Raw genomic sequence first — 129,925 nt, 5'->3', positions numbered from 1 at the left:
GTTTACAATCACTAGTCTCTGCCGGTAATGCTGAATTGGGTGCTTGTTTATTCAGTGCCATTTTACATGTGGAAAAAAAAGGGCAGTCCTGTTGTGCAAGTGTCTCGGACCTGTGAAAGGTGACACTGTGGATGCTGCATTAAGAGGATGAGCTTTTAATAATTCTGTCACAGGGCCGGAAAATATCAGACCTGGATCACTTTACAGCCCCGCTGAAGAGAACATCTAGCCTTTTCTCCATTGAGAGGCAGGCTTCATTAAAACTCTGTCCCCTGCTGACTTTATCTCTGCGCATCAGATCACTCTCCTCCACTCCTTTTCTTTCTTTCTTTCTTTTTTTTTTTGGGCTCCAGCATGATCTCAGTCAGCTTTTTGACATCACAGACACACCTAGAGGTGTTGCTGTCCATCAGCGATGCACTGGTGTCAAGCAACTAGGTCAGCTGCAAACAAAGCAACCATCACTTATTGGTACCATATCATTTATAAAACATCCTTATTCTGTTTTTGAATTAACTGCAATACACGGGTTTCCCTTTAAAATACATGTCCAGTTTAATATTTGAGTTCCTTTCAGTAACATTAATGGCTGCAGCTTTCTGCTAATGTAGGTAAAGCAGCAACACATACCTCTTTACTGAGAGCAATCTTGGCCTTCGGTGGAAACCTGTTGCAAGGGATGTGAAAGGGAACAGACAAAATGACAGCACTGAGGAGAGTTACCGTGGCATGTATAGGATTGCATTGCCCTGAAACTCAAGCCTGTGTGGTAACAGGGTCAGCCACTTAAGATGGCAAGATAACCATGATGATGGACAGTTTAATTTTTTATATAATATCATCAACGGGTCATACTTCTCAGAGGGAGAGAGGGGAGCGAGAGGAGAGACAGAGTTTGCGCTCTTATGTGTCAAACAGTCTATAAAATGGAAAATAAATATACTCTCGGAACGATGTATTTTCTTTTTCTAGTTGAATTTAATGTCAGTCGCTAGGTAACTAACGATCTCTCCAGCACGCCGGGTATAAATGCCCGATGTAGTAACACACTGTAAAATGTTAATTATAGGCATTAACAACAGATAACATGTGTAAATGCCGTGCACACGTGTGCTTTGTATGTTAACAAAACCTCCCATACTTCATCAAACATTTCATGATGCTCAATTATAGGTCTGTATATTTCTTTCTGGATTAGAGGACCTCTTCAAACAATGGTAAAAGCAGGAGGAAGACAGCTGTATAATGTCTAGCTGAATTTTCTTTATAGCCGACTACCGAACCACCGTAAACGCACACATGCTAAAACCCTTCTCTGTTTTCCATCAAGCTGCTGTGTAGTGGTTATGTTAAATGTAGGTGGTAAGCTCATATATCTAATTATACAATAGCCAAACATTTTTTGTTAATGAAATGGAAGGAGTGTAATTGAAAACTTCAGCATAATTATTGCTTGGCAAGTTGCTGGCTTCGGAAAATTGCACGTGTAGGAAGAGGTCTCAGCAGGGGTACTTATGAATCAAGCCATTTCAAAAATCCTTACAGAGGGCCACGTGCACACTCGCATGCACACGGCCTCACACTTTATTATCATTATTATAACTGTAAAAATTGCAGCCAAAAACAGCAACGTTACTTACAGAGTATAAGAAAGAAAGACACTATACAAACAGTCATGCTTTCTGTTCTTTATAATATGTTAGCTGCACCTTACTTACTTAAAAAGACAAAACGAATTCTCACAATTATATTTAAATGGTCCTTAAAACTGTAACTATTGCGGGTTAAAGAGTGTAAGGATGTGAGTAGCTCAGGACATCACCTCATAGGTCCAGAGGAGCCAAGACATATATAGCCAGGTCTGGATGGTTTGGCAGTCGTGCTAACAATGTTTGTCACAACTGCCCTCTTTCCAGCTCAACCTCAAATGAGAGAAGTCAGAGAAATATGGGATTACCATGAGTTATTTATGATGCTGAAACCCAAGAGCCCTCTTTATGAAATCATCTCCGTTGATTGGGCTGCTCTGTCGGAGGGCAGCATCTGATATGATTTCAAATGGTTTAACATCAAAGTGGCTTGTGTAAAGTATGAGTAGTTTTGCACACGTTCAATCAAAATACAGATCTTTATCGGCATCACGCTGATTGACACGAGCGGACTGTTGTGAAACAGATACCGCGGCTGTCATAGTCATTATGGATTTTTCTGTCTAAAGATACAGCTAGTGGGGAAAAAAGCATGCGGCCTCCAAACTAAAACACTTGTCAGCCAGCCAACATGCACTGGACTCAGAAACCTAACTCAAACTTTTGTGAAGTCGTATCCTAGATCAAGGTCTAACTGGTGCAGTTTAATTTCAAGAAGGTATTTTAAATTTACATGTTATAGTAAAGTTAAAATTTGACATAAAAATATATATATATATGTGTGTGTGTGTGTTAGAACTAACAGGCTATAGATGAGGAGAGTGGAAGTCTGTCCTTAAGTTGTGCCTACTCAATGAAGGGGATAGAAAACCAAGAAGAGAAACACACAATGATACAATCAATGGCAGTCCATAGTTAATGAACTTTGTGACCTTTAGGAAAATGTACACTGCTCAACCAGATTCTGAGTATTTAATAATTCAGTTAGAGAGTAAGAGAGCCAAATAGAGGAGCATCTCTCACCCCATATAGTCAAGAATATCACTTTGTCCTGAGACAAAGCTTGACGTTTTATTGCTCTGACCAAGAGAACAAAAAAAAAAAAATCATTATGGAGACATTTGTGGTGGTTTTAATAAAAAGGCAGAATGAATGGACTAATGGGATAATCTATGCTAAAAAATAAACCCCCAAATGAGAGTCTATGACATTTGAAGCCATTAGTGTGGAGATTGTGGTCAGTGGCATGAATTTACATGTATGGGCATTAAAGAAAGTATGCGCTAGAAGTGGAGAGTGAGGAGGAGGAGATACAAGAGTAGCTTGATCTGCCATTGAGATCTTCTGAATGGGAGATCATAGGTGCATTATTGATGAGTCTCAGTTTGAGTTTCAGCTCCAGAGGAAATGATAAGATGTAATGCAATGGTCTACTGTGATCATGGACGGCATTGTCCTGCAGACTCCATTGCAGGCTGCTAAGTTTCCAACCTGCTGCCACAGCATATCTCGTTTTACTCAACACAGCCTAGCTTTATTTATATAGCTTTTATCATGCACATGTGCTGCCCAAAGTGCTCCACGGAAAAAAAAAATAGACATTCATGCATATAATTTTGCAAAACATACCTCTTTTAAATTACTTATAAAGTACTTGCTTAGGCCACTATATCTTTTACTACCTGGGTCTTGGCTGTGTGGATCTTTCACAAAAAGAGAAGAGTTATCTCTTCACTTAATTTGAGATACAGTAAACTAAAAGGGAACTTAAAGGATTAAAATTGCTATTTAGTCTACTAATCCTCTTCTCCAGGAGTTAAAAGTTTCTAAATAACTCTGGTCAATAGTTTACATTCAACACATAGGCTAACATTTCAGAATTAAATTGTCAGAACTACATGTGTTTTGGGGGCAATGAACTCATGTTAATTTGACATCAAATTTTCATTTAGTTTTAGTCACAGTCTTTTGACTAAAAAGTCATTTAGTTATCATTTAGGCATCTAAATTCTTTTATTTTAAGTTGACTAACTATCAAAAGGTTATACTAGACTAAATCTATAAGTTGACTAAAATATAAAGTGTATAAGTTTGATGTGATTTTATTGATGAGAGTTGCTCCACATGGTTTACAAAGAGTCTTATTTTCATTGACATCAAATGTGAAATGTGTCCATATGTCTGCTCCACTCTTCCTCCCAAGCGTTGACATTTTGTTGTGTTTTCATGAGTAACACGGAGCTAGTTGTACCGTTTCCTGGTGCAGATCAAAAGTGTGTGTCTAATGTTACAGCACAAGGAGATTACTTCTAATTGGATAATCTATTGGAAAATTGATGCTAAAGTACATTTCATTAACGTTTCATCATAGTTTTTGTCCTTGGGTGTTAGTTTTTATTTAGTTATTGTCAGAAAAAAATGTTGTTGACAAAAACTATGATAAAAAATTATTGGTCAACAAATTTAACACTGCATTGAACACCATCTGTAAACATGACCACAGTAACACATAAGTACTTATTTAAAATAATCTTTGATGCAAGCAAAAAGCTATGAAAATATTATAGCCTGAACCTGATTTATTGAAAATATGAAGGGCATCTATGTAACACAGATTTTTTTTAATGATAACACATATTTAGCACTGTCACCTCACACCAAGTATGTCCTGAGTTCGTATCCACTGGCCACCTGGGGTCTTTCTGTATGGTGTTTGCAAGTTTTTCCATGCATGCATGGAAAAACATGCAACCTATGCATGCATGGGCTTTCACCAGGTGTTTCGGCTTCCTCCCACAATTCAAAGACAGGTATGCTGGCCACTTGCAGATTGCTACAGTTTGCATAGTAAACATTGACTTGTCTGCAAACACCCACCAACTACTCTGGTTTTTCACTTACAAGTTTTGCATCTTCCATTAAAGAGTACAACCTGCTAGCAACCAAAATAATCTCACCAATTTTACCGAGCCACTGTCAGCAATCTCCTGGAATACTACCAATAATAATACCAGCCAGCTGGCTGCCGCATACATTTTTTCCTTCAACACCTGTGGCTGTGTGACTGAGAACTAAAATAGTGTGAACGTGAGGGTGAATAGTTATGTTTCTATGCTTTAGCCCTTTGATAGACCTACAACCTGTGAGAGCTGAGACTGTGTTCAACCTCCCGTTGACCTTGAATTGGATAAGTGTGAGAAAATAGCTGGATGGATTGTTATAAAATAGAAAAGGAACTATGTTTTTGAGCAGAGCTTTGGTTTTTCTTATACTTCTTAGTGCACCATCGATTTCTTTTGCAACTGTCCTTACAATAACGCTAGATTACATTTTTTTAAAATTCCACTACAACTTACATCACTGTTATGGTTTCATAAGGTTGGTAGTTCTTCAAATTTAAAAGCATTCTGGATGCTAAAGTGGTACTAATTTGGTCAAGTGACTAACTAACTATGGACTATAAATGCAATGGAAATTTAAAACAAGGGGAAGAAATCTGACCCCTCAGCTAACTTGATTATTATTGCAGTGCTTACAGTGTTTTTTGTGCCTGCACATATAATCAATACCACTAGGCAATTTTAAGCGTGATCAGTTTGGATGGATTATTGCTTGGCAGGAAGGCTTTAACATTGATCCTCTCATCATGTCAATCACCAACAGAGACAACTCTGAAATCTTCAAGTTCCATACATCAGCAAGAACTGTTCACGATCAGGATACATCAAAAACACTCTGAGTCATGACGGTTTTAAAGGATCTGCTGAGGCCGGGATTTTTATTACCCATATTGTAAGGTATTTTAGGGACTTGTGCAGTTTCAATGCTCTGCATCAATTTGTTTTCTGTATAGATCCGCTATCACTGTTTTAGGAGACAATTTCCAGCAACAGTGTGAAAAGACAGACTATGCAGCAATGTACTACCCAGAGAAAATACAGTTAAATTGTAAATGGTCGAGTAACCTGTAAAGAGAATGTTCTGTAATTCTGTGAAGTCAGAATGTGTTTATTGTATCCTTAAAGGGTTAGCAGTGTCATGAGCTGTTAAACTAACATGCATGTCCCCCTTTTGGTAGTGAGAGTAATTACACAAAGGATGTTGACTGGTACTTAGTATAGCCTTGCAATGAAAACAAGTGCTATCATTTCAGTTGTGTAATTCAGATTTATTTATTTTTATCTCTATTCTCAATATAGGACTTTTTGTGTCCCAGAAACTTTATTTTGGCTACATTGTTGTTGTTGTTGCTTCCTTAGTCTGAGCTGATGTAGCTTTCGGTTGCTCTCTTTAGCTCTAGCCAACCAATTGAGCCTGGTTGACCTAGAACACATCACTACAGGTGGGCCAGCCTGGAAATGTTGGAACAGACATCAGATTTATAACAGAGATTTACCCAGCGCTGATAGTTGTAAGGGCTAGAATGTAATTGTTGTTTGATTTCAGTTGGAATCAAACAAGTGCCCTCTCTGCTATATTTGTCCAACTGCTGGAGCTAGTTCCTTCATTCATTCCTGCTGCTACGGGGGCTGAAATCCCATCTAATGAACAGGAGATAGCAGAGACTGGCTCAAATCAGTGTTGGGAAACTGGGACTGGCTGGTGAAACACAGAGTGAGTTGTAATATCCTAATTTTCTCCCAGCTGGAGCAGGCTTGAAGCATGTAACTGATAGTGTCCGCATGCATATTTTACACTACAGCTCAGGTGTAGTGTTTCAGCACTTGCAAAGAACTGAACAGATTTGATAAAAATAGACTACAAGACCCATAAGAAAATAAACATATATGGACCAAGCTTGCTACTGTTTTTGCTTCATCATTTAAGGAAACAGTATGATTGCATTACACTGTACTTGCCAGTTATTCTTTCAATGGATCATACTTTTACCATTCATAACCCTAATGCTACATGTCCTGCAGGTATCACAGGTCGCCCTATAAAAGCCCTTATTTCCACAAATTTACTTTTTCTTACTGTCTGTTTGATTCCCTTTTACATCTTTAGTGGGTTTTTTGCAGGTAAAACGCTGAAACACTCAGTACTACACTTTTGCAAGTGGGATTGTCAGCTGTGTATATACTGCATAACAGGCAATAAACATAAGATGTCAACTCTATATACACACTACATCAAAATCTTACCCAACATTTTCTGTCTTAAAAAGCAATAATTCATATGTCAAACATTACATCAGAGTTTGTGTATTCCTCATTTGGCTTCACAAAAGAATGAGAGATTAGGTCAGAGGAGTGGATCACGATGCACATACTAACAACACTACTGTGGCGGGGTGTGGCTTGTGGCTCAGCTGCAGGGGAGGTGAGAAGCAGTGGGTTCAGGGTGTGGTGTCAGGGGAGGCTGACCCACTCAGCTGTTCTCCATCACCTGGTCATGCCTTCCCTGTTTCAGTAGGATGCCGGGACCTGACGGGAGAGCGGTGTTCTGTAAGGGGACAAGGCAACTGGAAAGCTGCACAAGAAAAGAAAATATTGTAAATGAAAGCATCCACATGCCTACAGCGCTGTGGGTCTTGGGTCCTTCATACCACAACTACAATTACTGGCAACTCTATAGGCCCCATACACCAATAACACAGTTAAACCAGCCGATTAAAGCCGAAATAAGTCAATATTTATCATTGCATAACTCAATTGCAAAACTCCATTTTCTCATAATGGCCTCTGATAATGAGGAAGCTCTTCTTTGTCATGTGACTGAAATGGAGCCGAATCATTGGATTGTTACAGTAAGTCATGACAGTTTATTGGCATGGAATTCCATAATGGCACAAATCAATAGGAACCCTGGAGGCTTTCCCCTCAGCCGGATTTGACACATTTGAATAAGTGCCGCTGAGGGGGAGCAGGCTTGTATTGAGAGGATTCAATCGCTCAGCAAACAGTGTCATGTTAACCAGAGTGATCTTCATCTTTCAAGGAATAATCCCCAGATGAGGCAAACTGTGGCAGCAGGTACAAAAACAAAAACCTTACAGAAACCATCAAAACTTTCCTGCTGGAGGACAAAGCTGGTCATCAAAAGCCATGAAAATCGTTTGAACAAATAATGCTTATGCGTTCTGAGAATAAAAGATACAATCAGGCCCGTGCCCTTCTCACCCCTCCTCCTCCTTTGAGATCTCTGTGTTGGGAATAATATAAGGCTTGAGGGAGCGGGTTGTGAGATAAAAGGCCACATCACAATGATGATCTCTATCGATCGGCAACCTTGGGCACACAGAGGAGGTCCGGCATTTGTCACGTCGAAGCTGAACCCAATAGCTGATCCACACCGCACTCTGATGAATTGGCCCTGTTCACCAAGTTTGTTTAATTGATGACGTGTTCACTTTCAGGTGCACCACCACTATGTTCCACGCACTCATTGATTTTCCAAAAAACACCCCCACCATTCCTCGTACTTCTTTTCCTTGTTTTCTGTGGGCACCTTACTGCACACTATAATCGCACCTTGGCTAGCCCTCAGTAGCATTACAAGGGGGATATCCTTTAGCCTGCATTTCACCGCTCACGTAGTTTTTAAGAAATGGATATGTAAAAGTGAAGGCGAGTTTGCCCACTCTGGAGCCGTTTTGCAAAATTACACCCACACAAAGATCCACAAAACCGTTTTTTCTTTTTTTTTTTCTTTTTTTTTTTTGTTTACACACTTGACCGTGAATGTCGAACCTATTAGTGCAATAATTCCCATTAAAAGTCCTTTTTTTAAGCTGAAATTAATCGTGATGTTTCTCACTTTTCTGAAACTCTCTGTTGCACTCTGTGGTAGGTGGTGCTAAATGGAGGGTATAATAACTACTGACTACAGTCAGTAGAGTGCATTAAAAATAATTCTGATGTTAATTTAGGACTACAAGCATCTATGTTGGTGAAATAGCCAATCCTTCATTGCAGCAAACTGTTAATGTTACAAATGCCCACCAGGCTAAAGTGCACCATGCTTCATCAGCTCTTAACAATCCATACAGGAAAGAATTTGAGGTAACCACACAGTCCTATTCCAGGGGATCTGGGCTGCGTAACTTTGTCATCTTGAGAGCCTGCATGAAAACTAACACTTGCTGGAGCAGCCAAGCAACCAGTCAAGCGCTAGGTAGGCAGCTTTTGGCCATCACAGGGAAATTCCAGCCTAATGGGGGTTTCTGAGTTTCCAGTGTGTCCCTCTGCCATCCACAGAAAACACTGATTACCTGAGGTGTGCTATCACACACACACACACACACACACACACACACACACACACACACACACACACACACACACACACACAGGCACACACAAAAACACACACAGCTTTCACACTCTCTTAACTTTGGAGTTTTTACTTCAGGTGGATGCACATGCTTTAGACGAGCAAAAACAGGGGGAGAAGTGTGGGCGTGAATTTGACACTGAAATGAGCACAAAGCTAAATTTGTGGCATCATTATAGGACTTGGAATTTAAGCAAATATAAAGGATAGGAGATGAAGCGCCTCAGCAGGCCACCGACCGATTCTCGAGCTGAGATATGGAAGTTTAAAAAAAAAACCACAAAAGACACAGCATCAACACAGGCAGAGAAATTGTGCAAAAAGGCACACTTTTGGATTTAAAGCACCTATCTCAGATCCCAGAGCCTTGAGAATGGGATTGGATTACTGTCGGCTAGATTTACTCCTGTGGCTCTTCGCCACTACATCATCGTAGGGCCCCCTGCCTCTGGATCAATGGGGATATTTACTGCGCCTGTTTCAGGGAGACTTTCACAGTAGGCAGGGCATTAAACAAACAGCCGACAGCCCCGTCCCAATGATGGCCTGTCTGTTCACACTGTGCCATGCCCAAATGTCACACATTTTCACTTCAAACAGGTAGCACACAAACATGAGTCAAGTGTAGATGAAACAAAAGGGGGCAGGCAATTTGCTCTGTGTGCTGAACAAAGAGGGGAAAGAGCCACATTTCACAAAAAGAAAACAAACTAAAGAAACAGAAAGGCAAGTCATGTTTACTTAGATAATTAGCCTTGTAACCCGCTCTAAAATTATACTTGTTAAAAATCTCTTAAATGGACACACCTCAAATAATGCCTTGTCTGCATTCCCCTGGTTTCTCATAAATGTTCTCTTTTTAACAGTAAAATAAAATTGCACTTCACATGTTGAGCATTCCATTGTATTGTATTGCTTAATGGAAAAAAAGGACAGAACTGCAACAAAATATCTAATTCTCAAGGGGGTGGGAAAGCAACCCTACAGTGTGGTAATTTATAACCTCATATAACCCTCTAACTGCCCTCCTTTACAGCGCATCACTGTGAGCAGCAGCAGCCTGTTGAGCTATACACTTGAGAAGAAGAATCCCCGTTCAGGGCCTGAAACAAGCGTCTTTACATGCATCTATTCTGGTTCTTCGCAAAACGCGAGCGCATGATTGCAGGCACGAGCGGAATGTCATTCGTTTTCCTTCAAATATGGGCAAAATGAGCGCGTTTACAGAGGGAAACAGTCAGTATGAAATTTCTTCATTATTCCACAATTCCACTGACTAAGCCTGTGCGATCAGCTGACAGTGAAATGTCAAACAATGGGCTCGCAAACGGCAGCACGCATTACCGAAACGGAGAGAGAGAGCCCCCGAGGGCGGCCTCGGCTCACGTCCGTCAACGTGAAAAGTAATATGCGTGTAAAAGTCAAGGAGGAAAAACTAACAGAAAAATAAACACTTATGGCTCAGCGGTGAAAGCTCACCAGATGAGTTGTCACTTAGCTGCATTGGATAACGTGTTGGCTCCCTTACTGATTTTGCTAAAGAACCAAAATAATACATTTCTCCGCATATCTATTATTAAATATTAACTGTTTTGAGTTTCCAGGCATAATAATTATATCTATGAGATCTATGGTTGTCGCTTAAATGTATTTGCTGCTCATTTGGTAGAAACTTTTCATGTAGCCTTTTAGTCTAAATGAATGTGTCCACACAGCAAATTGTAAAGTTACATCTTTAGATTTGCTGATTTTGAGTGACTTCATTTGTTTTTTGTTTTGTTTTTCTCCCTTAGAGAATGATTTATTGTCCAGCTCTCCAAACCGATATGAGAGTGCCTTTAAAGCTATGGTTATCTTACTTTATATAGGGAGGAATTCAAGATCAAGGTTATAGTCACATCTGCCAGCCAAGTTGCCACAGATAAGCATTAAGAAAAAAGTCTTTTGTTCCAAGTGATTAAAGTTAGCCTTAACTTTCATCTTGCACCTGATGCGGCTTAATGTTGTTCACAGCAGGAATATTTTCTTTTCTCCCCCATCGCTAAGAATATTTGATGTAATTCAGTCTTGTCTTTTTTATGTTGGAGAAAGTGAGAACATAGGTTTTTATGTGGGAGTGTGAAGCTGTGTGAAGCGTGTGTGTGTGTGTTCGCACACATGTGGACCATGTGTCAAATGTCCTGCAGCAAGGAGGCTGCCATCGTTTTACGGCTCTCACACAAACACACACGCACGCACACACACACATAATAAGTTCGCTGATTCCCTCTCAGACGCAGCACTGTCTCCTGGCAGACTGCAGCAGGAAGAGAAGAGGCTTTTAGGTATAAAGTGAACATTGTTTTACACATTAACACGTGATTCTTTCATTTATATTACACAACAGTTATGGTTTGTTTATTTCTATTATGTTATGGTTCATCATGGGTTTTGCATGTGCTTAGCTAAAGTCTTGACCCGTAGTCACAAGTTATTTGTAGTGTTCTGATATAACAATTCAAACTGAGATGATCTAAAATATACAAATACAAGGACATTTGCTTAACTGTGTGTGCGTGCGTGTGTGTGCGCGTGTGTGTGTGTGCATGTGTGTGTGTGTTTACATTCAAATGACAAAGGAAAACAAGGATTGCAGCTTTAAGAACCTTCTCTTTGCATTACAGACAACTATGCACATGAGATCATTTTAAAATTGTGTGTATTATTACAAATTGCTGCATCTTTTTTCCTTATTGTATTTATAAATAATTATAAATGTGCCTTTTTCTGCACGTGCAGAATAGTGGATCTCCATCAGCCACATGCATGTGTTTAAACTGGACAGAAGAGCACGCACATGCACACACATAAGTAAAATAAGTAAAAATATGCAGACAATTCAGTAATATTTTTTCTTGTAAATTGAAAAGCTTATTGCTAAGTAAAAACATAAACAAAATATTAATGAATGAATTTTTTTCTTGAAGAGCCTCTTTGAAGAAAATGCTTCCCAGACCATTATAAAGCATCTGGAAATGATTCCTTGGTTTTTTTTCCACCCATTTTTTTATGACCCAAAAGAGGAAACATTTCTTTGCTGAAAATCATTTTGGGCTCATCCAAAAAGCACCAGTTAGTTTTGGCAGATAAGATAATAAGTCATTTCTTACTAATATACCTGCTATATGTGTGGTGGAATTTCAAAAGCAAAGTTGTTGTTTTTGCAGATGTTTAAATAGGAATGGATTGAAAAGCTGTTTTCAAATTTTCCACACTCACGTGGTGGCTCACACTGCAAGACCAAATTTCAATGGTAATAATTAGGATGACTAAAAAAAAAAAAACAAAGAGAAGGAGAAAAAGTATTACAGATAAGGAGACCACTGCAACACACACACCTGTTTTCTTTTTATTTTATTTAAGAAGGTTGATTGAGTGATGAGTTTGTACTCTGACGAGTAGCACAGATGCAATAACAGAGAACTGACTCTGCCAATTGTAGGAGTGGTATGCTGAAAACAATGAAAACAGCACGTGATAGATAGCTCAGTCAAAAGGTTAACGGTAACTCACAGACAAAACGTCTTGTTTTTAAAAAGTGCATTCACAAACATGACAAATACTCTCAACTCATGATGTCTATTTTTTTAAGTGATACAAAATATGCATACCTGTTTTAGATTTGTCTGTATTTCTATACATAGATATTTATTCAAAAGGATCACTTTTTTTTTCTTTTTTACAAAGGTTAAAAGCAGGGTTGTGGTCATAGCAGCTTCGGATATCTCTAGCTTCTTCACTGTGTAATGAGATAATCATAGTCTCAACCGATATCCAAATAAAACCTACTGTTTTTCTCTGTTGTTCAACTCAAATGACATATTGTCTTCATTGAAAGAGATTTTCATGAGTGAAGCCTGCAGTTTAGAAAAAAAGATCAATAAAATGCTTGGGCCATTAAATATATTTTTGTATACCCGCTTTTTTTTGTCAATATCATAAATACTAAAGACACACGACAATAATATAAGACAATGCTGGGAGACTAAATGTAAAGATTAAAATAGTTCAAACATTATTTTTTTCAAGTTTTCTAGATCATGAAAAAAAAAATCAGGCGAACACAGAACGATATACTTCAGTCTTTTCTTCAGTCTATCCATGGCCCTTTATTTTTAAAATAGCAACCATAAACGAGGTTGGCAGACAACGTTCAGACTGACTTTGAGCTAAAACTCTGTCCTTTTTGTGTTTTAGTCCTGTCCAGATAAGATGCTTGCCAATCATAACTGAGGCAGGATCCTGGTTTTCAAAGGAATTCATAAAAGCAGTCAAACGTACTGATAAAAACCAATAAGTACCATGCAAATCTTGCAAGACGACATATTCTCAAACAAGAGACAAAGTATTCTTCGTATAGGCGAAATATCAAGTGAGCAGGGAATGGGTGAAAGGCAAAAACCTCTAATCAATACTAAATACTATTTTTCCAAAAACAAACAAAAAATATTTAATCTGTACATAATATAGTACGCATGAGTTCAGACTGGATCAGCAGTTTCTTTCCTCATAAACAGCCTTGTAGTCTTTGCCTACCTGGAATTATACAGAAAAGTCTCTTTAATTGATCCCAATTTCTTTGTTCTCCTCCATAAATCTGGAGAAGGGACGGTTAGCTGTGACCTCCAGACCAGTCTTTTCCATACCCGTCATGGGAGGGCTGCTGCCTGTGTGAACACGGTCCATCCCTCCAGGCATTGCTCCCAATGAAGTGATTCCTGCGCCACCAAGGCTGACGGGCAGCTGGGGGATGCCTCCATTCTGGATCACAGAGATTTCATTGTTCTTCATGGCCAGGCCATTGGTGATGGCGGCTGCGTACTGGTTCCAAAAGCCTGGGTCAACGTTCATGGCCCGAGCCGCAAGATCTTTCTGAAACATCTCGCTGAACTTCATGGCGTCGCCACCCAGCAGGGCCATGGGATTCTCCACAGACAGTCGTCGACCCCTTCGGGCCGGGGCATTGTTCCACATGTGCGTTCCCATGTGAACCTAAAATTATCGACAAAACGACAAACAAATGAAAAAAATAATGACTCTGTAATTGTAAATGGAAAATACTTGAAATAGAAATTGTGTGGGATGTACAGGAAAGGAAAACTAAATGTAAAAACATATAAGGCCACATTTTTGGAAGGCTCTCTTTTTTGTGCTTCTTTTTTCTTTTTTTAAATTGATACATAATTTTAAGCAAATAAAATGTATTAATGTAGTACTTTTCAAGAGCAAAAAGCTGTTTGTTTGCGAAATCTGTAAATATTACAAAGCTTTGAAGATAGAAGCTACTTTAAATTTTTTAATTTCATGTGATGTTAAAATCAGAAATCTTTATGGTATAAATCTGAAGTTGTCACTTTGTGGAGCAAATATTCAGAAGTGACAATATGAGTGGTTTGAGGGCTACTTGCACTTCAAATGCCGTGCGTCTCTGACAGCAGAATGAACCTATGTAAAACTCAACTGATGCAATGTACTTTAAGCTGGGTCATACCTTGAGATTGCCCTTTGTGGTGAAAGCCCTTCCACAAATAGAGCAGGCGAAAGGTTTCTCCCCAGTGTGTGTACGCTCATGGATTTGCAGAGCACTGGCTGAGGAAAAATTCTTCCCACACGACTGGCAGTTGTGCTGCTTAGGAGTGCGTCGTGGAGGCGGGGGAGCCAACATGGGGTTGATACTAGGGCTCATGGTGGTTGGGGGCGCTGCAGCTGGAACCTGAATGCCCACGGGCAGGTGAGGGTTGTCGCTCAGAGACATTGACTTCCCATGGCCGTTCATTTCCATTTTAATCATGTTTGATGCGGTGCTGGCCAAGTTGGGAGTGCTCAGCCCTGAACAAACAAAAGTAAAAAAAACAGAACAATTTGATTAATATTCTATTAGTAAAACACCAAAAGCCTTTGAACAGTCAGAATTTGACTTGAAAATCTACAAATCTTGTAGTTATTTGATCAAAGTCCCTATTATTCATAAAGAAAACTTTTTCTATTTGTTCATTCTCTTACTATCAACAATTTTTCATCTTTAAATTATTATGATATTGAGATGTAGTTATTAATTCATTATTATGAACTCCCAAATGTGCCCAGATAATGAATTCACTTTAGATTTGTGTTTTTGCACATACACACCTCGATCTCTGTTTAGAAACAGCACGTTGAAGTGGCTCTCCTCTTTGATAAAGTGCCTGCCTGGCTGAGTGGCAGTCAGGTCAAGGGCCCCAGTGCCTTCAGTTGCAGGAAGCGGAGATGGCGTCTCGGATTTTTCCGACTTTACTGTTGCCAGGCCAGCTGTATTGTTGTCTTGGACCTCCTCTGCTGTCATGGCACTGCTGATGTTATTATTGTTGAGTGCAGCAGGGGACTTGGATCGCTGGCTCTCAGAATGACTGTGGGCTGGGGACAAATGCTGGATAGAGCCAGAGGACTCAGACAAAGCGGGGCTCCCCAAGCTTTGACACTCAGCATCCCCAACTGCAGACAGAGAATCAGTGGTAAAGCAGTCAGTCTCCCCTCCAAAGCTACTGCCATTCTGCGAAGGCTTCAGACCAAATGTACGAGTCATGTTGACGGTCGAGTCAATCATCTTCATCTGGTTCTCCATTGCAGCAATGCTGGAGATTACAGAAGTTGGTGGAGAGCTTCCAGGTGAAAAAGGTTTGGATGAGTCCATATCTCCCTCTTTTAAATCAGCTTCATCATCTATGGCCTGCTCCATTTCATCCAGAAGGTCATCATCATAATTGCTCATGGCATCTAAGCTCTTCTCATCAAAGCAGGGGTCAGTATCCATTTCTTGCAGGCTTTCGGGGATGGGCGTGTTGGGAATTTGCCCACCCATGTGCATACGGATGTGCTGCTGCAGTACAACTGCATTGGTGAATTTCTTTTGACATATAGGACAAGAGTGCTGAACCCGAAGTGGAGGTTTGGACCTGTGGACACCAAAGTGTGTTTTCAGATTTCCCTTGGTTGTAAATGCCCGCCCACATATCTTACATTTAAAAGGCCTTTCACCAGTGTGGATGCGATAGTGCATCTTCAGAGCACTCTGGCAACTCAGAACACGGTGACAGATGACACACTGGTTGGGGTCAGTCATCTTCTTGTCAATATTCTCAACAAGCTGCTGCAACTTGGATGTCTCTGATGTTTGCATAGAGTCTAAGAGGCCTCCAAAGGGAAACTTGGCCTTAAAATGGTCTGAGAGCATGGGAAGGACAGGATGGGAGACAGAATTAGAGGCCGAGTTGGGGCTACTGATGGGTCCAGAGACCTGTCCACTGCTGGACGATGATGTGGAGGTGACAGTAGTGGAAAGAAGCACTTGAGTTATGGTCGTTGTGCTAGTCGTGTTCTCTCCCGGTCTAGTAGAGCAGCTTGCGGGCAAAAGAATGCCTTCGGGTTTCAGTAAAGGAGGTGCCTCACACCCTAGGCTTGGTTTTGGGGATGGTGAAGTAGTGGTCATGCATGAGTCAGTGATGATATTTGGGGACAAAGATGCACAGTCACTTGAGGGTGGGGATGGCCTCTGAGGAGACCTGTTGAGCGGAGTGAGGCTTGGAGACTCACCAAATCCTCCCATCATACTCGGTAATGTTGGAGGCAGCTGGAGTCCGACAGAGGTGGGAACTGTGGGAAGAACTGGCTTACTGTCTAGCCATGTGGTAACAGGTTTTTCTGGGGGCAATGACATGCCATATGGGATGCCTGAGCTTGTGGGAACATTGTCCAGGTACTCTGGCACAGGGTAGGGGTTCATCTGTATATGTGGGTATTTCTCTTTGTGCCTCTGGAAGTGGACTTTCAGATTCCCCTTGGTGGAGAAGCGGTTGCCACATATGTTGCATTTGTAGGGCCTTTCTCCAGTGTGGGAACGCAGGTGGATCTGTAGGGCACTGTCACTGCCAAACACCTTGGCACAGAACCGACACTTATGCTTGAAGAAGGGGTCCTCAGAGCTGGGCTTAGTGTCAAATACAGACACGTTTGGGGGCTTCCCCTTGCGGTGCTTCATTAGAGCAGAGAGAGGATCGAGTGCATTGGCTGTGGCTGCTATACTGGCCAGTGGATTAGGGAAGATAACACTGCTCGAAGAGCTGTGAGGTATCAGCGGTAGACTGGAAGCAGAGTTCAGGAGGGTGCTGTGAGTGAGGGAAGGAGGGGTGCTAGAGTTCCTGGAAAGAGTTGAGCTGCTGCTAATGCCACTACCTCCTGTTACACTACTACTAGTGCTAATGCTGTTGTTTGTGACAGAGGATGAGCAGGGGGGAAGTAGAGATGACAATCCAGTACCACTTGGTGGAGGAAAAGCTGAGTTAGTTGAGGATGTGATCGGAGCTGAAGAGTTAGATTGCTGACTGCTGCTTTGTGGTGTTTGAGAGAGAGGCCCTTCTATTGCTGAGGTCAGAGGTGAAGGTCCTTGACCATTGAGAGTGGCCGGCAGTCTAACAGGCAGCTGATGGACTGGGGGAGTGATAAAATTATGTAGCTGAAGCTGACTTGCAACAGGAGGGACACAGGAGGAGACGGGCCCCTGGCTTCCAGTAGCGTTGCTGTGATGGTGGTTAAGAGCAGGCTGTGGGGCAGACTGTCTGTTCATGAGAGCCACTTGACTGCGAATTTGTTCTATTAGCTGCAGCTGATGAATTTGCTGCTGTTGGAGGGCCATCAGCTGGTCCAAGATCATGGGAATAGCCATGGTGGAAACCCCACTGCCCGCTGCTGCCCTTACACTCTGTGAAAACTGGGCAACTGCAACACAGGTGCCATGAAGAGTCTCTAAGGTAACATTGGTGCTTGGCATGGCGTAACTTGTAACAGCAGAGGGAACGACATCATTGAGCTGAGGTAGGGAGCCATCTGGCTCAGGGGATGTCACTTCTCTTTCTTCAGGATCCACATTTTTTTCGGGAGAAAGCTCCAGCTCCATCTGCTCGTCCTCCTTTTCCAGGACACTGACCCCATTTAAGGTTGCTGTCTCTGGGATGTCATCCCCCTCACCAGCAGGGCTGTGGCTCCCCTCCCTGGGGTCCTCACTGTCAGCCTGCTCACTAGGGCAGCTGGGTACAGGGGAGGGTTCTGTAGGGTACTCCTGTGAGGGGTTAGGTGTGTCCTCATTGTCATTCACTATAAGCACCAGGGGGTTCTTAGTGCAGCTCTTTAAATGTTCACAGAAGTCTGACCATTTGAAGAACTCAGCACAACACTTCTCACATACATGGGTCTCCTCACTGCCACTGCGGCTCTCATTCCCGCTGTCGGCATCATCCAGCACATCACCTCGGGCTACAAAAAGCGAAGGGAGGGGGGTCAGAGGAGTGAAAAGGGACAAAAAGAAACCAAAGGGAGGAGGGAGGGAAGAAAGAAGAATTAATGAATAAATAATCAATAAAGAATCCACACATATTTTCCAGTGCAGTGCTGCAAAGATTTAACCTTTGATTTTTTTTCTCTCTTTTAACATAACCAAAATCAATATTCTTTTTTTTTTTCACTCTGAACAAATTGCCCTAGTTCACCAATTCTCAAGACCCAGATTTGTGCATTCACACCCTCTCCATAGGGCCAGGTAATAATTTTCTTTGTGCAATCCATCAAATTATGAGGGCCTATCAGTTGTGGATACTGCCACTTAATGAAATTCCATAGAACATATTGATTTCCAATATTTCATACAATTCACAGCTGCCTCATCTGTTGGGTACAAATCAGGACTTTGATGGCCCCATTAGGATTCCCCTCTGCTATCAAGCTCAGTCATTTCCACTTGAATTTCAAATGCCTGGCTTTCCATTTAGCATCGCAAAGGAAAGTGTTAGAGCCCTGAATCTAAGCAAACAACTATACTGAACTTTTGCCACATTGTCACAAAAATGCATTATCATATGTAAGTGATGATATCTGTTGACTTTCGACTTTTTTTTGTACACTATCTACAAATAGAAAAAAACCCCATAAATCTTGACCTTTTAAAATGTGCGTAACAAATCACTACAATTTAAAAGTTTTCACAATTTCATTCTTTTTCAAAATGTTCCAAATAGAAAACATTCCCTTTAAGTTAGGCAACACTCAGTGTGTTACTCCTCTGTCTCCACCGGCCATGCTCTCTGACATAAGACTCAACAAATTACATGCTAGTGCCATGGCAGCAAAGTCACTGATTAGTTACACATGTTTAATCACAGTTGTAGGAAGCCACTTCCTCTTTGACATGCAATCATCAAGAGTCAAACAAACCCGTGCGAGCTCTGAGCGTGGACCAAATTCACACCTGATAAAAACCATGTAAAAATGGCCTCCTCTTATTAATTTTCCCCCCCTTAGTTATAGCGTGCGGGTCTCTCTGTCGGGGACGTCTACATAAATAAAAATGTCTGAGTAGGAAGCACACTCAGTCACCACAAGACATCTAGCACGTACTTTATTTCAGAGTCGTCTCCTGTTCAGTTTACATTTGACGACCGGCGAATATCTGGTAAACTATTTATCCACAAATTAAACCACTGTGTATACACATTTAAAATGTTAAGACAATTTCATGGGCAATTGCTGGAAATAAAACAGATTTACTTCACGCAAAGGCTGCTATAAAACAAGGTTATGTTCTTCAGTGATCCTATATTGTTTAAAAGTAGTTAATAACTAAGAAAAAAGTTAAATTCAGGTTAATTATTACTGTATGTGTATGACAAAAAAAATCCCAAAGCATAAAAGTTGCATGTCTGAATTTAGCTGCTTTCACTTGTGCATATTTTCTTTTTTCCTCTAAGCAGCTCACCCAGTGGGCTAAACCAGCTTGTTCACTAAATTTTAAAAAAAGAAATCAGAATCAGAAAATTCCTTGGAACATATAGTGCACATTTCCTTATCATTAAAAGACCCGTTATGCTTTTCAAGTGAGTAATAGAGAGATTCATACATTGCTTGTGCTAACTTCAAAGGTTAAAGTGGAGTAAGCCATAGCAAAGCAGAAATGAAGCATTTTTGCCAATTACAGTGACTCATTAGGAAAGAAATTCATCACTCCTCCTGTAATTTGTGGCCAAAGGGGCCATGCGCCATCGTGGTCTGGTGTCTGTGACTTAATTAATTATCAGCAGAACGGTTTTGGACAGACTCCGTGCTCTCATCCTCATTGGGGTTAGAGCTGACAAAGTAAGATATTATTTTACTAAATCATGGGTGCTGCCAGTTAAAAAAAAAAAAAATCAATTAAGGAATTAAAGGAAAAGAAAATGTAAAATCCTTATGGTTTTATCCCAAGACATACATTGTACGTTGAGACCTCGGTATTAAAAATTATTAAAAATCCATTGAAAAACAAATTAGTAATTTAAGCTCAAATACAAAACAGAAATTGACAAGTGAAAAGGAGCAAGTGACTGGAAACGTCAGCGACACGTGACGGCAGGCTAAAAAGCTCCTTAGCCCAGCAGCGGACAGCAGAACTCATTTCCATAATTGAGGGTTGAAAGGTCAACACAAATGAGTAGGCATTGTGTTGAGCTGATTAGTTATTAGAATGGTATTACTGTCAATCTCTTTTATTCATTCATACAATTACAAGTGGGGGTCTTTGTATGCCTCTGACCTCTCTCTCGCTCTCGCACACACACACACACACACACACACACACACACACACACACACACACACACACACTGACACGTTTCCTAAGGCGGACAAAGAGAATTCACAGATTATGTGCATATGTACGAGGACAAACACCTAAAAAAATTACGACACATAGACCTGCAAAAGCATGCTTTTTTGCCGTTAGAGTGTACCAATCACTTCTACACATACACAGGCCTCTGCTCCTAAATTGACTCATTTTCAAAAAACAACCCCCAAAAAACCAAAAAGGAAAGAAAAGACGCTTATAAATTACATTTTGTCCATTAAAAAAATCCTTCCTGTCTGATAACTTTAGTAACTTTAGAGCGCTAATTATTATTATAAAATAAAAAAAAATCTTATGTCTGATGCTTTTTTAAATTCAAATCTAAACGCTGTGTAGTTCTGTAAAATACACTGTCTCTTTAAAAATATACACGCCACTAAAAAACAAGGAAAACACACGAAATTGCCGTTTTCAAGTTTACTTTGACTAATGCTACAGTTAGTCAGCATTAATCATAGAAACACAAATTACAGCTGCGTACATTACAGATTATTGTCATACTTCCCGAGGAAAAAACAAACAAACAAACAAACAAACGAGCATTAGGAAAGCTCATAATCTTAAAACAACTGTGTTGCTTTAACCTGTACAGTGCTATTGTGCTGTGGAGCTAAGAGGCGACATTTTGTGGTTGCTTTGGGTTTGCAATGCAACACAGTAGAAAGGGATGCATGCGTACGTGTGTGTGTTTCTATATGATTTTATGTGTGTTTGTGTTGGGGAAGGGGCTAATATTGATTTTCCTATAGTATGAAAAAGAAGGGGATGGAAAAAAAAATCCAATCCATTTTTCATTGCTTTAAGAGTCTTCATTTACCCGGATACAAATATTAAGTTGAAGGTAGTCAATAGGGGGATTGTAGACATTGAATCTGTGTGTCCGCTATCTTGCTCAGCAATCTCTGGCATGCTAACTGAAACTGCTAATCTGACATATTATATCAGATGAGGTATTCATGCTTACCACAGATTCTGTGAAAGTCACAGAGCCGGGCATTGAGAGAAGCACCGAAGTCTTGGCCAATTACAAATTTTCCCATTCTTAACAATTTCCAGATTCACATAATGAAAACAAACAGCAATGACAGTGGGAGCATTTACCCTACATCGAGGTATTTCAATCTCAGTAAGTGCAGGGTATTGTAATTTAAATGCCCAATTAAAAAGTCTTCATCATACCCCGAGAACTTACATGTCATTTACACCAACAGCAGTCTGTGAGAGCAGTATATCGTGACCAGCCTCTGTGATTGCGCTCTTCCTAAAAAGGCCCCTCCTTCTGCCCCCTTAAAATGCATTCTTCTCAAGAATGTGAGGATAGCTTAGGACCCTTAAAGAGAGATGCATCCCTGTTGGTTCTGCTCAAGCTGGAAGTTGAGGGGGAAAAAAAAAGAAAGAGGCCTGCTGCGTCCAACAATGTTGGAATTTGTGGCCTGATTAAATTTTTCCATTACACTTTTTGACACACTTCCGCAACTCTAATCGTGAGCACAAAAAAAATAAATAAATAAAAAGTAAAGACGTTTCAAGTTATTTTAAGTTGTTTGACGAGACATTTTAACTGAGATACAGCGCGCACTCTGCTTCGTTCTAACTGGGACATAATCTGCACCGGAAAAAGACAGATGTCACTTAAATTCTGAACATTTGTAGTTAGTTCATTTTTGTTTAAAAGAATGACTCTTTATCATACTGGTTAAGCCTCATAGCAAAGTTAAGATTAATTGCATGTTTGCATGATTTAAAAAAAAATAGTCAAGATTCAATAAAAAAAAAGGAAATCTAAATAATTATGCTGTCCTGCTGTACCCATGAAGCATATCCACGAATGACCCAGTGCATCCTCGGACTTGCAGTGGCTCAGTCGTCCTCAGCACAGCGCTGTGAGTGTGTGTCATCGGCCTGGTCAGCCCTACTGCAGAGTGGTACAGTCATATCTGCCCCAACAGAGAGGCCTTTGTCATTGCCTGCAGATGTGGAGCAGCCAAAACATTAACGATTTGTTTGTGTAAGCATTTGCAATACAGTATTCAATGACGGCACTCTGTCCAGATGACACTCGCCAAGATGCCTCTCTGTCTCCGGATTTACAAAAAGAGTCCGAGACGAGGCTACAGGACCTAATGCGCTCTCGTTCTCTAACGTCAAAAGAGATTTTTTTATTAATCTTTGCTTGGGGTTTGTTGAAATCAAATTGTACTCAAAGCTATATGTTTCCTGTTTTACACAGAAGGCAAAGCTGCACATCTCCGCTCACACGTTGCTCCTCCGCGTCCCCACTTTCTGGACAAACTGGTGTTTAAAATCATCTGAATAAACCAAAACCAAACCATTTAAAGGGGAAATTTACCCCTTCAGCTGACTACATGTTAGCTTTTTACCTAAATCCTCCAAATCTGCTGTCTTGTCTAACGTTAAATAGTCCTTCCCTTCCCTGTCTAGTCCTTCCTCTCAATCAGGATCTCACTTGTTCGTGTGCTGAGTGGTAATTAAGACACAGCCATATTTGAGTGCCTTCTTGAAAACATCTTTGGCACAACTATGTGGGTGGTCCACAGGCCTGCACCCAATGGTGAGAGTGGATTAAAACAAAAGGCAAACAAAACCCCGCTGCAGGGGAAGTGGTAACAACCATGTTGTCACTACCAGCAGGGATTTTCTCACTTTATTACATTTTTTTGGATTCATAACCATACATGCCTGTGCCTCTGCTGCTATGACGAAAAGAAAGGAAAAGGGCTCAGCCTGAACATTTGAACTCTGAGAAGATTTTGACTTCAAATAATTGTGACTGTGACCTGAGTCTTGTTGTTACCTGTTCCTCAAGTGTCTCATGTTTTTCCAGAGTAATAATTTTAGAAAAAGAAATCTGCCTTTCTTGCTTGAACCATGCTGCGCGTGTCCACTGACAACTGAGGAAATTTACCTTTGAAAATTCTTCTAAATCTTCGTGTGACAGCGTAGAGTCTGGCCACCATTGCTCCCCTGCACATTCACACCTTGAAAGACACTGGATGCCGAGAAAGCGGTGGCGTGGTGAAAAGCCTGCTGCTGCTAACGCTTTCTAGGACACGAGGAAGCTGCGCTGCCAAGGTCAACGGCACACATGTTCTAATTGTACAAGGAGCTTGACATCTAGCGGCAGGATCTGGCTGCCCGGGGCTACACAAAGGTTAAGACAGCAAGCTTTATAAAAGCACTCCTAAGCAGACCACCCCCTCCTCTTCCCTTTCCCCATCCTAGCACACACACACACACACACACACACACACACACACACACACACACACACACACACACACACAAAAACCCTCCCATGCCCCCAGGAGGAAAGTGTCCGGAAAGCCTGAGGGGAGATGATATGCCAGACAAGGGCTTGTTGCCACTTGATTTTAGTTTTTCATGTTTTCATGGATGCGGCACATTAAAGAGTACTCAGTAAGCTGCAGAGGGACAGCAGTCATAAATGCCACATACAAAGGAGACAAAATAATATTGGGAATATTTAGGGAAAATGAAGGTGTAAGCTGAAGCTTTCCAGGCACAGGGTTCGATTTGGCTGATTCTTTCCTTGTTTTCTTATTTGCAAGAAATGGTGAAGATCCCTGAGCACAATTTGAAGACCACATTCTTCTTGACGTTCTCTTCAGCACTAAGCTGAGCAAAAATGGATTTTAAGTCTCAGTCGAGCAGCGGCTGACAACTGGAACTTTTGAATGCCGTCGACGTTAATACGCGGTGGTTATGTCAAGGCCAACAATCGATAGTGTTCGTCGCAAGCTGCACCACACAGCAATAGAGAGCGGAGAATCCGATCATGCTGCAACGACACACTGACAGGGTGACATTCGTAGCTCATCATGTAAGGTAGTGTTGGTTGAGGCATGGTATTATTAGGTTTATTTAAGTATGTATAGGCTCACTGTGCTCTGCCAAAGGCTTGAGATTGTTTCACTGCTACGTCTTTCCTGAAAACAAGCGAGCCAGTATAGTTGCTTCAGCAAGGAAAGAACATTCCACGGACACTTCCAGTCTCGAGCACAATGGCACTGACAGCATACAGTATGTTACCGATAACGCTGTCTGAGTCTGTGTGTATTTTAATTACGCCAGGAGGTGTGTGTTAATCTGTGGAATAAAATTCAGAATAAGTGTGTAGAGGTTTTTTTCTTTTTAAATTCCACTCTTCTTTTTTCCCCCTCTCTCTGTGGATCTGACTGTTTTCTGTTTTATAAATTGCAATCAACATTTCAAATCAAATATTTGTAACCTAACCTCGAAATCATCCAAACGTGAGATTTGACAGGAGCAAAAACAAGTTTGATTTTCATTCCACAATCCTACAGGAGTGCAACCTGATGGATGATTATCTCTGTACAGAATCTGAGCAGGGTCATCCGAAACACCGAAACAGGAAAAGTGTCTGTGTTTGTCAATTAGTCAGAAATTATATTAAAAAAACAGGAGAGATCCAAAGAGTAAACTGAACAAAAGAGTTGGGAATCATCAGTGTGATCCCCCACTCACCCACCCCTCACACCAGCATTTCCCCATGCAAAGAGAGCTTCTCCCCAGAGATTACATCACACATTTCTATTCTAAAGAAACCCTGGAAAATGTGTGTGCGTGTTCGCGTGTAAGTGCGTGTGTGCATGTGTGGGTGTCTGCGTCTGTGTGTGAGTGTTGGCCAACATGGGCCAAGATAGAAAGGTATAAATAATAGCAGTGATTTGTTGAGAGCTCTGAGCTTCACTGATACCCAAAACACACACACAAACATAAACACGCACACACACAGCTTTCTAAGTTTAAATAAGAGAAATGAAATTGACATCAGCTGAAGTAGGGAGACAAATTGTGATTTTTTTTTAAGTTTTCAAGTAAATTACAGTATTGTTGTTAAGATATGCTGCAGTAAATTGACATATTTTGTCTAATCCTCATATTTCTAATACATAAAATATTTTTTTTAAATGTTAGATTTGCCACAATTTCAATAATAATCTGCCAGATAATGGAGGATTTGTGCTCTGTACGTTTTTTTGTTTTATAGAAATCCAGTCATATTATTCCTGCAGCACTTCATCTGCCTTCGGACCTGACTTTAGCCCTATAATGATAGTGTTGCTGCGCAAAAGCGCAGTATAAAGGACAAATAATCCTTTTTTTTTCCCCACATGGCGAAGACGAGCTTTGTCAACCGATCTTGTCGATACTGTGCGCAAAAAGGAACAAATCAAGTGTGCTAAATTTATGTGGGGTGGGGGGGTGGGGGTAAACAAAAAGCATTTCCATAACAAAACAAGTCTTCGACCTGCAACAGATTCCGCAGGCGCTCAGGGACAAGAGACACACATGCAAAAAATAAAAAAAAAGATAAAAAATAAAAAATAGAAACGTATAAATTAAACGGTTTTTTAAATTAAATGGTTTTTAAAAAAAAAAAAACTATTACGACCTATTGCTTTCACATCTGCGGAATAAATAATTCTAAACCTCTGGGAGAAAAAAAAAGGCAAATAATTTTCCAACTTCTTTCGTGTGTTTGTTACAGTTGTGTTTGCATTTCGGCGTGTGCGCGTGCACGTCCAAAACCAACTGCAAAAGTGTTGAAATACAGTATTTGAGAAGAACACAGCTCCGAGATTTTTGTTTTTTAAACAGGCCTTTAAAATGGGCCTCCGGCACCTAATGTAGACGCTGTAACCAAAGTGTAAACTCTTAACTATTATTAAAATTAACCTGCCTGACAAAAGACGATCATATGATGCAGGTTTAACAGTTTTTGGGGGGGAGGGAGGGAGGGGGCATAAAACAGACACAAAACTTCTAAATCGTCAGACTTCCTCTTCGACTAAGGTGACACGTTTGACTTAATATTTGCATCGTTTTTTTGATTTATTGCAAATGATTCCGCCTATGCCTGTGAAATAAATCCACTATCCCCACTACAAAAAAAACAAAATAATAATAATAATAATAATAATAATCCAAATGACTTTAAACCTCTTTAATTTAAAAGAATGTGTTAAAACGTTTGTCAAACAAAGTAAAGAAACAAAAGTAAATTGAAGAGCAGAGCTGCGAGGGGAAGCTCTGAAAGCAGATCAGGCTAAAGGAACTTCAGCTGATCAAATCCACTCACCGTGCTCGGAAATCACCCCGGCTAGTGCGGGATCCTCGTCCGACTTGAGGTGCTGCGGTTTGGCTTGCTTGCGTCGGGACATGCTGCTGGCTTTAGTGGTGGCGATGCTGCTGCGTTTGCGCTCCGAGATGTGTCTGCGTTTTGCAGATACATCAGCGAAGAGCGAATCAACACACAAAAAGTTCGCAAACAGTCTGGTGGCGGAGAGAGAGAGAGGAGGAGAGAAAAAAATATATAAATCTGAAATTAGCCGGTGTTGCTGCTGCCGCTGCTGTTGCTGTGCGTTGGATTGCGCATGTCGGTATAATAATTATGATAGTGAATAATGCCTCGCGATTAATGGCAGTGTGTGAAGGTGGGGAGGATTGGCTGGAGGCCAATGGACGCGCATTGGATATGGTAATGAGGGACGGACTAAGCAATTAGCCGCTTCACTCTCAGACTTTATCCGTCTCTTTTGTCTTTACTATCCAACCTCCACCTCCCCAACAACACAAAACAACACAACACACCAAAATCTCTTGTTATACCCAGTTCACATGGGGTCTCCAACGAGGGGAACGCCGGGCTCCTTTGCCCCCTACTCCTTTGAGTAAGCGCACTGACTCTCAAGTACTAAGGATTCACCAGCGCGTTCTTCTTTTTTTCCTTCTTTTCTTTGACGAAGTGTCTCTCCCTGGCCTCAACGATCCATCGTTTACCGCAGAACTTCAGAAAACGTTTTCTCGTTAAGTCTGTCCCGAGATACTGGCTCAGTTCTCGCAGCGCCTCTCTCTCTAACTTCTTTTATTTATTTATTTTTTCTTGTTCTGTGCGTGTGGCGAGGTGAACACGCAACTCCTTGAATCGGACTCAAAGGAAGCGACGTCTAAAGTCGAGATGTGTCAGATTTCTGTCGGTGGACATCTTCCCGGTGAAGCAGCCGCTGTTTGAGTTGCTACACGGGCACCGGCAGCAAGGAGAAGTGGACGGGACGAGTTAAGTTATTTGCAATAGAGCGATAAACTGCCACCAGCTTTTGCTTTTCTAAAGGCGCCGCTCCGCTCTCCAAACTTTGACGCGCGTCTTCCGAGAGAGCGGCGCCAAGATTAGCAACAGTGCTCCTCTCAGTAACAACAAGAACGTCTGTGTGATCAAACACTCGTGTGTCCGACAAAGAGAAGTCGCTTCGGTGCGTGTCTGGCCGCGACGAAGTTCCTCCCGTGTACCTCCTCTCGCCGTGTATGCGCCCTCGGCTCGGTGCGCTCTCCAAAAGCGTCTTTTCTGGATATTTGCTGATCAAAAAAACCCCAAGCACCACTTGATTTCCGAAAAAAAACCCAAAACAAAACAAAACAAACAAACAAAAAGAAAAAAATAAAGCTTTACTCGGTGTCTTTCCTTCGCTCGGCTCTCGGGCTCATATCGAAACCAACTTTGAAGTTATCTTCTGGCAGCCCTCTAGCAGCGTCGGTCGGTCTCTCGCTGTTGGGCATGGCTCTGTGTGTGGGGGACTGCGCTGTGTGTGAGAGTCAACCCCCAAGCAGGGGTTCAGCCCATTGCTTTCAGCCACCACTAGGATGTACCACCACGTTACTGTTCAATGGATCGTCCTCAGACTTCTGTGTGAACACCCAGATTTGACCTCCCATCATATAATATCTCACCCGTCACCGCCCGTATCCGCCAGAAGGGTGGGTCATCATATTAATGCGGCAGAGTATTTTTATTTTGTGACATCGGCGATTTTCTGATTACACGGTAGGCTTTCAATCACAACACCCCGGCTTTATTCTAACTTTAACTCTGGAATGTGGACATTTTACGCACGGTGGCGGTTTTTGAACATGTGGGCTGCTTTGTTTTATGTACCGACACTAATATTGGGGAATTATTACAAAACAACACAATAATAATAATATGAATATGAATAAGTAAAGTGTGTCAGAGTACACATCATACAGCATATAATTAAAACCTCTTTCCCTCAACACACGGTTAAAATAAATACACAAATTAATAATCATTTTGCACTAAAATGTACGCATGCACGGTGGGGAGAAAGGAACCAAATGAGCTCGTGCTTGAGTGCGACTCGAACACTGCGTTTTATTTATTTATTTATTTATTTGACAGAAGTAACGGTTTCATGTTTATTTCTGTATTGCTAACTTAAGGAAAATGTATTTTCATATTGCATCGTTAAAAGTGGATGTGGAAAATGGGCACATCATAATCGCGCTTGTTTCCGACTTCAGGCGCACAAATGCTGCCAATTCCTGACTAAATTAGAAACCTTTTTACTGTAATGATAGATCTTCAGCTTTTTTCAGTTCAGGGGTGAGCTCAGTTAGAGCTTCCCCGCTCTCTTCCCCTCCCTCTCCCTCCCTCTTGTCTGTTTGACTTGTCTATTCCCCCGCGTCCACCTCATATGAGAGACAAATCTGTTGACAACAAGGTCGTCCTGTGAGCAAACTTTCGGTGCCCCCCCCCCCCCCCCCCCCTTTATGTTCTTCCTCTCCATCTCTTTCCATCATCCCCTTTGAAGTTATGTCCAAAAGGCTGTTATTATCTGGTATTAATAGATGCAGCCCCAGGAAGACAAAATCAGCTATTGATAATTGCAAGGAGTATACGGCAGCTACTGTATCGATCGGCGTGTCCTCCACTCCCCTGGTACTGAGAGATAAGGAGACACACTCTTTAGAGCAATATAATTTCTTTTGACCTATCTGCTTGCTACAGACTTATGATGAATAGCCAGAGTGGCTGAAGTCCTTTATCACCAAAGTTACCCCCTTGATATAATATTGATTCTTTATAACTAGCTCGCCACACAAAAATCAAACTGTCCACTTGGCCATCATCATCATCAATATCATCACAAAGGCGGAGGAATGAAGATCCCCCGCGCGTCTAAAGGCGAGCCGTTACAATCTCCTCTGTAGGCCTAATCTTTATTTTGCTGATGATGAAAGGAGAGGGGAAACGAGGCAAGGTGCCATTTAAGACGCGGTGCCATTTAATCCGGTATAGACTACACATACACACACGCGCGCACACTTATAGAGAGAGAGGGAAAGAGAGGGGGTGTCCAGACTGGGCTGCCGAACAGCTTTGGAATTCACGTCGCTTGAAAAGTTTGATTTCCTCTAAGCTTTACGTAACCCTAAGAGCCCCTGTTTTATACAGCTTGGTCTGACTTCATAAAAAAATAAATTACCAAGTCAAATATTATTGTTCTCCAATTTACTGCAGTGGACGAGCAAATAAATACATAAATACGTTAAAAAAAACCACTTTTTTGTTTCATGGCACTGCGGATACCGGATGCGCCTCAGAGGTATCCTTTAACCTTAAAGGCTGCTTCGCTGCAGAGCTGGAGCCCCACCGAGGCTATTACAACGGGGGCCACTCTCTCTATTCTCCGAGAGAGGAGTGAGAGTGCTGCTGGTGCTGCTGGTGGAAGAGGAGGAGGAGGAGGTGGGCATGGTGGCGGAGGAGGGTGGGAGAGGAGGGAGAGCAGAAACGTGTAATCACCCAAACAACCGTTTTTACCCGTTTCACCCCCTCTGGATCTGTGTCGCAAGGTGAGAAAAGGGCTGCTTGGGCTTCCACGCTGGCCCTCGCTGCATCACAAAGTGCACAGGCAGACTTCGGTAACAACTCCTCTCCTCTATTCTTACACCCTGCAGTCCGCTGTGAGCCTGTCTGCCTTTCACTGCGGATATCGTAGAGGGAGGCCGGAGCGTGAAGAAGACACCAGAGAGGTAAAAAAAAAAAAAAGACTCCCAGAGTTTGAATTTACTGCTTCGCTTTGGCCGCTGTGCATCACTGTACAATAATAGCTTTAAAGTTATCCGTTACATATCTTTAAATAGGAGGATCTAAGAAATTGAATTTTTATATGTGTGGTTCAGGTTGTAAAGCATGTGATTAGACCGCTGAAGTGGCGCAGTATGAAAAAAAATATGCGTGCGTTGCGTCGGTGTCCAATCAGACGTCTTTGCGCCGCCGCAACTGGTGCCAAGACGCATTTACACACACCGCAGGCTACTGTAGCAGCCTATAGCAGCCTATGGCATAATCCCAGGGCTTCATCTGCACCAATCAGAGATGAGATGGAACTTTTTCTGCCACTGAATGAGCCCAATTACAGCGTCTCTGAAGGCAAACCCAAACAATATTTATATTGTTTCATTGTCTGCGTACGCTTTTGAAACAATCTATACTTACATTCTGTCTGTTGCTAAACTTGTACTTTATTCCTTAAAATTAGTCCACGAATAATTTACAATTTAGCAATGATTTTCTTTTCCAGTCTTAGAGCTAATAAATACAATTATTACGTTTTGGGAAATGCATTATTAATAGTAGAATTTAGCGTATTTGAAGTATAATAATACTACACACGTACAGCATCATTATGATGATTGTAATTATTGGAGTATGGTCACTATAGAGGTTTTAATAATCTTGCGACCTAGAGCTAATTTCTGCAAATATACTTGTAAATGTATAAAGTAAACACATGGTTATCCCCCACCAGCCTTTATCCTTATACTACTGTATGTCTTAATACTTTGGAATTTGCATTTAAAAATTAATTATTTTAAAATGAAAAAATAGGAGCACAAGTTGTGTTCTAAAGTTTATTGTGGCATGCAGAACTGTTTGTATGTTCGTTTTTAATTAAGTTTTGTTGAGGGGGGGTTCAGAGAAAGTCACTTCATGTGCAGTTTTAGCAGACACTGCATCATTTTTGCTATGCGCTACACATCTTTTAGTTGGATATCTAAACGCACACATACTTGCACACGATTTGATACATAATTATGGACATCATGCATAAGTAATGGCTGTTGTAGCCGGGACTCTAACTAAGTGGTAACTGTCTGTGATCCTGCTCTGAAAATTGAGTGTTGTGCTCTCACACTGATCGCACAATCAGAGATCAGGCGGCACATGAGTCTGCTTGATAGAACTCAACCATATATTTCCAGTTATCATCAGGACCTGCTCATCGTGCTTCATTTGAGCCAAGCTGAGATAAAATGTGACAGGCAGCTTGTACCTGAGATGAGTAAAATTTGATTTGACTGGTCCAATCAGGTTTAATTGAAATGAATTGAATCAGCCCATTTCTTCTGCTACTGTAATTAAATTAGTAGCTGGGCCGCAATTGGACGTTGAGTTGGCACTTGAGAGGAGATGACAAAATGCTCATTGCTGCCGCCAAAGGACTATGTGTCAAATTTGATGTGAAAATGCTGTTTGACACACAGGCATAAGCTGTCGCTTTGCTCGAAGTGTGTACAAACAAACACGCTGGGATTATCTCCTGGACTGAGCCACTTCCTCGTGTGAATGAAAAAGTGTGGAGATATGCATGCAAGTCATCAGAACAAATTAAGTGTGAAAGCACATTTACTGCATATAGAGTGCAGCAACATTTCTGTTATTGCTTTATAGCCCCCCACACACCTAAATGAATGCCAAAAACACTGACGCTGGCTTGCCACTGCAGCTCTTACAAGGTCTGAAATGAAAAAGGTGTCACAGACTCAGAGTCTGAAACCTATGGATCTTTTGAAAATTCAAAATTAAGAATTAACACAAGAAAAAGTTGAATAAAATTCTGCAGCATGCAGAAATAATAACACAGTCGACGTGTAATAAAACTGCAGTGCTCGTAGATCGGTTTATATTGGTGTAAGCTTCCTCGATAAAGATACATGTGAGAACATTATTGCACTTTGATGTTTGAATTGGAGGCCTTGTGTCAAATATCTCCTGTATCAACCAGGCCCACCACTCAGGAGGGGAAGAGGTTTTACTGCTCCAAGGCCTTGGTCATCTGTGGCTCTAATGCCATTTCCAAGAACAATGAGCAGAAAAGGGCTAAAGCCGCACTGATGACACTTAATCTCATTGGAATTCCTTGTCAGGTTTGACCTTGGAAAGATATTAGCCACTCGACAAGTGACTGTGGGCGAGGGGAGGGGCTGCGTGTGTGTCTGTCTGCAGTTACTGTGCGATTGTAAGTTTCTATTTAAGTATACAAATATGCTTCCCTGTGCTTTATCGCATATCATAGTGGCAAAATGATTTTCACTGAACTTGAAAGCCATTTCAGGTTTACAAGTGCAGCGTGAGCTTTTCTACCGAGTGTGTCTGTGCAGCGGTGTAGTGGTTGTGATGCGACTGTGGGGTTGTTTAGAAAGAGATTATCCATATGCATGTGAGCAGCCAGAAACCAGACCATTGGGCTGCAGGGATCTGTGGTCCAGTGATGTGTGTGCCACATTGTCTGTTCAATACAGGCATCTAAATTTTTAAACAGCATCAGTTACTTCATACTGCCATTGTTTTGGCACCATTTGCCTTGCTTAATCCTTGCACATATCTGTGCTATCTTACAGTGCAGAGGTATGTGTCTGTGAGTGTGTGCTTGTCGGTGTGGGACGCTGAGAGATATTTTGTCATTATGAGTAGTTTGCGATTAGAAGTGTGTGTGTGTGTGTGTGTGTGTGTGTGTGTGTGTGTGTGTGTGTGTGTGTGTGTGTAAATATCTGTACAAATTTGTGAAAAGAGATAAAACTTAAACACACTCATTTTTACACTGTGCCTCTGATATTCGACTCACAAGTGTGTTTCTGTATTTTACTGTCAAAGTGACTGCCTTCATTCAGTCCACAGTGTTGCATCAGTTTGTTTCAGCTGTTCCCACTACAAAGATGCATACAAGGTGAGGTTGCTTGCAAACAGCCTGCAAGCATTAAAAGCAGCATTTAGAATCAAAATGATATCCATCCAAGTAAAGCTGAAGAGGTCCCGTGTTGCCACTTTTTGCAAAAAAACCCCAACCATTCCTGACTTTTTCCTTTTAAGTACTGCTATCTAAATAGATGCGCATTTGTGCATGAATGTGTTTCACAGACTGTTTTCAACTTAAGAAGTAGAATAAATTGGAAGTAAATATGTTGCAGCGTTTGTCTCAGTGATATCAGACTTCAACAACTGCACGTCCCAGAGACATAAAAAAAGCAAATTGCTGTTAGAACATTACTGCTGTAAAGGAGTTGCATGTTGTGGGGAAGATTCCTCAGTTTTCCGTTCTGGATGCACCGTTATGTCAACAGACCCTCAGTCTTTCTCTTTCTGTCTCCAGGGAGAAATATTTGCACAGGGAACCCTTCTCTGTATAGTTTCTATAGTATTCACTTCTTTGTCCCCAACGCTGACTTATTTATGGCAACCCGCTAATGAGCTATACGGTCTTTTGTAGTGAGAGACAGCATGTGTAAACATTTAGATTTTTTTTTCTCCCTCTTCAAGTACAAGGCGAGATCCACCAAATTAAAAGGCACAAAGTGAAATGAAATCGCGGAGCAACCTAACACCTGATCAAATACAAGGTTACCCATGCAGTGTTTTGTGTTTTGCCGTGTTAATGCCCTATGTTGCTATCAGTCTGGCGTGTGTTTTGGAGGACTGCCAGCCAGAGGAGGAAGAGCACCTATTTTGTGGAGAGGTAATTGCTACACAGTAGCCTCTGATTGCCAGGAACTTTCACTGGGAACAGCCCTGGCTCCCTTTTCACTCGCACCGACAGCCTGATTACAAATCATCTTATTGATTTGATGAGTGCAAGATGTTTGCTAATAACTGTTCTCATACCATCTGTTAATCTTTGTTGTGATTAAAGAGGTAATCCCAATACCCATTATTCCCAATGACAAGAGCGGGGGGATCGTTCTCTTACACAAGCTTTAGTCCCTCGCAGGCCAGGCTGGGCTGAAAGGGAAGCTCGGGAGAGGGGGATGGGGGTGCAGTACCTAGGATATCAGCGATCTCCGAATGCAACTGAGAAGTCTGCGCCACCTTCCACATAACAAACGCGATACGAAAATAAAAGGGGGGGGAAGAATTACATCCTTGCTAAAAATCCATTACCTCGTGTAATCACGCAAAATGATTTTTCTTAAATATGATAATAAATCACAGGCTGGATCAATAGCCTGCAGACCAACTGCTATGCCCTGATAACGTATCAATCAATATTTAGTATTTAGTATTTAGATTTTAATTAATACCTTGGCGGGGCTCGGAGCCCGTTAGCACAAGAGAGAAATATAATCTGTGATAAAAATAGACCAGAATAAATAAATTTCTAAAAGCAAATGTGCTCCTGTTAGCATTTGCACAGTAGTCCCTCGTATCTGTCATTGATCAGTCAGTTTCTCGGTTGTGATTAAGGACCCTTCAAAATCAAGCTTTGTGTGTGTGGAGGTGTGCATGTGTGCATGCATTGCATAGAGGAGGGATGGACGTGTGCGTGGGTTCACGTGGAAACATTTTCATCGATCATTCTTGGTAAGGCTGAGCTTCAGAAGCACCTGATCCAAACTGTTCATACACAGAAGATCAAGCGTGAATGATGTGTTGTATTACAAGTGAAAACATAAGCAGAAACTGTGATCTTTTCCTGAACTCTACAAAGGAATTTTGTTGCATAAAGCGAACACAACAGCCAATGATTAGGAAAGCAGTTAACAATAAGAAAGAAACACTGATTTAAAACAAAGCAGCGCTAAGAGAGACAGAAAAAAACTCACATTTCCCACAGAACATGAGACACAAACTTTGGTTGGCAGTTTTATAATTTATTCTACTTCCACTCATCCTGCCTCCTTGTGTGGCCTTTGGCACTCTTTAGGGAGATCTTTGTTTGTCTTTTAGCAGAGTTTGCTCTGGACGTTGAGTGTCGCCATGCTAGTGAATCACAGCACCTAAGGACACTTTGGTGTGTACAACACTGACACACCAGCAGCTTCAGCAGAATGGCAGTATTTAAATGGGAATAAGAACAGGTGGAAACACCATGCAGACTATTTTTTTCCCAGCACTAAAACTAGTAATCCTAATCTTAATACTCCTGCATGCTTACAGATATCCTGCATGCAGTAGCTTTAAACACTTTAATTGATGCTTCCTTGAATTACTCTGGAGCATACAGTAAGGAAGTGCAATTAATCAAATGATGTCCTGTTCTTACAGAAACACTTAAGCAAATAGTTTCAAACTGATGCATTTAAGTCATTGCTTCTCGAATTTGCACGCAGGGGCCCTTTTGTAATCTTTCCTTAAGGTTTTAAGTGTTGAACACAGGACTGCCAACCGTTTTTCAATTGGATTGAGTCTTGTGGCATTTGTAATTGGAATCCTTTTGCTTTATAAAGAGATTAAAATAGTTAAATATAGAAGCAGAAGGGCAGAGTTTGACCATCAGGATGTGCATGGCTAACACAAGATTAATAAGACACATAGATAAACAGGATTCAGTGCTAATCCTCCTTCGAACTAGTGCATTTGACTTGTAATCTGATGACGCGTGTCTTTCCTTACTATGTATTTTCTTAGTTAAAAATGCACGAATTATGATTCATGTATCAGGTATGTATTTACAACTAACTAACTATATGATGTCAAGTTGAGTTTATCAACATGACATTTTGTCTTATTCTGTTTGAAGATCAGCATTTAGTTGTACCTTACACATCATATGAAGAGGAGACTGAAGGGCTCTACAGATTTTTGGCTGGAGGCTGTGGTAGTTCTCAGGTTCCTGGAAAGTCAGTCGGGGAGCTAACAGGACATGTGCGTGTTGCTCTGGGCTACGGCTGGATTTAAGTGTCTCACAGCTGTCTGCTGTCTAACCCAGGTTAACAGGATATTAGGCCACAGCAAGTGGCTGGTCTCTCATTTAAGCTGATCCCTGACACACACGTCCAGTGTCACTTTGGCACATACTGTAGGACACGCGCATAAGTCAAGGTCACACCTTTGCCTGAATTTTTTTCATGTTTTAATATCTATTCAATGGTCATTTCTTATCAAAATGATGAACCCCCAGACACAGACAAGTTCCTCTGACGTGATAAGTCTGATTCAATATTTTCCCACACTCCACAGCCATCAAACTGCAGTTATCACTGTTGAGCTTGAATATCAGATTAGCTCCGTGTTAAAGCTCACACACCATGAGACTGGACTGCATGGGCCAATCCCCATTAATCCCTTCTTACTGTTAGGTGGACAAGGTGCCAAGGAGGCCCTGTGTGGGCTGGCAGTGGGTGTATGTTAGCAGAGTGAGTCAGCTGCTGCCGGAATTACTGTAATTGAATTAGTGTATGTGTGGTAGTACACATTTATAACTGTTAAAGTGATGGCATGTAAAAACCCTGTAAAATTCACAAATTACACACTGTGTATCATCAGACTACATATTTAAGACTTTCTCAGCATCACTAGCATGTGGGTGAGGATTTACACGGACCAATCATTAGTAATACTGTGAGAGTTTGTTGACTCATTATAATGACTGTAAGGTTATAGTTTCCCTCCTTTACATGCAGCCTGATTAAAGATGGGCTTATTAATGTTTACTTAAAAATAAATGAAGAAGTATTAGTATAAATATTTTTACCATTATACATAAAAAATCTTAGGGTTACCATAAACTCTGCATAGTGTTATTATTTTTTTTTCTTTTTGATTTTTAAGCTGGCTGTGACTTTACAGTTTTCTGAAGTGTCACTGCTATCATCAGCCCCATTTTCAACCATTTAAACAAATGCATTTACCAAGTATATATAAATATATGCTTAATCACCCAGTAAAGTAAGTTAGAGTCTAGCCCTAAAAAATAAGATTTAGCTGTTAATGAACTTCATATCCGTGTTGTTGCAGACCAAAGAAAAATATACTGAATTTATACAAAGTGGAAAATAAAATGTGTCGTAAGTTTTTGTTTGTGTGGAAACCTGTATATCATTAGGATGTATTTGTGTGAATGTAAAATATACAGATTCACTGCTACACAAATGAAAGTTCAGAGTTCTGGTCTGCAGGATTTGTGTTGATCAGGTGCCTCTGGCATCACATTTGGGCACTGGATATGCTTATGGGTTTGCTTTTTCAGCATGCAGGATTAATGTAGGAAAAAAATATATTTCAAGCCAAACCCAAAAGGAAAAGCGACTCCCAGAGTAGCTTTGTTTAAGTCTTGTGTATGGGAATCTAGGATAGCATTAGCGCACGTTAGCAGATGCGTTCAGCTGATGGGGAAAAAAATTGTTTAAGGAGAGTTTTGCTTGAGCTTAGTACTTTTGCAAAGATATCATGACAATAGAAAATATATACAGAAAATTGCGAGAACAATATTTTGCCTCTGATTGTTGAGTCAGTGTTTTGTTAGAGAATAGCTCACAAGCCTAAGCAGAAAGGTCCTAGTTTAATTCAAGCTCATTTCTCTCCTCCCCATTTGCTGTTTTACATATTTATTAGAAAACAAAAATAAAAAATTATGTTTCATTAATTTACATGTGGAATTTCTGAAAAAAAAGTCTACAAACAAACTAATTTAAGAGAAAAGAAAAGCAGAGCAAACCAGAGAAACTGAAAGATTGAAATAATGCTGAAGCAGAGGATGAAGATGGTGGAGGGGGATGACGGACAGTTGCGGAGACAGGGTTGTTAGTTTATGTAGGCTGCGGGCTGACTCGACTGGAAAATTTTGATCACTTTAATTTACTATATCCAGGGTTGCCTCTCTCCCTGTCCAGCACTTTTATCAAGCCCTGTGAGCCTGTATTGATTTTTTTATTTTCTGCCCAGGATAAGAAGACAGAGAGTTAGGGAGCTCTGGTGAATGGAGAACTTTCCTCAGATTGCTGCTATTCTCCAGCTTATTGCATCCTGTCGTTTGTAGTTTCAGATGATGTCCAGTACGCCACGGCTGCTCCAGCCAATAAACAAGGTGACTAACAATGGAAGAGGGCCAGGAATGAAGAGAGGGAGACAAGCTAACCACCACACCACACACAGCTAGAATACAAGGGCGGAAGAGGACATTTTATAGCTAGAATTTGCCTTTTTTCTTTTTTTTTACAGCTATGTTGAGAGGCTGTTTTTAAAACGTATCATTATGACTATACTGCAGTATAGAAAGCTCATGTCATGTGTTTTATTTTTATTTCAGTCTTTTTAAAATCATTTTTTTTGGCATAAAATTTTGTCATCATATTAAGCTAAGCTCTGTGAGGCAGGGGCATGATTTCTTAGGGATTTCTTAGCTAGGACTACAGCTGTAAAACATTCAGCTTAAATGTAGTTTCGCTAAATCGTGGTCATTTAGGATCTAAAATAGCAAACCTTTTTTTCCTTGGACAGCGGAGTATTATAATCCTCCCCGACCCCTGAAGACAAGATACAATTTAACATTTTTTTAATATATTTATATATACCTATATTCTTGTTACTGTGTTTCTCCCAGAGCCAAATTAATTATCACCTTTGCCCCAAAGAAAAGGCAATTAAAAAGGAGAGCTAATGGTTTTTCCTCTAAAAATGAAACGGGACAAAGGTTTTGTTCCCATTTCATTTTTTTAATAATGTGTGTATCAGACAAATTGTTGCATAAAATCTTCTGATTTTCTTTTAATTTTTTTGCTTCTTTCTTTCTAGTGGCTCTACTTTTGCATTTTCATATGTCAGCGTGTGTGTGTGTGTGTCAGCGTGTGTGTGTGTGTGTGTGTGTGTGTGTGTGTGTGTGTGTGTGTGTGTGTGTGTGTGAGGGAAGAGAAAGTGGGTGGGAGAGAGAGTAAGAGAGAGAGAGAGATTAGTGACAGTCTGATAAAAGATGTCTCCAAAACCCTAATTAAAATTGAATACCCCTGCGAATGCAAAGCAACATGCAATCTGCAGGTATTTCATTTAGAGCAACTATCTCAGCGCAAAGCTGCTTTTTTATGTCTTTCTTCATTGCACACAAATAGCTCTACCCAGTTCATTTTATTTTTCACACTTCCACATCTGTCGCTGTCTTTGTCAGACCACACAAGCTTGCCCTTCTGTCCCTCCCTTGATGTAAGACAACACTGATAAAACAAAATCAAGCTGAGGAACCTGCAGTTTGTCCCCCTTTTCCCCCCTGAAAAGGCTTTCAAGGTTCAGCTCATTAAGATACTTAAAAAACAGAGAGCTCTCTAATGAAACTGTGAGCAGTGATATTTTGATAATGCAGGCAGCCCTTATAAAAAGGATCTTCCTCGCCTTTATTTCTTAACAAATAGCTACGCTGATAATACTTGATATCTATGGCGCATCTATTTGTCAGCAGCAGTTTTTAGAAACTGATTGGAAAGAAAGTCAAAGCAATAACTCATTAAACTTTGATCCGACTCGTTTTGGAAATAAAAAAATACGTAGACAGTTACAGTGAGTTTGATTGGTTGGTGGAGATGTGCACTTATGGTAACCATGTGAAATAACGAGCGAGACTGATTTAATTTACAGATCATATCTGGTCATTTCTCCTGTTCTGTCTTCAATGAAAAGTGCGTGTTCACAGTTCCTAAATCCTCACATTGCCTGCTTGTTGCATCATTTAAACTGAGCCTCCTTCCTCTGTCTTTTTTTTGTGAGTAAGTTTTGTGTGTAAAACGAGAAGACCTATTGCACTGTACAGCTGAAAACCGTCTTTGAGATATGACCTGTGTTGTGGCTGCAGTAGCACTTTCACTTCCTACTGTCTGGACTCAGACTGCCGGCCATGTGATCTCAGTTTAGAGGAATCCACACACACTTGCCAGTGTCATCAGCAACTGGTGGCATATGGTTTACCCAGTGGTCAGACTCTTCAACTAGTTATTAGCTAGTTATTATTATTATTATAATCCGCTAGCTATTTCATTTGTTTGTTTTGGTTTTTTGACAGGACATTTTTTATTTTGGGGTTTATTTGTATGTTTTCTCCAGGTTCTTGGGAAACCACCTTCACATATGAAACAATTCTAATGTTATAGTAGCAAAAAAGAACTAATCAAAAAGAAAGTCCAGTCTCAATAACTAGAAGCAATGCAAATATAGGTTATAAAAAAGTAATATTTGCCTGAAAATAGGGGAAAACGTTGAATGGGAAATGAAAAATGATCTTTAAAGAGTAAAGGAGAGGCTGACTGGATATAAACCAGGCCACGTTTTATATGTTTTGTCGTGAAAAAGCATGAGCTGCACAAACAAACTAGGCTGCAATAGCCTTAGTGCAAAAACATACCAGTATCCAGGATCTCTGGTTTTGAAAAACCAGGAGTGCTTAAACATTGCTCAAAGCTCACACCTATAATCATTTTTACTTGGCTGCCTGCCCATAATGCAGAGGAAATTGCTCTGGCTTAAGCCGCCGTTTAGTCACAAGGATATGGTCAATTTGGTACTCTGCCAAAGCCATACCCCTGAGTCATTTTACTGTATGTATTTTTTTGTTATCCATTCCCAGAACAGCAGTTGAATCATACAGCACATAAATAATCCCCAGCACAGAGTTGAAAGTGGTGAACAAAAAATGTGTCTTCGACAAGTGCTTGTTTTCCCCTAACCCCACAGAGCAGGCTTTTTTAACCTCCTCATTTTCCATGTAGACAGTTATTAACTTCTCAGATGATATCTTGTCATTGTTAACTATTGATTCCCGTCATCATTAGAGCGTCTAATAACGAGGCTCTTGCCTTGACAATTTTCGTATATCTGCCAGGAGTGACAGTCCCGCGTGTTAAAGACATGTTTACTTCACTCCGGGATCAATAAATGCTGTGAGCCAGCATGAGACAGTATAGGCCCTTACCAGTGTTATCGATGCAGAGTGTATCACATTATGAAATATACGTAGGTGGAAGCTGCCCACAAGATTAAGGAGTCCTCATAGATCAATGAAGAGTATGAGCATTAATATGTGCTGCTACTTCCATCCCCTGGACACCATAGGTTATTTTTGCTCTCATGCTGAACACCGATGCACGTGCTTTTGCGTGAACTGGGAGAATTAGATTTGCTTACCGGTGTTACAATCCAATATCTATCATTGAAAGGATTCTTTTCACACATGGCCAAAGGTCTCTCATTTTAGGCCCGGGCAGTGGCGCTGCAAATGAGTTCTTATGTAAGATTTTAAACTTATTAAGATGGGAGAAAATCTACTTTTGCAATGTGTTTGCATGACGGTGTGTGCGTGTCTGTGTGCATGTGAGACAGCAGTGTTGAACTTGAGAATGAGGGTGGGAAAGCTTCACGATGTCAGGAAATGCTCTTTCTTCAAGCGATTTCACTGTTTAATCCCATGCTGAAATTTCGTCACCTTATATTAACCCTTTCATGATCTCGCTTTATTTTTTTCCCCCTTTAATCTGTGAAAGAAACCTCTTTGTTATCTGCATGTACCCTGAAAATGACTATAGTACTCAGCACCATAAATATGACATTTTCCCCTAGTAATCATCTTCACCACAACCAGTTGTCCTCATATAGAAAATGAACTCATAAACCTCACTTCCTATGATGCACGTCAGCCCTAAGAGCTTCTCATCTGAATATATCCCCACTGTGGAGGACAACAGAGGCGTGTTGTCATCCAGCTGACCCTTGAAGTGGCTAGATGAAGGGCATTGAGGAGGAGGGGTGAAGGGTGGAAGGGAAACTTGGGCCAAGGTCAAGAAAGCTAATTTGTTTCCTGTGTCCCCCTGCCGTCCCTGAGAGGCAGACCACACACTGCCCATTCAAAGGGGGGGGCTTTAATGTGGTCAAGGGTGCATAACATGGGGTTGAGCTCATCAGCTACTGGGTCCTGTATCATGTAAGAAAGAAATCGTTTGTATTTTTTTCTTATTAAGAAAACTATTGTATAAAAGATATAATATTAGTGCTGTACAAGACTATATTTTGGGGGCATTGGATATCAGAATGACAACCTGTGCAAACTATGTAGCATTAAAGGAATTAGACAGATCTGAATAAAGTAAAAGTGCACACTAACAAAAAAGTACACAAACACGGTTAACATGTTTATTTTATGTTGGGGTTGAATGAGATTTCACTAAATGTGGCCAAATATTTTACTAAATATCTTCAAATGGTACTAATTACTGATTATATCACCTTTCTCTAACTGTGTCAGCTGGTCAGGGGAGCATAAAGAATGTGAAATAACAGAAACTACAATTGACAATCACTACAGTCATCAGCTGTGTCACCACGAAAATATATTTCACACACACACACACACAATGTTCCCTCTAAGCTGCGCACGTGCGCAATTGCGCACTGCTGGCCCGGTCGTTGCGCACAGAAAATCTGAGTTGCGCACAAAAAAAAAAAAAATCTAACCTGAATTGAAATTAAAATTAAAACTTCAAAAATTCTGTTTTAAAGTGATCGTCAGTAAGTGACTGGCTGCTCCCGTATGGGATTAGAACGATGCCACCTTATCCCATAGTCCAGCCAATGATGCGATTCACATTCGTATATACGCAGCTAATCAACGTGGTTGACAGGCTATGACAGCGTCCTTATGTGCCGACACCGGTGTTTTAGCTAGCAAAGCGGCGTGATGATGTGGAGTGAAGCCACGTTAATGACAACGTGTACAACCATTGGAGATGTGAGCAGGACAGACGGAACAATTGACGGGAAAAGTGTGGACTTTATACCAGTTTTTAAATTGTGTTGATAGGCCACATAAAACCAGAGTTATGATAAAAAAAATATATGCAATGTTTGGTTTTCTTCCTGAATAATATCGTTGTTTATATTTACTGCGGGAAGAAACGGTTAAAACGGCGTTTTATAAGGAAAACCCTGGAAAGCAGTCTCCGCCTGTGAGCAAAAACAACCTCCCCACCCGTCCCCCCACAGCCTTTCCTATTGGTCGAAAAATGTACCATGTGGACCAATCAAAAAATGATATGGCAACGTGGCATCTAGTTGTTAAGAAACGGGGGGAAGTTTTAGGAGTGACGGTTTTGAGATGTGAGAGATTTGAGACGTTTAGCGCAAATCTTGTGTAGTTAGTGTGTAGTGTAGTCAATAGTTTTGTTGGTGTGTCAGAACAATGAGGCGACTGCTGAATGTTACAGGTGTTACAGGAGTGATACATCTGCTGTTGTCAGGCCTGCAGGTATCAGGCTGTTGTTCTCCTTTATCTCATAGTGGACAGAAATTATTTTCTGGAGTGGCACAAATAATTTGTGTGGCATCAGATTTGATGCAGAACAGCTGATTGTTCTGTAAATAGTTTATAATGTTTATTTAAAAACGCCTTGGCTGCGTTTAAAAAAAAAATTGCTTCAAAAAAAATTGTTGTTTGCCAAACTGAGGTATTTTTTTGAAGAAGTAACTATATAATTAATTGCCCAACATTGGTCATTATATACTGTATTTTGCAGACAGAGAGTTACAGAACTCTCTCCCAGACCACAGACTCATACTCATAATACAAGTCAGAGCTTTATAAAAAAGAAGAAGAAGAAGGAGAAAGAAAGTTGTGTTTTCAAATTTGGAGTTCAAGTTATTTTTACTTCCAATAGTGTTAACATACATGTCATGAACAAGATTTTTTTACATTTTCATTGTAAGTGGGCTAAAGCAGTTAATTAAAAGTAGTCTAACATAAATGTAAATGCTGTAATTTGATTATTTTAATAAACCATGTAACTTGGATGGATTCGATGCTGGCGTGACCACAGTGCACACGTCTGATGTCGCTCACAGTGGTCCAAGGGATCGCTCAGGGAGTTTGTGTGATCGCTCAGACACATTAAAAATTAGAGGGAACATTGCCCACGATTATCATTAATTTATCATTATTTGCATCTCAAGTAAGGTTTTGCGTTAGTTATTACCCTTTGTTAAAGAAAAAAAGTATCAAACAAAGAATTTACAAGTACTTTAGAAGGTACTGACTCCTCTGCCATCATAAATATGTTATTAACAGTAGAATTCTGAGTTGCCTATTAAGTAGCTGCTATTTGCACCACCTTAAAAACTGTGATATCCGTCAGTAAGCACTGTAAACTGCAGTGGAACTACAGGTTAACAGCACTGCTCGTCATAGGAATTTAAAAACAAACTTTTCTTTTTAACTGATAAAGCTGCGGTGGGATTTGGTGAGTGTAGTAATGTATGAAGCTTCTCATCTATAAACTGAAAGGTAGCTGTGGTGTGTGTAGACTCATGGAGAGCTTTGATGTAAACTTTCCAGTTAAAGCAGTCTCCAAAAAAGCTGTAAATATTAATTATAATTTTTCTGTTTGCTCCTGCTATTTTAGTTATAATAAAGCTGGCTCCCCCCGAGTCGTCCGTTGAACGCAAACTAGGTTGTTTAAGCGGAGCAGCCCAGTGTTGTGTTATTTTAACAGACAAAGTCAAAGAGGAAGCGAATATGTTTGCCACCTCGGGGGCACACATGGTACCTCTGTTGATCCTGTAAAGCAGTATTTAATCAGTGTCTGCATAAGGATGTAGCGTTCAGTGGGGGGAAAGCCGTCAGCCATACAGAGAAAAGGCTTCAATTACTCAGCTACCGCATTTGACAAAGGCCAGACCCTGTAATTCACGGTGCATAGGTGTGTATATGTTTGAGGAACAAACGCTGATTCATTTACTGTACAAATACTGGGATATAATACGGGCACTATTATCCGGCTTTAAAAACATTGAACATCTAATCGCAGATAAGTTGGCTAAGTTTTTAATGGATGAATATATAGATTGATGGACTCAAAGTTACCAAAGAGATCAGTATTTTTTTTTCTTTTTAATTAGCACCTGTGAGCTGTTTCCCATTAACACTGTGCACATTAAAAATCCCTCTGCTTTTTCTAATTAAGTAAAGTGGAAACAGATTAGATGGCTTCTTTGAACAAAGGTCAGTGATTGCACTTTGTCTCGCCCCACTGTTTGTTTGTTTGGCCGGCACCAAGAGAGAGTCTGCCACTTCTTCGCAGAATGTCACTTCACAATCACTGTTTGTTTTAGGGAACAGCCTTTTCTTACCCTTTCTGTTCATCTCCTCGCAGTGTTTTTTTGTGTCTTCTTCAAAATGTGATCAATAGATAAAGACGTGCCTCTCACTCCTTTTTTTTCCCTTGGTTCCATAGAGGCGAACGTATATTCTGCTCTACAGGTGGGAAAGAACGGCTGATGCGATATAGATTTTTTTGCTGATATGATTATGAAGCACGTGGAATGTCAGATTAAAGCCAAACTGATGAAAGATAGGCATCAATCGGGGACATCTCCGGAGAGGCTGCGAGGCATGACGTGGTTGTCAAGAAGGAGGAATATAGTGACTCATCCCTCCCTAATCTCCCCTTTCCTGGACAATTGATCTGCCTTTCATATCCATTAGCGTGGCTTTCATAGGCGCTGTAATGAATGGCCAGACAACAGACATACTTCAAGATCAAACTCGTCTCTTAGATGGAGAGAAAAAAAATAGCAGAAAAAACCCACAGATAGCAGCTGTGATTCACACAGGTATCTCAAACGTCTCCAAGTAGGACCTTCATCTTAGTGTTACTAAGAATAATGGTGTAGCTTACAACCATGGTGTTATTCAGTTGTTAGTACTTACATCAGTGTTTGCCATTCATAATGTACTTTTTCTGGTAAAAGATGGAAAGAAGAAACAAAATAGTAGTGTTGTACTGGTATAAAATTATTCCATCTGTTATTTTAGGGATTTTTCTAATAAACTAGTGGTTAATGTCACATCAATAACTAGTACTTTTTAGGCTGGCAGCTAACAGCGGATGTCACTTTAATTTGCAAATGTTTAAAATGCTCGAAAGCACTGCAGTCAATGTCTGAATTCACTCCGATTATGATAACGCAATAAAAATGATTTAGGTTTTAAGCAATCTCTTCTAAACTATGAGCAGCTACTCACAACCACCCAGTGAGCACAGCCCCAATCAGACCACTGAAAAAGTGATTAGGTGGACATTTTCTCTCGCAATAAGCGGTCAGCACACATTCCAGACTTTTTGATTCATCTCGGTGTGATTTTTTTAGGTGGTGCTATGATTACCACCATCACATTCTTTCAGTCTGAATGTCCTCAACAACACTTCTGCGAAAAGTAAAAAAAAAAACAATAAGAGGAAAAAAAAAATCCGAGTTACGCATGAGAGGAAGCTGACAATGGGAGTCAGACAGGAAGGAGAGAATGACAGAATTTAATAAAGTTCAACAAGGCAGAAAGGATTGCAAAAGCAGTGAATAGCGATTCTGCTTTCTTTTTTCCCCCCACCTCCTTCTTTACAACTTCTGGCTACTTAAACACTTTTACACCCTGTCCTTTTATCTGTGTCTGCATTCGCTGACAGAGGAATAGCCGGACACAGAGGGAGACGCTCATTCCATTTTTATTTGAATGTTGACCGAGGATGGCCACCATCTGTGCAAACTGTCTGACTCTATGACTCTCCTGCATTTCCAGCCATAAATATCAGACGGGGCTTCGCTCCTCAGATAATCCGCACATAGCAATTTGTCCTCCCCGCTCTGATTTGCCACTATTTAGGCTTCGATCACTATTCTCTTAAGTTGACACAAACAGAAGCACTATATCATTTTCAGCAAACAGCGATTTCTGTCTAACATCATCTCACACCCTTTTGTCCCATTTACTGTGGCATCTGGTGCCTTTGTTTTTCTTATTCCTCATCATAAAGAAAACCTCTTCAGTCTTCCCAGAAACCCAGCCTACACTTATGTCTTGCTGGGTGCATTTTTTTTTTCTTCTCCCCCTAGTCACCGAGAAGCCTTCCACTAAGCTCAAACACACAAGGGGGAGTGGTGAAAATGGGGTAGATGACATTGTTTTCAGTGATATGGATGCACGGCTTAAAGACAAAAGTGTTGGTTGAATGTTGTCATGTCAATAAGCCATCAGTCGCGCCGCTAACAATAAGTTAATGATTCCCCAGCAGTAATACATTTATGAATAGAGAAGTGTCTTCTTCAGCCCAGCGGGTGTGCCCATTAAAACAGAGCATGAACAAAATAATTGTGATTTGCAGATAAAATCCACTTTAGAATGGGATTCCGACTGAGGAATTGTTGAAAGAGCTGTAATTTTCCACTAAAACGTGACACACACTCACAGGAGCCCTGCTAATCAACTGTGTGTGTTTGTGTGTGTGTGCCTGTTTTGAAGTTTGCATCTTTGCACTATATTCAAATTAAATAACAAATGCATTTAGTAGGAAAAGGTTTTCTTATTTTTTCCCAATCTAAATGTTTTTTTGTACGTCCTTCGCTGTAACTCAAGTTTGATTTAGCTTATAGGTAGTACAAATAGTTTTCCTGCTGTAAGTACTGATGGAAAAAAAAGAAAAAGAATCTATTCTCAAAGTGTGAAATCCATGTAAATGGAAACACATTAGACTAAGAGTACTCTTAATTAACAAAGGAATAGAAAGTTATAAAGTAATGATACTTTTTGAATAATGAACTAAAATAATCTTATTCTATACAATTTCCTTTCACTTCAAAAGCAATTTGGAGATGGGCTTTTTGAATTAATTGTGGTTTGCAAAATGAATCTAAGATCACAATTTAAGCACTGGGAAAAAGTACAATTTATAAACCTGCTGTATGGAAATATGTTGAGGTTTTATCCTTTTTGCTCTCTGAAAACAAACGTCTCTCTTTCCCTTTTATGGGTTTAAAATTGCCGTTCTTTAACTGAATTGATTGCGAGTCATATAAAATGTGTGGCAATTATTTTTGCATTGATGAAAATGAGAAGAGAAGAAAATAAAAAGATTCATGCACATTTATTTTGCGTTTAAGAAATCTGAAAATGCTTCAAAAAGTGTTCCAATTCTTTTGGCTCTGGTGGAAAAAGTGAAGTGTAAAATTTGACATTTAATAAAATAAAACATTAGATGGTAAATATTCCCGGGCGTGCTCAAGATTACGATTCACTCACAAGATTAAAGCTTGCAGCTGATGAAAATATCAGAGGTGTGTGTGCGTTTATGGAGACTGTATGCTTCTGTTAAATATTCTGTTTCTGTCCCTTCTTCAGCAGCGGTTTAACGGTACCTGACTGGAGAATTACTTCCTCTATTTTCCATTTATTTCACGTTTTAATACTTGGATAAAAGTGGTAAAAACATGAGAAATAAATGCCAGTTTGTTCGTTGATTAACAACAAATTCACAACTAAGGAACAGATTTTTGTCATAAAACTTAAAAAATGCTAATAAATACTGTGTAGTGTATCTATAAAGATTATTTGGAAGGTAAATACAACGTTGCAACTGATTTTTAAAGCACACAATAAGCAGGTTGGGTTGTGTGACAGTTGTGTGACTAACAGGAGTGTGAACTTGGAGCATGCAGGTTGTCTTGTGTTTAACAGTCACTGTTCAGTTTTGTCTTCATTTTTTTCTCCACTTTTTTCAAAATATTTGGTTAGGATTAGCCAGCAAACCTGCTTATTTAGATTTAAGCAAATGAGGTTTGGATTTAGATACAGTGAGTTCGGAGTGAGATTGCTCTTATTATCGCAGCGCTTCAATGGGAGTCACATGGCTACAGCCAAAGGGCTAGCGGGGTACCTCTGAGACCCTGGCAGCTTTTACTAAACGGCGGTGCTTAAAGCCCTCAGTTTTAGGACTGAATAATAATACTCAGCAAGTATATAATAATGTGTGTGTGTGTGTGTGTGTGTGTAGTAATTGAAATGTGCTGCAGCATTTTCCAGAATTTTGGCTTAACCCTGACCTGTGTCACTCTGATGTAAGCGACTGACTGTTTTTGACTTTTAATATTTGCTTAGTGTAGTGTTAGATATTTTGGTGGCGGCCCCCTTTTTTCCACCCAGCTTTCCTCTTTGCTTTTTTGAGTTTGTGCAATGACACACTCAAAGAAGTGAGAAAGGTTGACTGAGAAATGTGACTGTTGTTGGTGTTGTTGGCTTTGTAGCAGACTCAAAGAATTGCCCTCAGCTTTAGCTCAGACAAGTTCACTGTGTAAAGTCACAAACTGAGCGATCGGAAGGTAAGTCCACAGGCCGGCTTGTTAACTAATAATTATTGTAGAGTAGCATTAATTATAGCATGCTGTTAACAAATACCTGTGATTATCAGTAAACTAATAAACTGAACTTCACATCTTGAAGTGTCACTGAAAATGATCTGTTTACGTGAACTTTTTTGTTCATAAGCGTACTTAGTTGAGTCTTGAAAATGAGAAGCTAGCTGTCCTGTGGTACCCTGGTCAAGTAATAAAACGTCTAGACACCAACTAACATGAATTTCCCTTAAGAATTAGTGTCATCAGTGTGAGAGACCTGCCCTGCACTCTGGGGTGCAGTTTGAAATACTGTCTTTAAATCAATGCTCACCTCTCCACTCTCCCTTTAATTGAACTTTGTTGCCTCTTGTTAAGGCCTTTAGTCTAAGAAAACAGTCCTTAACTGTAATGAAAGCAAATCAAACTTTCTTCAAACAAGTGTCTGGCTACATGTTGCTATGTTGCTACAAGAAAAAAAAGAAAGAAATACGGCTCGTCTGTAGCTTCTCCACCAAAATTCACTAAGCAAGGAAACTTAGAAGATTAAACAGTTAAGTAGGTAAAGCGGAAACTAAACAGCGTTTACATCCACTGGTGACTAGGGGAGATTAAAGAAGGAAAAAAAAGGCAGTAGCTACAAAGAGCAAAGGCGTGTGCGAGGTGGTTTAGATAATGGCACTTTTCCTTTTTATTTTATACTGTCAACAATTGGCACTTTGGAGGGAAGTCCATGCAAACCGTCTCCATGTATCATGCTGCTCGTGTTTCCAGAGCAGCGTTATTGACACAGTAAATTAGAGGAGGCACACATCAGGTAGCTGACAGATCCGAGGCATCAACAGCAAACTTATAATCGCAGCTCTGTCACAGTGGGTGAGTTTCTCTCCCTTTCTCCTCTTTTTTAATGTTCACACTTCGCATTTGCCCATGCCTCTATAAGTCCATTCAGCATTTTATTTTATGGACATCTAAAAAAGAATGCTCTGCTTTATTGCGAGCATATAAAAGCTCCTCTTACCTGAAAGCATTTTTTTCCTTTTTTTTTTTTGGCTCCTATATATTATTTTGCGTAGTTTGTACACAAGACAACAATGTAACTCTTCTTAATCTTTTTAAAATTTTCCTAACAGGAGATTAAATGTGTTTATTTATGTTTTTTATAGCGTGAAAATCAATTATAAGGTATTTTACACAATTGTTGTTCCTTTATAGTTACCAGAAAAATGACTGATCATGTTCGGGAATTTCCTTCAGTTGTTTTTTTTAACACAAGCTTGTATGTATGTATTATTGAGTCCTGTGGTTGGAAAACAAACAAACAAAAAAACAAAAACTGTCCTTCTTTATGACTAGTTGACTTTCCCGGGTCTTACAATAGCATTTTCCTACAGCCTCTTTAGTCTTTCCACTTCTATAAATTCCCCTGAAAACCTCAGCTTGGGAATGCCACGTTTCGGTCGTGTCTGTTTCCGTATGTGATTATTAACTGGAATTACTGCTGTTTAATCCAATAGCCCTGTACTTCTCTTATGATTTATGTGTCGTGACTGTAGCATGACACAAGGGCCTTTCATCTCACATATTCTATATAACATTTTCAAAAGTATCTGAGGGAAGAGAGACAAGTAAAGTGGAATCACTGTAAGCATGTTTGCTGTTTATTGTGTTAGCATGTTATGTAACAGCATTTAGCAGAAGCAGAATATTCTGTGTTTTTTTTTTTTTCCAGCTTCAAAAATCTAGTATGTAAAGTGTTTGGCGATGAGGAGATACCAGTGAGAGACTTGGGGGAAAAAAACACAACTTTTACTCTCTAAACGGTGTGGCATACTGCCCTGGTTACCATGGCTATGAGAAGGGTTTGAGAGCACATTAATCATGAGGATGTAGGTTTGGTTCTCTTATTCATAATAGAAGCACAGAAACTCCAGCCGTTCTTTCTGAAGCTAATTTATGATGTTTAAGACATTGGTTTGTAGATCATGTGGAATAACTCTGAGAAATAGGAGAAGAAGGAGAGATTCCAGCAATTAGTCTGTAGCAACAGACTTTTTTGTAAGAAAAAAAAGTGTTAAGATAAAGACGCTTCTAAATGTTTTCTTATCAAGTAAAATTCCGACCAAATTTTTTTCATATTTAAAAGTTGTGTTGAGTCGTTAGCGGATGTCAATGTGTTCCTGTGCTGGAGGTTTTATAGCTTAATGAAGATTAAATGTCTTGAAAAAGTTTGGCATGAGAAGATGTGTTCATTTGCCGCAAAGGCCACATTTGGCACTCAACCAGCCAGTTCTTAATTGCTCAATCTGGAAATAGTAGATGATGCCTCATGTCGTTGCACCTATACATGTCTTGAGTAAATGGAGCTCTTTGTGCCCACGCATTTTACCTAGGACGGAGAGGGAGCTGATAAAAATTAGATCATGCATAAAGAAGTATCGCTCACGCTGTTGTGCCACTTTTCTGAGCGGCTATTTTTTCCCTCTTTGTCTTTGGTCAGAGACAGCAGATTGATGACGGCGTGACAGAGTGACATTGCATTCTGGGAACTCAGGACTATAGCCATAAATCCATGGCGATTCAGCTTTACAATGGCCCACTGTCTAGCCATCAGAGGGGTAGGAGGTAGTTACTGCAACACCCTAGTGAGCTGCTAGGGCACGACTATTATGCTTCCTCGAGGAGGAAAAAAGGGGTAAAATGAAGACACCAGGGGGAAATAGGCAGGATGGTAATGAATTATGAAAAACTAATAGAATTGAAAAAAGAGGAAGGGGAGACAGAAAAACCTCTATGGTGAGTGGAAATTTCCCACACTCTTTAGACACTGTGATTCTTTTCAAGTAGATCTTTCAAATCTGAACCTCTGCTGTATTAGAAAGCAAATAAAACACATGGACAAATAAACACTCCGAGTTCTTTATTGACCTTGGACAACCAGCTGTGTTGTGAGTGCAGCTCAACTTGGCTCTCTACACCCTCCCTCAATTGTGTGTGTGTGTGTGTGTGAGCAGAACACAACTCTTGAGTATGAGTGCGTGTTTTGTTCAAACTGCATAAATGTGGTACCGTGTTCATTGAACAGCTGCCATTTTACAGTTTGTTTGGTTTTAAAAAAAGTTGGAATGCTACTAATTATACCTATTTAAAAAATAATTAATTTGCAATGCATGCTATAGTTGCAGTGACACATTCTATTAATTGGCCTTGTAATATTGAGGACTTTACAGAATTATATTTACACACAGTGGAGAGGATATGATTTAAATACTAAAGTTTTCCTGTGACAGTCCTATGTAAAAGTATTTTAAGGCTACAACCCATAAACACTTACAGCGTCCCAGCAAGAGTGACAAAAGACTGAAGCAGATCCAATAAAAGCTGGAAGGGAGTGTGTTGCATTATCCAAAGTAGGTGGGACACATCTTCTGGAGGTGATGTAGGTGATGTGTGAGTGCTGGGAGGAACAATATCTGTGACTACAGCCAGAAAACATCTGAACTGCGTCTGTATCTGTCTGCTGCTGTGATCTGGGTTAACCCCCTCCCTCAAATAACACAACTGAAACTAACGCACTGTAAAGCAGTGAATTCCAAGCAAGCTGATAGCTAACCAACATTTTTTTTTCTCTTCCTGAATAAATGGGCACAATCACTGAGTGGAAAATATTTCACTCCTCTATTTGATCACCACAAAGACTCTTGGTGATTTTGGCTCAGTAATGGGAGCCATACCTCAGCTACTAGCATTCCTGGAGCGCTTTCCTTCTTCAGCGGCTTTACTGTATGTCCTTCCTCCTTCTGCGTGATCGGGCCTGCACCACTTGTCATCTCCCTGGTGGCAGCTTAGATTCTCCAATTTTTAGGTTAATTAATCAAAAATGATTTCTTTTCTCATTAGCCATGCAGCTGGTTTGCAATCTGCAAAATCGATGTTTTACAGATGTTTCCCTGGGTTTTGTTTTTCGAGACGGTGCTGATTTTTATTGGGTATAGATTTAAGAGGGTGCTGAGGGATTGTGAGTTAACTGAGCTGCACACAATCACACACACACACACACAGCCACAGACTCACTAAATGCATATTATAAACAGTCACAAGCCCAAACAAACACCTGCATGAATACAGGACAAAAAAACAATCGCATTCAAACTCAGCTCGGCTCGCGCTTACTTGCTTTCAGTTCCCCCAAATCTTAAGAAAATACAGTGTTGAATGTAATCTGCTCATCTAACTGATAGAAACAGCAGCTCTCTCTTTCTCCATTTTGGTTCGCCTGTATTGAGTCGATTGTTGCCAAACCCAGGGGGTTGAGCCACACACACTCTCTCGCTGGGAAGCACTCTTTAATCACGTAACAGCTTCTGGTTCTAGTTCCTGTTGGTTGTAAACAAATGTAATGTTGCATTTCCTGCAGTCTAGACATAACAACAAACCTGGCAAAACCAGAGAGAGGACCGATGGCGGTTGCTAAGGAGTGGCTGGCACAAGTCGCCAATCCAGGGTCTGTGGTCTGATGGAAGGAACACAGAGGTGAAGACAGCTGAGGTGTTGGGCATCGTCGTTGGTGTTATTTTGAGCTGTGCATCTCTGAGGAACGTCATAAGTCTTGGGTAAAAGCTTGTTCAGCGTGCTATTTGGTTTAACATGATTTTTTCCAGTTTTTAAAGATGTGTACAGTACTGTACTTTGTAAACATTTACCCTTTTTTTTTTACCATGTTTCCACTCATATATTTCTGTGTGTACTGGTTATAGAAACTTTCTGAGTCCTCTGTGTACCCATTGTGCCATCTGCTATGCAGTTGTTCTGCCGTGCCTGTGTGTGTGTGTTTGTGCCTACATTTGTACTTGTGTACACCAGTCCCCACCCACCGTTCCACTCAACTACACAGGAAAAAGAAGATGAAGCAGAGGAGCAAAGGAGCCCAAAGAGAAATTATTATTGATTTAATCACATAATCAGCCGCAAACACTTCAGGCCAAGATAGCAAATCCATAATAGCCTCCCCACATAACCACCTTTACAAATTTACCATCAAAGCCCTCCGCGCACACACCGCAAACACAGGAACCAGGGGTCACCTTCAGTCGCTGGCAAAATATTGACTTTCCTAATGCTTCTATATGTTTTTGAGTTAAGCGTTATCAATCACCGATAAGGGCTTGATGTCTCTGAAACATAACTCCTGGTTGAGGGATTACAGCATCGCTTCTCTCGTCATAATCTAAGCATATCTTTTCAGACAAAAGGCGAGGACGGTAAAATCAATTTTGTCAGAAGCAGACATTTCCCACTGTGCCTGGTCCGGCCTGTCTTTAGATAAAGTACACGAACTCTGCAGTAACCTTTGAGACATCATGAGTTGTTTTTGTAAAAGCTTTGCTGTTAGCGCCTCAAGGAAAAAGAATTTTAATTAGCACTGTAAAAAAACACGTATTTTTTTTATTCTCCTGAAAATGCACACTTACTAACTTTAAATCTGATTTCCCAGTTTTACTGAAATTATCCTAAAACTCTGATGATGCATATCCTTTAAAGTACTGTAATAAATTATAAATTAGTCTTGTTGAATGAATGAATTTCACTCCTAAAGTCAAAAACAAAAGCACAAATACAAAAGCAGTTGTGTCTTTTTTGTTTCTATTAATTGTGCATAAGGCAAAAAAACTTCTTCTAAAAAAAGTTTTGTTTCAGCCAATAAAGACCCAACAAATGATAATTTGACGTCAATCGGCTGAGCTCTGTCTTCATGAAATAAACATAAAAACACTTCCAAATTCTCTCCCTGTTTTCAGTTTGTTGCCAAAAAGTAATTTAAAGCACCCAATGAGTGTGCGTTTTGTTACCTTGGGAGCAGCTGCAAGGCTGCTGTGAGGAGCTCAGGAAATCTCTCGCAGTCTTTCGACAGTCTGTGATGATGGTGATATTTGTTTTCCAGAGTATGTTTTTCAGAGCATGTACAATAGACAGACAGCCTTGCATTGATATGGTCCAGGTCCAGGGCTGTTTATGAAACTACCTCTGAAGGTTTTGGTGCTCAATATTTCAATGAAATCTCACTGTCATTTGAAATCATGCTGCCTGATTTAGGACACAATCAAGGTACAGTAGTCAAAAAGTAGATGCAAGATACAGTAGACAAGTATTTGGTCGGATTATCGACAGTTCTACACTTATAATAACTGCGGTCTGCCTTTTTATTATTAGTATTATTATTATTATAGTAACCAAACAGCTGGGTTTGTACTAAAAGCAGGGAGAAAAAGTTTAACTCCAACTGCTAATACTTTACTTCTGTATGACTTAGAAAGCTATTACAGTCTATACAATAGTTTAGACTGTTTTAAATCTATTATTAATTTCACCCTTAGCAGCTGCTCACTGTTCAGCAATCTAACTGTTTAATAATAAGACCCAAGCGCTAAATTTTCCACAATTACACATACGAGGGGAGGGGAGAAAAATAATCTAAACCGCAATCTTAACGTGTATTATGTATATATGTATTACTTCAGATGGAAATGAACATTTAAAACCCTGAAATATCTGCCCCACTCTGTTGTTCGGTACACTAAGGCACACAATTTGTCTGATTTTGTGTGGAAAGCTAACAATGAATCTGATTCAGATTTCAACACTCCATCAACATCCATCTCTCCAGTGATCTATCCATTCAGTCGCCTATCCCTGTCCATCTAGCCCAGGGCTATGGAAGCCTAATTGTTTACCAAAGGGTTGCGGCTCATTTGCTCCTGGAGATTGGGCCTAATTAACACTAACTTATCTGAACACCGAGGAGCGCTGTCCACTCCACTTTAATCTAATCTGTACTCTTTCAAAAAATAATGAGATCATTTACACCTCATTAACGAGCAATGTAATGTCTGGGCATTAATCATAATGATTGCTTATCATTTCACTTTGCAATATTATCTCCTCTAATGAAACTGTTCACACAACTGCCAAGAGGGCCTTAATTGGTCGTGTGAAATCACAGAGCACCCAGCAGCTTGCCGCACCGTGTGTGAAGTTCTAATTTGCATGGGTGGGTGGGGAGTGGGGATTTGAGGGGTGGGCACGAGGGGATGGCATCACTTAAGAACACACAGAGAAATGCACACACAGGCATGGACGTGATGGAGTGAATGGAAACGTGGTGGGATCATTTAATAAAGTGTTATTATTGCGTTGTCTGCTGTATGCCGACAACAATGCAAGGAAATTTACAAACAGTCTGACGAGGTCAAATAAATACCTTAAACTTGAGATCGTTTAGACTTTTTCCTATTTTTTAATGTTAGGTCTCAAAACTAAATATATGCTTCTGATGTTTGCTGTTCCTCTCTCTGGCATAAGATCCATGCCAGTGGTGGGTGTGATTATCCAGGCGACATGGCATCCTGACTGATCCCAGCTTTGTGCCACCACCATGAAGCCCAAACAAGAAAAACACCCATCCAATATCCCCATTTTTGCATTGTAGCCTCTTACTGTATATCCACCCAGCTGGCCATCCCCGGCAGCCCGGCCTCCTGGAGGATATTTTAATACCAGTTAGAATATATCATCCCCTCCAGTGTGTGTGCGGACCACCTAAAGAGGCCACGCTTGACTGGAAGGAGGAGAGCACTGAGGCTCCTCGGTGCCCCGGCTCCCTAGGCTTAGGAGGGCTTAGGTGCGGATGTCATTAACTCTTTCTCCCTGGTCAGAATGGCTAGCTGCTAATTGTGGCCCCTGGTCTGTGAGCTGAGCTTGTGTAGCTGAGGAGAAAAGGCTTGCCGTAAATTGAAATCTGAGCAGCGTGTCTGAGAATCGGGGTGACTTCCATCCCGTGCAGTTTTAAGACACAGTCATAATTCCTTCTGGGCTAATTTTATCATCCATAGAAACATTATTTTTTCTGTTCACTGCACCAAAATCTGTCACCCTTTTCATATTTTATTACACCGGATCACAATTCCAAGTAGCCAGTGACCACAGTCATTGAGTTCAAGTCTGCCAGTCTTACTAAAAAGCCTAGACTGAAGTCAGGTTGGACATTTCTTGTTATGTTAGATTTGGTAGCTTAAACTTTTTTCTTACTTTAAAAAGCAGTTTTACTTTTTTTAAAACCTGTAGGCATTTTTTTTAACGTTGTTGGAACTGGTACTTGTTGATACATGCAGCATTCATGGTTTGCACTATCATGACAGGCTGACTCTCTTCAGTAAATCCAGCCACAATTTCTGATTGTTTGAATAGAACTGTGCGCGCTGTGTGTCTGCTGTTCACTGAGCTTTACAGAAACTAGCTGTGTGGAGTAGCTAATCACTCAGGAGAGGTGTTCACTCATTTTTTCGCTAAAACTTGGCTTAATAGAAAAAGTTAAACAAATAGTTTAGCCTTTAGCATAATTAGTTTAGTATATATATATATATTTTTTTTTTTAAAGCAAAGATCCAACAACAATCTGGGCAGTAGTTAGATACAAAGTAAATACAGGGTCAGTATTGCCAAATATCAGCCCTGATACTTTTAACCTATAAAGGCTAATTCAGTGGGCTACACAGTGAACTTAGAAGATAATATCAAAGTATCGATCCTATTGTGATAGTATCAATCCGATACCAATACCAGCATTTGTATCGGTACTATCAATATCTGGATCGATCCGTCCACCTCTACTGGGCAGGTGAGAGTACTCTTTTCCAGATGCCAACTGATGAATGCAGATGAAGCTTCAGTAGTTTGTTTAGTCCTTTGCTCGTCTTTGATAAAAACACTAATGCTAATTCTGTTTTTTTATATATATATAAATGGTACCTTTTGTTTCATTTCACTTATATTTTTTGTAATGAAAAAAGGCCTCTGGTATCTGAGTCCCACATGTAATTGGTAATCATGCAGAACTTTAAGGTTCATTGTAAGATTAATTGTAATGCTGAGGACATAATGGACCCAGTAAACATGCAGCTGGCATGCAGATTCAAAAGTGTCCAGGATGAAGTCAGGTCCAAACACTCAGGAGGCCAGCACAAGTGTAAGGTGTCAGAAAAGTGGTCCAGAGATTAGTTTCATGTACCACAGTTCTGCCTCTCAGTGTACTTCCCCCCTACTATCAATCCTCCCTATCGTTGCCCCTCGTCTCCTCCGCTGTTCATCAGTCTGAAGCTAACTGTCAGCTCCTCTCCAGCTTATTAAAGGCTCTGGTTAACATCCGCTGTATGGCGGAGTCAAACGCCTGGGCTGGTATAACCACGTGCTGATATGATTTATTCTCTCCCCGAGGAGCCTTCTAATGAACAGAGATGTATGCTCAGCAGCCCCGTACATGTAACCTCCGTGTGCTCAGAGGACGGCTGCGCTGTAATATGATAAGTACCATGTCGATAGCCTGTATGATATGCTAATCATACTAAAACACGGTGCCTCAGGCTCTCCCCGTGTTTATTTATGAAGGCTTGACCTGAGGGAGAGCAATAATCGGCTTTTCTCTGAACTCTCTAACCCTGGGAGCCAAGGGAACCGCCAATCACACACATCTGAGTCCTATAATTCCCTCACCTCTCTCGCGCGCGCTCTCTCGTTTTCTCTCACTCTCTCCTGTCCTTCTGTTTCCCCCTCAGCTCTTGCTGAAACGGTAGATTTATGCAAACGGCACTGAGTGTGCATTTTCCTGCCCACATTTGTCGAGGGCCACATGTCAAGGGCTCAAATCATTAAACTAATTATTAATTGGGACTGACGTAAACATGCTGTCAGCAGCCTCACCGACTTGACCGTGTTCTCAGCTCAAATATAACACATTGATTTGATGTGGCAAACATTTAGTCAAGACATCACCACTCCTCTGATGCAGAATACATTGCAAGTATTGCACAAATATACAATTTCTTTTTGTAAACAACATTTGGTGAAAGTAGAAGAAATATAGCCAAACTGATATTTTATGATGACATGTGATATAAGTGTTTGCACAGCCTTATTCCATTTCCTGTGCTCTTTATAAACCGTTTGCTTTAGTAAAACCCAAACATGAATATTCACATCGAGTCAGTGTCGAACTTTTCAACACTTCGGTGCCCCTTCGCTTCAGCTTTCCGTGCCTTTGACTTTGACTGCCTGCGTCTCGCTATGGATTGTCTTCTCATGAGTACAGCTCTCCCGTCACTGCAAACATGAGGCTGTGCAAATATTTTGAGGGAGTAGACAGGCTGGTTTGAATGGCTAGTGGATACACAGCGTGGAATGGATATTGCTAACAGTGTGATTTCCTCATGCATTAACATTTTATTTATTTATTCATTTATTTATTTATTTATTTTTTGAGGGGTGACCACAAATGACATTGAGTGTTCAATAAGCCCATTTTTCATAAAGTCTTAGTCGCAACGTATTAAAAATAAGTACAAATGTGTCTTGGGGTAGGGTGTAAATCAGAGCTCGGGCCTTGCATCTGTGAGCTAGGAAACAAAGGTTTGTTTGTGTGCCTCAATCACTCTTGCTCATGAAAGCAGACACTTACTTGAAAAAAAAAATCCTTCTCCTTTTCTTTTTTTCAGGGAAACACTCTAAACCAACATCCTGGGTATAAATTTGCAAAACGCAATACAGGCCTGATTGTGTGTTGAGTGGATGTGGGGTGCATACGAATAGACCCTGTACCCCTGCCTCTCTCCTCCTCCAAACAGTCCCCCCCACCACCACCTTCCCCCTCACCTCTTTCTGTTCTCATGCAGCCAAGTAATGTACAACAAAAAAGGCACAGCTGAAAGTTTTTTTTTAAATTTCCCCTTTGTTTTCTCGTAACAGTTTTGAATTCAGAGTTCTTGTTTGTGTTTTAACCAATCGGCATAAACCAGAAGCAGCAGGTGTTTGCAAAAGTAAAATAATAATGATGATTTTCAAAGGTTCATAAGCAAAAATGTAGTTAATATATAGTTGTACGACAGATCACAGCACTGAAAACACTACTTCAGAAATAAAATAAATTCTCAGCTGCTGGTGGCAATATTGGATAATTCCACTTTAAGAGTTTCAAACTTTTTGAGCTCACACTGTTCACGCTTCCAACTTCAAATGTAGCAGCCTTCATCGCGCCATGTCTTTGGCATTTATAAGACAGGAGAATAACTTTAAATGTGCACTCTACAGTATCATAGCGATGACCGAGTCTGGGAGTATCTGAATGCAAACTCTGGGAACAAGTGAAGCTTTGGCACTGTCACCAGGTCAGCTCAAAACCCCCTCCAAGCCCAGCCCCTCAGCACCAGGTGTTCCCTTGCATTCAAATGATACTCTTATTCATAGACTGTCCCAACTGGAGTATTAAAAACTCAAAATTTGCAACTGAATGCTGATATAATCCTGGAAATATATGTCTCCATTAAAAAGTAGCCCATTTGAAGGAACAAGGCGGTCTTTGTGTGGGGCTTTATGTATATTTATCAAGGCGCTAAAAGGGAACCAGAGGTGGGGGTTAAGGAGAAGGGGATAGGGAGTAGCAGGGCAGACTTTCCAACTGTTTACATGTTAATTTCAAACTTAACAGCCCTTGTCCTGGAACTATTTATACACTGAATGCAAATTAATTTCGTCTCCCTCTCTTATCGTCCTTTTTTTCTCTTTTTTTTTAGCAAACACTTGACTGTTGATGGAAAAATGCTAATTAATGTGTGCTTGGAAAGTTTTTTTTTTCTGACTAACTGTGCCCCTGGATTTGAATGACAGGTTGCATTTTGTTAATATGAATGCTGGACTGCGACTCAGTTCCATTTTCGGGTTTAGCTACATCAGGTGTCAATAATGACCTTTGTCCTGAAGGATTTTTGCATAGTGTTACGCTTTTATTGGGGGCAGTTTATTTGATTCAGGATGTTGACTCACCAAAATATGCAAATGTTGAGAAAGAAAGCTGCCTGCCTGGATGTTGTGTTAAAGCAAATTTTAATAGAAAAGTGCTACCTACAAGATATTTTTTCAAACCACTTGTTTCATTTTCAGTATTATTTTTCACTGTAATGTAACATAAAGCTGTCTTTATTATTACTTTCTTCTTATTAAATTGTGAATATTATGCTCCAAAATAAAGTTTACATTTTGCTTTACCCCACAGGTAGCGCTTCTGCTATGCATGTGGAAAAGTGTGCAGACACGATCAGCATGTGACTTATCCTATAAACGCTCTTGAACAATTGCCTTGCTAATCACATTATGGATACAGTAAGCTCAACAAATTGGTAAGTACACTTGCCTACATCTTTGGGGTGCTCTCAAGCAGATGAAGCTACTGCAGATTTGAAACTGCTGCATCAGTGTAGCACCATTGTCATAGCAGTTTCCTGGTTCTGCTGTTCATTTTTGGTTGATTCTTTGAAAGTAGCTGCAGAACAACCGAGTGTCATCTCTCTGCCGATTACGCTTAACTATAGGTAACTAAAGGTTTTCACCTACCTGTAAGCAGAATGTCATAATATATCATTTTGGCTGTTTGCTGAATACTGGAGATATAACTATTCCCACAGATCTGCAAATCTTATTTGCATTTATATTAAGCAGAACCACAAATATTTCAGCTGTTCATCTTGAATCAAAATGGCTTAGTCCCAAGAGTAGAAACCAACAAGCAACCTCCTGGCAACCTCAGTTCACTAACTGGTTGCCAAATGGTGTCTGGACTTTGCTAGCCTTTACTGGACTTTGCTAGGTCTTACAAGGTGAAATTGGTCACAAAGAGCATAGCTACCCCCCCAAAAAACTAAAAAAAAATCTATGGTTTATTTGGTTGCAGATTGGCATGGTCATTCGCAATTTGCATGGAAGATGATGAATTTCCTCTAAACCTTAACCATCTAATCTCCAAGCTGTACAGAAATTTGAAGAAGGGTAAGCCAAGTGGAAGTGGAGAACATTCACCTTCAAAGTAAAAGTTGTGCCTTACTGATGCAATATTTTATTGCAACAGTAAGGCGCAACAATTATTTTGAAAGCAAATATTCTCCATTTCCTCTCTGCCTAGCACTTTTCACTACCCCTTGGCAAATAGTTTATTAGTGTTTGCAGACAAGTTGGCCTCCTCCATGCAAACTGGTGGCAACCACAGCAACCTGCTAGTGACCAAAACAATCCCAAGGAGAAACGTTTCGTCACTCATCCAAGTGACTTCTTCAGTCTCAGCTGACTGCAGGTTTCCCCAAATCTTATAAACAGTACATTTGCATAATGACTGAAACCAGCCTACTGAAGGAACAATGGGCTGGGAGGTCAGTTCTGGGAGGCTGGGAGGAACTGACCTCCCAGCCCATTGTTCCTTCAGTAGGCTGGTCCAGATGAACAGAATCAACTTTTGGAGATTTACTTTCCTGGATGATTGAGAATGCATCAAGACGAAATCCCAAGGAGGTTTTAATGCTGCACCATATATCTCTTTGCAACCAATTTCATACTGGCAACTGCCAGCCACCTCCAGCAACCACTTATCAACTAGTTGTAATAAACTCTTTTCCTTCAAGACCAGTAAACCATCTGGTAACTGCAGGTCACCTGAATGGGGCTTTAGCAATTGATTTCATACCGACTGCCAACAACCTCCAGCCGCCACCCACACCTGGTTGGGGAAGACATATTTTCCAACCACAAACAGTGTTTGCCACATTTGCTGACTGGACTCTAGGCCTGTATGACTGGCCCTTAACGACTTAACGAGTCAAACCTTGTTGGCATTTTAATATTTATTGAATTGAAGTTTTTCTAGATGCTAGTTACAACCCGTTATGCCTCAAAAACAAAGTTTTAAAAAGCTTTTTCGATTTCATGGAAGTTATATTTCTACCACTATCTTTGCTGTTGCAATGGAGTCTTGAGTGCCAAATCTCTCTCTTATAATGTCTGGAATATACTGTTGTATTGAAGAGAGCAGGTTCATTAAAATCATTTGGTTTAAAACCGAAATAAAACAAAGAACAAAGGAAGAAAGACTTAGAGACCGAGAGAAAGAGAAGTTGATATGAAATGTGGTCAGCTGAACTGCCATGGCAACTGGTCAAGAGTCCACAGAGAAGGAATGTGTCTAATGAAATGTAACAATACCATCCCCCCTGCTCCCCCTCCTCGCTGCCCTCCCTCTCTCACTTTGAGTGAATGACTGAGTATGTTTTATGGTTGGAGTGCACAGGCTCGACTGCCGCTTTGTTTAGACGGGTTTCAGATGTTTGGCTCATTGTGTTTAGGTTGTGCTGATTGTTTTTTAGGCACATTTGAGTGAATAAACAAATGTCATCACTTCAGCGCCATCCTTCAAGAGCTTTTTATGTCAGTGTCAGTAAGTGATAAAACATCTTTTCACAAGCGCATATTTTTGTCCTTCGTCCTCACTTGATATTTTTTTTTTGTTTGCTTGATACGCGGGAAATGACAAGGTCTCTTAGAGTGAATAGGACATCAATTAATTATACAGTCGTCAGAGTCACAAACCAAAGTGCAATACTTTAAGGGTATAGAAATTTGGATGAAGGGTAAAAACTTGTAAGAGCAGTTTGAGTGCTTCTTGTCATTCCAATATAAATAGTAAAAAAAAAAAAAGGCCTATTACTGAAAGAACCCAAGTTTCAAAATAAACCAGTGCAATGAAAAGAGATCAGTTACTAAAGTACTATATGTTGAAATGACTTAGTTATAACATGAATGTCTAAACCTAAACATGTTGGAAAATTCATAGCAGATGCTGACTGGTTTAGCTGGTCTCTCCTCATAAACCATGCATAAATCAACCATCACTGCCGCCTCTTTCTTTCTGTCTGATTATGATGCTAATATCACCACTCTAAACAAAGAAACAAGCCCAGTGACAGAAATGAGAGACATAACGCTTTTGTTTACAAAAGAGGGAAAGTATAGAGGTATTATGCGGACTACAAGACTGTGGGGCAGAGGGTGATGTCTACAGAGAGGTTGGATCGGCCTGCTAACGTGATCACCTGAATTATGCACAAACCATTGTGTCCAAATATCATAAACTGAAGCACGAACATCCCACCCCTCCCTCAAACACGGGTCGAAATTATTATTTATGTGGCTTCAGAGCTGCAGAGAGACAATTAGTCATATTCGTATGCTGAAATTAATTGAGAGAGATGCGGGAGATAAAGACAGAGAACAAAGACAGCTTTTTGTCACTTCTTTCTATCTGACAGGGATAATTAGATATATGAAATTGAAATTCCTCACTGGGGGGTCCTATTGACAACACTGTTTTCTGTTTCGCTCTTATCCCCTGTTTCTTTTGTGCTCCTGTTTATGCTAATTTGGACCCAGTGTTTTTCCCTGACCGCTAAAAGCTGCATCCTCCCCAGCCTTCAGATTCAATTCATGTAGAGCAGAGAGTAGCCTGTCAGCTATTCACAGCCCTTTACCTGTAACACAAGGACTCGGGGAATCAGTTTCTAATTATGATCAGCAGAATTTAGATAGCTGATATATACATATGTACGTGTCACACTGTGTGGAGCTGCAACAGTATTAATTAAATGAATTAAATATAAAAAAAAAGATTTTATTTTATTGGATATGTGGGATTCTAATATTTCAATTCATCTTTTTTAAATTCAACTTTAATTTTATGTCTCATTTTATTTTATACTATTGTTTCCTTGGTTTGGAGTTGTCACCACCCGATAAATTACAAGTCACAGGCTTTGTGGCACCAGAGATATTTAACTCCAAGTTCTATAACTTCCAGTTTTCTAGGGGGCGCTCATGAGATATAAGTGAATGGAGCTTGTTTTGTTGTAATTAGGGGTGGGTGTCTCAAAACTATATCATGAAATTTCAATAAAATTTGCAATAATATTATTTCTGATGAAACAGAAAAAAAAAATACTGAATAAGGTTTTATTGATGCGTGCGGGCAGCAGCATTTATAAGGGTGAGTAAATGCAGGGCATTTCCATCCTTCTTTTCCAATGAGCTGCTGTCAGTGATGACACACAACCTAATTCAAAGTGTGATTCTATTGAAACAAGGTGCCAACAGCAGAAGCAGCAGCATTATAATGCAATTGTAGTGACACAGCAATATATCCAGTGACACCGCATAAGTCAGATGTAAGCACAAACGTAGCCTAGGTAATCTTTTTGGGGGGATTTTTAAATAAAAGTAGACGATAACACTTTAAATTTGTAGTTTCACGGTACAAAGTAGCTTAACCTTGTGAGGAGCCTGCACAGTATGTTTTGTCTGCGATGTTGCATCTTGGGTCAAGCCCCTGCTTGTCTCTACCTTGTCTGATAACCAGCTGCTTCTTTTACACTGATGTAAGCTACTGCCCTGTTATAACAAGGCTTCTCACATTTTTTGTAGTTATCTTTTGATAATGGATGCCATTGAGGGAGGCTGTCCTTTCGTATATACGTAAACGGATATTCAGTATAAAAGTGCTAGCACAACGCTAGCATTTATGAGACTAAATAGATTAAATCAGTTTTACTGTAAGATAACAGATAACACAATGATTTAAAAATGACACTGACACACTTACATTCACTCTATGTGTAAAAAAAATAGTGTAATATAAAATATTTTTGTTTAGAGGGAGCTAAACAAGTTACCTTTGACTGCTAGCTGTTTCAGTAGCTAGCCATTGTTAGCAGGCACCAGTGTGTGCTTTTGAACTTCAGCGTTATCTTTTATTCTGTTAAACCATTTGCAAAAAAAAAAACCCAGATAAATCTAATATAACAAATTAACTGCTGCCTTTACACAGTAAGTTAATAATTCACACTCACAAACTGTATTAGCTACACTTAAAGCTTGAGAAGTAAAGCGAACAGGCTTGTTGAATAACTTGTTTAAAATTTTATGATTTCATCTATATATTATACTTTACCTGCTAGGTTGCCTATTTTCTAATGCCCCACATAATGACTTGAACATACGTACCTTTGTGCATTTTCTGCAGTTCAGTCCTTTGGTTTGCATCATGTGAACCACCCTCACAGTATCAGAGAGGAACATCTGATAAAAGAACATTGTGGTTTTAGTGGAATTATGGGTTATGTCACCTTTCACCGCAAAACTAGAAGGGGCCTCTCGATAGTTTTCCTCTCACATGAGAAACAACCACTGTCATGTTTCTCACAAGTGAAGGAAACTGCTAAATGCCACAAAAAAGACCCACATAAAAATGGATTAAGCTGACAGCATGAATTAAAAGTCTTCTTGAATCCGTGGCAATGAAAGAAATTGTATGATGTAATGTATGTATGTATCTACCCTTTTTTAAAATTTGTTGTCTGGTTTTGTGCTTATTTACTTATTTATTCTTTTATTGAGAATGTTTTTTTGAGAAGGTTGGTACTTCAGCTACACTTCTGCTTTTATTATTGCACATGTCTGCCCTGGTTTCATTTTTAAGCATAAAGATCTCATTCCCAGAAAGGACCTAAGAAGCGCACAGACACTTAAGATTTTTCACGATAGATTCTCCATGTAATTCAAATATTTTGTAGTGTTTAAGCAATTAAAACTCAAAATTCAAGTGACGTTAGACTATTGCTTTGAATTTTCCCATTGTCCCACATTTCCCTTTCTTTTCAAAATGATTGTCTTAGAGATTTATATAAAAATTATATATTTACCTCATACTGATTACTTGCTGACCTCTTGCTGATCTTTTTTTCCTGCTCTAACATACATTAAAATACCGGCCTGCCATTATGGATTGTGTAAGACCGGAAAAAGAAAAAAAAAAGAGGATGGTGCATGGTTGTTAGAAGGGAAAGGAAGGCAGGATGGAGATATGAATTGAACCGGAAAGAGCCTTGTGTCTAATGCTTGCCACATTCGCTCTCGAATGAAGGTCTAATTACCCATCGGTATTTGGTGCCAGCGTTCCCAGGTCCCAGCAGCCCCTGGCCCTATGCAGGCACTGAGCGTCCAAAGCCAGCTGCCTTCCAAACACTTGCAGGTAAACAGGCCGGGCTAATAGTCCTACCACAAGGGAGCCAGATGAAAGAGCAGGAAACTGCTGCCAGGAGCCCTGAAAGGATTTATGTAAAGACGTAAAGACAGGAGATGCAGGGATGTAGTAGCAGCTAACCCTATCTAAACTTACCTACCTGTTTGCTTAGATAATTCTTTATGACTCGAATCGCAGGCCTAGCGTAGAGGTAAAATTATAAAGATAACACAAACATTATAAAGGCGTGTTCAGACAAACATATGTAAATGCTTTGTGTATACAGTGTATCTATCATGCTGGCAGTTATTGCTTTGTGAAGGTCACAGTGTAGACTTGTAGTAGTGTGGAAAGAGAGTGCAATTTTGATAAGCTTTACTGAAAGATGATTTTTGAAGGGGTGAAGCTAAAGAATTACTTGAGGATGTGGAATTATAGATCTGTAAAAGGCAAAAGCAGCAGAGACTTTTGCTGACTGTAAGTCTTGCTGGTTCACTTGCATGCAAAGCTACGACAGTCTGATGTGTCACATATGTTCACTCTGAATAACCGCATGTGCAGATGTGAATGTGTTTGTCAGGGATCATATCCATTTTCTTTTCTAGTGTAAACACAGTAGCAATATCTCCTGCTGCCAGTTTAAAAGTGTAATATCTGTGAGCTGAGGAAAAGTGAGCAGTCTTCTGTGTTGGATACGGTTTTCATGAAAGAGCCAGCCAGGGTGGGACGGGAACATCGCCAATCATGACTACTCCAGATCCATCCTGAGGAACAGGAATTCCCACAAGCTGGATAAACATGCACTTTGGTCGAGGGAGCTGGGTGCTTGATAGTCGCTCTCTCATCTTTGAACACGGACATTCTCTAGATATTGATTTATTTTCAGAGCCAAAATAAAATACGGTGAGTTTTTCTGTTTTGTTTTTTTTTTCAAGTGAGAGAGACAAAGAGATGATTAATGGAGTCCAAAATTTGACAGCCTTTAGCATTACTTGAGGTTTTATTTCCTAGATGGCATGTGCCACTATCTGATGGCTTGGGAAGGACAGAAATAATATGGCTGCCACATGTGAGAGGACAACATGCTACTGCGGTTGTCCAGAGAATGTAAACTGTGTTTATCCTAATGGATTCCGACAGAAGCAATAATGGACACCGGGGCTAACTCGACTGACCACACATTTGAATTTTGTTTCCCTTCTGGGAATTTGTGTGTTTTTGTTCGACTTGAGGGTGTAAGTCTTTGTGTCTGGCACAAATGGCGCTGACTATATTTCTCTCAGTATTTGAATATATAGTGTGTGTACTTTTGCGGTTGTCACTTACATACACACACGGGCATTTGTGTTTTCATAAGTGATTACTGTGAATCAACTCTTTGTGCGTGGCTCAAGTCATAAAACAAGAGAGAAAGAACATCGTTATGGTAGTGGGGCACCTCACTAAAACGCTCCAGTGACAGAAAATGAAAAGCTGTAATTCCTCCTGTGAAGTGAAGTCTGACTTGTCAGAGTAAAGCACTTCCTATCCTTTTGTTCAGATCTCAAAGGGAATTATAGAGGAGAGCGTTAGATATGGCTGTTAATAAGACCAGCGAGCCCTGACCAGATGAATGTCTAAGTGATTTAGACCATGACAGTTGTATTAAACTAATGAAACTAGATTAGTTTAACCTGGAGACTCATATGTTCATAGAAAACATGAGAGAAAAATAACATATATTGAACCTTTTATGGACAAGTCAATCAATTAAGCACTTACAGAGAGTAAGTACAGTCACCAAAAAAAAACCCTCACACAAATCTACATATTTGTTTTCAGGAAGCGTCATCGTCATGATGAAGGAAGCACTTTTTTTTTTTAAAGAAGTGATGCAATCAGCTCTCATATTGATAAGTAAAGAAGAAGCAGAGGGTTGGGGCTGGGTTAGGTGGGGAGGAGGTGCTTGGAGATCAATGGGCTAATAAAACAAATCGATGGAATGAAACCACAGAAAAAAGTGAAGTCATTAATTTGCAGAGACAGGATGATCCCACCAACCACATGCATTGATTAGAAATGAGGTCTGTGGAGAACCTTCAGGGGGTATCATATTAGGGAAGGGAAACAATGGCCCAGGTGGAGTGGTGGTGGTGGAGGTGGTGGTGGGGGGGGGGTGCTTTCCTCCTAGGGTTTGCTGCTAAACTGCTGCAGGAGAATAGGTTAACTGGCAGATCAATGGCCTCTTCGGGGTAACTCCAAGAAAGCAGCGGTTCTGCTTATGCTCTCCGATGTACTGTCAACACATTATCATGACACCTCCTTTTTAAAAGCAAAGTGTACTCAAGCATGATTATGATATTCAATACATCATATAGTACAAAGAGATCCGCAAATAAGGTCAGAGGTGAGGGCTAATGTACCATTTTTATCAATATTGTTATTGTTAATCATGATTTGTCATCAATAATATTGGACTGAGTTATATACACTGCAGCCTGTTCCACGGCACTGTGAGAGCAGTGGAGCTTGCATGATCTGCAGTGCAGAAGAGGACTGCTTCAATACTGGGAGTGGTATTCTCTCCATATTGTGACTGTGTGAGTGCGTGGCGGATAGGTTGCAACAAATGTTACAGCTCAGCCCAATCTCTTTGCGAACTATTAAGTTTGTCCAAATTTTGGCCTCGCCACCAATCCTTTTTTGGGTTGTTTTTTTTTTTTTTTTTTTGAAATTCAGAGAAACCCTTGACGCTTTCCATTGGTCAGGGTTCATCCGATCTGCAGACACAGCATAGCTTTTCTGAAGCCGTTTGGCTGAACGAGAGAAAAGAAAAGCAGGTGATGTGAGATTGACGACTTAAATACTTCATCAATCAATGCTGCAGCCAATGTGTTGTTTGGTGATTGGTGGAGAATTCAGGCAATCCATCTTTCCTACCAGCAACTGACATTCAAGATTCTCCTCAGGTTCTCCATGTATTGCCTTTATTTCTTTATTTCCAGGGTTAACCTAGGCTGCAGAATATGTGTGTTTGTGCGTGTTGAGGTGGAGGGGGTCCACGCTCTCCCTTCATCTGTTATTAGAGTCTGTTAGACATGTATGCTGCAGCAAAATCTGGCACCCACACACACACGCAGGAGTACAACACTCAAGTCAGTTCATGAGCAGCCCTCCCATGCTAACGAGATCGTTTCACAGAAATTTGAAGGCATTAGTGTAATTACTGTAATTATATTTAAATGAGATTATACGCAAGACGACGGGCAACATCATCTTTGAAAATGTGTTTTAAATCGCGTGTCGTCTGGTCGATTCTTTCTTGCAGGAAATTAGCTGAATCGCTTCATATTTGAGTTTTGAACAGTTCACAAAATTCAGAGCGCAAATGCTAATCTGGTGCAAAAAAACGGCGCCGGAACATTCACGTGTGGAAAAGAAAGAGAAGATATACTGTCTCACAAAAATTGCAGGTTTATATTTTTTATTGTGGATAAACCATTTTCTAAAACGAGTGTTTTACACTCAAAACGTGTCAAATCAAAGCTGATAATGTAAGAATTCCTCCTGCCACCCACCCCCTGGATTTCTGCACCTTTAAACCTTACAGTTTATTTCCTGACACATTATTCTTTCTTTTTTTCATCTCACTGTCTTCCCCCAGTGTGGCCATAGTAACACTGAAGCCCCTGGGTTTTGCTTAATTAAAATACATCCTTTTTCTTTTCCCCTCGGAGTCCAGCGATAGAATAACTATGCAACAGGGTTAGCTGTATTTAGCTCCTTGAGGAGTTACCCAGTGTTGTGTCAGGCAGCCACTCACAGCTAAATCAACAACAGAGAGCGAGGGAAAGAGAGAGAGAGGGTATAGTATAGGAGGAAAAAACAGGGGGGTACTGGAGGGCTCCCACATCGTGTAAACGCCTAGCTTTTCACACTGAGCGGCATTTTCATGCTAAGCTCCCAGCTTGAACTGAAATCCTCTCACTTATCCTCAAATCCGAGATGAAATACTGTCAGATGTACTGTGATCCAGGGAATTTAGTAGGAGACTGACAGGCCAGGTGGAGAGACATATGAGTGACTGATACCGAGAGGCACAAGTGCGCTTGTCCATGTGGAGGAGGAGCAGGGAGAGAGGGGCGACGACTGTGAGGGGAGGAGATTTTTATCCGATGATTTGTCAGAGGCACAAAGAGTGACTCGTGTCAGTTAGGTGACTAGTAACAAAAAAACCCAAAGTAGCACACATGATCCAATCATTTTGCGCTACATACTTTGTTAATGTATAATGTATTCTTTTATACTGAAATTTAAATGATTTCTTTTCTTTTTTCCCCCCAAAAATGTCTGTATTTGATTTGTGAAAGTGTGCTGTACACGGAAACACTTTCCTCACGCTAGTATTGCTCTCATTCGTCAGTTGGATTTTTTATGTGGGGTATTGGGGCTGATATTTGGAGGGTGTGTACATCCCTCATCTCTGAATAGCTCTAAGGCACAAGCAGGAAATGGAGTCCTGGCATTTTGTTTTGCATCAGTGCTTCTCTTTATTAGAGAGGAACAGAATCGACATAGAATTATAATTGGAAAATTGTAAGCTTGCTTTCATTACAATTAGCCAGATCACAGGATGCAATAAACCAATTATTTTACTTAAAAGCAAGTTTCCTCATCACTCTGCAGTGCGTCGCAGGATGTGTAACCTCATCCCACATGGACGTGCCAGTGAAACAGCAAACTCTCTGTCTCCTACTCTGTCGCTCCCCGCTTACATGTAAACACCAGCATGCTTGAGTGTGTTCAGACAGCTGAACATACACTGACATATGAACGCCATTTAGCGGCACCACACGGGCGTGCAAACACACACACACACCTCCACAACATACAAATAATTGAGTAAGATTTGCTGGTACATTAAGTTTAATGTGTTTGACATTTGGCGGGAGGAAATGGTGGGCCCAAAGTGGAGTAGCCGGGTCTTTCTTCAATCAGGGCACTGCAGGGCTTCATTTTACAACCCCGACGCAAACCCAGACCCGTCAAAGCTAATTAGCGCCGTTGCAAATGGATGCAGGTCATGGCTCTCAGCGGATTGGTCCACAGAAGGGTCGCCAAAGGTCAAACCTCCAGTATGGAATGATATAAACAATCATCTATAGACCACAAACCAATCAATCCCTTTTAACACTATCCACTTCCTGGTCGGCTGCTCTCAGAAGTCAGAGGTCAGTGTACAAAAAGACAACTGAGCCAGTGGGTTTGGGAGTGGGAAGCATATCCAACTTATTATCTATTTATTTGTATTTTACCAGCAAAATATCAAATGCATTTAAATCTGTTCTCTGATAGCTTCTGTTATGTATGTATATGTGCATGCCCATTCATTTATTATTTTCCACTGCCTACATGACAAAGCTTTAGATCTTGGAGAGGCAAATCCTGTATATTTAGTTAGTCTTTCATGAACTCTATACTACATAAAAAGCAATAAGAGTGGAGTGAATAAAAAAATGATCTAAAACCATCTTCTTTCTTTGCAGCTAAAGCACACTGTGTGTGTGTTTTCATGCACACTGAATAAAGCCACTTCAACATCAACATGAAGTTCCGCAATTAGCCGGGCAGAGAAAAAAAGGACAGAAAGACAGCGAGAAAGGAAGAGAGGAGGGGTGGGGGAGGAAAAAGGATGGAAACCAACGCTTGAGGAATTGAATTACCAGAGCCTTTTCTCATTATCATTTAGCCGTCTTTTATGGCCCACCAGTAAGAGATGATGTTCCCATGACCCCGCACAATACACAGACATATTATTCAATCCTGCCTCGATGAAATTCCTGCAAATAAAACCTTTGTGCCGGGCAACAGCTAATTATTTGACAGATTGGCCCCCTTCTGGCTCAGGTTACAGTGTGGAGTGGCCATGTTTTAGTCCCCCCCCCACCCCACTCCCCACCTCCCACCCAAGCAAGAACACCACCAGCACTCCCTCCCCGCTCTCTTCCAATCCTGGTGCAGAGAGGGGCCACTTTGACAAAATCCCAGAGGGCCTCATTCTTTTCAGGAGATTATATATTTCTGCCCCCCCCCTCCCTTCCCAACCATCTATCCATCCAAAATCAGGGGAGCGTGATGTGTGTGTGTGTGTGTGTGTGTGTACAGATGGGGGTTCTGTGTGTCAGTGACAGCAGTCATTTCATAGTTTAAAGGGTTTTCTCAAGCAGAAATATTTAATCTTCCCACGAAAACAAAGTTTGGTGGTGAAAGACCATGATGGAAAGACAGAAAGAGAGATGTAAAAAAAAAAACGAAGAAAAAAAAACACCAAACCATGTCAAATATGTGTTTTGTTACACTCTATTTATACTTACTTTGAAGAAATGCTGTACCTATGAATCGAGCATAATTTTTTGTAATACCAAATTAGAGAGTGGGGAACATTAAGGGATTAAAGTTTTGGGTGGGCATGCCTTTGGCTTTGATTCAGTCCACTAATAACAAGAGTTTGTCATTAGTGTTCGGACATGGACCACCAAGATAAATGCCAACACATGTTTAAATTATCTGGAGAGTAATGGCATTTTCCTTCAGCCCTTTCCCTTCCCATAAAGGTCCCTTGTTGACTCAACTATGCCGACATTTTGAGTTATCAGCTCAGGTTTAATCTGTTGCTTACTTTGCACCCATGCAGATGGAATAATTCAAGAGGTTGTACGTGTTAAAGAGGTTAAAACAAAGCAATGCGTAGAAATGATGTAAGGGAAGGCCACTGGGGAACAATGACATTTAATTATTTTAAGCATACATGAAATGTATAAACATGTTATATATAGAAGGATGACAAACTGTGATAAACACTTACTCAGTTACACATATAAAAAGCCTGAAATGTTGGATGGACTATGTGTAAAACAAGCCATTTATTTTCTGTATGATCTCGGTTATTAATATTGTTCTGACATTTGTTATTGAATCAATTGAACTAGATACAGTCATTTAAAAAGTGCCATATAATTGTAATAGTGAAAATGCCGCGACTGAAAGAAAAAGTCACAGATTATTTTTATAATCTTGACGCAGTGCTTGTAAAACCACAACACTTTTGCCTGTCACCCAAGAGAACTAAAACAGGGAACTACTGCTACTGTGTGAGGCATTTCTGCCACAGCGTTTCTGGAAATTGCTAGAGCTGAATATTTCTAAACGGGGAATTGATATCAAATAATGAAACAACCTGAAAAATGGAAGTTGGAGTTGGACTTAGAGGAAATCAAAAGGATTGCAAGCAAATGCTGCACTATGACCAGTTCGTTTGCAGTTTCCGTGCTAAGATTGGTATTGTGACATATCAGGACAGGATGTCCTCTGAATTTGGCCAAGTCTTAACAATCCAACCCTTTATATATGAACTAACTATATGCAAACATCTTTAAAAAAAACAAAACAATTTTGCCTTTTTTAATGTATATCATCCCGTAAACACGACTTTGAGCTTCTGCTCCTAACAGTTCCCAACAGTTACACCCTTTTGTTTTTCCACCTCTTGTACGGTGGAATTCTTGCTGGGATCCAGTTGCATGTCTGGGATGCTCGACTACTGTGTTCACCTGGCATGAACCCAAGTGAGCAGAGCCTAGAGTATTCATTGCTCAACCTGGGTGAAGGTCATACAGTCCAGCTCTTCCCCACTTCGCTCCCCAGTGAGCAAACATATGGCCATGGAGCACCTTGAACATGTTTGGGTGACCAGAGCTACTTGGCCTGGGTTGCCACGGCAAAGAGAAAAAGTGGCACTAAGGGAGGTTTAGGCCTAACTTGCTAAAGCAGATCAAGGATAAGGAGGGAATCGGAGGCTGCCAACAACTGAGATCATCAATAACTAGTTGCTTGCAAACACTGAAAGCCGTGTAAAGTCACCCAGCCGTGCGTGCACATGGAAATCTACAGAGTTTCTCGCCTGTCTTGTTTCTCCTCCCTTGTTTCTGCTGATATAAATGCTTGTAATCATAAGGTACAATATCATCACCCCATTGTTCAAACAGCCAAGCCTCATCTAATCGCTTCCACGTTTCCTCAGTGTTAAGCTCATTAGTGGGTGACCTAAAGGCATGTAGGAAAAAAAAAGAAAAGACAAGCAAGAGAGACAAAAAAAAAATCTTTGGATAATGGATGCTTGCTGTTTTGAGACAGTAAAAATAAACAGGTCTGCAGCTTTGATAATGAATATGCTGCAAATGCTGGCCTAGAGTGTGAGTTTATCACAAAAGTCCAACTAATAAGCCTGACTAGTGCGTATGTGCATGCATTTTTTAATATACAGTTGGAGCAGTGTGTATGAGCATGCCCAAAATTGAGTCCTTCATTCTATGTGTCGCTGCATGTGCGTGTATTTACCTTCCGGCTGGCTGAGGGTTGGGGGTAGGGGTGGAAAGGGTGTCGGAGATGACGATTCGCCGCTAGACTTTGTGAATGGGGATGTGAAACTGTCTCTGGTGTCTGAACGTCCGGCCCAGGTGGCGACTGGAAGGCTGACTTCATTAGCCTTAAAGAGGAAACAAAGGAAGATGCATCGTAAAAAAGTGCCATCCCTCATCTGCAAGGCCACCGCCTGACACATTAGGAATCTGTATGCTCAATTAACCACTGGCAGGCTCATTTTTCCTCTCTCTCTCGCTCTCTATACCGCTCTCTCGCTACCCCTTGCTCTTGATCAAACAGAGCGAGCGGGAGCGATCACACTAGATAGAAGCGAAACTCAGTACATAGCGTGTTTGTGAAATTTGATGTATTTTACTTGCACGCTAACTGCAGTAGGTTAAAGGGAAAAAAATACTTTTTTGTCAAAGTTTTAAAAAAAGAGTAATTTTGTAAGCCTAATGGTTGCAGTTGCAGAACCCATTCAAAACCCCTCCCTATGAATTCTACAGCTGTGTAATTTTATTCTTATTATCATTTATTTATGTATGTTTTGTTACAGGAGGAGAAATGCGATGCCTCGGAATAGAAGAAATCAGCTTTAAGTGGTATGTAGTTTATTTGGGACTTTTTTTTACTTGAAAAGTGCACAAAAATATGATCCCCACTTATATATTCTTATATATTCTATCAGAACTCATAAGCATAATTATACGCACAGGTGACAAATGAAAGGAAAAGACGACATCAAGTGTCGAACATGCTGTTGAACAATGGGTTGTAATGAAGTTGTAATGAAGGGTTTTCTAAATCGATATAGTAACGTCACACAAGAATGTAAAAGAGCTATGTCCATCAATATTGAAATAATGTTTTTATTAAGCCTTTTCAACTTCTTAACTTTTTTGTTCAAACCCATGTTACTTGGTGTGCTTCATGTGTTCTGCATATCATATAACCTTGAGCTGCCAGCCTTAAGAGATGAGAAATGGGCCACAGAGTTTTCAGTTTGTTCTAACTATGCACCTCCTAGATTTTCTGATCCTTTCACACTTGCAGCCCCAACCAGTGCTCACACAAGTGAGGAAATTTATCAGACTTTGTACAGCTCCCTCTGGAGGGAGTAGTATATGTAGTAATAAACAGAGTTTAATGTGTCTAATCATATAAGATAAACACAGGGGCGACAAAGGTTCCTCCTCATGTTTTGTTGATGGAAACGCATACATGATCACGCAAACACACACACACACACACACACACACACACACACACACACACACACACACACACACACACACATAAATCAGACTTAAATCATATCAACAGTTCTCTTGAGCTGGGTGTCAACCTGAGGATCTTTATCTCACTGAGTTTGAAAAATGACACCTGGCTAAGGTGGGGCTTTGCTGTGTGTGTGTGGAGGAGGTCACCCTGATACGCATCAACCTTTGATTAACGATTTGAGCACAACGCTCTTTAAAAAGCACAGGCATCATAGCTCAGGAGGCCTCCATCAAATCCTTCGCTGCACTTCACAAGCCCGACTTCTTTTTATGATCGGACCCACCCATTTTCTTTTTCCCGCTCTCATGCCACCTCACTCCCACCCACATCCCCTTCGCTATCACCTTTCTTTTGAGGTCTATCCAGAGAGATGAAAAATAGCAAGCAGCTGGCCGAGCACTTCCTTCCCCGTGTCAGGGTCAACAGTTCAGCATGCTGATAGAGACCCTTACACCTTTTTTTTTTTTTAATAAGAGCTCCCCTACACTCACACAGGTCACTTTGCTGCATCGCTGGACAGCCGTACTCCTGCCATCGTCTGCGCTCCCTTTCATTATATTTCTTTTTTCAATGCTTTGTGAGTCGCTGATTGATTGATAGCTGCTGCTTTTAGGTTAGTAAAACACTCCAAATGTACTTCAATTGATACAAAATAAATATTTACATATTAATAATTAATGCATGCTATCTATTGACTGGGGTTTGGGTATAAAGAACAGCCTCAGCCTGTCAGAATTTGGCTTCTCTGTGTGAGTAATATTTAGACTGATATATCATGAGGCTAAGCTAATAAACTTTTTGATGTTTGCTGCAGTTCCAATGTAGCTCCGTGTGGATTGACAGCAGAGGCCACCCTGGTCAGATTTTGAGTGGGCTCAGAAAGAAGTGCTAATCATAATGCTGAGCTAGCCTTGTTGAGCTGCTAATTACCTCCATTATGAAGATGCAGAGGCCTGATCAGAGGCGCCTCTGTGTGTACATGTGTGTGTTTTATATATGTGTGTGTGCGTACTTTCCTGTGCCGATTAAAAAGGAGGATTAGCCGTCCGTCCAAGACAGAGGAAGCCGGGGTGGGGGGGTGGGGGCTGGTGGTGGTGATGGTGGTGGGAGGAGGGTGTCCCCCCCTCCTGGAGACGAGCCCTGACCTTCTCATTTCATCCTCATTAGTATCTCATGTCAACAGAGCAGCCACTCCTTAATCATCTGCTATCATCCCAGGCCTACACACACACACACACACACACACACACACACACACACACACACACACACACACACACACACACACACACACACACAAATAAAGACACAGAAAAACACAAACGGGCAAACAGGGCTACTTTTACAGACAGGGACCAGCACATCCTGAATACCCATTTATACTGAATATGAATTTAGTATAAAGATCATTTTACAAGAAGAGTATGTATTGCATGTATGTATGTATGTAATGCATAATTTGTTACTTCAGTTTTCTGTGAAAAATATTCAAACTTCTGGGAACTCTGATTACAGTAACACTGCATTCTCAGGGTGGAGTGTTAAATATTATTTGTGATCATGTAAAATGCCCTCTCAGCCACAATTAGGGAAGTGGTACCAAATGTCAAACTGTTTTTACTTTTTTTCCCCTTATTCATCTGCTTTTATTTTCTTTTTTTCAACAAATCCAAATTGTATTTGTTGGATTCGGTGTATGGGATGTGTTGTTGGACAGCAGCGTAGCTGTGTGGTACAGGGTGGGCTCGTCTGTCTGTGTCGGCCTCGGTGCCACGGAGGCCCCAGCAGGGTCGAGGGGAGCTGGGGCTCAGGGTGCCAGCACAAATGAGCTCCATTCATTTCCCCACTTCGGCATATGGTGGCCCATTGTCCTCGGCCACAGAGGCAGAAGTGATGCAATTTGTTGGCATGTCCTGTCATTTTCACAAACTGTCCATCCCACTGAGGCCCCGACCAGTAGAAGACAAGCAAGGGCAGCTTGTTGTTTTACCAGATAACATGTGTAGTTGTGCGTATGTGTTTACTGTATTCAATCCAGAGCTGATGGCGACACTCCAAAACAGAATAGAGACATATGTTGTCATCTGCGCAAATATTTTGATGAAGCAGAAGCACAAGGCAGAAACAACAGGATCAATCAGAGGAAATTACTCCGATTAAATCTCCCTGAAGATTATGATATGCAGTATGTATGTCAATCCCTGTTGTTTTCCAATACTGTTGTCTTACAATACTTTATCCTTATTTACAGAATAAGATCTAATCTGATCTGGGCTTTAAGACATGCGAGCTTCCTTATTTGCTTAATGGTGGATTAAAAAAAACAGCAGCATTAAAAGGAAATCAAAACCAACGTAAAAAGAATACACACTGAAACCTCAGATTCATGAGTGAGAGTGAACTGAGCAGCTCACCCTTGCCTGTTCCTGGTTTCACTATGCCAACCATGAAGTTGCTGTCTGCGAGGAGAGGGGAAGGAGTCTTGTTTAACTTCCTGAAAAAGCAAACTTTTGACATGAGGTGCACAATATTAGCAATGCAGCAGCAGAAAGAAAGAAGTGTCTAGACATAACTACATTTAGGTCAGACAGAGGAAAACATATGATCGCACAGTCATGCACAAAATGATGGGAGTACATGGTGTTGACAGGCAATTGAATGACCAGGGTCAAATGTCACTGAACCCATTCCATGCTAACATTTGTGAGTGTGTATGTGTGTGCGCCACATCCCTGCTTCATGCTGTGGTGTCACTCACTCTTGGCTGCGTTTTGGTCAGAGGTTTTCTTCTCATTGTCTGCGCAGGGTGCAACCGCACCCGACTCTCCCACGCATGCACACTCTCACATGTGATGGGAACGTGGGCTTTCCACTGAGCTCACGTGAAGAAATCAGCGGGAGCACCTTCAAACAGAAGTTGACTTCACTTTAGCCTCTTTGAAGATTGATGACGTTGGTGCTTGTTTCACTGGATGTAAGGAACAAGTGGCCCCTCAGAGACTCATTACACCTCAGCAAGATTTGGAGAATAGAGTGACACTGCTCCAGATTACCAGATTCATCATTTGTATCGGACTGAGTTCCTGCTTCACAAATGCTGGATGGCGAACTAAACCAAAACTACTGACGTGGTTTTATGCCCTTTGCTGCAAAAGAGCTAAAGAAAGAAAAAATTGTGGCAAATGTGATGTGAGCTGCGTTTGTTTATTTTCCCTCACATGAGACATGCATAAACAGTCAGATAATCCATCTTTGTCCCCCCACGCAAACATTTAACCAGGCTCATCTTATACCCCAATCATACATCCCTGACCTCAATCCTGGCCACACTTCTCTCCATTTGCTCCCCCCTTCAACCCCGCCCTCGTTCTTCCAGCCACCATGCTTTGGTAGCACGGATCCTTCTCCGGCCCTATCCTTAACCCCATTTTCACCCTCCACCCCCACCTATCCTCCAAACCTGTCAGGGACTGGCTTCCCATGTCCATCAGCGAGTGATGGATGAGGTGGAAGGTCGTCACCCCACTCTCCAGAGTTCACTGATCCTATCAGCCATGCAGACACCTCCAAATCAAAGCGGGAGAGACGTTACTGAAATCATGCAATTAGGGTAAGAAACTTGGCTTTGCAGAATTTGCTTTTAGATGGATGTGCAATTGGCCATGAGTCATAACTCGTATTTTCAGTGTCATTTTTGATGCTTTGTACAAAGAAAACTACAACAAGGAAAATTAAAAGTATCAGTTCAGCCATGTTTTATGTGTTTACTTTTAAAGCGCGCACAAGCTCGATCTGTTGCATTGCATCTTGCTTCCACGGGGGAAGATTGAGTGGAAGAAGAGAGTATATATAGTGTTATTTCAACAGGCTACACAAGAAAAAGATTGCTTGTTGTGTTAGGCAAAGTGCGAAGATTTATTGGATTTTCTTACAATAACAAGACTGCTTCTCATTAAATAGATATCCAACATTCCCTTGAAAAATAGGAATTATTTGCCCAAAGTGATTTCCCATAAAATGCAACGAAATTTGATTGCAAATTTGATTGCACCCATCCACCAACCTTCCGTTCAGCCACTGATCGGAAGGTTGGTGGTTCGATCCCAGTCTGCATGTCAAGTGTCCTTGGGCAAGATACTAACCCCAAATTGCCCTCCGATGCATTCATCGGAGTGTGAATGTGTGTGAATGTAGTTATAGTTTGCACTTAGGTTTAGAAGTGCTTGCATGAGTGGGTGTGAATGGGTGAATGAGGCATGTTGTATGCAGCGCTTTGAGTACTCCGGGAGAGTAGAAAAGCGCTATATAAGAATCAGTCCATTTACCATTTACCATTTACCTGGTATAAACTAGAGAAGAGTATCACCCCTGACTGACCTTAAATTGCCTCTTGATGCCTATGGCGCTGTAGGAAAAACAGTAGCCCTATTGGTTCATTTCACATATGTCGTGGTAAACAAAGCTACAGGATATGATTGGTGATTCAATTGCTGAGGAAATCAAAGAAGGCAACCTCAGAACCTGGATAAGTCTGCCCCCAGTTTTCCAGCAACAGAGAACAAGACGGCCGAAGGATGCAGGATATTCTCTCACTGATATCATTCTGTCGGAGGGAGATTGATAAACTATAAACACACGGGAAGAATAGACAATGCACAATGGTGTCAAGCGTCTTTGCTGACAGGAGCGTAGATCAATGTTATTTCCCGCTTTTGCAAAAATACCTAATTCCCCTTATTTAATCAAGCGTCTCCTTTCTCGGGCCCTCCTGGCTGATTTATTACACCCACTGCCTTTATGAGTACCTGTTTCATTTTCTTGTCTCTGCTCTGACATCTAAAGTGATAGGAATTTTATGCTTTTGATAACAATATGAGTTTCACTTTGCCCCAGAATTCATAGGCTTGTCAGCAGCCAATAAATAACAACTGCGTGGCACAAAAAAAAAAAAAAAAATCGCTTCCACGACAAAACATCCACCTAATGGGATTTACCTTGGGATGAAGAGGATGAAGCTTTGAATAGAAGAAACAGAGAGAAACAGAGGGCTGCACGGGGGGGATGTCGATGGGAAGAACACAGGATCTCGGTAAAAAGGTCATGTCAGCAAGAGCGCGAGTGCAAGATGTTTTCCGGTGTCTTCTCGTCAGGATTCATAATTGGTGGGCTGTCATATGAGCATTTTGATAATGTCACATGAACATAAATGCCACGTTGTGACACACTGTTCTTCAGTTTGTACAGCAGGGGAGCTCGAACAGTGTCACGGCATGGATCTTCAATAAAAGACATTAGAGGTCACAGACATCTGTCTGACTTTATCCCAAAGCCCAAGAAGTGTGAAGATGTTGACAGTTATGCTTCTTATGTCACAACTTGTTTCAAGATAATCTTCACCATTATTGTCAGAAGTGTGTATGTGTATTACATTCCTGAATCATATATAAACACATCATACTTCTATTTTATAAAATTAATGCACTCTGTTACTTAAAGACTCCCTAGAGAATTAAATTCGTCACACTACCGCTATTCATTACATTACTTTTGTGTTACTGTGTCACATGGCCTGAGAGCCACTCTTATATATAAACTTTAGGCTACAGTTACACACTGACACAAATCCTAAGCCTTATGAGGACACAGAATCTTTCTTTTAGTGTTTAAGTATAAACACAAAGCTGACAGCAACATTGAAAACCAGCCAAGCACTACAGACCAATCACCACAGAGATTCTACAGTAGAAATGGGTACAGGTAGAACTGGAGGTTGCACTGACTTCTCTTCTCAGTTTTTGTTACCTGTTGAAGATCAGATTCTGTCTTCTTGGCTGGTGTCAGGAAGCAACCGGCTTTAACATGGCTCTGGGTTCTTTGCTGCTTGCTTTGTGTTTGCACGGTCCTCTTATTGTCCTTTTGTTTGTCCTTGCATGCAATGAAAATAAAATTTAATTCCAAATATCCACATCTCAAAAGGTCTATACCACTCCATCATTTGCTCCTCCCTGTACATGAATTGAAGGCAGCTGATTGTACTTGAGGGGCACAAGAGAAAAAATAAAAATACAGACATGTTAGTTGAGCTATTGTAGAGATAATTGAAGACGCCGTATAACACAAGTAAATAATAGTATTGAATTTAATAGTAATATTATGAGTAACAGTACCATGTAACAAAGAAATGCAATTTGATTACAGTAACACGCAATGCTAAAAATGAGACAAGCATGACTCAAATCCTTCACCAACAATAATATATTTGAGAAGAGCAGTGTCAGCATTGTTTAGCGGGAACAAAGTCTGCAAAGGGAGGAGGCTGGGGTGCATGGATAGGTCAACAAAACACGAAACTATATATATATATATATATATAAACCTGAAACATACGTAATATTGCTGAATTAGCTCAAAAGAATGACTAGCAGTCAATCATAGCTGCATTAAGTTACTGCCTGTCTGATTTTCTTTGACTGTGTTAGTACATTTCACCACAGTCCACATTAAAAGTTCACTAAAGTTCATTTGATGTTTAACAGTGAAAGTAAGAATTATTTTCTGAAAGGTCTAATCAGCACCCCTACACTCTACTGTAAATATGTATGCTGTGAATGTCTGCTGTAAGAACTGCGGTCCCCATTAAAAAAGCTCTCTGCCCTCACTTCTTTATTCTTCTCCCCCTCTGTTGGACCAATCGCTTCCATCTGTGGTCAGTTGTAAAAAAAAAAAAAAAGTGTCAGAAAGTAATACAAAAAATATTCTCATATGCATATGAAAAATCATGTCCTGATTGTAGCCCTGAGAGATTAAATAGATTTATATTGACACTTCCCCACATTCCACTGACAAATTGGCCGTTTCTGCGTCGTTGCCAAAAACCTGCTGGTTACCTAGGCAATGACATTAAACGGCTCTTTACGTGTGATAAAGTCAAACAAAGATGACGCACTGTATCCGGCAACTATAGCTAAGGAATAGGAAGTAAAATGTCAAGCATTTCAAAAGGAAGCTGCTGTAAACTGTGGTTATGGAGACTATAACAAATCATTGCCCAGACCTAAAAGTCTCTTTGTTCCAGCCAGTCCTGGTCCTCGCTAAGTGAATATTATGGCTCTGAGTGAAGGAGGGAGGAGAGTTCGATGTTTTTTGTATATCCCTACTTGAGCCTTGTGTGTGCTTGGCACAGGGGCCTCAAAAGAGCGCAAAGAATAGAAGAGGCAGGGTCACAACAAGTATTCGGCGCTATAAGGGCTTGAACTGGCACAGGCTCTTGGCATGTGCACAATGCATGTTGGGATGGCAGTGTCCAAGAGCCTCCTGACAGAGACACAAGCAGCTTGGGGTGGAACCAGCATCTCAGTGGGGACACAGAAAACGAAGGGAGGGAGACAAGATCAGAAGCAGAGGGGAAAATTGAGACAGATTTTCTTGCAGGTGTTGAGATAATAGACGAACAAATGATCTAATTGTTGGAGCACGAATCAAGGATTGGAGTCCCTCAGATGGTTCGGGGGGGGGGGGGGGGGGGGGGGGTTGGGGTTCAGAGATCACAGAGAAAGCAGGATTTGAATTACAAAGACAGTCTAGATGACATATGCTAACCTAAAAACCATGACTCAGATGTTCTTTCATATTCACAACTGTGAAATAGTTTAAAGCGCACACATTTCACATCAACAGGCCAAAGTTTTCATTTATCCAGCTTTTTTCTGCATTTATGGTTTATGGACAACAGGTCCCACGCACTTCATCAGGTTGACATTTATTCTCTGAATAAATTACTGTAATGTCAGCAAAGAAATGTATGCACTTATCCATTAATTTCCTTAGTAGGATAAAGTTAGTAGTACTGTAACTTGCCATCATTTGTCCAAAATTTGTTATTTTCCCAGCTTTTTGATTTTTTGTGAGCATGTTAGCCCAGTGACGTCAAAGCATCATTGCACTCTTTTTATGTGGTCAGGCTGGGAATATTAGGGGAACTATCTGAGGGACTTTTATGGTTAGATGACTGAGCGCCACAGCTGGCCTTCTTGAGTGTTCAGTGGTTATACCTACCCAAACTGGTCCAGGGAAGGAGAACCAATAAAGCAGGATCCAAGAGGCTCAATGATGCACATGCAAAACCAAGTCTGCGCAATGTGGTGTTACACCACAGAAGAGCTACTGTAGCACAATGCTTGATATAGGAAAGGTATCAGGATACATTTCATTGTAGCTTGGTGTGCACAGGGCAGGAGCAGTGAGCCCGTGCTGACCTGTGTCCACAATGCAACAATCAAAAAGGGTCCACTACCTCGTTTAGTCATGATCTTTTTTAAATTCACATGCACACTTGAACTTTTGATGATGTCAAGGTTTGCAGTCCTGTTTTTCTATTGTAATTCTTTCTTTATTGTGTTTTATTAATTTCTCATCCTGTCAGATGGTTTCTCTGTCCCCTCCTGGAGGTTGAGCCGTACCACTACATCACTGACTATTCACAAAATGCTTGTTCAGTGCAGCATATTAGCACGTACGGTTTTACATTAAAGTTACAGTCCCATAACATAGAAACACATTTATGCACAATCTAATCAACAAGCTCCTGCTTTAAATTATTCAGAAACACCCCTCACCTCTATCCATATTCTCCGGTGAGAGAAGCAACGATATATTTGGAACATCACACTTTTAAGAGCGTGAGCTTCAACTCCCCTGGGTCATTTTCTGCTCTGGTCTTAATTGAGAGTGTTCTGGAAAAATCATTACTATATTAATGATTTAACACAAAGTAACTACCTGCTTTTTTCCAGGAGGAAAGGGAGATTTGCTTCGAATCAATACCCATGCACGCTCATTATAAGGGGGGTAAAGTTATAGTAATTAGGCAGACACCAATAACTTTTTAATGATCTTTGTTTTTAATTGCATATTATCGGGTTGCACAGTCTGTGTGTTTATACCCAAATATAAGATAATGGTGAAAGGAGAAGTAGATTAAATAGAGGAGGCACCTGCAATTTTTTTTTCTTTTTTTTGTTTTTACTTCAGCAGCAAGAACAGATAGTCTGCAGAAAAAAAAGGAGGACAAATGTGACCATCCCTTTGTGTCTTTTCTTTTGTGCATCAGTTTACAACTAATGTGCCCATACTGGCAGTCTGGGGTTTTGAAATATTTGTGAAATAACACTTCCCTTTCTGCTGTCTATTAGGCTGAGGAAGTGAAAGGACTGTGGACAAAAAAAAGGGGCACAAGGACCTTTAAGAGAAATCATTAATATTTCAGTTATATCATAGAGTGTTTCAATTAAACACTTACTGGTTAAGTAAAAAAATATTAATACAGTAACTGTTTATTCAGTCTGTTTTCAGCTGATTGCAGGCAGACGTGTGTCCCGCCGTTGATTAAAGGTATCATTTCGCCACTACAAAATAAAAGGCAATGAAAATATAAATTAAAATGAGGATAAAATGCAACTGCAATGGGCAGCCATCTGTTAGCTCTTAAAGGGGAAGTGGTATACTCGAAGCAGCGGAGGGCTGTGTGTCTCAGGAAGAATAAGAGAGGGAGTGGGATAAATGTGGTGATAGAAAGAGCCCAGGAATGCCAGGCAGGCAATCCAGGACTGCTCTGAATAAGCGAGTAAGCCAAGAGACGTTTTTCTTCTTCTTCTTCTTCCGCCCTTTGCCCCGCTCTGCCTCCCTTCTCCCTCCCTTCCTCGGCCTGTTCGCTCTGGCCGGTTCCCCAAAACACCGCAGCAGATTGTCGATCCAACGACTCCCTTGTCAAGTGATTATCTAGGAGCTTTAATGTAATCTTCCGCTCTCACGTACCATATTTCAATTACGAGTGCCATTGCGAAACAAGCTGCATATTCACTTCACCAATCGCCCCGCTGCTGCCTCAACAATGTCAACTGTAAAAGAACGCCAGCTGAAGGCAATTACGCATGTTTTCAGAGCCAATTATGATCGCTCTCACGGCGGCGGTTATGCCACAAGCAAGGGAGTGTTAGGAAATTTTTAATTTAATGACAATATGCTCATGGTAGGATTCAGCATGCGGCCCCCACTCCCAGGCCTGCCATTTCAGAATCCACAGAGGGAACCATTAGGCAGATAGGAAAAGATTATGGCCTCTCTCAAGGGCCACACTGGGAGCACAGGGATGGCCTCAGTAGTGCCGGGTAGATGGCATCCACTCATCCTCTCTGCAAGATCACAGCTGGCAGGGCCGAGTCCAAAGCGGAGAGGCAGGCTGGTTAGCTCGTCATCCAGTTTGGACTATGCCTGCAGAGGGAGCATAAACTCACACATTCTCACAGCAGACCGCAGGCTGAGAGATGCTGCGGAGAGAGATCAAAGTCTGCTCTGCGGGGCTTCCTTCTTCGACATTGCTGAGACACGGGCTTGACACCATTGAGTCTGAAAGCTTCTGGTAAATGGTCTTGAATTTGACATGAGAGGTTTTGGGGTTGTTTTTTTTCCAAAATTGTGGAAACAAGTTTACAGCTTTGTTCCAGAAAAAGAGCTTGGAGGAGTAAAAAGGTGTAAAATGACACACGTCACAGTAAAATATATATATTTTTTAAATTAATCTGTCAGTTACTGGTTATGAAGTAAATGACAATGTCATAATACATTTTTTAAAAGATCTATATTTTATGTTCATGTATTTTACGACAGCTGTTTTGCGTGCATGATCACACAACCACTACAAGCAAGAGGTTACAGAACAGTCAGGTTTGTATTCACCGTCACAGCAGCAAAATAGGTTTTACAGAAAGAAAGCATATTGTTCGTAAATTTGGGTTTTAACGGTTTTAAAGGCTCAATTGTTCAAAAAACAAAATGCAGGTTAGATCTGAGCCTCCCCTCCCTCTCCCAGTGGGATGTTTGTATAAAACCCAGTCAGTTCTCGGGGGTAGGGGTTGACAGGAGAAGACATCGCCCCAGTCCCTGGGAGATTGGTGAACACAACACATATATTAATGCATTAAATGTGTTGACTGTGTTCAGCCCAGAGATGTAGGAGTGAGAGAGAGCGAGAGAAAGGTTTGGGGGAAGAGGAGAAAAAAAAGCTGTTGTTATGTATGGTGTTGTCTTGTATACCGCACCTGGCAGTGTGTGTAAGGGTGTGTGTGTGTGTATGTGTGAGGTGGGGGTGTTGGAGAAGTGTTGGCCAGATTATAAGGCCTGTGTTGAGAGATGAGGGATGGCCAACTTGTAAACAAGTGACAAGCGTCCTGGATGACAATTCCTAATCCATCATAGTGCTGTCAGCGGTGACCGGCGAGGTGACGGACAGGACCCAGGAGAGGGGACAGCTGGTGCACGTCAGTCCACATCATAATTCGATTTTGCACATGAGCCGAAACAGAAGAAGAGTCGGAAAGAAGAAAGAACTTTCTGTCAGTTGCCTTCTTCTCAGTCAGTCGTCTCCATTTTCTCACCTCTGTCTCATTCTTCATCATTTTAAGGGTCTGAAATGATGTAATGTTCAATTATGGGGAGGAAAAAAGTCATGCCATCAATTTTGTAAAAGTTCCTTGTGAGTTCAGTTGAAAATCTAATCTTCTTACATATTTGTCAGCATTTACTAAGTGGCAAAAAACATTACTAAACTGACAATAAAGAATACATAAGTTTATATAAGAACATAATATGCATGAGGTTTTTTTTTTTAAGTCAACAGAGACCGAAATGTTATCCTACTTAGTGACATTATCTTGCAATGCAACTCCAGTGAACTGTTTTGTTTGTTTGTTTTTCAGTGATAACAGGAATCTGTATAAAGAGGTTGGCTTTACTCCCAACTCATGACATGATAACACAGAGCCAGCCTAGCAAGTGGTCCAGGCATCTGCCCCTACCCTCCACACACACACACACACACACACACGCACACACACACACACACACACACACACACCTACACACACACACACACACACACACAAACCAGCAGGGGGACCCAAGAGTGTTCAAACATCTCAAAATAAAGACTGATTAAAAAAAAATCTGCAGTAATCACACAAAACAAAATCAAAACATCTTGATGAATCTGTTCAGCTTGCAGCAGAGCTGGTGTGATGTAACTACTTACAAGTAGATTACAACAAATATGTCCCACAAAGTGTTTATTCATCTGAGGTTGCAAAGTGAAAGATATGATGAAGCTATGTTTCCACGACTAATTACAGCATTACATTAAGTGTCAAATGAGCCCTGAGTTCAGTCAAGGTTTGGTGAGCTAATGTCAGCTGGCAGGTAGTTAGCGTTAATTTAATGTTAGCTAGCATTAATATGAAAATAGCTACATTTGCCCCCTTTAAGATAGACATCTCTATTAGTTTTACAAAGCTACACAGATTTAAGTTGTTAACAATATACAAACTTTCCTGCATGTTAGCTAGATTATGTTGTATGTAAACCATAGCAACCAAGTATAATGGCAAAGTATAGCAGCAAAATGTTATTTATGTCATTTTCTCTAGTCAACTACTTTATTCAGAACAAAAACAATATTAGGAATCACAATCTATGTGTAATAAAATTACCAACCAACTTATAAAAAGAGGCACATGGTAAGATCTTAAATAGACTGTAAGTGTTAAAAATAAATCTGCACATCATACTCATTTTAAAATTATCCATAAATGAATTTATAGCTGAACATAGGACAGTATGTTTCCCAATGTTTTGTTTGCAATTCTCATGTCTTTTAAGAGAAAATTAGATTTTTATTTTTTACATTTTGAAAACTTGTAAAGATCAGGTGTAAACCAAACCTAGACTAAATATGAGAGATATTTGAGCACAGGTGTAAAGAGGCCTATGAGTATTAATCTTTCTTTTTGGCTGCTGGTGCGTTGATTTAGTTGCCCATGTTATGTCAAGGCCGTCATTCTTTTCTTAAAGACCTTGCTTCCCTGCCAAACCAGGATTTCCGATTGAGGGGTCTCAATAACAACTTTGATGTGGACGGCGTTCTGGAGGGTGAAGTGAAAGGCGCTAAGGAGGGGGGCCACACAATGGCCTGACCTTCCTACTGCATCTGCACAGATCACACTCTAAATGGTCACATTGATGCTGCTTCTTAGGCCTTTTCTGGGAGCCCTGATGGAGCCAACACTGGTGGACTGGGACACAGCAAAGCCTGGGCACCTGCCAAAAGACAGGGACAAATTGATTGAGACCAAGCTAGCTCTTACTGCATTTAACCCCTGCTCCAGCACCAGTTGGTCCTTTTAAATCACCACATAAGAAAACAGAAAAAAAGAAGCCTAAATGGAGCTGCTGCTGCTGCTAAAACATATCCCTCTTTAAATTTACTTTTCATTGTTTTCCATTTCAATTTTTCTTTGTTATTATTGTTGCCTGCTGATTGTATTCACTTCTGTTTTTACTCTATTTGTTAATTTCTATTTGGTTACATTTTCACTCAATTACTGAAAAAGTTGGCCTTCAGTCTTTTTGGCTCAGTTTGCAGGGGCACTTGTGAATAAATACAAAGTTGGAAGAGACTGCTTGCATTGTGCCAGAGGCATTGTCACTCGTAATGATGAAGGTGAAATTAAAAATCCCTATAAACCATGCTGTCTTTTACTTGAAAAACCAATTAAAACAACTGAGTTGATTTGCCATCCACTAAAACTACAAAAGCCTCCATCCTGTTAGTGTAGTGGGGTAATACTACAAAGTCTGCTGCATGCTTTACCGCTATTTTCAGTAATGCTACACTGGAGAACAAAAGGGGGCGGTTATGTGTTTAAATTCTTAAATGCAAGCAAAGTTCTAGTCATATGCTTTCATTTTATATCAGTATCAATAAATGCACTGCTTTCTTTCCACAGAGGGACACAGTTTTCCACCCTCAGATGTCTCGCTAGTACACATAAGGTCACCACAGAACAAGAGTGGGAAGAATCTGGGAGCAAAAGGCAAAATGGTTTGTGTCGATTTAAGCAAGAGGGTAATAGGAGGAGTGGGAAAAAAATCAATAACAACATAAAATTGATTTAGTGCGTGTCATAAAACATAAGTAAGTGCTCTGAGATGGAGAAAACTGGAGTCTCAATTTAATCTGCGCAAAAGCTGCACTGTACAGATGAAGTGATGTCAAGAGGGAGAAAGATAGGAAGAGGCTAAAGGAGAGTGGGTGGGAAGAAAGAAGAAAAGCAGGAGGGAGGACAGAGTAGCTCACAAGATAGAGGGAGGAAGATACAATAAAATCTAAAAGACAGACACTTAATTGTCATATTAAAGACTCTTTCCAGTGCTCGGCAGAGTGGAAGGTTAGCTCCCATTCATCATCTCGCTAACAGCCGCCTGAATGAAATCACAATTAAAATCTGCTCAGTATTGTCCCTGGGACGTTTCGCGAGCATTAATTTTTTCCCATTGATTCTCTACCCCCCATAAATCAGAAATGTTGCAGCGCATGTAATGGTTTATGGAGAAGGGATTATGGTGTTATGAAGCTAATGTAGCAGAACCGTCTCATTTACACACAGCCTCCCTGGCCAGCTTACAGGGGATGGAGTTATTACACTATTACACAGCCTATCACAAACACAACACACTGACGCTGTTTAAACGATACGTTTAATTGGACAGTACTGTAGATTTACAGCTTTTATGATCATAACAGCATTGTGTTTTGAGGATTCTGTTCATTTGCAGCACAAAAGTGCAGTAGGAGAAGATTACAGCATTTGTCGCAGAAACCAGTGATTCTCTAAACATCTCAAAGCCCTGATCAGTTCCTATATATAATTTTCCAGTATATGGTTCTATGGTGTAGACTTTTACATCCTTAAAAGACAAATCCAAGCATTGAAGTTTAGTTTAGTCTGAAAAAGTTTTGCTCTGCCATTCCTAAGTTGACTTGAGGCTATTAAAAAAATAATAAAGTAAAGGAGAATATTAAATGCCGTAATATAAAATAAAAGGTAGAAGAAGACACAATAAAATAAACAGATAGTTTTAAAGTAAGTAAATAATAATAATTAAATATAATTCTCAACAGATATCTCCCTCACAAATAAGAGCCAGTGAGGCTGCTAGCTAGCTAGCTAGCTGCCCGCTAGGCGTTATCTCAGCTTCTTTTAAACATTCAGCAGGACCTCGTCACTGTGTTTGCAGTGGGTTTTTGTTTTACACTTCAATTATGTGATTTGTAATTAATCTGTCTCCATTCTTGGTTAGTGGTACTCTGGTATTTTTTTTATGAACATGTTAGACAGTGCTTTTGCGCTCCCTGCTAACCATGCTTGCTGATTAGCTAATAACATAGCACACCCCCGCCTTCTGTGTAAATGTAATCAATTCAGTCTAAATGCTAAAATAAAGGCTTCAATACAAGGTGACAAGATGACTGGTGAAAGCACAGTGGCTACATCCATCTTTTAGATATAGTTTAAGACAGAGCGCAGTCGTTAGTGGGAATAATGCACAGCATTATTATTATTTGCAAGCATCTGGTCTTTGTCTGAAATCATTTTCTTGTCCAGTCATTTGCTGCCTTACCTATTTTGCATAATAATTTAATCTGCTGTGAGCAGCAAACTGTCATTATGAAGGTGCATGTGATTTTTTTTGTCATTACTGACAGGTGTCATGTCATGCAAAGCTAATTTGGTTCTACAAATTACACTGCATTGTATCGTAGAACTTTTAGTTTGTGTTAATTGCATGCATAAATTTCCCACTCATTTTGGACACTCAATAAATACTATACCATCTTTATCGTTTACAGCTGTGTCTTCCTAAGTAATATGAGCCTTGTAAAAGAACATGGGTAAATGCAACAGAATTGTCACTGTATTCTCATAGCACATTGTTATATTGTTGTTTTTTTTTAATGGCTTGAGCCCATCAGCAATCCAAAATCCATAACTATCATAGTTCATTCTGAGGGAGTTAGATCAGAATGAACTACCCAAACATCACATCATCGTCACATAAACTAGTCCTGACACCAGCTAAAAAGGGAGATGGATCATGTGCTGTAGCTTTTTGATGCTGGAGAAGTTTATATTTTGATGAAGCCCTTAACTCATAGCTAGAACACCATCACCACCAGACATCTCTATACAGTGAACACACATATACACACACACGCGCACACATAGAAACACACGCACTGCTTTTCCAACAGTGGTAATTGTATCTTCAGCATCAACGGCTTAACAGGACCAAATCATAGCAAGTACCTCTTGGCTAAAGCAAACCACTTCTACTAGATGAAGTGCATATGTCTGCCTTTGTGCAAAGATGGCCTAACTGCAGTTTAACTTTATCCTATAACAATAGAAATGATATATACAAGCAGAAGTACAATGACCTTTCGAATTTCAATATGAAGATGAAAAGCAGCAAGTCTCTTTGACAGGCTGCCTCACAGCCAGTGTCTACATGTAAAAATGATGTATGTAAAGAGAAATATCCATAAGTGCCATGGCCTGCAGTCTTTCCCATACATGGCTTTTACTGAGCCTGGCGACATGTTGAAGGCACTGTATGCAACGACATGAATGACAGCTTTACAGTGTGCATAAAACTTCTCTGTAGAGAGAGGCACACGGTTATACTGCCTGGTGTCTCCAGCTCTTAAGAAAACAGCATCAGGAAGCTTCTGGTATTAATGTGCAGACTGGACACTTAAACAGGGAATCAGTGCCATCTCTGCACAGCTCACGCATTCGTTCATTTACAAATTAGTGCTTTTACCGAGGATTTTAATGACTGAAATGATGTTTATTTTACTTGTTTTTTCACTTATTAATGTAAACAGCCCTTAGTATAACACGATTTCCCCAGTATTTATGTAATCACAAGAACGATAGATCTTCATCTGGAATTTAGCACTCTTAAACTTGTGCAGAGTTAGTTGAACCGGCCAGAAAGTCCAGCAGGTGGGGAACTGGTTCCTGCACCAACATGGTAAGTTCTGCAAGGCTGTAGAGAAGAACGGGGACTACTGTTGCATTTAGGCTGCAGTTGTTGGACTCACTGGAGAAGCAACTGTAAGACAAGGTCTGCCACAGGATATGATAACACAAATTCAACAAAAGAATAAAGCACAAAATTCCAAACCATACAAAAATTATTTATAAGATGGCACAAAACACAATATGTGTAGTGGTAGTGCTTCTTTCATCACTGCAATTAAGTTAAAGGACTTTTTCTACACAGAACGAATCTTGTTTAGCTTGAAACATCAGCTCTAACAATATCTAATGTAATGGTGTAAATGATTAAAAAAATCTTGCTTGGTAAATGTAAAAAGGCAGTGGTAAGTGGAATATAATTAAAGCCCTTGAATTAACTCAATCACATATGGTGACTTTTAAGTCTGTCGGATTTATAAAAAGATGATTGAATTGCCTTCTAAGGAGGGGAAATAAAGATGTCACACTTTGAAAGACACTACGTGCGTAATTACTAATCAAAGCTGTCGAGCAAAGGAACAGAGAATTCGATTGCCTCGAACTTTAACGGAATCAAACTGGTTCAAAATCATAAGCCTATAATTCTTCACGTCTAACAAGGTATTCATTTCATAAATGGCACTGAAAAGTAACATGTTGTACCCCAACAGACACATCAAACATCCACATTTTCACTTTGTACTGACTGATCCCGGGACTACAGAATAATGAGGAGCCTAGAGAAATCTCAGGAGTAATGTAGAACTTGTACAGCAGATAAACAAATCATTTGCTCTAATGCGTACGTTATCTAAGTAATGATACGGCCGTGAATAATGTTATTTGACAACAATAAATGGCTACTTGATAAGAGGACCGGGGATTTACAGTGTCTGTGGGGACAAACATGATAGCAGTGAAATAAATGCATTCTAAAGCACAACGCTGTAATTCAATCTTTAGTGAAGATCTTTACGGTGCAGCCGGGGCTTCCACCGTCAGCTGCAGTCTGCCATAGAGCATCACATCTCCCAGATAAATTCTCAAGACAGTCTGTGAAACGCTCCCATAACCAGTGACACGAGATGATTTCCCGCCTCTGACAAGCCCCAGTATTGAGTATGATAACACTTACTTTGTCTTCATCCTTGGCTGGAGTATAATATCAATCCGTTTGATGATCCAGCAAACCGAGTCGAGCACTTGTGTATCAATCTTCATACATCGCTGCCTAGTGTCTAACAAAGAGGCCAGAATGGGATCATTCAATCACTCCTGGGTTGCGCTCTGTTTGGTACACTTGGCCTTCTTTACAGCTCAAGTTTTTCACTCTCTGTGAGCATCTGTCCTATTTTTCTATTTCAGTTTCCCTCAATTTCCCTTTCCTTGTCAGGGATAAAGACACTTATATGTCCGCACGCTTGTCATAACTAAGCACACTGTTGCTTAGCACACTGTTGTTCCTATCATCCAGATGTTGCTATGCCTTCCAATAAACTGTTAGTCTTACCTTTGATTTTAACAACCTTAAAGCATCACTCCATAATCTTAACCAGTTACCCCTACAGCAGGTTGAATCCGTCCTCATTACCCTTCTCTCTGGATATCAAAAGGAATCCGTGTACGATGTTTTTTTTTTAGATTTTGACTTTACTTTTGTATTTGACTTTTTATTTTTAGTTGCTGTTTATGCACCAAAACGACTTGGTTAGGTTTAACATACACCCATCCAGGTTTTCCACATTAAGAGAAGCGTTTATGAGTCCTGCAATAGTCAAAAACCAACAAAGAAGATTTTTTTTCCTGTCTTAGTGAGTCTCTTTTAGACGCTTTTGGAGTTTGACAGAAGTCTGTCAAACCATTCATCCACTGATCCATCCATACATCTATATATTCGCTTGACCAAAACAAAACTGGGTTCAATTCAGGATTGCAGAGACGCTGAAGCCTATCGAAGCTGTCAAAGGGCGAAAGACGGGGTACATCGTGTCTCAACACGTGCAGGGGCCTTCAAGGGACAGCAATTTTGGGTCCAAAGACAAATTTTCATGGAATCTTAAAGGTTCACTTCTGACAATTGTGGATGCCATACGATGCCAACAATTCTCTGTATCCCCCCAAAAAAGAAATAAAAAATGTTATAGTTGTAAATAATATTTAATCGCTACAGCATACTGACTATTTCCTATTCTCCGGTCAATAAAGGGGGTTTTGCAGCCAATGTTTGGTAGCAGGATTTGGTTCATTGTGAAGACAACCATGAGGCTATAGTCTTCTACTGAAATATAGCTCAATCAATAGACACGCAGCAATCAACTTTTACTTGTCAGTTTTGATATATCCAGTCATAGCTTAGGGTTGTTTTGCGATGTCTAATGTTCTGTGAAGATGGGCTTTTCATATTCTTTATCGTTTCTCACTCCTTTTTTCACCCCATCAACAAAAAAATGTGTTCACACGTTTGTGAAATAAAACCTCTAAGGGAGAGAAGGAGGGGAGAAATGAGGAGAAGAGGGGGGGGGGAACGACAATGAAATTTAACCCGTTTAAAACTGTATCATTTTCCGACCGTACCTCAGGGCTCTGGGTGTTTATCGGTGGGACTGGAGAAGCAGAGATCACCGGACTGGTAATTGTTTCCTCTAAATCTGCTGAGCTCTGAGGAACACCAAGTGCAGTTTTTCATCAGACAGAGAATGAGAGGGTAAAAGGACAATACTAGGAAAAGCAAAAATGCTTTAGTCCATCATGTTGGTTTTTATCACTTCATCTAGCAAGTTAGGAAGGCCACTAGCCTTCCACACAAAATAATTATGAACACAGCTTTTGCCACTGACGGGGAGTTGGTTTTGCTTTCTGCAGTCAGTAGAGCACATACAGTGTTTTCTTAGAATAAAGCTATTAAAAAGAAATAAGTTACTTTTGTTTTAATTGATAAAAAAGAGAATATTTTCAAATACTCGTTAATGCTAACTCGATTTGACATTTTGCTACAGAGTCAAAGCTCAGCAATAGGCCTGATATCTCATTTAGCTGTAAAGTGATGTGCTATGCACGCAGCCACAAAAAGACATCAGAAAAGCAAAGTACTGCCACACTCCACTCGGACCAATTTGTCTCCATCACTCCATTTATATAAACACTGAATGATTTAGCTAAAATTGTGCCGAGAATCTTATGGGGATTTTTTTCCCCTTCTGCTTTATTTTCATTATACTTTGAGTATGTTAGAGGTTTCGATTCTGCGTGTGCATTTGGCTTTGAAAGTCTCAGATTTAGAGCGGTGGTATTGGCTCATTTTTCATATCCATTGTTGGCTTGTCAGGGTGTCATAGCTGTTCCACAGAGCTGTTAGATCAGTCCAAATGTATAAATCATCCAGGATCTGACACACTCATTTAATTTGGGGGGCCCTGGTGCAACAGCGGGACTATTAATGAAAAATCCCTGCCCTGTTTGCTGAGTGGGAACATTCAGTCTATTTTATTTTATTTTTTACATGGATATTCCGCATTATTTCGCCGAGTAGGCTGTTGGCGACCAACCTGGCACTTTGTCATTTATCATCATATGCCGTGTTTGTCAATGTGCTGAATTCTTTTGGTCGGCAGTCCCATGCAAAGATCACTCTGCATATTAAGAAAACGGGGACACCTCCGAGGGCGCTAGGTGAGCCAAACCTCTCACATTCCACAGTGGTTCCAACCCTAGAGCCTGTGTTATTGTTTTCCATCTGTGAAATAAAGTAACAGGTACTTAATGTACCAAAAACAATTTGTACAGCAGTTCTTTTTCCCCATTGAAGGCGTGCATGGCTCGCTGAGGGCTCCCCTTATCTCAGCGAGGCTAATCCATTTTCACACTGCGCTCCGGCGCTCTCATTTTACAGCTGAGGAGCTCTCCGGCTCCACGCTGGGCCTGAAATGGGACCCCAGTCACTGTGGCCCCTTGGAGTTTGCGTAGGTAAGTGTGCAGAACAAATGCTGAAAAGTCTTTAGAAAGTTAAAGGGACTAGTTTGGCTTTTCTCTCTCCCTCGCTCTCTCCCTCCCTGGGCTCCAGCACCTGCATTTTTTTGTGCATTTCACAGTGTGAGCTGCCGTGCTTGAGCGCTGTCGAAGGAGAGTTTTTAATTGGAGAAGCATTAAAGAAAAAGTGAGAAATGGTGTATTCTGCGCTGGCGTGTACCTGATAAAACTGTTTTATTTTGTTTATGCTATTCTATCTGATGAAAATGCTTTTGACAGGTGAGTATGAGCCATCAAACATTTATGTCACAGCATAAAACTAATGGAGCAGGTCATTGTCAAGGTGCCTCACTGGTGTAGACTCACACAAAGGCCCTGTTTACAAAGCATGTATTGATACCACATGTGCAAGCTGCAGTACGAGCTGAATAGTAGCAAGTGGGACTGATTGTGGTTTAAAATGATTACCGCAAAACTTGATGGATCAGTGTTGCACATCAAAAAAGCCATGATTAGGATGTTAGGGATCAGGAAAATAAATTACTCCTAAAATTGCTTAAGCTGGTTGGTTTAGTGTGTGTGTGTGTTTTTTCTTTTTCATCTTTTATACACTGCAACCATATTTAATGTTAGTGGGATATTTCACTGTTTTTGAACTTATCATAGAATGAAAAACACGTTTATCTTTTCCTCAGTTAAAGTGGAAGTATGTGCATTAAAGCAGGCTGTGGCACAGGAAAAAGCTGGCAGCTCTGTTACTTGATAATGATATTTGGGTCCCACAGCTTCCACATGAATTGCTATCTAATGGCAGCCCTTCTGTCGGTCTCGTGTCACGAGTGTTTTAAGTGCAGGTTGGAAGGAAAGGGTTGTCTTTGTTTGGGACAGTCAGCCAAGATTAACTGGGATCATCCTGGTTCACAGATACAAGGTAAGAAAGTCCCCCAGAATAAAATAACAACAATGCAAATGCTTAAATTAAAGGAGGAAACAAGGCAAAGTTACAAATGTAACAAAAGCACAGTCTTGTATTTGGTAAACTCTTAAACTGATGGAGACTTGTTTCTTACGTGTAGCACTAGACATCATTTCACTCACTAAAGTGTGACTTTGACAAATTGTCTGTGTTTATATGATTGTTTCTTTTTTCTATTCTTTTTCTAGATCATGACAACATTCAGACATTCGCTCACATATCACTGAAAAACTGTTTTGTTTCACTTGCGAGTCGTGCTCCTAACCCTTCGCCATCCCATCAAGCCAAGTCATTTAAGGCATCTGTGGCCTCTCTGGCCCAGCCTCTGCAGCCCCATCAACCCCCTGCCGCGGCTCATAACAGCGCATGCCCACTTGGCTGGGCCAGCCGGGAGGGCAGCCGGGCCAGGACTCCCAGGACTCCCAAGCATCCAGAGCAGCTGGAAGCCCCATCTTCCCATCCTGCTTCTCAGCAAAACAATCAAAACAGAAAATCTATAATAAATCAGTCTCAGGCTCTATATGGGAAAAGAAAAAAAAAAGAGGACGGATTCAGTCAAGGAAATCGCTGTTTGAAAACTGAAAGCAATGAATTTTCTTCAGCTATCTAAAAAAAAAAAGTTGCCAGGTCCAACCTGGAGTATGTGAATGTAATAGAGCGCCGCAACTCCATTAGCAGGAGCTGTCATGTTTCCCTTTTCGACCAATAAGATATAATGATGACAATTATTTAAAAGAAGAAGAAAAAAACACACAAAACAAAAGGTGTAAGGAATCTTTTAATGTGACTGACTCTGGGTTGTGCATTAGCAGTTACACTATATACATATAAGTGTATGTACAAGCCTGCTGATTTCAAACTAACTTAGACTCATTGAGTTAATACCTCTAACCTAAACAACTGTAATGGAGAGCATGAAAAATCTCCCCTCCCCCTTACTGCTCACACCCTCCAAGAGGACACAAATACACACACACAGAGTCTGACCACCCCAAAGCTAATGCAGTTGACTCAGAGGGTCATCTGTAGTTCACCACAGGGCGATTAAAAAAAACAAATCAAACATATTCCCTTTTAGTTTGTATCTTCATGGGATGATATGAGGGAAAATAAAAGTAGGAGAGGAAAAATAGGGTGTTCTCATTTTTTTAATATATACAATTAATATTTTGTAGAAAACTTGATGCTTTAATTTATGTTGTATGGGCGTCTACAGGTAAAATCAGATGACAAGATTTTTCCAGTGAAAAAAGAAACAGCGGCTTCTATCTTGGTGGGCTCGCCACTCGGCCCGATTGTTTACATTAAGATGAGCTGGATTCTTTTCTCTCTCCCTCGAGTGGAGTGATTTGAAGTTTGCTCTCTCATCCATGTAACTAATGCTGACCGAGGCTAAGCTAGAATGCATCTGAATGGGCCTCCGAGCTGCAGGAGGAAGAGATTCATAATCACAGGCGAGATGACAGGTGGATCAAATTTCTAAACTTTTTTTGTGCGCGCGGTGACAGGCTATCAGTCAGCAGGCAAAGACGGTGTTTTCTTAACCTTAGAGTTGCATTAAGTTGACATCCTGCTGTAGCGGAACTAGGTGACATATTGATGTGGAGGAAATATAACAGGCGGGAAGCTTTAAGGCTTTAGGACAGAGAGGGGGGAAAAATTACAAGCAAGAGAGGTTTGGGGAGGGGGTTTATGGGTAACAGTCAAACAAAGTGACCATCTTTATGACCTGTCTGTGAATATGCCTGCTTCAGCTCTGCAGAAGCAATGATTAAAAAAAAAAAAAAAAAAAGGTTTAATACACTAGAGTAAAAGAGCAACACAATAACAGAAGGATTAGTTTAAAAAAAAAGATCAGCAACAGCCATTTAGTTATACGGGTTTTAAAATAAATACATAACTAAATAAACATCACTTTTATTGATTAATACACAGCAAACAGCAAAATGGACACCCTACAGCAATTTTTCAATTTAGGACTCGAATGGCGATGCCCCCTTCGCCATTAGCCGAGAGAGCGTATTGGTGAGGCGGACTAAAGCCCGTGCATCAAATCAAAAGTGCAGAGTGTTACCATAAGCATGAAGACAAACTGCTCTCACGTTTCTAAGTACAGAAGTCTATGTTCAGTTACTTTGTCACAAATCACTGCAAGGCTTCCCTCCCAATCCGTCATTTCGGGATTACCGGGAGTTCGCGTAGGCGCTGCCGTCGTCACACAAGCCTGTCACCTGCTCAGTGGGGGTAATAATTGGTATGAAATAGCGTTATGGACAGCTGAAAAGTAAGTGCTCTGATTGACTGGGAAGCCACTCTGAGGATTCCTGTTTTACACTTTGTTAAGGTTCTCAGTTCTCCTTAACTCTCTGCTCTTTTTTTTCCTTCTCTTTCCCTCTCCTTTCATTTTAGCCTTATGGATTTGTTATCACAGAGGTTTAACAATTTTGCTGGCACCTCTGTCAGAAAATAATTTTTTTTAATTTAATGACATGTTTTTTCAGCTAGCTCTTGACTGACTCCATTTATGGGGGTGTAACTCTATCAGAAAGCGCCTACCTGCTCTTTCGGTCATCCTTTTTCTGACTAGTCGAGCGGAGAAACAGAGGGACTAGACAGAGATGGGAAAGGCGAGATGGGAAAAACGACAAGGCTCACAGGTGGATGTGGTTTTAGCCTCCATATTCATTTTTATAACTTTCTGACAAGTACCCTTTTGTAATTTATGCCAAGAATTATCTGCGGTGACAAGTGGACAGAATGTCAGAGGCAGAGATTGAGCAGTGGCGCAGCGCAGAGACTTGCTGCACGCCTGTACAGAACAAACAGCTGTGGAAATCTGTACAAGGTGGTGGTGGTGGTGGGGGGGTGTATAGCAAATCACACATTACACGACATGCACTTGACAGTGAACAAGAAGAATTTGTTTCGCTCTAACACTTGAGACAAGGTGGGAAAGAAATGGGAGGAGGAGATCAAAAGACTGTCACTTACAACAAATAAAACAGATCTAAAAGAAAAATGACACTGCCTTTATTGTGAGATGTCTATGCAGGTTGACTTGGAAATGAGTAAAGTAATAAAATAATTAATGCTCTTTTAGAAACCTTCCAGTGAGAATGTATGGGCAGAGCTCCAAAAGCCACCATTTGAATTTGTCAAACTGTGAGAGGCAAAAACGACGGAAAAAAACCATCACAACCCTTCTTCAGATCACCCAGTTGTTATTTGTGCCTTAATTCAGCTGCTGGTATTAGTCTCTGAAAAGGCAGAAGCGGCTGCTGTGATGCTCCAAGCCTCACATATTCTTTTCTATGGCTTATCAGTCGGAAAGCCAGAGGAGCTGTCCGGTCTCATTCTCTCATTGGAGAGCACATGTCAGGACCTATTTGCCACTGGTTACTTTGAGAGTGACATCAGTGATGACCCCTTGACCCGCGCTGACGGAGAAATGCTTCTGCAATAGTTTTCCATTACAGAGGCGAGAGAGCGCGGACACCAGACAGATATGTTGAAATGGGAAAATAGGAAAACTGGAAAAGGCATTTAGACCTGTATTTGACCTATCATGTTTCAGTTTTCTGCAGGAGCCTTTTATGAAATGACTATTTGACCCGTGAACAAAGCCCTTGTCATCACCCGCTTGTTTTCTATGCACTAACTGGCCACCAAAGAATATTACAGCTGAGGAAACGGGGTCTTTACACCAACACACGGGCTTCTTTTCTTTTCCTTTCAGTTTTTCCTCATTCTTTTCTTGTTGCTCTGTGTCTCCTTGTCAGTCTCATTATGTGTGAATCAACCCGGAATGTATCTGTAGATTTCTGAAATAGAGAACAAATTGCTATCACGGAGCTTTTGACATGCCTCTCAACAGGTTGGAAGCCAATGTTTCATAAAGATTTGAGCCGAGCTAAGCCGATGGCAATGTTTGTTCACCCGAAAGCACTCTGGTTGAAACTGCGCTTGGATTTTTTCCAACACGATAAAAAAGAAGAACAATTAAAAACAATTGCTTTAATGTTGGTTATTATAATGCATAAGTTAAATTTCATTAAATGGAAATTTGAATTGACATTTTAACTAAGAAAGCGTAAAAAACCCAATATTAATATGTAATACATATGTTTTTTTATATTTAGTTACATCAGATGTCAAATGAACAGTGTTGTTTTTCTTCAAATGTGACGAGACATGTTGAGTTTCACCTGCTAAATTTAGTGTGAAATTTTGGAATATGCATATATTTGTCCTCTTTACAAAACTTTGATGTGAAGATTTAAGTGCTCCAGCTACACTGAGCACCTACTGGCAGCCTTTTCCTTCAACTGTGAAAGGGTCAACAGCTGGCTTGGCTCAGTCCACGGAAGAAAAAAAAAAAGTACAAAGAGTAGAACCTCTAAAGCACACTACTTTAATTACTTCATTGTAGTACATGTTGCCATATACTGCAATTGCCAGGCAACCAGCTGAGACTTCAGAAAGTTACTGAGCTTAATTGAGATAACCATAGAAGCAAAGCAAAACAATGGAAAGGATTAATTAGTGTATTTGAGTACAGTAATGCACTTATGTATGTTTTCTAGGCATCTAATATTAAGTGGTTATTGCTATTTTATTCAATTTGACTTTTTCCACATCAATAAATTTCAAAAGCAAATGTCAAGATTTGTCTGAAAAATTTGGTTAAATTAAATTTAAGGAAATAAACTTCTGACAAGTTTTAAATACTTGGAAAAGTTTGAGTGAGCCTTTCACATTTATTTTGTTGACTTAAAAAAACAAAAAATCAATGAGCAGTTTAAACTAGGGATGCGTGCGACTAAATGATACTTGGTGCTTATATAATGTTTTTCTACTCATAAACAAGTATACCATAAGCCTCATTTACTCACATAGCACTTTTTTGTTATTTACAGACCAATAGATGCTTGAAACTTAAGAGCAACTACCTTGTCCAAAGGCATTTTGACATGTTGACTGGAGGAGCCAAGGATTGATTCACTGACTTTCTGATTGGTAGACAACCTGCTCTTCCACCTGTGCCACAGCCACCCCAGTCAACTAGCTTTGTAAAAGTTGCTGGTCTTGCTAGTCGACCCCAGAAATACTAGCTGGTTAAACTTATATTTATTTTTTTAAAGTACCAGTTTAAAGATGACAAACAGCTACATTTCCCATGGGGGGGGGGGAGTAAACAGACGACAGTCATGCTAATAGGTGTGTTTCTGTATCATCCCGATGTAAAATATATATAAATAAATAATGGCTGGCTGTTTGCTGGCTCTTTTACAACAAACTTGAATATGATCACGTAAATGAAACCAGGGTGAGCACCTTCTGCAGCAGAAGTTAACACTAGCATGACAGAAAACAATGTTACTGAAGCTAGCGCTGTTAAGGCTAGCTAAACCAGCAAGCTAATCTGACACATTTGTTTGCAAGGTCAACAATTTTAAAACATGACTTGATTAAAAAGAAATGCAACTTATGGTTTCATATATCTTCTAAAATATGCAGAAACTCTGGCTAACTTTTAACTACATCCATTAGATTATGCTATATATATATATTCGATTAGATTACGATTACGTTTTAAATGGTTTTAGTGTTTAGTGTTCTGTTATTTATACTCTACTGGTCTAATTTTTTTTCAGTAGTTCAGTATTTAAGAGTTCAGTATTTAAAATACTGCTTAAATAACAACAATGACAATATCAAAATATCACGAATCCATATTAGCAGAACAAATGCTTTTGGTGGTGTTTCATATGACCAGATCCTTTAACAAAATCTGTTGCTCATTCAAACACTTTAACCTCAGTTACATTTTATATAACATACCAACTCATCCATCAGAGTCCCATTTGTGACACTACAATATGGTCTTTGACTCTTGTAAATCTGTTATGTGAATATCATTAATAGCAACTGTGCTCTTCCATCAAAGTATGATTGACAAATTACCCGCAGTAAACCATGAGGAGGAAGGCAAACTGTATAGGAAGATGTCCACTTAGAGCACTGATTTATGTAATATGACAGGGATGCTTTTCTACTTTATCACCCATTACGCTTCCCTACAGCTCATAAAGACATATGTCCCCACATGAAAGCTTGGCAGGTCAGTCTGTAGAGACAGCGAGTGCGCTAGCTAGTCAGCTATCACTGCTGGCCTTCGCCTTCCTGATGAATTACATTTATGAAAGCTGCAATTACCTGATTGCCTCGTCGCTTTGGCTCCCACTCACGAGCAGGATTCATCACAGCCCTATAATTTCTTTCAAATTAGCCATGAACCTTAGTCCACAGTGTCAACAGTAAATGCCATGGTGACCCTACTGAGTGTAAGTAATGTCCTCTTTGGTCAGCACAATAGTAAATGAAATAAGTGGCTCCTAGAAATGAACATCAGAAGATATGAAGTAGCAAGAAGGTGACATCACAATCACTACAGACCCAGTGGAAGATATGAAAGGTGCTGGTTAGATGCTAGTCTATCCTGAGATCGGCATGCAGTAGCTGACAACATGGCATAGCCCCCGGGATCATCACCATAAGCCCCACAGGAAGCTAGTAGCAGATTGTTATTTTCTATACCTCCCTTTCCCCAAGCAAACTGACCTTCTCAGACCTCCCAACACAGAAGCTTCTCTATCCTCAGACCAGCTACACCCTGAGGATTCGCAAAACAAACTAACTGCTGGGCTGGTATGGGCCCTCCCACAGACCACCATCTCTCTCTCGGCATGGAGGCAACACTTCTGATTCTGTTTTTCACACAAAGAATCAAACAGAGCTATGAAATTTATATAGCGCTAAACTCTCACTCGCACAATGAAGGTGATCAAGTTTGAGTGCAGGAACAAAGTTTTTTTTTTTTTTTATCTCCAGGAGGTGCCGCGCAACGTGAAAGTTGGAACAAGCATTTCCTCACACATTCATAAATTCATTAGTCTAAACTTTTCAGTGTATCAGTTACATTAAGCCTCATTAACTTCTTTTTTCCTGCTTTATATCAGCTAATTAGCTCAGGGGTGGCCACAAATTAATTACTATCTTCTACACCCTCATGCAATTGCATTGTGTTTATTTAGTCTCTCCTATTAACTTTTAATCTTTTCCTTCTCGTAAAAACAGGCAATTAACATTTTTTGATAAACAAAAATGATGCTAGCTCAGGGATAATCAGCAGCTCTGCATGTCGCCCTTACAAAATTATCCTGTCAGCTAATTTGACCCTCAAACCACCCTTAGTCCAGGGCTCTTTGGTCTGTTAGACTGGCTCGGTGTGTAGCAGAAGAAAAGTGTGCGACAGCAGTTTGACCCTTGTTGCTTTTTCATTTGTTGTCGGGCTTTTTTTTGTCTGCACTTAAGGCAGTAAGTTTGTGTGACTCTACAACTTACTGTGTTTTTTTTTAATATCCTTTTTCTTTTCTTTGCTGTAACCGAGTTTGGCAATCAGGCAATATGACAGCAAAGCTGTGAGCATTAAGCAAAGAGATGCTGGAGAAGTCTTCAATTTTCCACAGTGTATTTCAATAAGCCAACACAATGGCTGCTTCATTAGCTCATTGATTCATTAATGTAGCCATCATTCTTCCTCATATTCACCGAGCACAAACACCGATGATACAAAACGTAACAGTAATGATAACTCCGGCTCCGGTCGAATTCCTGTTAAGGCACCAGGCGGCAATCCGCTTTGATAAAGAGGCCCATTTATTCGCTGTCTCCCAGCACAGGGTCATCCTTCTCCATATTCGGTGTATTGACCCAGGTTGTTCCTTTTATTACAAGCAGGTTTTTTATTGAAGGATGATTACATTGAATGATGTCAAGCGAGGGGCGAAAGAATCGACCAGAATAATGACGTTCCGGTGAGGGAGAAAGTGATGGGAAGAGGGGTGGAGGGGGTCGATGGCTGCACTTGCCCTGTCTTTCTGCGCAGCCTCACAAATTGAGACGCATCCGTGCTCATCCATTATTTAAGACCGATCGGAATCTCTTGGCAACTATGGATTTGATCATCATTGCCGTGTCCATATTAAATATGTGACATAAATATCACAGTAGGGGCTTGTCAATAAGAGAGCAGCTTGGGACATGAAAGAGAAAAAAATATATGGATACGAGGCAGAGCCACGATTAGAAACTCGTGCAGACGTCTCGCTGCTTCTCTGACTAGGAGCTGTTAAAGATATTAGAATGGACCCTGAATAAACAAGGAGTGGACTGCACCTTTCCTTAAGTTGGCACATGGATATATTGCTACAGCAAGTCAGCAGCTTCGCTTGTGACATGTCTTAGGTTTATAACCAAGCACACAGATCGGCCCAAAAATTAAAACCACCAGCCTAATATTATGTAGGTCACCCTTGCGAGACAAAAACAGCTTAAGCTTGTTAGGATTTGGTGACAGGATATCTGGTGGTGTCCTGTGATGCTCAGCACCAAGACTCTGATCCAGTCCAGTGGACGGTTTTAGAAAATGTGCACAGAGGCCACCCTGATAAACAGTTAAATGACAAAAATGTTCCTTTTTTCCCCACTACCTACTAGAGAAATATTTTTACAGTGAGTTGACCGTTTTAAAAACAGGACATTTTCTAGCAGAACTTTTTCTATAATTTTACACATTTATCTCATAGTTTCACTGGTCCTACCCACAAGATCAAAGTGGGCTGTATGTGTGTTCACGATGTAAAATGACTTTAGCATCCCTGATCTAGAAGAATGCCAGTATCCAAGGCTCCCCAGCGGATCACGTCACCTGTCAGTGGTTTTAATGTTGTTACTGATTGGTGTAACTGTGTGTTTACTTCAAATTAAGCTAGACCTAGATAGCAATGGCAGACTTTACCCATTTAAATCATCAGCATGTAAACATTTACAGTGTGAGCATGTTAGCGTGCTGATGTTAACATTTCACTCAGTGTGAGTGTTACTGAAGCTGTATGCTTTCCTTTCATTTTCTATAAAAATTGCTTATTATTTTCCCTCGCTGAAAGTGCGGCTAAGCCCCTTAGCTTAACTCTTCCAAAATACCTGTTTAAATTTTCTCAAATAACCTTAAAGGAGGCGGGATTGTATCTTATCTTTATTTTTAGCAACAAACCCACATGCTTTCTCATTTTGCAACAGGTCTTTAGTACTACCGTTGCTTATTATAGGGATTTTGCTCCTCTATTTAAGGATGACCAAAATTGCCTGAAAGTCTCAGTCCAAGGTTGTTTATGTTAAAGCGCCAGAATGTGTTATATCTTTGGTAAACGAAACCAGCAACAAAAAACAGGCATTCATTCCTATGAAAATGTGTCTGTGTGGGCAAAGTAGCAGTGCGCAAAAGGAAAAAAGAGGGTGTCGGGTTGTAAGTCACCACATAAATAAGGTGGAAAGAGAGTTGATAACAAGAACCAGCATCTGCCAGGCAGGCAGGCAGGCAGTATGTCTCCTCTCTCCACGGTGGACTCTTCGTCTCCTGTGATTTTCTCCAGCTGCTGGCCATGAATACTGGCCTATGCACTCTAGATTAAAACAGAACACATGTTTCTCTGCAGGCTAGACTATATATCATCCCCTGATAGCCAATGACACACGCTTCTACAAATTGTCTCAGAGAAAAGACAGAGCATGGAAAAATACGGATATGAGATATGTGTTACTCAGCAGTTTGACTGTTGTTCCATGTATGTTTGTATTAATCTAAATTTGATTTTTCACCAAATATTGAAATCATTAGCAGCAGCATAACTCTATTCAGTTTTCCCTGAGCTTCTGCTCTTCAATGGAAATATCCATATCATCGTTCACCCAGCAATGGTGAACAAGCTTTTATAGATTCTGAAGTCTGCTTACAATGACTGTTGCTCTTGGTGTCTTGGGTGAGTCACGTAAACAGTGGTTTATGTCTCTGGGCACTGAACATGTTGCTTTGCCCGTGCACGACCCGACTGCGTTTGCTGATCGAGTTGTGCTTTTAACTGTGAGCACCACAGGTGGGTTTCAAAAGCATCCACTAGATATAATCTCAGTAAAACTGAGCGATTGAATTGGACCTCTTAACTTGTTTGTGATGTTGGTGCCTTTTGGATTACTTTTAGTGGATTTCATTTTTTTTCTTCAAATAATACATGTGGTGACTAGTAATTGTAGCCCATACCAGTATTTTTACAGTGATGTTTATATGTTTTTTCTAATTAGCAGGTATCTCTGACTGTGTGATGTATCTATACAGACTATGGATGTGCATTGCTACCTAAGGCAGCTAGTCACACAGGCCTAGAGAACAAATGGCAACCATCTGGCAGCCACTTGTTACTAAGTAAAGATTGGTATGTTCTGACTGGCTAACGAGTGATTGCTGGAGGTTTCTGCTAGTCATTGTGAAACTAATAGCTAAAGCCTCATTCAATCAGGCCTAAAGTCCAGTCAATGTCCCCCTGGCAACCACCAGCCAATGGGAAAAAGCATTTTGCAACCAGCTGGTGAGCGTTGCAGGATGTTTCTAGTGCAAAATTGTTAGCAAAGAGTTATAGAGTGCTGCACTGATTTGCGGATTATCGCTTTCTTGATTGCTTGATTGCATGTAGTGTTTGTGGAAAATGTTGAATTATCTGTAAATATTTGCAAGCTACTCATAGAGCAGCAGTGCAACTGTAAAAAGTGTGACGCAAACTGGAAATGCAGCCAACATGTTTCAACAGGTTCCCATTTTTACTGCAGCTCAGTGAATAAATGGTGACTTGTTACAGACAAGTCAGTGTCGTCCATGCAAACTACAGGCACGAAACAGCAATCTGCAAGTGACCAAGGAAATGGAGTCCATCCTTTTTATACAGTTAATGCATATTACTGAGCTGTGCCAACTTTACCATTTCTGGGCGAGGTGGAGGGTTATTTCACAGCTATATTTTTAAAGATATTATGATTATAATAAATGAATTAAAAATCATACTATCAAAAATATTACAATGATATTCACACACACATAAGTTTCAAAATCCCGCAGTTTTCACTGGTTGGTTCCAGGAATTTTCGCATGTGAGATAAAAGTGTATTCAGATGAAATTTTCTTTTCTCGCAAAACAAAACAGTTGTTCCACTTAAACAGTCAATGCATGCGATGCCTTGTGTTTTATCTGTTTTGCATTAAATCATAACAGGAGAAGTTTATTTCTCTTTGATTAAGATTTATGCCATGTCTCTTTTGTAGACAGAACTGAAAGAAAGTATGCTCCTAAACCTTAAAGCAATTATGTTATAATACATGTCTTAGCATCTAATTTGAAGATTATGTATTTGATTGGAGTAAATTGTTTTGATTTTCACTCATTCATTATATCCCGCTTGGTTATCCTGCTTGTTAATTTACAAGCACTTAAAAATAAAAATAGATGTTGTGTTATTCATACAATGACTAATTTGACTGTTTCACTTTGAAGAATTTCCATGAACAATATTAAGATTTTTCATTGTGTAAATGACGTGATAATTTATAAAGAATTTGACGCTAGCCACAACAGAAAACGACATTTAACAGACACTGATAGCAGAAAAAATATTCCTTCCTTCCTGACAAGCTTCTTTCCTTGCTTTAATAAAAGTACCCACTGTCACTATTGCATCAGCGTAGAGGTAAGTATCAGTGGAGCAGGGAAAACAAATTCAGTAATAATTAACTTGGGTCATCTACTCATCTGCTATGGCTCATAAACCTTAGAGAAAATTTCTCCCAGAACTTTTCCAAAGCTTTTAAGTCTCCCACATGAGAGATGTTTTACACAAACCAAATCCGCTCTTGCTTCAGTTCATCACCCACGTTGGCAAAGCCAGATCTCTGTCCCTTTCCCTGATACGTGACTTCTTATGCGCTGTAGTGAAAATCCTGGAGAAAACATTACAAATCATGGTTTCTCTGCTGTCAGTACTTTTTTATGAGCTATTACACTTTCTGTTCTCTCATTTTATAACAGATAAAACAGATAAAACGTTCTATGAAGGATAAAAAGGAAGCAAAAGGTGAATCTGTAAAATCGAATGTAGTTAGCCATGAAGTCTATATTTACATGGATAATAAGAGTGTGAAAAGAGACATCAAGAGATATAAATTTAACAATTATGCGCGTTATGGAGTTTTGACCTGGTCTCAAACTGATGTGCATTATTTTGAATAGACATTCCCAGTGTTTTCCATCCCTCGTTTTCAAATATGAAAGTTGGAAGAAACTTAGACGCACATTTCAGTATAATCAAGTCCAATACAGAAACATCTCTTTTCTAGACTTAACTCATTAAAGCGTTCAGATTACTGTTGAGGCTTTTTTTTATAGGTAAAATGAGTGTCAGTTTTGCAATATAATTAATCTTTATTCTTTTCAGTGTAGGTTTCTTTTGTTGCTACAAACTTTAAAAGAAAGAAAAGTAAATTAAAGAGTATTTTCTGCTGTTTCTGTTTCATTCCAGCAGAGCTACCTTCTATGTAATAGTAGTCCATAGTTTTGCGCATTGTTAAGCTTAACTGGAGAGCTAGTAGACAGGACAGCCTTTAAGTCTTCAAGATTCTTATTGTTATTTTGTCCCAGGTTGATACGTGTCAGTTTCAAAAAGTTTTCATTCCAATTCTGAAGAGGCACCTGCGAATTTGCATTACAATGCACCAACTACGGGCAGGTCCAGGCAACGGACTTCAGTATAAGTATAACAGGAATGACTGCTCGGCTCTCAGATCTTCATCTGCTTTTTGTCAGAAACTGAATATTATTTTGGGTCTAATAGTCACAGCTTTCTAAAAGCTAGTATAATCAAGTGTAATAAACAAGTATGATATAAAGTTCCATCACCTGGGAAGCTTGCATAGTTGGTGCATGGTAATATAAATTCTTTGTGGATAAGTCCGCGTAGTCACAGAAAACAGCCGGACATGAGAATGTCAGCAGAGACCTTCATGCTAACCGTCTAATGACACAATTGACATCACCGGGACCCTTGCAGATTCCCAGAAAGCATCATCTCTGCTTAACATGCTTGCTGCTGGCGATGTGGTGGAGAAGAAGCTGCCATTGTCAACTCACTATGATGATGCAAAGTCAGTGCATTCAGAGGTTGATGGACAGAAGGTTACATGCCCTGTATAACCAAGATGTAAAAGCTAATTCCAACATAATCTAGAAATCTCATAATGTAAGACGTTACTTTTGAAAGTAGCAATCCCCATCACAGCACAGCACATTTTTTGTGAGTTATACTGATGTATGTGGATTGTGTCTACACATTACGGCTGTTTGGAGTGAAGACAGTGAATAGCTTGCTAAATGTTTTTCTCTGGTCGGTCTTTCTCTCCTAAAACCCCTTTCTCCTGTTTTACATTTCTTCTACTATCTTTTACACTCGCCCAGACAAAGTGTGGCCCTCGAGTGCACCAGCTTTGTTGTTATGTGTCGTATAAGCTGCCCTCTATGCTGGCTGTCAGCTGGCTCTGGAGCTAATATCAGGGCTGCTTCTCTGGCTGGCAGACCCAATCAGACTCTGGAAGCTGGGCTGATTGGGCTGACATACTCCATCAAACCCAGCATCAAACCTCCTCTGACCATACACTGGGGTCTGACTGCTTCGGACATCAAAGAGTAGGCCGGTGCAGGCCTTTTTAAACAATCCTAATATAGACCACCTTTTTCTTTCCTTCTCACTGCTTCTCTCAGTAGAAGTTCGGGATGTTTCGATGCATTTTCTCTTGTCATACTTGCAGTTTCAGAGGAAACATCGTGAAGGTGTGAATGATTTAATTTAACAAGTATTTTAGATGCATTTTTATGTGTCTTTGCCTCTGTCTCTAATGTGCCTGCTGTTTGTGCTTTTTATGTAATATTTCTATTTCTTGTGTGTAGTAAATGAGCTTCAAAGGACCCAGTCAAATGTTCCAGACTTCTGTACTGTGTTGTATTTAATATCAAAACATGTGGCATCAAGACTCGCACGCTTTGAACTGCTTTTAATCCGAGCATCTCAACTAACCGTACCGCACTTCCCAAATAAAACTGTTACTAGTTTGACATAATTAAGTATTTCATATAATTGCGTTGACTTTAATCATCTTTAATCACCCAAATATATTCTAAAATTGAAATGTTTATGAGAACATGGGATTTTGCGGGAATGATCGCAACCCCGAAAGCCTTTGGACAAACATGTCGAACCTTCTAATTATCTAGTATAGTTAAGGAAGTACACTCGGCATATGTGCGTGTGTGTTTTATTCATTTCCGCCTGGAGGGGAAAATAAAATGTTGTGAAAATTTGTCAGCCTCCGTTTGAGGAGCTTTACAATGTCAACAACATTGCGAGCGTCCTTAGAAAAGAAACTTAAAAGGAACTATTAGAGGCCTTGCTGCTTGTTTTTAAATTCCTAATAAGAATTGATTGCTTTTTAGACAGAGAAGGGGGAAAAATACAATTTTCATGCTCATTGCTGGTTATTACAGAAACCTTAATGGAGCATTTGTAAATTATTTAATTGACTGCTTCCACTAAAGGATCTCTAGAGCCACTCACACACCATTCTCTCCAAGGCTGAAGAGGTGTGCCAATCACAGCGCCATTGTTTCCAAAATGACAGCAATATAGATTGAGTGCCGCCTCGAAAACATTTAGCCCTCCGCTCGGCATCAGTTCTGTAGGAATTTAAAACACAGGGTCTGACTGGGAAACTCTAGCGAGAAATGATGGCCCGTCTTTACAAAGCTGGAACCAAAGAAGCATCGGGCTGTCTTCTGCCACCACAGGGGGGGATGTCTGCATCAACAAGCCCCCACAATGCGATGTCTAAGTAGTTTTTATGGACCCAAATTGTCTGGCGGAGCAGAGGCAGATGGGAGGAAGTCAAACACAATTTTTAATACAATAATAATGAAAGTGGTACAAGATGCATTTCCAGTGTACTTTAAGCAAAGCAAATACACAAAGAGTGAGTTCTAAGGCTCGAAGGCGTAATTACACAAATGCTAAGTGAATGCAAGTAACATACAGTATCCCTGACCGCACAGAAACAGCCATCTCTTGTTTGACATTCTTCTAACGACCTGCTGTATCGCCTTTTGTCATTCCCAGCGAAACCAAAAAAGGGTAGAGGACACAATCATTGCTTTCATTCCTCCTCGTGGCGATGCTCAATGAATCCAGGAAAGGCAGGCTTGTGATACATTTATTCATTATCATTTTAATATAGCCACAATGCATAATCAGCCGCAATACAGCGAGCCTGAGCTGAGAAAACAAATTAGCGGAAAGCCTAAGGAATTTTTTTTTTTTTTTTTTTCCGTTAGCCTCCGTTCTGCATGCTCGTGGCATATGGCTACCTATTTGCAACAAGAGTTCATTTGCAGATATATAAAGAAATCAGTGCAGGGACAAATAAAATTATGTAATAAAACTCAACCAAGAAGAAATATTGCTTGTGAAACATATGGCACTGTCAAAAATTATCACTTGAGACGCTAAACACAAATACTGGCAAGTACAATTGCAACACGTTCCAGCCTAAATGAATTAATTCACTTCATTATAGAGTAGAAAGGTAGGAGTTATAATCGCCTCAATTAGAGTGAAGCTATAAAGCGAAAGATAATGTATATGTAATTTCTTTTAATTTAGCTACCATCTGTTTGTTGCAATTGAACGCACTGTAATATTTAGCTTTTCATTAGTTTGTTTTTCTCTCGGCGAGACAGATTATCGTGTATGAGCGTGGGACTTTTTTGAGTTCAATAAACCCAGGATGATTGATTTCATTTTAATAGCTTCTTTTTTTGTATATCACTCTGAATAAAACCTTGAGTGATATAAAAAAGAAGAAGAAGAAAGGATATCTGAGCCCGATAACGGTAAAGAGAGGAAAAAGACACAGTTACTGTATGCGGCTACAGACCTCCTTTCATCTGGTTCGACTACTAAAACTCTCTCAATAGTTCTCCAGAAGCCTCTCAAGCATATGTCTCCTCATCTGCTTATCTTAGCAAACACTTGGCTCGGTAGATGAGGGGCGAATGGAGGAAAGTAAGAGTTGAGTCGACTCCTTTCCCTGATGGCCTCGCAGGCCCCGCTGCCTGGCTCAGCTGCTTCACACAGAGTGAGCTCTCTCCCCAACCTGCCATATGGGAGCCATAGCGCTTTTCTTTATCATCTATTCTTTTATGCCTACTGGTTGTGTGGCTGCCTTTGTTGTTCAGGAATAATCAAATGTTGATAGCATAGTTCAAATGGACCATTAAGTATGTGAGAATGCTCTATGGAGATGGAGCAGATAAGAGAGCAGGAGCCAGGCAGTCTGCCACGTTCAATAGCCAGCCTAGTGGTGGTGCTAATTTGATTATAATATAGTCATCTCCGAAGATTAGAGCTATTCAATTAAATATTCTAATTAACCTGAAGTATTAGGCAAATGATGCTAATTACAAATATCCTCAAGAGAGCCGGCTGGATGAAAGGCTCGGCTCGCGACTGATACTTCAGACCACTGTCTCGTAACAAGATGTCCTATATCATAGACTCGGTGAATATTAAATTCCTGGCTAATTTGCCTCAATCCCATTTGTTTAATGGCATTTGCATTTTGTTTGAAATTGTAATAAACATGTGTACCCAGCTCTTAACTTCACAGAGAAAGTGCACTCTTGGGGTAGCTTAGTATTTGTGTTTACACAGCTCCCCAGAACAATCTCTCTCTCTCTCTTTCTGTCTCTCTCTCGCTTTCTCTCACTCACATACGTGCACTCACAAACAGACACACACACACACTCAAAGCCTGGCCCATTAAACTCAATGTGCTTGTACTGACTGCAATATAGCAGAATTATTTTCAGGCCCCTGTGCACATCGCGAGATCAATTTTATGAAAGTGAGTGTTAATCCTAATAATTAGGGATATATTTATTTATTTATTAGGGATCGCTTTGGATAATCTTTACACATTTTTGTTAATTCTACACAGATGAAACCATAAACCGAGCAAGTGCGAAAAAGCATGGAGGGAGAGAGGCTGAAGGATGCGGAGGGCTCGGGTCCAAACGCTTTGTCTAAAATCATGAAATCATCATATTTGACAAAGGTGTGAGAAAAAGCAAAGCTATCATGCTTGAGAAACATGTAGGTGCCCTCAGTGATTACTTTATATTCATAGTTTTTCCACTCCGAGGTCTTGAATATGTCATGTGCATAATGCCGGCCCTCAGTGTGGCATTCTAGTCACTCCAAGCAACGTGTTTCAATAAGGCAATTTTCTCTCTGCCTAAGAACATCAGCGGGGCGCCATTCTCAACAAAGACAGAGTATGACATGTTATCCAAGCATACATCTGCGAGACAGAACTATACTTTATTAAAGGAAAATAGGATTTCACATATGTTTTGACAAGCCAGGGAGGGGTGGTGGGGGTTTTTGCAGGGGTTGGGGCTGGTGGTGTGTTAAAGGGAGGCTTGATTCATGGTTTGTGAGTAAGGTTTGTATAAAAAGGGTTAGGTGAATGAACAGCAGGAAACTCACAGAGATCAAATACGTGGAGGATGTGAAAAAAAGAAACAACAGCTTTGAATGTAGGTGATTGTCATTTTTTTCTGAAATAAATCACAGCATGACAGGATTTGCCAAGCGGTGAAGATGAGCCCTTTCTTGTATCTAAGCAACCATACACAAACCAGTCATGTGATCACAGATTAATTACTCTGATTTTTTTTTCATTTTCTGTCCTTTTTTTGTAGCACTCTAACATATGCCACACACATCATTTTTTGGAAGATGATAGTTAAAAAAGTAGCGACGCCAAGATTTGGAAACACAAGGCTACCTACACATCATAGCAGTTATTCACAATAATACAACAATTAGTCCATTATTGATACTTTGAGTAAATTTTGCAGAAAGTATTTGGATTTTTACTTAAGTAAGACTTTTAATGCAGGACTGCAGCATATTTGAGACCCATGTGCGCCTAACAATGTACCTGCAGCTGTGGTTCTTGGATTGCTTCTATCTGGCCTTGAAAAGGGAAGCACAGACAAAAGCATCCTCCTAAATCCTCCTAAAATGTTTTATTTCTCATTTGAAAAATGGACATCGGCATCACAATCGCCCAGCATGCAGCACATTCCCGGGATCGCCTCTGAGCTTGTCGGATGTCTGCATTAAGGTTGATACAGCGACTGTATTTACTACTGGGGGATATCATATGAGTCGGGTAAGCCTGGAGGGATGATATCAGCTTTTGTTTGAGCCTCTGCTATGTGGAGAGACAGTCGTAAGAACTGTACACCTGTCTCATTAGGAGAACCATGCTGTTGACCCAGTGTATTAGCCTGGGCCTAATCCTGGCGGATCTGAACAGGCTTCCCTAAGCCTCTCATATGGATAAGTCTTCCCTTGAGCCACCATGACAAGACTACAGCACAATGGAAAACCGGGCCATGCTAACACATCATTATGCTTTCCCAAACAGATACAGATTATGAGTGAGGCCGGGTTTTGTTTGTTTATTGGCAACATTACTGTCAAATTATTGCTTTTACTGGCAGCCACTGCGAGAGGCTATTCACACACACATGCACACACAGAGACGCTTACACAGTTTAGCTGATACAATGCATATATGCTTATTTTACAATAGTTTTACATGCTTGAGTACTTTATAGAGCATTTGTCAGTAGTGACTTAAAAGAATAGTTTACTATTTTAATGAACGCCTTATTTGAATTCTTTTCAAGAGTTTGATGTTCAGATTGATGCCACTGTCATGTCTGTTTGGTAAATAGTGTGTCACTAGAAGTGAATGGCTATTATCCAAGCATTAGTAATGGAAAAAAGGGAAAACCTTAGCTTAGCAAGACCCAGAGATTACAAAAACTAAAGCAACCTCTAAAGCATGCCAGCTACATCTATTCATGCAAAAAAGGCTCAAGGCAGTTTTTGCATGAACTAACAGGCTGGTGTGTGCTGGCAGATTGTTCAATGGGCTGCAAGTTTCTGTGGTTGTAACAAAAAAAAGGTCAGAGATTAGTTGATTTTGCATTTTTGCTTTTAGATAAATAAATAATATCCACGTGTTAGCTTTAGATTTTTCTAGCTGGCGAATTTTGCACTTCTTTTGACTGAAGTACCTCTGTATACACACATCACAGATATGGATCTACTAATTTTATTTTCAACTAGTCAACAATAAGCTATGCCGCTACAGAGTTGTCTCTGGAATGTCAGGGTCTACCTAGTTTAATAGCCCATATTTTCACTTGAAACCTGCTTCTGACAAAATACTGACTTGTACTTGACTTTACAGTACTTTCCAATGTTCGGGTAAGTTTTATGTTTCAGTTCCTCACAGAAAAGTTTTTGACTTCAGTAAAGGAATGCATTTTGACTTTTTTCTCAGTGGCTATGGCCTTCATCACGTCTACTGTCATCAATGTCATATCGAGAGTGCGAGTCAGCCAGAGAAAGAGACAATAATGTGTGATTTGGACTGGGGGTAGAAATCAAAGCCAATCACAAAGCTCCCTCTCCACATATTGACTCTTTTTTGTAAACATCAAGATGAGGAAATTGATTATTGAAAGAAGTTAAACCAGTGTCGACTGCTTCTTCTCACCTGTCCTTGTCATTTCTGTCTCTTCTGTGTCTTCTATTGTCACAGCTAGCTAAGTAGGCCGTGTCTTTTATACAGCCAAGTCTTTTTGTTAAACCACATTCAAAACTTTAGACATTCACTGACCCAAAATAGCCTCTTTTGCAATGATCCTCCACTGTAATAAACAAAACCCACAGCTGCCCACAGACAAATATACAGTACCCAATCTCACCATTAATCTGCTACCACAGCCCTGTTGAAGATGAGAGATGGTGAATGAACAAAGTGCTCCTTGGAAGGAAATCTGTCGAACCTCTGAGCGGTGTGTGGATTGCGGCTGTGCCTGGCAAAATGCAAATGTCAAGTGACACTCGACAAGTCTGTGATTAAGATTTAATAGAGAAAAATGTGAGGCGAGGATATTAGCCTAACTAAGACCCATCAGCTGGCTCTCCTCAGGATGCCCGTCCCCTCATGTCCTCTTTGATTGCAGCAGGGAACCACTATGTCCAGCACACAAATTCTGAGATGTTGCAAGTAGGGAATAAATCAAGGCCATTATAACAGTTACACAACATACATTAATGTGCTGATTGAGGTACATGTTGGTTGTTATCTTTGTATAATTTAGCGATACAGCTCCAAACAGTCCTTCACCCATATTCAAGCGTATAATGCTAAGTTCTTGATTTGTCCCAGCAACTGCTCAGGAGGTCAAACAGAAAGCATTCGGGGTGTGGGGTGTGGGGGGGTATGCAGGAGGATCCCATGAGCATGCTCATAGATGAAGGTCAGCGCTGCTAGCATTTAGCAAGCCACCGCCATCACCAACCAATCTCTCTGCCACAAATCTCCTCTGAAATTTAAAAAATTTAATTTGTCAACATGTTTCTATCATATGCTCCATCACTGTCCGAGCCAGTGGCAGGGTCCGGAGGCCCATGGGGGGGAAGGGGTTGGGAGGGAGGTGATGGAGGGGGGAGGTGACGTGCTGCAGGGGCCAAGGCAGCTGCTCTCAGATGGGAAGACGGCGCTGTGATTAGGCCCTCACACTGGCTGGAATTGTCCCGGACAGCCTAGAAATCAGATTATTAACTCTGATACCAGACACTCTGTCTCCTGGCTGGGATTAGCATGAAAATTTTGATATGGATCGATAAGCAATCTTTCCCCTTATTCACAGTCTCCCAAGGCTTCATTAATCTGTGTGTATGTTTATGTCAAGGAATTAAGACATCCCAGTTGCCCCGTCATTCTCTTCCACGACACGCAAACATACCCACAGACACACACTCACACGTGGACCCCTCCCGCACACCCTTGCTCTGTTCTCTCAGGATCTTCGATAGGAGCATCTCATAGAGATTTATTAAATCAAGCACCAACTCTACTTACCGAAAAGAAAATTGCCTCCCGTTCCTCTGTCTGGCCTCTCAGGTACATATGCCAGAAGATCACTTTACTGAAAAATCCAGTGCATTGCTGGACAACACTGGATAGCACTGACACTCAGAAGACACTCGATTCTCCAACAACATGAAGAAACTGCAAAGATTTATTTCACTGTTTTAAGTCAATAACCTTAATAAGTCATAATCTAACTTCTAGGCTCGATCTTAGGCTTGTTGGAGCTACAGTCGAAGCTTTTTCAACCAAGAATTTGGATTTAAATTCCTAAAAATACTTTCATCATTCTAGAAAAAGATGATCTATCATCAACTATAATGCGGTCATCTGTCATAGGTATGAAACCATATGGAAATACGTTTTATGGAAGAATCACGGCAGCTCCTAAGACAACTGTGATTGAATGTGGACTGTAAGATGATGAATGTTTAACGTTTAGTTAATGTTACATCAATAATAATCGCACAGTCAATAGTTTTACAGCCCAACTGTTTAACCTTGAAAACTGCTTAATAGCCCAGAAGCATCATGTGGTGTCCTGAGAAAGCTATTTTTGGGGGCATCCACTTCCACTGCATCTGTGTATCTGAAGCAGTTTTTCTTAGGATAAAAAAACCCACCAACAACAAAACATTACAAATGGCATAGAAGCTGATACACTAAATAACATTTTTAATATTGTTTTTAAGGTGTCATATCAGGGTTAAAAATCCCTCCTTGTCCAACTCATAACCTCGCACTGAAAGCAACCATTCTGCAGGATCTAATATCCCCCTATCTTTCTCCCCTGATGTCAAACATTGATAAATGATTAAATAAACATGTAACCATAATACATAAATAAGATGCACCGAAAGGAATATGTGAAAGTGTTGATGGATTATCTGAAACTCAAGGAACAGGCGGAGAGTGCCCGAGCATAGCCAAAGTGGAAAGGATCAGTGCTCGTATAATTATGACCCATACACAGAGTATAATTAATCTCGCCCGCATCATTAGGAAACACGAGTCCAGCCATGTCATTAAAGTGCTTTTAGTCGTCCTACTGTCCTCCCTTTGCCCCGACGCACTCTCTGTTTTACCAGCCCACTGCTGGTCATTTACAGAAAGAGCACTCATCTACGCGGCGGCACGACTCCTCACATATTGTCTTTATGTCCAATCATGGTTAATAATGAAGAGCTTTAGAAGGAAGGAAATGAATAAATGAAAGTCTGGGGAAAATATGGAGTCAAGTTTGACAGTGATAAAGTATTTCTTTCAAGTCGAACTCAGGCTATTTTATGATTTGATGAACTGCGTCGGTCAGTGATCGAATTAAAAGTCTCCTTAACATGTACAAAGCTGCAGAGTGACTTTTTTTCAGTGGAGATTTTAAAAAGTGCCCTAACATGCAGTTTTATTTCATGTACCAAATGTTGAAAAAAAGGGGGGTGGACCGTAATTAGCACAATTTCCTTTGTGGCTTCCAAGGATCCTATTAGTATAGAGTCATATTATTTACTAAAGTGCTAATACTATTCTCTCATGTCCATTAACAAAGTGAGGTATGTGTATAGGTAAGTGGATCCAATTGGCTAAGAGCTTGCGGTTTCAGCAGAGAGTGCTTTTAAGTCTGCACACTCAAAAGTATTGGACTAGGGGTCAGGTTCAAATTAATTAAAGGGCTATAAATGAAAGAGCCCGCTAATGACTGCAATCTTACCTACCCAATATTTAATATTTCATCATTAAACAGTAAAATGACCCGATATGATCCTAATACAGTCCCAATTATGCAGCATTGATCAAAGTGACCTTTTCATACCAGGGAGTGGGAAGAAAATCAATCCAACCCCCCCTTTGTCCCATTCAGCATTACTATTCCCTGCATACTATAGGCCCAGCCTGTGAATACAGTAAGTCTCAACCCAGTTTTACAGTAAAATGTGTGATATCTTCAGACTGTGGTGGTGGTGGTTGTTGGTAAAGCAACATTCCCATTGGGATTTGTGTCCCCTTTTCAAACTATTATTTATGCTTGTTATTAGTTATACTTTCTCTTCACTGGGTCAACATTAACATAATGCTCTAAATTTTCTACTGTGACAACGCCACATCCTGGAAAAATACCCCAAGCTATTGTAGTCATCTCAAAATTTAACAGCTATTATTGCAAAAATACTATGTTTTGTGCAGCTATTACACTTTTTTTCTCTGAGACTAGGCTTTATGTCTATATAATATATACCAGGAAAAATGCTGCCTGTCAAATGAACTGACCCCAGCACAGAAAGCAATCTCTCTGTGCCCATACATCTAATTCTTTTGTTCAAAAGCATGTTGTATTTCTTTTTGTGTTTGTTTGTTGTTGTTTTTTTCTTCTTTTTTTTTCCTCCTACCACCCGTGTTCCCTCACGCACCCGCCCCACTCCACCGCCTCGCCTTGTCTGCTGCCAGACATCCAGCCATGTTAAATCCCAGAAGCCGAGACAGGTGACGAAAACGGGGCCAGACTTCTCTGCCCATCAGTTGAGGTGCTGGGCTAGAAGCCATCATAATGGCTAATTCCTCCCCGCCTGGCCCAGGGAGCAGGAAAAGAAGCGAGACGGGAAAAGTGAAATCGGTACAATGCCTAAACACATTTTGCTGCAGGATCTGTCTTGATTTGGTGTACTGCTTGACACTCTCCATTTTCTGTTTGACTGGTAACTGCTGATGTGCTTTTCCCTTGTCAACTCACCATGAAACAAGTTCAATGTATTTCTAAAGATTGCCAAGTTTGGCCTCCGTTAGCTCAAGAACAATAGAGCAGAGCTGCTTGATTACAGTTTCAAAGACTAAAAAGAGATTTTTGTGAGTAAAACGAGAATGTTTCCCTTTTTTTATGTCCAGTCAGCAAGAAAATGATTTTCATCAAAAGCAGAATTTTTTATGTATTTATTTTTTGATTTTGTTTTTTGGCTAGGCTTACAAAGTCGATCAAGATGTCTACAATCTGAAGCTGAAAATGAAAACCACAACCATTCATTTTAACCCCATTGTATGGATTTAACACAGGCAAATGGGAGACAAGTTATAAACATGGCTGCACATGAACCTCTTTGTGAGTCACAGTCTGTGTGAGCAAGAAGATGTCTTTTATTCTTTATGAGATGCCTGAGGAACAGCAGCTCATAATCAACTAAGCACATCTTAATCAATGTCCCCTTCCGCCATGGTGTGGCCTGTGAAGAGCAAAACAGAACATGAAGGATATAATCTGTGTAAAAGCTAACCCCCCCGGAGCAGATTAATTATGATCTCTGTAAGTCATAAAAACATCCTTTTAATTATTGATGGCTAACCCTTTGACATGAAATTCAAATTAAATCTCTCTGATTTACAGTGGAAGTGTTACGAGCTGGCTAGCTCTCGGCTGCTTTATAGAGACCAAGGAGGTAAGTTAGGAATTACATAACAGATTTGATTGGCTAAATAGAGAGGGATCATATGCTCACATGAAAATGACTTTGTTTCCACTGGCACCAATCACAGGTTTCAAGGTTAGTGAGTTCATGACGGGATCGGGTGTGTGCTCGTGCATGCGTGTGCAGGTGGGAGGGACCCGTGGTTTGCAATGACAGCTCGGCTTGAATCAAGTGTGGCACTCTCATATGAGTGAAAATAATGGAATCCTATATGTCTTTGAACATGTCAGCATTTCACAGAGGGACCAAATGGAAAGTGATGGCTGGTCGCAGCTGAGGAGGAAGAAAGAGATGCTGAAATGGGAATTGGGTGGCCGTGAGGCCATCCCTGTGGCTGACCTGCAGTCAGATGGAGGACGAACTCGCTGTCATCCAACATCAAGCAGCTAAAAACTTCATCCTCTCATATTCTGCTTTCTTTGACCTGTCTGCTTATGGGATGCAGCAGTGAAGCAAATTAGGACACAGAGTTTACATGCAATTTTACCATAACTGAAGTTTTACAAATATGGAAGCCTGTTTCTGCCACTAAAAAACAGATAATAAACCAAGAAAAGAAGAAAAACAATGTTTTTTGCCACCCTTAAGTAACCCGAAGGTATCCAAAGCTATGGCATACTGCATAGATGGCAAAAAAATGTTTGTTGTTTTTTTAATGTCAGAAACAAACGTCCATATATAAGCAATGCTGAAGTGAGTAACTTGGTTTGGCAAAAAATGTAACAAAAAACAAAAAAATGTCACAGTAAAACATCCTCAAAATATGGAAGGTTGTTTCCATCATTTAAAAAAATGCAAATAAACAAATAAACAAAATATTTGGCTTATTATCTCAAAATATAGACATAAGTTATTTTCTGAGAAGGTTGAGATATTGAGGCAAAAAATTTGAGATAATAAACAGACAAAAAAAGTAAAAATAAATCAGTGGCAGAGAGAAGCTTACATATAAACATTACATTGTTCCATATGTTATATTCCCACCACTCTGTCTTCAAAAAATATCATTACTGAATCAGCAAACCCTTTCATCACATTGATTTATTCACAACCAAGATCCAAATGTTGCCTCTGCCCGGTCTGTTTGGTTATGTCCTTATTATTCTTCGATATGTGGACGTAAACGGCAGGTGCGGCCAATGATTTCAGCTGAGTGGAAGCACCTGGGCTTAGCGCGTCCAGGCTCTCTAAACCTCTTGAAGAAACTTTCTCCATGTGGTTTGTGTGATACCTAAATCATATTTTTCCAGCACACTACAATTCCTATACATCTCCCCACTTGCAGCACAGGCATTTAATACTACAAAATTATAAAATGCATAGTAATGTAACTATTGTTCAGCATGATTTCTACACCGTTTCATATTTTGCTGCAGGGTGTTTTCGTAAGTTTCATTCCTACTGCAGTGGTTTTCTTTTTATGGAACGTCCTTCCATCGTTTAAACACCTCATAAATAAAAGAAAACATCTCATTTGCTTTAACTTATGATTGTAAAACATATTTGATTACAGAGTGGGAAAGAGAATGGAACTTCTTTATTGCTACTTTGTTGCCACTTTAATGTGATTTGGTCAGACTTGGAGAAATCCAGAATTTTCACCTCTACCCTGCCGTAATAGAGGTATTACAGATATTACAGTCACTCGACTGCAAACTGTACCTTTTGCATGTCCTCTAACTATCGCAACAGGAAGTTGACACATGCACCAAAATTAATAAAGTAAATCCGGCCAACTTCACTAAAATAATGATATTATCTTATGACGAGGCAAAAAAGTTAATTCAGTGCGACTTCACCGTGTTTTCCTACTATATGGCTGGATTTAATGAGCATGTAATGGGCTATGATTTGGATTGTGGAAACTCACACACACACACACACTCCCTATGACATCTCCATTTCATTCTCTCGCCTTATTTACAAAACCCCAAAAAATATAATTAGAAACCTCCAGCTTAAGATAAGAGGCAGTGGTGTATGGGTGATTTAAAGCACTGTAGGAGTTTCTGGAGTTTGTGGCTGAGGGCAACATGCTCGAGTAAGTATGGGGGTCAGATAACCTGGAACCACTTACAGCAGAGGATGTCCTTTTTCTTTCCTATCACCAGCTTCCTTCCACTGTGCTGCAACAAACATTAAAAAACAACAACACCTCGCCTCCCCCCAACACAAGTTCCACTTAATGCAGTCAGCCTCCAACCTGGTTTCACATGGCTAAGCCATTATCCCTCCCCACTACCCCCAGCACCACCAATTTTAATCAAAGATCAGAGATGAAAAGGCTTTATTAATAAAAGTTTCCCCTTCAGGAAGATGGGAACTAAATGATTGCTCAAATGTGCCCAATTTGAGGCAGATCTGCTGGCAGACTGGGCATCTGGACTGGGCGGGGCCAGCAGGAAACTCTTGCATCTGGAAGCTGTTTACTGTGCAGAAATTAAGAGACGCACCACGCACAGATATACCACCCGCAGTCACTAAGTGAGTGTAAGTGAGTGCGTGTCTGTGGAAGTAACACATTTTTGGGGGTGTTTGCCTCAGTTACATTGGTTTATTCCCTTAGTGAAACTTTATGATTGTGATTTTAAGGCATCTTCAGCGTCAACGTGCAACCAGCTTGAGACAGAAACACATCTTAGTCCAGATGTACTGTAGCAGCACAATACTTTTACTTCAGCTACTTTAATGGATGCATAGTGAAACAGATGCAGCTGTGATGCTTCATAAAGATCCATTTGTGCACAACAAGCCATTACACTTCTGCAAGAGCGAAGGACATCCAAGCACACACACAAAAAAAAAACTAAAGTTTACAGAAGAGTGGAATCTGTTTCTGTATAGCACAGCAATGTGTGTGTATGTGTGTGTTTTTTCTCCCATACTACTTTTCTGCTGCTCAGAGGCTTTTCTATGGTTGCTGTGGTGATGGAGGAATGTCACATTAGTCTGTGATTATCTCTATGAGGTCTGCATTCGGTTTCCTCCAACTTGAGTAATTGCATTTTTCGTCTTCCTCCTCCTTTTTTTTCTTTTTTAATCAAACTCACAAACAATAAGCGGGCAGGCACTGACAGAAAGTCAATGTGCCTAGGACAGCCGTTTGGTCTGTGAAGAAGGCCCGACACCAACGCCTTTTATGGTCGGGATGACGAGGCCGAGCGAGCCCCATCACATGGCCGCCAGGTTAAACAAAAAGCCTGAGCGATCGGCCTCAGAGGGCTTGAGCAAAATCCAGTGCAGTGGCGCAGACAGCCACCACTGAGCAATTCTAGTCGTCTGACAAAAGACTGATGCTATCTAATAAAGAGGGCTGCATCCATCTCGAGCGCACAAACATTGCAGACAACACAGAAAGGCAGAAAGAGGAAGAGAATGGGTTTGTGTAAGGAGAGGCAGTCGTGACAGCTGTCGACTCTTGAGCACCATAAATAGTAGCTGTACCCTGTCAAAGAGAAATGAACTAAATAAATGAAGGCTAGGATAGAAGAGTTCACATGCACAACAACGCCACGCCATTCCCTAAGTCGCTGGTGTTTAAAAGTGACATATTGTGATTTTCCCTTTTTACTATCAGATGCAAGCTGCTAAAATTTACTCATATTTACTAAGGTGAACATTTAAAATCATGAGGATATCAGAATATGTGAAACTAATCCCTGTGAACTAAAAGCTCAGGCTTCACACTAACCAATATAATCCTTCAGATTTCTTCTTTGTTTGTTTTTTTTACTCTTGTATCTGTATAATATCAGCAAAAGTGCATGTCTCTAATATGATCACCTTGGGCCACAATCACACAGGCCTAGAGACTGGTTAGTGATCGCCTGTTGCTAATGAGGCCAGGTGAGATCAGTCACAAAGCGGGTGCTGGACTGAAAAGCTCACTGTGATTGCTTTGGTTGGTAGCAGATTTCCAGAGTCGCCCATAGTCTGCATGGGAGACTGACTTGTCTGCAAATCCTCAGCATTTGCTCTGCAAGTTGCAGTGAAACATGCAACAGTGCAGTGCAAACAATGAAAAGTAAAGGTAAAGTTGTGACTTACTGCTACAACCAGCATATTTTAAAAGATTCAACTGTTGTTTTGAAGGTGAGCGCTCTCCATTTGTGTGTTTGTGTGTCTGTTAAAACAGCTTGTTTCAGGCAAGTGAACTGTAGACCTGCAGAAAAGCCCAGTATAACATAAATAAGGATTATTTTGAACAAAGCTATGTAAGCAGAGTTCAAGTTGATAATATATAGCTGGAAATGAGCATGTTAGCGCTCCTTTAAAATAGGACCCGCGGACATTAAAGGGGTTTAGCGCAAACTGTGACGGAGTAACAATAAATTATTGTAATATCAGTAACTAGACATTGTCCCAATTTCTCCACTTCATCTGCTTTCAGGTCAAATTTGATCTCTGTTAAATTTGTATCTAGATACACTGACAGATTATTGCAGTGCCATAATATGTTAAACTATGCATCAGGTAAGGAGAAAACCAGCACTTTGCAACATTTTGAAAGAGATTCAGTGAGTACTGCAAGCTGCATGTGGTCAAAAAGGGAATTTCACTCATCTAAATGTAGAAGTAGTCCCAAGACAATGACAGAGCTTCAGAAGCAGTGGTTAAATTTAAATCTGGTACGTATTTACCTTTCATGGGTCATATAGTCCTCTGTGCTTACCACATATCAGAGTCACAACTTTACCCAGGGGGCTTTGTTACTTGAAAGCACTGATTAAAGAAAGTGATTACGATGATTAGCTTGCAAAACATTATACAGTACCAGCATCCAGAAACTGGTACATACTTCTCAAAGCACTGCCTGAAAGGACTGCTGGCATGAAGACACTAAAGCCAACCTTTCTTGAGAAACTCTTAACAATCTGGCCACACTCAAAAAAATCTCCCAAATCAAAGCATTACTTTACTAATAACAAGTATGATCAAGCAGACACATTGCCACAGATGGGAGTTGCTCACATAGTGATTATGGGTGAAAAGGTGTGGACAAGGCTGGAAGGGAATGAGACACGACTGCTGTTAAAATTGAATACTCGGTAAGGGTGCACTTTCATGGAAACACAGGGCTCATGTCAGGCTGCGTGAGATCACCGCTAACATATGCATGACAGCCGCTGCACTGAGGTGTTTGCTAATTTCCCCCCATTTTAAAAATTCCATTTTATTTGTACTCATTGATTTTATGTGAGGATGGGAATAGCCGGCCATCAGAGCTCCAGGAATAAAATGCTGGCACTGACCTGTGCATAGATAATTCACCATGAAAGACAATCAATAAATAACAAACACTCCCTAATCAGCCAAGGAGCTGACAGAATGACATTCCATTATCCCCATCTGGCCCGCTGCAGTCGGAAGAGCCAAATCTCAGAGGGCCAAGTCCCCCCCCCACCCACCCACAACACACACTTTCTTACTAAAGCCTGTCCATTCCCTGATGTCAAATCTCAAGACCCAGACAAACAGAAAAATAATTACCCTGTAGATAAATTTGTCTCTGCTAGCATCCAAGGCAACAAAATGTTGTAAAATGAACATATCTATGAAAAAAATGTGCATTTTATTCTATGGAGACCATTTCTGTGAACATTATGCTTCTCCATAACACTCTGATTTATAATACATGACAGATATAACTGGCATTGCCTTGTGATCGAAAAATTGTGCTTTTTTAATCATTTAAATAACAACAGAATTGAACAATAAATGAGAGATAACCTGCAATGTATGCTTTGTTCATTTTAGTTGAATGCACCTCTGTACAGTTCGGAGCACTGTCAGTGGGCATCCGCAAAAAATAGCTACAATTTACTCAATTTACATTCTGATTTTCATTAACCCAAAAGATTTGCCTCTTCAAACTTATCAGTTTGGTTGACTTCAAATTGACCTCTTGGCAGGAACTGGCTTCTATATGCCATTTTGTCGCTTTTGATGTGTGATCTCTAGTCACAAAGGCCGGGGACTCGTCAGTGACCCATGGCAACTACAGGTCGGTAGTGAAAAATCAGTGTTACATGACCAGTTGGGTAGTGACTGCTGGCAGGTGAAATGATTGGAAAGAGGTAACAGTGCTGCACCGAAAACATCCTCCTTTGGCCATCCATAGTTTGTTCGAAAAATGGCAACTTGTCTGCAAACATTCCCCAACTACTTGCTGGGCTGTAGTGAAACTGTGAAGAACGCAATGCAAACTGTAAATGGAGAAAGTCTGCCTTCAAAATAAAAATTCCACCTTTTGAAACATGTTGGCTGCTGTGGTAAGGTTCAATGTTTTACTGTGAAGG

At 40.4% G+C, this 129,925-nt stretch overlaps 1 protein-coding gene and 1 long non-coding RNA gene across 5 annotated transcripts; one reads left to right on the top strand and one right to left on the bottom strand.

Annotated features, from left to right (window-relative positions):
* Positions 1–12,304: 12,304 nt before the first annotated feature.
* Positions 12,305–30,673, bottom strand: sall3a (spalt-like transcription factor 3a). Of its 3 annotated transcripts, none has more exons than XM_063487653.1 (5): positions 30,332–30,673; positions 26,795–26,988; positions 15,093–18,248; positions 14,455–14,792; positions 12,305–13,955 (listed from the first exon to the last, which is right to left on the bottom strand). In XM_063487653.1, exons 2-5 carry the CDS (start codon positions 26,874–26,876, stop codon positions 13,524–13,526), a joined length of 4,008 nt encoding a protein of 1,335 aa, XP_063343723.1. In that variant the 5' UTR covers positions 26,877–26,988; positions 30,332–30,673; the 3' UTR covers positions 12,305–13,523. The 3 variants fall into 3 exon arrangements, with proteins under 3 accessions (XP_063343723.1, XP_063343721.1, XP_063343722.1); XM_063487651.1 differs by lacking the exon at positions 30,332–30,673 and adding an exon at positions 28,163–29,177; XM_063487652.1 differs by lacking the exon at positions 30,332–30,673 and adding an exon at positions 27,325–28,276.
* LOC134637266 (uncharacterized) lies at positions 29,294–93,009 on the top strand. 2 transcript variants are annotated; one of them, XR_010095096.1, is made up of 5 exons: positions 29,294–30,363; positions 30,469–30,543; positions 61,791–61,914; positions 76,588–76,633; positions 91,148–93,009. It is a non-coding gene; the product is annotated as an uncharacterized LOC134637266 (long non-coding RNA). The 2 variants fall into 2 exon arrangements; XR_010095095.1 differs by lacking the exon at positions 91,148–93,009 and adding an exon at positions 79,564–81,166.
* Positions 93,010–129,925: the final 36,916 nt, after the last annotated feature.

The sequence above is a fragment of the Pelmatolapia mariae genome, linkage group LG10_11, assembly GCF_036321145.2.
Source record: "Pelmatolapia mariae isolate MD_Pm_ZW linkage group LG10_11, Pm_UMD_F_2, whole genome shotgun sequence".
Classification (NCBI taxonomy): Eukaryota; Metazoa; Chordata; class Actinopteri; order Cichliformes; family Cichlidae; genus Pelmatolapia; species Pelmatolapia mariae.
The sequence above is the reverse complement of the archived record's forward strand: the minus strand, read 5'-3'. Positions and strand labels throughout refer to the sequence as shown.

Excerpts from the sequence above, each read along its gene's own strand:
- sall3a (XM_063487651.1), bottom strand. The coding sequence starts at position 28,269 with ATGCCCAACAGCGAGAGACCGACCGACGCTGCTAGAGGGCTGCCAGAA. Across the intron at positions 26,989-28,162 it reads GAGCGAAGGAAAGACACCGA|ACTGTTTGCGAACTTTTTGT; the intron begins GTAAAGCTTTAT and ends CTCCGCCACCAG. Across the intron at positions 13,956-14,454 it reads CCACAAAGGGCAATCTCAAG|GTTCACATGGGAACGCACAT; the intron begins GTATGACCCAGC and ends CGATAATTTTAG.